At 39.5% G+C, this 144,179-nt stretch overlaps 1 pseudogene; it reads right to left on the reverse strand.

Annotated features, from left to right (window-relative positions):
- Positions 1-17,180: 17,180 nt before the first annotated feature.
- Positions 17,181-18,544, reverse strand: LOC110216102 (heterogeneous nuclear ribonucleoprotein H2-like; annotated as a pseudogene).
- Between the last annotated feature and the right edge of the window lie 125,635 nt (positions 18,545-144,179).

Genomic DNA, 144,179 nt, shown 5'->3' on the forward strand with positions numbered 1-144,179 from the left:
TATTTGTAAACTGAGGGTTTGGACTGGGTGATTCTAAAGTTTCTTTTAGCTCTAAATCTTGTGATCCTATGATTTTATTTATCTACAATATGAAACAACCTCAGAAATGACCCAATTTCTAAAAGGTTAGGTGTTCTTATTTAAAATGTGGGTGCAGGGAAGGACAGCCAATTTAAAAAGGAAGGAAGAAAACAAACATTTATTGAGCACCTACTATGAGCTAAGAGCTTTACTAATACCTTTTATGATCTTCATGACAACCCTGGGATTTAGGTTCTATCATTACTCTCCTTTTACAGATAAGGATACTGAAGCAAACAGGGTTAAGTGACTTGCCCAGAGTCATACAGCTAGTAAGTGTCTGAAGCCAGATTTGAACTACTCTAGGCCTAGCACTTTATCTACTGCACTATCTACTTCCCTCTATTAATAATAATTTCTTAAGCACCTATTATGTGTAAGGCACTATACTTAGCACCAGGGATGAAAGAACAAAAAAAAAAAACCCGAACAAAACAGTCTTTGCCTTCAAGGAGCTAACATTTTACTGGGAGAATATACCGTTAATACAGAAAAACACATCTGATAAAATCTGAGAAGAGAGGCTAATTCAATTCCAAATATTTGTTGGTTTCCAAAGGATCTATAAGACCCTTTCCTGTGAGTTGCTGACATCTAGATAATAATTAGAAAAAAAAATCAGCCACTCAGATGTTTTGGCTACATACAGATCTGGAAATATCTGGGCTGTGAACTGAGATTTTGGTTTCTCATCTGGATTCACAGCATTATGTGAGACACAGCCTGAGTCTGTAAGACTTATGCCTTCCCTATGCCTCATGGAGGAGACTGGAGTAGAATATTAATTCGCTTTTGACGAAATGAACTGTCTCTACACCCCCCCCCCACACCCCTCCCCACACACACACTCTTCCTCCTGAACACTGATAATGAATCATCCCCAAATGGCATATTAATTTTAAATGAACATCTCTGAAAATCTCTTCCCTTCCCCCCTTTCTGTGAGAAAGGGCTATATTGTAAAGCTTCCAAACCGATTACCAGTGCCCATCAGATTTTGTTCCCATAAATCCCACAAGGTGAGGTGAATAGAGCTGGCCTACACACTGGTATGGATTGTAGATATCTTACCGCTTGCAGCAGCCAGTAAACTATTGATCCTGGGCTTAGATGCTGATTAATGAGGGATGCCTCCTAGCAATCCCCTCGGGTCCCAGCCAGGCCCATTCCATTGTGTTACCTGCTTTATGGAAGAAAGCTTTAGAAATAGACTCTATGTTATTCATCCCAGGACCACAGGGAATGATTAAAGTGACATGGAGCTCCTTCCTTGTTCCAGGATTCTCATTCAGGATTCCTGTTGTTTTAGACAATGGCATTACCACAGAGAGGATTTATGAAGGCCCTGCCCTTCCCTTCTCATGGCAGAACATCCAACCCAGGGTCTGGTACCAGACCCAGAGATTAAGACAAAGATCTTGTTCCCTTTCTGCCCATCCCCCACCTCCACCCCAAAGCATTTGGGTGGCTGAGGTAACTGTCTCCAAGCCTAGACTTTTTACTTCCAAGCCTAGATGTTTACTTCGACACTGTTAGTGACATAATGGTAGACAGCAAATTGCCCATTTATCAAAAGGAAGAGCCTTGGTGCAAGTGCATAAACATGGCACTCATCTCAAAATTAAATTACCATATGTAGATAGTTTGGCTTGTCATTTATGTACTTGGATATTTATACACCCATCATCCTTAATCACCTCTGAGAGAACGAATGAGTGCATTTAAGAACAAATGTTTACAACATAAACTAATGGTTCGTTGAAAATATTCTTCTTGGAGAAGACTATATGGGGAGAACGTTACTTGTTTTTCAGTCATATCTGACTGTTCATGACACCATTTGGGTCATCCTTCTTGGCAAAGATACTGGAGTGGTTTGCCATTTCCTTCTCTAGCTCATTTCACAGATCAGAAAACTGAGGCAAACAGGGTGAAGCAACTTGCTAGGGTAAGAGCTAAGAAGTGTCTGAGGCCAGATTTAAACTCAGGAAAATGAGTCTTGCTGACTCCAGGCGCAGTACTCCATCCACTGCACCACTTACCTGTCCCAGGGAGGGCAAGTCACTGAGAGAACCAAGTTCCACTCTTAAGCAGGGCTCTGGTGACCTCTCCTCCCCAGGCTGTTACTGATTTTCTCCTCCCTTCCCTGAAATTGTCAATGCTCTTTCCCTTTTGAAATGACTTTGGGTAAACTTTGTTCTGCCTCTGACACAGTCCTGGCTTTGTGATTCTGGTCACTTCACCTCTCAGTGTCTAAAGTAATTCTCAAACACTATGTTTCAGAATAGTTGCTGATCTGAATTGATAGAGGGAATTTCCCTACTGGGAGTTTCCTGCACTGAGAGATGAATTTAAAAGTCCAGACCATAATTTTGTTCATGCTGGAGTTTCCCAACAGAGGGTAGACTCTCTGAGGGCAGGGGTTATTTCTTTTTTGTCTTTGTATACCCGGAGCCAGCCAAGTGTCTGGCACACAGAAGATACATAGATGTGGAATGAATATTTGTTAATGAATACGTGAGGAAATATTTATTAAGTATTTCCTTTGTGCTAAACACTGGAGATACAAATGGAAAAGCTGGTCAGCCCCAGATCTCAAGGAGGTCAGATTCTAGTGGAGGAAGGAGGGAAGGAGATAACACATGGAGGAGATTTTAGCCACAAATTTTGTGTGTGGGTTTCTTTTTTCTTTTTTTTTTTTTGGTGAGGGAGTTGGGGTTAAGTAACTTGCCCTGGGTCACCCAGCTAGGATCAAGTGTCTGAGGCCAGACTTGAACTTGGGTCCTCCTGACTCCAGGACCCATACTCTATCCACTATGCCATCTAGCTGCCCCAGCTGCAACTTTTATGGAAAGATCCCATGGTCCTTATGGAGCAGAAGCAAAGCAGATAGTAATACCTCTTCTTCAACGTAATTTCCATAAGTAAGACAATTTTGGTTTCTGATGTTGAACCGTTTAATAGAAAGGAAGGAAACAAACATTTGTGAAGTACCTACATGCTAGGCACTGAGCTAAATACTTTTTACAATTATAATTTTTACAACTATTACAATAAATATTTTATTAATTTTAATATCAACAAATTATCGATTTGTGTTTATGTTTTATTGATTAATAATTATTTTGCAATAATTATTACAACTATCTCATTTGATTTTTCACAACAACCCTGGGGAGATAGGTCCTATTATTATCCCTATTTTGCAGTTGAGGAAACTGAGGCAGGCAGACAGAAGTCAAGTGACTTGCCCAAGGTCACACAGCTAGGTGTTTTTGACCCCAGGCCCAGCAGCTCTATCTAGCTGCTTTAAGAACAATGTCAAGAGCACAGGTGGCAAGCATTCTGCTCTCTCTCGGTCCTCTTTTCACCTGCCTAACTGTTCCTTTTCAGTCTCCTTTACTGGATCTTCACCTAGGACACTTTGGCTAACTATAGGGGTTTCTCAAGTCACTGTCCTGTCCTCCTCTTTTTTTTCTATAGAGGTTTGTTTGATGCTGTTATCAGCTCCCATTCATTCAGTCATAATCTTTATGTAGATCCTTCTCAGATCTATTTACCCAGCCCTATCTTCTCTCCTGACCTCCAGTCTTTAATCACCAAGTGCGTATTGGATAGCTTGAACTGAAAGTACCATAGACACCTAAAACTCAACATGTCCAAAACTGAACTCTTTGTCTTTCCCCAAAAAACTCTCCTTTCTTTCCTTAGTTTTCTGTTCTCATGGAGGGCACCAACATCCTTCTAGGTACCCAAACTCCTTACTCTCCCTCATTCCCCACATCTAATCTATTCCCAAGTTCTGTTGATTGGACCTTTGCAATCTCTCTCTTATATACCCCTTCTCTCCTCTGACTCTGCCACCATCCTGTTGAATTCCCTCATTACGTCACAGCTAGACCACCGCAATAGCCCACTGGTTGGTTTCTCTACCTCAAGTCTCTCCACACTCCAGACCATCCTTCACTCAGCTGTCAAAGTGATTTTCCTACAAATCTGAACTTGTCACTGCACTATTCAATAAACTCCAGTGGCTCCCTATTGCCTCCGGGATCAAATACAAAATCTTCTGCTTTTCTTTTAAAGACCATCATAACCTAGGCCCTTCTTACATTTGCAGTCTTCTTACACCTTATTTCTCCCCACATGCTGTATAATTCAGTTTCTCTGGCCTCCTGGCTATTCCTCACATAGGACAATCTATTTTCTGAGTCTGTGCATTTTTTTTTTTTACTGGATGACTTCTGTGCCTACAAAGTACTTCCTCCTTATCTCTACCTTCTAGCTTCTTTCAAATCTCAGCCAAAATGCTGCCTTCTGTGAGGTCTTTTCTGGTCCTCTTTAAGCTAGTGCCCTCTTTTGGAGATCCTTTCCCCATTTAGCCTTTTTGTATCTTGCTTGTACATATTTGTTTGAGTGTCAACTCTCCCATTAGCCTTGGAAGTCCTTGAGGGAAGGGACATTTCCCCTTCTTTTTTTGTATCTCCAGTACTTAGCACAAATAAAACCTTAATAAGTGCTTGCTGTGGGGTAGCTAGGTGGCTCAGTGGATAGAGTACCAGCTTTGGAGTCTGGAGGACCTGAGCTCAAAGTCGACCTCAGATACATGATATATCGTAGCTGTGTGACCCTGGGCAAGTCACTTAACCCTGATTGCCTCGCAAAAACAAACAAACTAAACAAAATAAATCCTTGCTGGCTTGGCTTGATTTGAGAACTTTCTCTTCCAGGTTTTCAGTGGCTATAACTAGTGAGGAGGCAAGACCTTTGTACCTGCAAGGGATAGGATTGCTTTCCCCAATGATCTCTTTGAGGGCTAGGCTAGAATCTAAGAAGGTGGAGTGAGGTTGGAGGTGGGAAACACTGCTATTTTCAGCACTCTTGACTTACCTGGTCTGTACTGCTTCTGTCACTCCCTCAGGGCACCATGCTCTGTAAATGAGACTGACTTTCTTGCCCTGTAAGTGGTAATTAGTTGGCAGATGGTGGGGATGGCTAACCCTTTCTTACTTTCCTGAACCATGCTTATGGGGCTGGGCTGGGCTGGGCTGTACACGGTCAGTGGTCTAAGAGGCACTACTATTCCCAGGACTTTGGGGTTTACTTGCTTGAAAATGCCCATCAATTAGGGAATGGCTGAACAAGTTGTGGTATATGATTGTGATGGAATAAGAAATTATTAGCTCAACAATCTCAGAAAAACACAGTAAGATTTGCACGAAGTAATGAAGACCAAAATGAACAGAACCAAGGGAACATTGTATACAGTAACAATATTGTTTTAAGAATGACTTTGAGCAAATAAGTCATTCTGACTATTATAAATGCCCAAGTTAACTATAAAGGACATATGAAGAAAGACACAACCTTCATCTGGAGAAAGAACTGAAAAGTAGAAGTATGTAGAGAATAATTTTTCATCTATATACATATATACATACACATACACACACACACATATATATTTTGTCTAATGGTGGCCCTTTTTGGGGAGGTGGGAGGGAAAAAAAGGAAAAGAAAAAAATTTACATTGTAACTTTGTTGTATATTTAAAAGGAATAGCAAGTTGTACATAGTAGATTTACAGTTTCATGCGCAATCATTTTTATTATACTATGGTATGGAAATGCATGTTTTATTCCACAAATTAAAAATGAAATAAATTAAAAGAAAGAAAATGGTAGGTGGTCAACTGTTGCTAATGGCAAGTGGTGAAGACAGTAGACTTACTCTGCACAGGGGGTCACCTTTGATGCTGGCTGTGGGAGACTGTCTGGGGGTGAAGACTATTCCCAAGCTCCTAAGCCATTTTCATTGGGGTAGGAGGGAATGTGGCATTTGAGATGATGGTTTGACTTACCTGCTACAAGCTGTTTCCTCTCCTGCCCTGCCTTGACCCCCCGCCCCCAACCAGGGTGCTTTGATACTTCAGCAACTTCAATTGAGCTGACTTCTAATACTCTTTGCTGAAGGTCTGTAGGATATTCCTTAGTACAGTGACCCAGATTTTTTTATTCAATTAGCATTCACCATGAGCACATTATGGTATGACGAACAGTAATCTCTATCTCTTTGAATGTCTCAGAATGCTCTGTATGGACCTTTCCTTGCCCTTATCACATTTAGTCCACATATAGTGCACCATATTGTGGTCCACAACATCCCTGTATTATCTCCCCAACTATATTGCAAACTCCTTTACAAGAGGTGTATATTTAATTTCATCTTGGTATTCCCAGCTCTCAGGACCAGTTTTTGCACATTGTATAGATTTAAATATATACAGAATAGATACAAATATATAAAAGAATTTGGGCTGTGGAAAGAGGAGGAGCTAGCAGCTGATTTACAGAAGGACAAACTTTATATACAAGGCGATGCTTGAGTTTAGTCTTGAAGGAAACTGAAGACTTCAAGAACAAAGGTGAGGAGAGAATACATTCTAGGCATGAGGCACAGCCTATGTAGAGGCATGGCCGTGGGAGATGGACTATCATGGATGAGGGACAAAAAGAAGGTCAATGTGGCTGGACCAGACAGTGTTTGAAGGGCATTGGAGAAATTATGTGGTCCATCCCCCTGCCTTTTTATCTCTTAGGCAATTGGGGTTAAGTGACTTGCCCAGGGTCACACAGCCAGTAAGTGTCAAATAAGTAAGTAAGTGTTTGGTCTGAGGCCAGATTTGAACTCAGGTCCTCCTGACTTCAGGGCCAGTGCTCTATCCACTGTGCCACCTAGCTGCCCCTGGACTTTTATTTCTTAGCTGACATTCCTTTCCTCTTTGTATATGTTTCATTGTCTTGGTCTCTGTGTCTTATATAATCTCTTTCTCTCTAGATGTCTGTCTTCCCTTAATAGGTAACACAGCCTGGTTTTTGAAAGCATAGCATGGAAAACAAAGAATGAATACTTCAGCCTCTGAAAAGTCATAGGCAAGTTAGATTAAAGCCAAATTCTGGTTTAAGTCAAGTCAAGAGAGCAAATATTCATTAGCACCTACTATGTGACAGGCACCATGTGAAGCACTGGGGATACAAAAAGAAGGGGAAAAAAGTCTCCTCTCAAGTATCTCACAGTCAAATGGGGGAAAGAATGAGAAAATGACTCTGTACAAGCTGTGTATACTGAGATAATCCCAGAGGGAAGTCACTAGCATTAAGGGGAACTGGGACGGCCTGTTGGCAGAATATGTGAGTTTTTAGTTGGGTTATGACGGAATTCAGTGAAACCAGGAAGCAGAGATGAGCAGAGACAGTGTTCCAGGCAAGGAGGACAGCCAATTAAATGCATAGAGTTGGAAGATGGAGTGTCTTGTACAAAGAATGAGAAGGAGGCCAGAGTCACTAGGTTGTAGAGTATATGAAGAGGACTGGAAAGACAGAAAGGGATCATATTTTGAAGGGCTTTAAAAGCCAAGCAGAAGATTTAGAGGGGAAGAATACGTAGGATTGGATTTCAGGAATATTGACCCCCTAGTTAACTGATCTTGTCTTTTTGACTACACTTCCCCTAAAAGAGACATATAACCAAAGATTCATCTGCATCTATGCTTTTTTTGGTCACATTACTGCTTTATGCAAATGTCTCCCATTGACTTTTATTACCTGTTTCATTTAAATTCTTCTGCTTGGTTTTCGAAGCCTTCTGTGAGCAGAACTCGCTCTATTTAACCAGCCTTATTTCCTTTACCTCTTCAGCAGGAGCCTTGAGTTCTGGGAAAGCCAGCTGCTTTTCTAGCCCACAAATCTAGCCCACTTCTGGGACTCTATGCTATTCTCCTTGGTTGACACTGGTTTCCCTATTCTTCTCTACTGATTCAGATCTTCCCTATTCATCAAGGCCCAGGTCTTCCATGACTTCCCCAACCACGGCAGCCATTGTTATTCATCCTTTCCTTTGAACTCTCATAGCAATTGGATCTGGAGGTGAATGAGACATTAGAGATCACTTTGGCCAACTGCCTCCCTCCTCCTTGCAATTTCCTGATGAAACCAAGGCCTAGGGAGGGGGAAGTGACTCATACAGAGTCATAAATGGTAGGCACAAAATTCAATCCCTGCTATCCTGACTCCAAGTATAGGACTTTTTCCACTCTAGGAGAAGCCGCAGCTCTGTTACTAATTGCCTGAATGTGGATAATCTGAATCGATCTTATCACCTTTCTGGGTCTCCATTTCCTCATAAAACACTTGTCTGTTTGAAATACTTGGTTGTCTCTCAATTACTTACTGAATAAGTAGATTAGTCAGTGGCTTGTCCAAGGCCCAAATATCAGAGCCAGAATTTGAGCTCAGGTCCTTTAATTCTATTATTCTTTCCATAAAATCACCTGTCGAAACTTGAACAAATTACTGTAAGGTTTTCATCAGAAGTTATATTTGCCACATATTACAACCTATTTTTGCAACCTGATTCCATTTGTATTGCATATTTAATTACATGCTTTCTTGTTCTACACTCTGATTCTTTTGTGTGTGTCTCTGGAGTTTAATTAAATCCAACAGCACCTACTATGTGCCAGCTTCTGTGCTAGACAGTGTGGCTCTAAAGACAAAAATTCATTAATCCCAACTCTCAAGAAGCTTACTTTCTGCTGGTGAGAAAATGACACATAAACAGAGAAGTATAAAGGGAATATATTTGGTGAAAACACAAAATAATTTATTGGGGGATGGGTGAGAACTAACAAATGGTAAGATCAGGAAAGGCCTCCCACAGGAAGAAGAATAAGACTGTTTCTTGACTCATCATATATGTCTCTTGTATTATCCAAACACTCAGCACATGCTAGGCGTGTTGTATGTATTCAGTAAACAATTGGTGATTTTTTGTTGTTGTTGTTGTCGTTGAGTCGTTTCTTATTTTACTGCATCAAGGAATGGCAGTAAGTTCTGGAAGTCACACCATTTTCTCTAGATATCAACTTTTACTTAGGCTACTCTAGCACCCCAACTCCACAGCTATCATCTGCTGAAGTCCCACCCTCCAACAGTTGTCATTCTTGGTATGCCATGTTCTAAGATCTCTTTCAGTCCTAATATTCCACTTTTCAAACTTCAGCATTCTAAGTTCTCATAGCTTTTACATTCTATAATTCTGTGCTCTATTTTTCTATATTTGAAGTCTATGTGCTAATATTTTCTGTTTTTAGTTCCCTTCTAGCCCTGATGTTCTTTATTGATTAGATCTCTTCCAACTTTATCACAATATGATTCACAATAACTACATGTAGGCAATATTTTAAGGTTTAGAAAAGTATGAAGCCCTTTCTTCATCCATTTTTAAACCTGGTGGTAAAGTTCAGTGATCTTGCCCCAGGGTCAAGAAAAGATTATTATACTTCTGATGGGGGTAGGGGGATGGCGGGGGACATAAAAGGGAGTTTGCCTTAGATGCTGCATGACTGATTTGTGAGTAATAGGGCTTTCCATACAATCAACCCAGGGGAAGTTATCACGGTGCTGGGGGCCAGCTGTCAGAGATGCATGTCTGACTCTTTTTTTGGGTGGGGGGAGGCTGAGTGAAAACTAAACTTGCAGTTTGAAAACTTCTGTGAAGTAGATTCGCTTTAATAAAAAGAAGAAGAAAGAAAGAAACCAACCTGAACATTCTTTTCCTTTGCTTTCCTGCTCTGTGACTTCTCAAGAAGCCTGGGCTGGAGAGCAAGCTGTGTGCAATGAAATAGCTTCACTTACGTTTTCTAGAATTTTCCTTTGGATGTTTTAAGGAAAGACTGTCTTTGGGAATTGTTGGGAATTCAGTAGGGACTCAAAAAAGAAAGTAAACCAAGTCCCCTTTAGCAGAGCTTTGTCTTCTTTCTCATTGTCCATGGTTAGGGAGAGGGAAGAGGGGACAGAACAATGGTTGAGCCTTTCCATTTAAAGCCCTGAATGTGATTTTGGAGGGGAGTGATCTGGCCAAGCAGGATGTTTGTGGGATACATTGACATTTGGTTGGAGAAAAGGGAGAGTAATGAGGAAAGGGGACATTAGACTCAGTGGCTACCTTTGGTTTTTGCAGGGCTGTTGTGAATTTCATGTAACATGGGAACATATGATCTGGAATACCTATACATTGCAGTTTCTTGGAATTTTCTCTAGAATGCCAGGATTTTTTTTTTTTGTAATTCCTAGGTTCTGAAGAATGAGCAAAAGACAAACCAGTGAAATAGGGTAATCTCTTAGGAAGTGTTTAATAAATTGCAAAGAGGTTGAGGGTACCAGGTTTAGAGCAGAGGTTCTTAACCCCAGGTACTTATATTTAAAAAAAAAATTTCCTAACTATTTTAATAGAATTGACCTTCTTTGCAAGCCTATGTATTTCATTTTATGCATTTAAAATATTATTTTAAGAAGGAGATCCTTAGGCCTCACCAGACTGCCAAAGGGGTGCAAGACAGAAAGAAGGTTAAGAACCCATGTTTTAGGGGGAGGCTGAGAGTATAAACTTAGAGATGAATGAGTTGTAATAGTCTTTGCTGACTTCCATGAATTCCTTCAGGAGTCAGTAGTACCAATAACTTTGATGCTTATCTTAAGTCTCCTGGCACATCGCTATTTTCTTTGTTATTATTAAATTCTATTTTATTTTCATTACTACATTTTGTTTTTACATAGCATTCATTTTCAAACATATCCCTCCCTATGTCTTGTAAAAGAATCATATTCTGTATCAAGGGACTAAAAACTAGTAGGAAAAAAAAGGACTTCAGCAAAACTAGCCAATATGGTGACTGTGTCTGAGAGCATATGCAATATTTCATGCCCATAGTCCTGCACCTCTTCAAAGAAGAGAAATGAGTACATTTTCTCAGAGGCCAAGCTTAGTTATTATATTTATGCAGGGTGTAGTTTTCTTCTTCTTCTTGTTTATCATTTACAATGTTGTAGTAATTGTGTGTGTTTGTGTGTGTGTGTATATATATGTATATATATATATACATATATATTTTACTGGTTCTGATTATTTCTTTCTTCATCCTTTCATATGTCATCCCATGTTTGTCTGAATTCTTCATATTCATAGTTTCTTTCATATACCACTATTTCTTTAGCCATTCCCTGAGCAATGGACATCTACTTTGTTTTTGGTGTTCTGCTAGAAAAGGACAACTATGTCTATTTTTCTGAACATTTTTCTCTGCCTTTGACCTTGAAGTATATGCCTAGCAATGAGATCTCTGGGTAAAAAATATATGGATGTTCTAGTTACTAAGTTCTGTTTGTTAGTTTTTTAAAGGCTGCATCTCCCTATCTTTTCCAGGCTAGAAGTATATTGGCTACTCACATGCCTAGTACCACTACTGATTGTCTTGGAAACTTTGACCTTCTCTGGTTCTGACCCAGGCTGGCTTGCCCCACAATAGGCAATCTGGTGCTGCCCTAGCTCCTAACAGGTTCACCATATTGATTTCAGACTTAGTTTGGACACCTACATGATCTGCTTAGCTCACTGTAGCTCAGAAAATCCAAGCTCAGGACCTCTGCCAGGCTCAGCCTCCTTGGTAGTAGAGATTACAGTTATCTATTATCATATCCTACTATCTTAATTTCTTTTTTCTTTTAAAAAAAGTATAATTCCAAATTACTTTCTAGAATGGTTGGACCAATTCACAATGGAATATCAGCATACCTATCTTTTTCACAGTCCCTCCAGCATTGCTATTTTTAAAGTTATACATACATCATATCATATAATCATAGGAAGTAAGAGTTGTAGGGAAAATTAGGACACAGAATGTTAGAAATGAAAGAGACCATAAAACTCCTGTAGTTCAATTTCTTTATCCTACAGTGAAAGAAATTTAAGTGTTTTGCTTGAGGTCATAGAGAGAATTGATGCCATACTAAGGATTAGAAAATGCATCTCTGATTCTCATGCTCTTATTACTTAAGACACCAAAAATTAGTCTGCCTGCAAAAAATGGAAGAAGTATAACCCATTTCTGTTTTTCTTTCACAATTTAAAAAAATGAGGGAAAGAAAATTTCCTTTTTCGTTTTCACTTCTGAAAAAAAACACCACCACCACAATAGTGAGTCTTTTCTGGCTAGCTGCGCATGTGCCTTGGAACTGCTACAAAAGACTAGGAATTCTAAAGTTGTTAATTTACTGGTTAGCCTTTTTCTACGCTGGAAAGCTGGTCATTTCCTCAAATACCCAATTTGATGAAGTGTTAGTCACTGAAACATTTTGCCTCATGTTCCTCATATATGAATATATATGAATGATGTCCTTGCCTAATTTCTAGGTTTTCTTTGAGGATCAAATGAGAAAACACAATTACTGATATTTACAGAGTGCTTTAAGGTTTGCTTTCAAGTTTAAGGTGTGTGTGTGTTTTTTTTTAGGCAATTGAGGTTAAGTGACTTGCCTAGGGTCACACAGCTAGTAAGCATCAAGTGTTTGGTCTAAGGCCAGATTTGAACTCAGGTCCTCCTGACTTCAGGGCCAGTGCTCTAGCCACTGTGCCATCTAGCTGCCCCCTAAAGTTTAAGGTTTAGAGGGCTGCTAGGTGTCACAGTGAATAGATTGCTGGGCTCATAGTCAGGAAGACTCATCTTCCTGAGTTCAAACCTGACCTCAGACACTTACTAGCAGTGAGAAGGAAATGACAAACCACTCCAGTATCTTTGCCAAGAAAAATGCCAATGGGGTCACGAAGAGTCAGATACAGCTGAAAAACGACTGAACAACATAAATAAGGTTTGCAAAATGTGTGTACACATCGACTCGTTTGAGCCTAATGACAACCCTTTGAATCGAGTACTAGAGTTCTTATGCTGTATTTTATAAACGAGGGGCCTGAGGCTGGGAGAGGTTAGAATGGTTTGTCTAGGGTCCCACTGCTAGGAATGGATGAGGCATGAGTGAACCCAGGTCTAGCCTTCTATCCACTATGCCATCTAGCTGCTATGGCTACGAAAGGACTTTGAGATGGTTAAAACAAAACAAAACAAACAAACGAAACCATTTTATATCATGGATCTGGAAAAGACCTCAAAGGCTACTCCGTCAGCCTTCTCATTTAAAAAAAACTGAAGCCTGAGGAGAGTCAATGACTTGCTCCGGCAAGGTCATTCAGGTATGAAACCTCAGAGATAAGATTTGAACTCAATTTCTCTAGCTCTAGAGTCAGTGTTCTTTTGACTGTGCCATGTGGTTGCATAGAACATTAATACTCCATCACTGCCTTTATGCCTTCATGTTCACCATCTTCCACAGTTAAAGTGCTCTCCTTCCTCACCTGGTTTCCTTTAAAATTCAGCTCATTTCCTTCCAGAGACCTTTCCTATCCCTCCCTATCCCACCCCTCAGCTTCTAATCCCTTCACTTCCAAAGTTTGCACATATTCTATATTCATATTGTACATACTGATGCACACATATGTTGTCTCTTCCATTAGAATATAAGCTACTTGTTGGCAGGAACTGCTTTTTTCCCCTTTTTTTGTATCCGCTAGGGTTTATGTGTGGTCCCTAGTAAGTGTTAAGTAAACGCGTTTTGATTGGTTGATGAAAAAAAAAAGTATCAATGAACACTGTCTTGAAAGCCCAGACTGATTGTTAGAGACCCATAGTGACACTGGGTAGATCAGAGATAACATAACAGATAACAGCTCGTTAATGAGGCCTGAAAGTAGCAGTAGTGGAGTCATGAGTCATTACAATATCACAGGGTTAACCGCTTCGGATGTACTGTGTTTTGAGTTTAAGTAATTAGCCTCATTCTTTCCCATAGGGGTTATCCTACATGTGAACCAAGTTGCAGGTTCATAGAGTTTCCCATTCTCCTGGTTCACTTGCTCTGCTTGGCTAATTTTTCTCAACCATTTTCCTGACTTTTGATTTCCATAATTGTGCCTCAGTTTCTTGAAGCTCTGATACCACCATTAATTCCGCGCAGCATAGAAGGTATTTGTTAAAAGAAAAAAAAAAAGATGATATGGTGACACCCATGAAAGTGACAAAGTCGTTCTTCTAGCAGCTCTAAAATTCGTTATCATTCTCCTTTTCATTTTCACTCTAGGTAGGAAAAAATGTCTAGAGTCAGCCATGACCTCTTCTTGATGAAATAGCTAACAAACTCTGCCTTTCTCTTCTTTCTGTTCCCTAACCTTATTTCTAGACCCTAGGAATTCTGCCGTGGAAAGGAGCCTCACTTCAGCACAAAAGTACAGAATCCTGACTGTATATCATCTAGTGATGATGAATATCCTGGTGAGAGATTACTTTTAATAGGTGAAAAGAGATGTGAATCACATTTCCAGCCTTTACTGCCCCCTGTTTCTCTGCATGGAGCCCTCCACTCCAATCAGAGTGCCCTCCGCACACAACTTGAGCTTTCTCACCTCTGCTCCCTTTAGTAATAATTTCTATAGCACTGTAAGGTTTAAACGCTTTCCTCACAACAACTCCATGGGGTAGGTTGTGCTAGTGTTGTTAACCCCATTTTACAGATGACAAAATTGAGGCCCATCATCACATAATTGGAGCCAGAAGTCAGACCCAAGTCTTCACATTTGTTGCTTTCTCTGTTGTGTTATGCCAACTGGACATTTTCTTCTAGCACCCAGAATGCCTCAATCATTTTACTCTGAATTTTTTCCACCTCTCAAGAGCCAGATCAAATTTCATGTTTTTCATGAATTCTTCACTTACCCACTGAGCCCAGTGCTCTGAACTCCTGTACTTCTATTTAGCACAAATCATCTATAGCTTTATATTATCAGTCATCTTTTCATTGGCTCTTAGGATCCAGATAAATCCACCAAGTATTTGCTAGATGCCTATTATGGGTAAAACACTATGTTAGATGCCTGAGACACAAAGATAAAATGGAAAACAAACAAACCAGTCCCTGCCTTCAAAAAGTTTATATTCTGTCAGGTGAAGGCTCAGGGGTGGAGCCTCATTGGTTTAGAACTAGAAAGAACATAAGAGATCATATTGTCCCACCTTCATTTTACAGAGAGGGAAAAAAACCTAAGAAAGATGGCCTGTCTTGCCCAAGGTCACACACATAGCTAGGATTCTAGCACAGTTGAGTGACTTCACGTCCAGTGCTTTCTTCATTACCTTCATTACCTGTGTGAATATATTGCCTCCCCCAACTGGACTGCAAGCTTCTTGAAGGCAGGGAATCACATCTTAAACTTCATATTCCATATAGTACCTAGCATAGTGTGTTGGACACAGCACTCACTAAATAATGGGTAATTGATTTTTACAAACAGAATTAAACATTAATTTACCCAATTATTCTTGTTTGGTAGCTATTTACATTTAAATGAATGAATTTATTTTTTAAAATAAATTTTCATATTAACTAAATGTCCCTCTGTATCTTTCCTTGTCCCCCACTCTCAGAGAGTCATGCCATGTAACAAAAAACTATTTTAAAAAGGAAAAGAGGAAGGATGGGAAAAAAAAAAACAGCCAAACTGATCAATACATTGAAAAAAATATCTGAAATATATGCAGTATTTCATACCAGTGGACCACCCACCTCTGTCAAGGAGTAGGGAGAAGAGTCCTTTCATATCTCTCTTTTGAGATCATGCTTGTTCTTTGTAATTTTGCGATATCCTAGTGAGTGAATTTCAATGCATAAAATGACATAATGTTTTAGACAAGCCCTCAAAGTCTCCATCATTAGAGTTGTGTTTTGTCTTGCATGATTTTAATGTGTGTTCTCTTCTGTTTCTGCTTTTTTTTTTTCTGCTTTGGATTATTTTGTGAAGTTTCCCCCCCCTTCTATTTCTCATATCTGCCCATCTTAATTGAATTATAGAATTTCATTACATTAATGTACCACAATTTAGTTAACCACTTCCCTATTATTGTATGCTTAGGCTCTTGCCAGCCTTTTAGTTTTACAAATAACATTGCAATAAAAAAAATCTTCGAAAGGATAACATGTGTGTATGTTTATAATATTCTGAGGGTGTATTCTCAACAATGGAATTGTAGAGTTAAGGATATAATTATTTTGGTAATGTTTTCTGCAAATTTTCCGCTTGGTCTCTAAAAAGATTCCACAAGTTTATAATTATATCAGAAATAAGCAAATGAATGAATGTACCTGTTCCTCTGCAACCCCACCAGTGCTGAGTCTTATGGCTTTTTCTATTTTTATTCAACCAATATTATGGCTGTGAGGTGGTATTTCAAGGTCATTTTAATTTATATCTTCCGTTATTAATGAAGTTCAACATTATCTCCAAGTAATTATTAAGAATTTGTGTTTCTTTTGAAAATTGTTCCTTCATATCCTTTGACTATTTATCCAATGTAGACCAAGAGATAACTTCTGTGAATTATTAACAATTCATTGCATATTTTAGATCTAAAGTTTTTGCATTTCATATTTGCCATATTTTACTTTGATGATTCACATTTTGGTCCACAGAAATGTCTAATTTTAATGAAATCAAGTAGTCTACCTGGTACTTAATAATTCCTTCTATTTATTTATTCATTTATTTTGAAAGGAAAATTTATTTAACAAGTTTCGCTTCGCACAACATACCTAAAAGGAAATTGCAATACAATGAAAGATTTAAATCAAGACCTCAGAATTTAATATAAACACCAAGACCAAATCCTAAAGTATCCATATTGTGTCTCAAAATTGTCCCCATTAACTTAAAAGAAAAAGCTTAAATATATGTGCCTTACAGGATAGTAAATGAAATAAACTAGAACATGTCAAATGTCTCACTTTTGAATCGCAGACACAACTCCTATATTTGTTTTACAAAAAAGCATGTCTCCCAACATACATCTCAAACAGTGTTCCATGTAATGTGATATCAGCACATTTAACATAATTGGAACTGCTTTAACCTAAATATGCTTACTTCTTAAATACAACTTGAGAAAAGCTGAAATTGTTTAACAGTTATAGTCTTTACTAAACTTGGCTGTTACTTCCTAGATGAATGTTCTTCTGTGTTCAAAAATACTGAGCTGAAAAATATTAAAACAATCATGATTTCACTTACAGCATAAATCAGAAGCGTATATTACAAAACCATTAAACTTCATTTTTGTGATTTTTTTTCATTAAAAAAAGTTGACCAACAGTCAACGATCAGGATTATATTCCCCATCCACCACTCATACTGGACATGCCAGACATCCCTCCCATTCCATTTACTGCCATGGATGTATGGCTCTTGCCACTGTAGCAGCTGCTGTTCTTTGCTCCTTGGCTCTCTACACAATGCTTGATTGAAAATTACTGCAGTTTTCCTGTAAAACTTGGTCATATCTGCTCATACTGCTTTGACCACTGTAGCCTCCTCCATATCCCCCCTCAGCTGCTGGCCAGCTGGACTGGTTTGACAAGCCCATGCCTCCTATCATTTGGCTACCATAAGCATCACCACTTTTTCCTGCTATAGAATTCAAGAAGAGTTCTATACATCTGTACTACACATATTTGCTTTGTCTTTTGCCGTAGCTGCCACAGCATCTTCATGAGTGCTCAATTCAACATCTGCTTCTCCAGTCACTCTGCCAATCAGGCCCAATTTCAATGTGTACTCAAACAGAACCCTGTTTGGTGAGAAAAAAAATTGGAAAGATCATTTTCAGTAGTTATGTAAGATAATCCTCTCACGTGCACACAATGGTCTGTTGTAATCTGGAAAGTGGACCCACCATCTCTGTATCTACATTATCAGATTTTCCTGAAAAACAGTAATTGAGGTCTCTTCCCAATGTATCCAACATAAAGCCATATCCATCATTATGTCCATTGTAGTAATTAAAGACTCAAACCCGGGTCCTCTACCAATGCTGTTATAGCCTCTGCCAACCCTATGCCTGTCATAAAGACCTGGCCACTGCATAGCCATTAGCTTTTCAGGATGATTATAATGAATATGAACTTCTGCTCAGCTACTCTTGAAGATTTCAATGTACCTATGCTCTATTCTTTCCTTGTGTTTCTTTAGGGTCTTTTCAGCTATTTCTTGTGAAGCAAACTTCATGAAAGTCTCCCCTGTACTCCTCCCCTGGATGTCCACTGGCAATGTTGTACCGTTTGGCATGATTTCCAACACTGAAAAAAAATTGAACCATCTCTTTCTTGCTCCCACCAAATGGGAGTCCTCTAAGGTGCACAGAGCCATCATTGACAGTGTCAGGACTATTTGGACCAGTATGCTTCAACGCCCAATCCATTTTGATGTTGCTTGACTTGAATACTTCAGCATATCTGCGTCCCGTATTTTCTCTCTCTTTTTTCAGTGCCAGTTAGTTTTCATCTTCTCATTCAAATTCAATAAAGACTTCTCCACTTGGTCTACCTTCTCGTGTATAGGTGAAATGAATGCCTGTTACCTCAGTTTGAATTTTGCATTCTGAAGAGCATTGGACTTCATCAGCTGAGCAGGGTCAGGGCAAATCCTCAACCTTGACAACAAAGCTTTCTCCACTTTTGGTGCTCAGCATCATCCTATTCAGTCAGTGGCAGTGGCTCAATACTTGACTTTGGTGTGGCTATGAAGAAAAAATCCCCTACTTATTAAATAGAAAAAAGTCATCTCACCTGCATAACTGAGGTAAACATAGTATTTCATTTCCCCCATATTTTTATGATTCTTTTTTTTTTGTTGATTTCTATCACCCAGCTGAAATTGATTGAGGTATATGACATGAGAAATGGGTCTAAATAAATTTTCCTCTAAATTACTAACCAATTTTCCCAAACACTTTTGTAAAATAATAAATTTTCCTCAATTTTTATTTTCTATACCTTTAGCAAATATTAATTATTAATATGTATTTGGTGCATTGTCTAATGTTCTTTTTCTATTCCATTAATCTTTCTCTATCTTTTGCTTAGTATGAACTAGTTCTGAAAATAACCATTTTGTAATATATTTTAAGTACAAACCCCCCTTTGTTAGCTTTCTGCCCCCCTTTCCCCCACCTCAGCTTATTCCTGCATAGTCTTGCCTTATTATTTTTCCACATAAATTTAGTTATGATTTTATTCAGCTCTATGAAGAAACACTTTAAAATTTTGATTGGCATGGAAACAGATTTATAAATTATTTGGTATTATAATTTTTACTATATTATTCTGACCCATCCTTTAACACTGAATGTCCCTCCAATTATTTGGATTTTCCTTAATTCCAATTATTATAATTTTTTTAAAAACAATTAACATTTAAGGGCTGACTATTCACTTGGCTCTATGCTTGGTGTTAGAGTTCAAAAAGGCAAAAACCAAAGAAACAGTTTCTGTCTTCAACAAAACCTGTTTTTTATTTCTCTGTTAGTGAATTTTCAACCAGCCTCAGGGTAGGCAAGGAAACATATACATATATAATTAAACACAAAATACATGCAAAGTAAGTATGAGGTATTTGGGAGAGGAATAGAATGGAGCAAGGCACTAGCAATTGAAAGAAACAATCAGAAAAAGCCTTATGAAGGAGGTAGCATTTGGCATATGGAATCTAAGAAGCATAGGAGAGGAGGGAGTATTTTTTACACATAAGGCCAGCCTGTGAAGAAGCAAAGACATGGGAGATGGAATTTCAAGTGCAAGGAAAAAAAGCAAAAACAAAAAATTTAGCTGTATCATAGCATGAGTAAAAGACAATGATGTGCATTATGTCTAAGCCAGATTGGTGAGGTTTTAAATACTGAACAAAGGATTTGTTACTTCATTCTAAAGGCAATCAGAAGCAACTGCAGTTGATTGAGTAGGGAAGTGACATAGTTAAACCTGTGCTTTAGGAAATATCTCTTTGGCATAGGCTACCTGCATTTCTAGATAGGCTATTTTCCAAAGATTGCAAATGAGATTTCTTTTCAATCATCTTTTCTTCAATTTTACTCCTAATAAATTATTTTTGAGGGCTTACTTTTTTTTGAATTACTTTGATCTCACTGAACTTATTTATTGTTTTAACTTTTTTTCTTAGCTGAGTTTTTTTTAGAAACACAGTCCTATAATTAGAAAATAATGATATTTTGTTTTATTTCCATTGTTGATTCCTCTACTAAGTCTTTTGTTTTTGGTGCAACCTCTAGCATTTCTTACATTATTTCACAAATGGACAGTGAAAGTAAGCATCCTTGCTTTTTACCTCTATTTAGTGGGAATACTTTTAATGTTTCTCCAGTGCATATTATATTAGCTCTTGATACAAGATATACTTTTATTTTATTAAGGAAATTCCCTATATTCATATTCTTCTTAGGGTTCTTATCATGTATAAATGTTGAATTTCATCCCAGCCTTTTTAGGTATCTATTGATATAATATATGGGTTTCTTTGGTTATTGTTTATTTGTCATATTATGCTAAAGTTATTTTTTCTGCTATATAAACAAATCTACACATATGCTAGCTATAAACCCTGACTTGTAAATGATGAAAAAATTTTAAAAGTTAACTTATTCCATTAGACAATATTTTATTTCACATTTATTTCTGCATCTACCTTATTTAAAAATTGGTTTAAAATTTTCTTATTGTTTGTTTTCTAGGCTTTAAAGTCAACACCATATTTGCCTCATAATGGATGAGGTTAATGTTCCTTCTTTTTCTGTATTTATAAATATATTTATATTTGTAAGTAATCTATATAATATGGGTACTTTGAAGGTTTGCAAAAATTTACCTGTGAATCTAATTGGTCCAGGTGGCCCAAATAGATTTTTTTTTTCAGGGTAATTCTTTGATAGTGAGTCATATAAGAAACATAAAGATAAGAAAACTGGCCTTGGAGTCAGGAAGACCTAAGTCTACCTCTGACCTACTGGCTCTGTGATTCCTAGGATATCAACTAAACTCTCAGTGATCTGTGCAACTCTCTATTAATATAAATTGCAGAGAAGGTGCTCATCTGTATTGATAAAGGATATTCCTCTTTAGGAGTTCTTTGCACTAATGAAATTACAATTATACAATTATATATATATATATATATATATACACACACACACACACACACACACACACACACACACACACATACATACATACATACATACATGTCTACCTAAATTGTGAACTTCCTATATTTGTAGCTTGGTTTACTTATATTTGATAGGTATTAAAATTCATTAAATTACCTGACTTGTTAAACTATTGCTGTGTATAGCTTTTTTGAATAATATTCAAGTCATCAGCAAATATTTATTAATCACCTACAGTGCGTCAGACAGTGTATTAAGCTCCAGTGACACACACACAGACAAAACCAAAACAAGATTAAATGAGTTCTGGCTCTTAAGGAGCTCAGAATTTGATGAGGAAGACAAAATGTGAACAGCTATTTACAAATATGATAAACACAGGATACACTGATTGTTACCTTAGAGGGAAGTCATGAAAAGTAAGGCCAATTGGAGGCCTTTTAATGGAAAACTAGATTTTAGCTGAACTTTGCAAGAAGTAAGGCGATGGACATGAGGAGGGAGAGAATTCCGTGATGGGAGACAATCAGTGAAAATACGTGGAGTCAGGAAACAGTGTCAAGCAGGGACACTAGCCAGGAGACTGGTGTCATTGGAGCACAGAGAACATGGGGTGAATAAGAATTAAGAAAATTGGAAATGTCAAAAAGCATTAGGTTAAGAAGGGTTTTGACTTCAAAATACCCTGGAGGAAATAGGAAGCAGCTAGTACTTCTCTAATAATGGTCAGACCTGGGCTTTAGAAAAATCAGTTTGACAGCTGAGTGGAAGGAAGATGGACTAGAATGGGGAGTGATTTGAGGTAGGAAGACCAATCAAAAGGCTCGTGAGGGGCAGCGAGGTGGCACGGTGGATAGAGCATCAGCCCTGGAGTCAGGAGGACCTGAGTTCAAATCCGGCTTCAGACACATAACATGTAGCTATGTGACCCTGGGCAAGTCACTTAACCCCATTGCCTAGCCAAAAAAAAAAAAAGGTTCTTGAAATAGTCAAGATATGACAACTGCCTGGACTAGGGTGCTGGCAGTGTCAGAGGAGAGAAGAGGGTGTAAAATATCTTATAAAGGTAGATTTTACAGGATTTGGCAACTGATTAGATATGGGAGGGATGAGAGAGAGTAAGGAGCTGAATTTTATTTTTTCATTCAAGTAGTACATCATGGAGTGAGAGCTGGCAGAGAGGAGAGATCATTGAGTCCAACTCCTTCATTTTACAGATGAAGAAACCGAGGCTCAGAGCGGTTAAACGACTTGCCCAAGGTTAAACTGGGAATAAGTGACGGTAGCAGAAGATGATTGCAGGTCTTCCAATTCTGTTGACCTCCACTAGCTCTTCTTTCTATTGCACAACATTCACAAATTTATTGATTTGTGTTTTCTCTCCATTTTTTTTGATTGTATCTTTAAGATTTATCAATTTTATGTCTTCTAAAAATATCTTGTGACCCTGGGAAAGTCACTTAACCCCAACTGTCTCACCAAAAAGCAAAAAAAAAAAAAACCAAACCCAAAAACTTAAGTTCATCAATCAATTGTTCTTTTATTTTCTACTGATTTTTGTCCCTAACTAACTTTATAATCTTTCTTTTGAAAATTTCCTTTGGGGGCTATAAAACTGCTTACACTTTGATCCACAATACCATTAGTAAGTCTGTATCCCAAAGAGATCATAAAAAAGGGAAAAGGACCCACATGTACAAAAATATTCATAGCAGCTCTTTTTGTGGTGGCAAAGAATTGGAGAATGAGAGGATGCCCATCAATTGGGGAATGGCTGAGCAAGTTGTGGTATATGAATGTAATTGAATGCTGTTGTTCTATAAGAAATGATTAGCAGGCAGATTTCAGAAAAAAAAAACCCCTGGACTTACATGAACTGACATTGAGTGAAGTGAACAGAACCATGAGAACATTGTACACAGTAACAGCAACATCGTGAAATGACTGACTGCGATCGACTTAGCTTTTCTCAGCAATGAAATGATCCCAGGCAATTCCGAAAAACCCATGATGAAAAAACGCTATCCACATTCAGAGAAAGAGCTCTGGAGTCTGAACGCAGATCGAAGCATACTATTGTCACTTTTTTTTTTGTATTTTCCTTCTCACGATTTTTCCTTTTTGTTCTGGTTATTCTTTCACAACATGATGAATGTGGAAATACGTTTAATGTGCTTGTAGATGTATAACCTACATCTCATTGCTTGCTGTCTTGGGTATGGGGAAAGGAAGAAAGGGAGGGAGAAAAATTTGAAACTTAAAATCTTATAAAAATGAATGTTGAAAAGTATAATGAAAAAATAAAATACTAATAAGTAGGAAAAAATAGTCCAAAGAGCTATTGATTGACTATTTTTCTAGTGTCCTTTAATGTAGTTTTAATTAATTTATTTCTACTTTTATTTTTCATTAATGGAGGCACTCAATCTTAATTTGCCTTTAAGAGCAGTTTTGTCTGTAATCCATAGATTTTTGTTTGGAACTGGCCTCTAATTTCATTAGCATAGGGAACCTCCTAAGGAAATCACCTGTGCCTTTTCAGATGAACACTTGCTCTTAGAGAATTATTTGGAGGCATTAAAAGGTTAATCATTTTGCACAGGGTCACAAAGTCAATATATGTTGGAGGGGGGGCTTGAATTCAGGTCTTCCTGATTCTCAGATAGCAGGCTTCCCATCCATTACAACATGTTACCTCTGAAGTGATATTGCTGACTTTGTTCTTCCCTCAGTTAATTGATTTTATGCCTTTGTTTACATTCAAATAATTTCCCAATATATCTTTCCTCAGTGTCATTGAATCCTTCATTTGACAGAGAAAATTTTGAGCAATAAAAGGACTTACATCTGTTTGTATTTATGATACTCTGTACCTGTAGTTCTCTTACTCGCTGTGAAGAGAGAGAAATATTTCCTTTTCTTTTCTCAGACCAAATTTGGTCATTGCTATTAATTTGAATAAGGCAGCATTTAATATTGATTTGCTTACATTGTTATAGCTATGTTAGTGAACATTGGAAATAAAATGGGTTTCCTGTTGATTGGGTATAATACACTATAGTTTCTGAGTATAATGGAATACTATTGTTTCATAGGGAATGATTAATATGAAGATCCAAGAGAAACATTGGAAGACTTGTATGAATTGATATAAAACCAAATATATAATGCTATTATCTTTAAAATATTCTGTTTTCTATTTTTTCTTTTTGCCATTCCTAGTGCTGTTTAATAGGGTTCTCTTTGTTTCCATATAGTTTAGCTATTCATTTTTAATTTTATTCTACTGTGGTCGGAAACATATATAATTTCTGCCCTTTTAAATTTATGGAGGGTAAAAATGTAGTAATGTAATGAGCATAGGCTTTGGAGTTAGAAAACCTGGGTTCAAATCCTAAAAGCATTTAGTGATTGGTTGGTTGGACACCAGGAGATTGGGGTATTTACCCTGTTCAAAAGTAGCTCAAGGGAAATTGGAGAAAGTGAGCCCAGATCCATTCTAATGAATGCCCTGATTATGCCATGTCCAATACACTGAATTTGTTTCCATGTCTTGCCAGATGGCTTAATGTAAGGGTGTTTTGCCAACTTGGTTACGACCAGTTCTGATTAACAGACATTTTTACCCAGCCCTAGGGAAGCAAGAGCCAGTCTCTAAAAGGAAAAAGCTATGCTTGTGGTGTTTATGACTTTGAATGAATAATAAAATCAGGAGAATGGAAAGGAGAACATTAAAATGGGGACCAATTGTAAACTGGAGTCTGTGAATAATTCAATTCAACAAATATTTGTTACATATTTGCTATGTGCAGAGCACTGTGCTATCTTGTCTGCTTCTTTGCATGTTCCTCCACTGCTCCTACCAACTTTACCCTAATCCCTCTTACACATAACAGCCCTCTAAAATGGCCATAACATTGTGAAACCCAGATGAAAAATTCTTCAGCCAGATGGCAATTTATAAAATTTATAATATTGCTTCTGTGGAAAAAAACTGCTCCATACCATTTCCCTTAACACAGTGCTGGTAACCATAGTAGTAAATGTTTAACAACTGGCTTTCCAGAAAGAACAAGAATAAGAACACCACCACCACCACATACAGGACACACTTTAGAGTTTAGTCTGCATTATTAACATTTTCTCTGTCACTTTCTTAAATCAACAAAACAGTAAATCAAACCCTTAATTGTAGGTTTGTTGATTTTCAACTGTGGGTTCCAGTGTGAGGCTGAAAATTTAAAGATCGATGACTTCCCAGAAGGGCAACTAGGTGCCTCAGGTTGGCCCGGAGTCAGGAAGACTCATCTTCCTGAATTCAATTCCAGCCTCAGAAACTTACTGGATGGGTGACCTTGGGCAAGTCACTTAACCCTGTTTGCCTCAGTTCCTCATTGGAAAACGAACTGGAGAAGGAAATGGCAAACCATTCCAGTATCTTTGCCAAGAAAACCCTAAATGGGGTCACGAAGAGTCAGACACAACTGAAATGACTGAGTAAAAATAAAAGTCTTCCCAGCCTATTGGAGATGGTTCTATCATATCTCTGTGGCTAACACTATTTTTTATGGAGGCAATGAATACATTCAACTGTACAGAAATTTTTGGTGATCCCAGTAAAAGTAGAGCATTGCTTTGTTCTTCTAGTGGTGGCGATAGGTTGCATCTATGCTTTCTTTCCTGGTCTGCCTTCCTCCTACCCTCACCCCTCCGACCTCATTTGATAGGTCAGGGAGTAAAGAGAAAGTCCATGATAAAAAAATGAGATTGATGGGGCAGTGTAAAGAGCATGAGCTTTGGAGTTAGAAAACCTAGGTTCATATCTTAGCTCCATCACTTATAAGTTGTAACCTTGGCCAAGTTAACTTTACTGGGACTGAACTGTCTCCTCTATAAAATAAGGATACCAATTACATGATCCCTAAAGTTCCAGTCAGCTCTAACAGTCTATCAACTTCTATAAACTAAGATGTGTTGAAACAGAGTATGCAAAGGACCTAACTCCCTAAAAGGTTAGTAGTTGGGCCTATGGGCTCTAAATCAAAAGAGAGGTGGTAAGAGCCTATTCTTCTTCTTAGGAGGCAAAGGTAGTATGTCAGCTGAGTGCTCTAGCTGCAGGCAGAAGCTGGAAGCAGAGAGCAGCTCTACACTTCCTGCAGTTAAATCTGGAGGGCCTTACCATCTACAGGTAATTCCTCCTCCATTGGTATTCTACACTAGGTATCATCCATGAAAATAGAGTAGTCTTATCAATATAAGGGTTGTTATTCTGTTATGGAGAGGCCCATAATTTTGTTTTGCCAAACTTTGGCCTCATGTAGACTTCACGGATGTGTGTTTTAAGCCAAACCTCTTCTCTGAGTATTCATGTTTGTAACTCACTATCTTGACTTTTACTAGACATGGCTCAGAGAGCTTTTTTGTTTTGTTTTTGTCTTTGTATTTCCTGCGCTTAGAGGAGTCCCTGGCATATTGTAGGTCAGACTAAATAAATGCTTTTTGATTCATTAAGAAGATAATAATTAACTAACTTATATTTTTAATATACTATATGTATTACATATTTATATTTGTATATATTTATATAGTATTTTCAAATTTGCAGGGTGCTTCATATACATTATCTTATTTGATACTCAACAGGACCTTGACAAATAATTGTTGTGCTTAACACTGTTCCCACTTCGCAGGTGAAGAAACAGACTCAGAGAAGTCAAGGCCAGTGCCTGGGATCACTCAGTAAGTTTTTAACTTGGAACTTGAACACAAATCTTCCTGATTTCAAGTCCAGTCACATCCAATATATCAGCTTAACCTGAGCTCCTTCCAAAGTGCTTTAACCATTTAAGATAAAAGAATCTCTTAGGATGTGATGAAATCCCATGGACTGAAGATTTTGAGAGAGGGGCGTTAAAGAAATCTAAAATGTTTTAAGTGCCATTTAAGGTAACCAAGAAACACCAGAAGAGAATGACCTTCCCTCCCCACCCCCACTCCTGAGTTTCCATTATTCTTACCTTTTACTTCCCCTCTCCCCAGGATTAGGCCTTAGAAGGACATTTGACAACATCCCCATTGTACCAGGTAACCTCCCACTTCCTTAGTGTCTTTCAGCTCACACCAGCCTATGAATGAACACAGGCTGGTTTGTTTGGCAGAGGATAGGGGTCCCAGGCCCAGGCCAGGCTATGGAAGCTTGTGTTTTTCCTGAGCCTATGCATGGTTCTGAGAATCACAATGACTGTCCCCCCACCTTCCTCAACCAGATCATCTCACCATTTAATCTGGACATGAAGGGGCTTTTTCTTCTGGGCTCTCGTGCTCAGTTATAAACCTCCCTTTCAGAAAGGCTGCCCAATCAATATGAGCTTAAGAACCTCATTTAAGGTATGGAATGAGCCTGTCCTTTTGAAACCCTGGTTTGTGGAAGATGAAAGAGTTTAGCTAAATCTATTGGCTAGGCTATTGTTTATACTGCAAGGCCCTCAGTTTTGGAGTCATTCATTTTTTTGGTAACATCTCAATGGTCACCCTTCTTCAATTAATGTATTACCAAAGGGATAGTCACTAAACTGTAGCTAAGGACCTTCCCCCACCCTTGGCATCCATCTAATACAGTTTAGTCACGTAGAGCAGGGGGGCATGTGTGCCTTCTAGACTTAAAAAAATACAAAGAAAAAACCCCTCATAATTTATTACCTGGTTATCTCACCTGAGAATCTAAGGGCCTGCAGCCCTTCTAGTGCCTCTCTGTCAAATGATATATAGCCCAGAGAAAGGTTAGTCAAATATTTACACTAAAGAATGTGGCATTTCCTACCCAGCACAACTGATTGCCATCAGGATCCTTATCTTTCCCCATAAAGGGAAGTGTGGAAACATATTAAGTTGTCAACAAAAGAAAAATACAAGGGATGGAGAGGGGCCAGGGTGACTTCCTAAAGCTTTCTTCTAAAGGTAGGAAAGGACCCAAGCTGGTGGGTAGAAGAGATGTTAACATACTGAATTTGATGGTAGCATCCTAGCTTTTCCACAGCTCGATGGACGTTTACTCTACTGAAAGTTCCAGCATCCCCTGCCTTCCTACAGTGCACCTTTTCCTATTGTTTTCTATTTGGCCTACCCGAGGACAAGGAGATAGGATCGCTGCTCTATCAGTGTGTATCAGAACAGACTATCGTCCTTACCATAGCTCTGGGCAAATAGACTACAGTGGAAGCCTGTCAGTGACCCTTACGCCATCTATCTGTACACAACAGTTACAATAGCAATACAATACAATACAATAGCAATAATAGATGAAAACAGAAACCTTCCCAACAAGGCCTTCGATGATGCAGATGTTGCTGGCTCATAGTTTAGTTGTTGTTGTTTTTGCAGTAACAGAGATAGGCTTGTGATGATTGCCTGGTCCTCTTGGGACTAAAGTCATGAATGTGTGTGGCAGGGGCTAGGTATAGATCAGAGCTATGGCATAGCTAAGCTACATGGAGAGAAAAAAAAACCCTCTATTTTCATAAAAGATATTTACTCTAGAATGCCAATAGAAGGACAATTCCCTATAGATTGGGCTGATTGCATCAAATCCTAGAAAATTTCAGAGCCTCCTAAGTGAGATAAAGAATTACTCAAAAGAGTTTGAGTTTAACTCTAAGAGTTTAACTATGCACACAGGAAAAAGCAAGTGGATGAAACATTCCTATTGCCCAGACTATGATATGCAGTTGGAGGTACAACTAACCTGCAGAGCTGGTCTATTAGCATATGTATCTTGGACATGCATTGTATTTGGACAATGAGCAGGTCTCAGAAGCGGACAGGAAGAAGAAAATGTCCTTTATTTGGTGCTTTTAACTATGTCAAACTTCTCTTTGAGACAATGGCCCATTTAAAAAAGAACCAATGATCTTTGCTGACATATGAATATGAACTGCAGAATATCACAGTCTCTGAAGAATTAAAGTGGCTGGTCACCCCAAATATTGGAAAGATACTTATTGGGCATAAGTAGGTTAAAATATGTTAAAAGTTAGGATTAGGAATAACATGGTAGAAGAGGAGAGGTGTAAAAGAGACCATCAAAGAGAGGGATATGACTGGAACAAAAGTTGAACCTTTCATGTTTTGAGAGCAATGGTTAATAGAAAGACATTTTCTATTGGTATCTACATTAATCAAGAGAGTGGAAGAATGTGCCAACTATGAGGTGTAGACTCCTTGTGGTGGATTTACAGGCAGACATGGATAAGAGCCACACAGGATGGGTTGTGTAATCACCTTTGGAAGGAATATCCACATGAATGAGATTCTAGAAGGTGAGCAGAAGGTCAAAGTGGGTAGAGCTTTGGACTTGGAACACTGGTCCTGGAGGATGTGAGTTAGAATCCTTCCTTGGATGCTAGCCTTAGTTTCCTAATCTATAAAATGGGGATGATAATAGTCCCTACTTCAGGGGATTACTGAGAGGTTCAAGTAAGATAACATATATCAAGTACATCACAAACCTTAAAACTCTTTATAAATGTTAGCTATTATAAAACTGGGATGATCGTAGCAACTACATTACAGGGTTATTTTAAGGACCGAATGAGACAGCAAGCTTTAGATTCCAGATCCATTGAAGAAGTAGCTACCTGGTCCTTACAGGGATTGAACCCTCTGTCTTAGTTTCCTTAGTATCATGCTAGATCCAACTGGGCTAGCCAGTTTGGACACAGACTCATAGACTTAGAATCATAGAATCTTACATTAGAATAATTAATTCATTCAACAAACCTATTTTAAGCACATTTTGTATGCAAGGTACTGTGTACCAGGCTAGGGGAGGTAGCAGTTTCAGTTATTATCCAGATCGTGCAGGCCTCGTAAAGAGAAAGAATGCAAACACAGAAAACTATAGTTTCAAATATTACATAGTGAAATGCATTAGGAGGTACAGAAGAAAGGACTGTGGTAAGTCTGACCTGGAGGGTCACAGAAGGCTTTATGAGGTGGCATTCAAGTTGGGATAAATTGGATTTTAGGAGGTAATGATAAGAGAGGAGGGTGTTCATTCCAAAAGAAATAGCATAAGCAAAGGCATGGAGGCAGGAGAATGTAGGGAATATTTTGGGGGACAGAGTAGTCTAATTTGGTGGAAACATAGATTATTTGCAAGGTAATTGTGTCTGATAAGGCTTAAGGGGTAGATAGGGTCAGATCATGTGTGCTGGGAGTCAATAGGGACCCCTGAAATTTTTGAGCAGAAGAATAACATGATCAGATTTAACAAAACATATATTTAAGATTGATTTTCTTTCTTATCAGATGAGATAACATTTATAAAATGTTCAGCACAGTGCATGGCACATAGTAGATGCCTAAAAAATGTTTATTCCCTTCCTTTCCCTCTTACAAAAAAAATAATCATGAAAATAAACACAAGAAATATTGATACCCCCAGGTACACTTCTGGGAAAAGCATGAACCTCTGAGATCTTGAAATTAATGTTAGTACATTTTATTTCCTCTGTGACTTAAATCCAAACTGTGTAATGGCATCTTATTACTTCATAACTGGTAGAGAGAGGCAGCAACTACACATTACTTAAACTAGTACCTTAGCAATGAGTCAGTAATAAGTAACTGACTCCCACTCCCACGTCCCCTAGGCAGGCTTTGGTGTCCTTTTTCTACATAGTGCCTGGAACTCGGTGCTTAATAAATGCTTGTTGACTTGTTAACTGACTAAATCTATGATCTTAATACTGTAGGCCGACATGGTGGTATCTTATCTCTCTTTACCATTTTACACCATGAATATTAAATTTCAATTCAATTCCACTTCAATATTTATTAGGTTTCTCTGTGTTCCCCCCTTCCCCACTCTATTATACGCTCCTTGAGGGCAAGTGTACTGTATATTAATTAGCTGTGGATCTTCTCAATGCCTAGCATATATTGGACATTGCATGTAAGAGGCATCGTGGTTAGATTTAGAGTTTTAATATCTAGGTGTACTTTCACGCTCAGTAAAATTTGTAATGATTTTCTATAATTTCAATCTCTCTGGGGCTCAGTTTCCTCATCTGTGTAATAGAGGTAAATAATTCTCCAAGACTCAAATTCATGAAGTCTGAGAAGAATGATATATTAAAGTGGTCCCCAAACTATGTCCTACCAAGCCCTCATGTTGTGTTGTGCCCTGGGTTTTGTGATTCAAAGCCCACTCCTCTGCTGCTCCCCCCTACTCTTTTATCCCCATCCAGCTTAGACCTACCATTCCATAGTCCCTGTTCTCCTTTGCTTTTCCCTTCCCTCTGGAACTACCTTTATTCGTTCTGGAACTCCATTTATGTATCAACAAGATTCATGCTAAACCTCTTCCTTTCAAATCTTTTGGATTTTTTTTTTCACTCACAGAAACCTATCTTTCTTCAGGAAGATGTTGCATCCTTGGGCACCTTCTCTAGTATTTGGTGCTCCTTCTGGTTAATGCCTTTTTTATCCTGACTTACTGAGCCAGGAGGACCAGTAAGAATGATCTTTGTTCTAATTGTTTTCCTTAGTGACCAGGCTTCCAATGTTCCAAGCCTGGGACATTTTTCATGCTGCTGCATTTTGAGATGGAAATATGACTCCTGCTGGGTGGAGAGACACTAAGGAGACCTGCATAAGGGGTGGAATTTGTTCCAGTGCTTCTTAGGGAGATACTGATGGTCCAAGAGGTTCTTCCAGAGAGATGCACATACAGAGAGAAAGACTTTGGCAGCTTTGGAGGTGAAGGGAAAGATGACTCCTCAACATATCTCTGATTTCCAACTTAGTTCCATAGAGACTTCAGAGAGAGAATTTCTTTTGGATATTGGGTGGGGCTTCTCTATTGTTTGAGGTAAGATTTTATCTCTTTCCCAGTAGAACTCATATACTTTTGCGTATTTTCTGGTTTGTTTTAAATTGAAGAACTTCTCCAATTTCTATTTGATATTTTGCTCGGATAAGTGGGTTTACTTGCTCTTCTCTATTTGTGATGGTGTTTTGTGTAATCAGTGTCTACTGGGAAAGAGGCTGCATTGGTTGGTGTAAACTAAATGCTACCCTCCCCCATAAAAGCAATCATAGCAATGAATTTTGTTCTGAACTTCTAAACCTTGTATCCTTAGACCAATAGGATTTGAGGTGAGGGACAGATATATATTTTGCATAAATCTAGCCAGATACCCCTCTAGAAATAGGCAAGAGAAGGAGTGAGCACCCAGTCCCAGCCCTTCCTCTGTTCCCCCTGAGGACAGATATTGCTGTCTCCCTTCAAGACGGAGAAAGCTGTTCATGCCACCCGTGAGCTGTGCTTCTATACATTTAGACAGCCCATGTGAACGTACGTATCTTACACAGGCACACATATTCTACAAGAATTAGTCATTGAATAATGTGTATCAGTTGGCTGATTGATCTTTCCCCCTTTCCTTTCCAGACCCTTCCTCTGATAACTCAGAAGCCCTTCCCCTTTTGATGTTCTCTCTCTCTGTCTAAATTGCCCAGTTCGGAAACTCTTGGCAGTCAGTTTTATCCTTTAGGGTCATTCTCTCTCCTTTTTTAGGGCAGTCATTATCTGGTTAATAGCCCTTTTAACCTCAGCCTCACAATCAGTGTCCCTTAGAATATTCTGGTCTCTCAGCTCATCAAATTCCTCAACTTTCTTGACCTGTATCTTAGGGGATTATGATAGAGTCTTTGATCAAGAGATAGAAGAGACTTAAGAGTTCATATAGGCCAACAATCCCTACCCTGTTTAACAGATGAAGAGTCTGAGTCCTAGGGAATATATATGACTTGACTAAGTTTGTGTAAGACAGAGCTGGAATTTTGAACTCAGGTCTTATGACTCCAAGTTCGATAATCCTTCCACTGTGCTACGCTGCCCTTGGCCTAACTAAAGGGTTATTACTTCTGACATCTCACCATCACCTATAATTTTGCCACCTTTATGATGTCAAGCTCTGAAATTTCATCTTCTTTTTGTTTCTCTTTTACTCCTAAACCTACTGTTCATTTTTACTCTGATCTCTGATTCCTTTGTGAGATGTAATGCTGAAAAGGACCACAAAGGTCATCTAGTGGCTAAGCCCTTATTTTTCTTTTGTTTTGGTGAGGCAATCAGGGTTAAGTGACTTGCTAGTAAGTGTCAAGTGTCTGAGGCCAGATTTGAACTCAGGTCCTCCTGACTCCAAGGCTGCAGCTTTATCCACTGTACCATCTAGCTGCCCCTAAGCCCTTATTTTTCAAATGAGGAAACTGAGGACTAGAGAGGTTAACTAACTTGTTCAAGGTCACATGGGTTACAAATAGCAAAACCAAGATTTGAAGCAAGGCTCTCTAACACCAAAATGAGAATGCTTTCCATTATATTATACTGCATCATTCTCTTTTGGCCTTGTTTTTTTTCCTCCTCATGGTCTTATATAGTTGCCCAGTTCAATTATATACTGTTTGCTGCCCTGTGATCTCTCGATTCCTTGTACTATCACACTGCTCACTAATTGCAAAATCTTGATCCTGAGTCACTGGTACCATTCACCTTTTTCTGCTCTGATAGGCTATCCTATCAGCTGGCTCTATTCTACATTCATGCTATCTAATCTCACCTGGCCTTCTCTGCTTAGTGACAAACCTTTAATTCTTCCTTGATTGACGACCACATTCCTTGTAGCAGCTGTTGTAAAATTCTCCTTTCTCCTCAAGGTCCTATGCTACCACGGGTCATCACTCTTAGCAGAGAACCTAGCCTCTTAATTTATTGAGAAAAAGAAGGCCTAGGGTGCCCCTTTGCCCCCTATTCCGCATTTCAACATTCTTCTATATTATGACACCAGTTTGTCCTCATCTACTTGAGACTCTAATGAAGGGGTGGTTATTCTCTTTGCCAAAGCAAGCTCCTCTGTATCTTTGATCCCAAGCCCTTCTTTTTTCTCTAGGAGGTTGCACCTTGAAAACTCATTTTATCTTGCTCATCCTTAACGATTTCTTACCCAGGAGTCCCTTCCCTGCTGCTTACAAACGTGCCCATATCTCCTTCATTAAAAAAATCACCTAAATTTAACATATACCCAATTTATCATTATATGTTATACTTCCCTTTCACAAACTTCTATAAAGAATTATTTATACTAACTGGCTCCAATTTGCTTCCCACTCACTTTTCAAGTCTTTTATAATTGGCTTATGACCTTGTTATTCTACTAAAACTACTCTCTACAAGGTTACCAACACTCTCTTAGCTATTAGATCCAAAAGCCTTTATTCTCATTCTTTATCCTTAACCTCTCTGCAAATGTTGACATTGGCCACCACCAACTCATGGATACTCTCTCATTCCTGGGCTTTCATGACACTACATTTGGTAAAGAATCTCATAATATTCGTGTGAAAAAAGATGGAGAGATGTGAGCTAGACAATAGAACAGTTGTGCAGATTCAGAACTGGTTGAAAGGTTTTATCTAAGATGTACTTTACAAGATCACAAAATAATTGATCTTAGAGGTCATGTAATCAAAGCCCTTCATTTCACAGATGAGGAATTTGAGGCTGAGATAAGTTAAATGACTTTGATAGGATGTAGGATCATAAATCTAGTGCTAGAAGAGACTTCAGAGGCATCTAGTCCAACTTGTTCATTTTACAGATGAAGAAACTGTCCCAAAGAGGTTAAGTGATTTACCAAAGGTCACAGAAATAGTGACAAAGATAAGATTATTAATAGTCCTCTGTCAATTAAGAAGAATGACTCCAGTGGAGTGCCCTATGGGCCCTATGCTATTTAATATTTTTTATCAATAACTGAGATAAAGACAAGAATGGATTGCTTAATATATTTCAAATAAAAAAGTATAAAGTGTACCTAATATAAAAGACAGCAGTTAGGATGCCAAGAGATTGTAATAGGCTAGAATATTTTAAATAATAAGTCTATATTCATGTCCTCAAAGTAGCATTATTTTTACCATGTATTTAACCTCATATTTAATATTTTAGAAGAGAGACTTCTATAAGTTTGCTGTGCAATACATCTAAAATACATTATCTGAATGGTACTTGATGGGAAGAGGATGAGAAGAGAAGAAATGTAAGAGAGTGTGGGCATTTTTACAGCAATCTATTTTCATCCACAACCTCCTATACCATTAATCTCTATGTGTTGTTATATCTAGATATAACATTTCATTTCAAGTGAAACAACAAGTAGTTCACCAAATCTGAAATCTTGGTTTTCTCTGGAACGCCTTGTATTGGTCCCTATCAGAATTCAGGCAGCAAAGTAGATATAATCTGAAGGTCTGTTTTAGGTAGTGATTTCTGGTCCTCATCAAAAATTTGCTTTCTGAGTGTCTATCATGGTCAGACTTCCTTGATGGAATTAAGAACTCATAATTCTGAGTTTGCTATTATTAATTACCTGGATAAGGAGCCTACACTGATTTCTTTCCTTTATCTGACAGAATGCATTAAACTATGAGCTAGTCATTTGGGCCATTCAATCAATTTCAGCAACTTTATTGGAATGACAAGCTATATTAGCCTTATCAGGCTCAGACTGGTTTTATGTAGTATTTCCTCATTGCCCATAACTGCTTTACTTGGTTTTCCACATAGACAGCATATTGCAATGGAAGGAACACTGGACTGTAGCTCTAAAACAATAGCCAGACCTAGTGTAGTATGACCTTCCTTAATACTCCCTTATATTGATGGATTTCAGATGGAATAAGGTCATGAATCATATCAGTATCTGAATCAGGATCATTCTGAACCACTGCTATCTTGTACATCCAAGGCAGCAGGAGCAGCTACAACTAGCAATCAGCCTTTGAGAAGGGCCTTTAAGTTCTCTCACCCTTAAGAATGGGAAAAGAGGCCGCTTATTAAGGGCAGCAGTGCAGACAGCTGTAAGAATTGGAAGCTAAGAATTCAGTGGAGAAACAATGGAATGAGAGTCATCATGGCAAAAGGGGATGGCGTGCTGAACCTGGAGTCAAGAAATCTGGGTTCAAATCCTGCCTCAGTGGCTGCGCGAATACGAACAAATCATGTAACTTCTTAAAACTTCACCTTTCCAATTTGGAAAATGAAGGTAAAATAATACTTGTGCTGTATACTCAGCAAGGCTGTGTGAGGAGAGTGCTTCACAAACCTTAAAGTATCAAACAAACATGAGAGTCATTGGAGAGCCAACCTCTCTTCTCAGCCAGTAGGAAACACAAGCCTCCAGTATCCTTAGCCATTTGTGTATAGCCCCTCTGGTATGAGGACTTGCTTAGCCCTTTCCAGGGTTGTTCTTCTATCTTTCATGCCCACCTTTCACCCAGCTCCCACCTATGGCTCCAAGCTGTAGCATGCACAGTGGAATGGCCAGATGAGAACAATTTATTCCAATAGCCATGGAGGTGGGTGCTGTGAAGTGCTTAGAGTTTGGCCAGATGTCAGAGACATCAAGGTCATCCAGTGCATCCTGGGCCATTGATGTTCATCTTGACTTTTGTTCTGCTTCTGGCCTTCAATGTCTATGGAAGAGAGAAGAAGGCTGATGACTTTGGGCAACTCTGTCTCACTTAAATCCAATTCATGAGCAAGTCAAACTATCACTCCACAATGTCATTGGACAGAAACTCTGAGGGGCTTTCCCTCCCAGACTGAGTTTTCAAAAAAATTTATATATGTATATATATATATATATATATATATATATACACACACACATATACACATATATATATATGATTTCCTCTTAATTACATGTTAAACAATTTTTAACATTTTTTTAAAGTTTTGAGTTCCAAGTTCTATCCCTCTCTCTCTTACTGTCCCTGAGACAGTAAGCAATTAGATATAGGTTGTACATGTGCAATCATGTAAAACATTTCCATATTTGTCATTTTGTACAAAAAGACTCAAATAAAAATAAAAGAATGAGAGAAAGAAAGCAAAAAATAGCATACTTCAGTCTATATTCATACAATATCAGTTCTTTCTCTGGCAGCCAATAGTATACTTCATCATTAGTCCTTTAGGATTCTCTTGGATTGTTGAGTTGCTGAGAAGGGCTAAGTCAGGGGTGGGGATCCTATGGCCTCAAGGCCACATGTAGCCTCTAGATCCTCAAGTGTGGCTCTTTGACTGATTCCAAACTTCATAAAATAAATCCCAAGAAGATTAGACGCACCCTGGGCTAAGTCATTCATAGTTCTTCATGGAACAATAGTGTTGTTACTGTGTACAATATTTTCCTCGTTCACTTTGCATCACTTCATGTAAGTCTTTCCAAGTTTTTCTGAAATCATCCTGCTTGTAATTTCTTATAACAAAATAATATTCCATTACCATCAGATTAAATTTTTTATGTGAAGGCAAACTAGGCCATCTTTTACCTCTATTCTTACCTAGTTTTTAAATACTGAATGAGTGTTGCCTCAGACAAACTGAGGCCTAGGAAAGACCTACTTTAAAATAGCCAAGGTCTCCTACTGTACCTGGGGCCATCGCCAGTCATCCTGACGTATGTCTTAATACTGGACTCCAGTGACTCTGGAGCAGAGAGTGAGCCTGATGACTTTGCATAGCTCTGCCTCACTTAAATCCAACTTACTTGCAAGTCAAGATATTACCCTCCTGATGTCATTGGTCTTTTTCGAGAATGAAGGATGAATGACAACAACAACAAACTGAGGGTCTCTTAAGCCTTTGGGTAGGGAGAGTGGCTTTGAGTGCTTCCCACTCAGGCTGATGGATGGCCCTTAATACATGACTCCTCTGTCCTTTGCCTCTTTGTTACTTTCTACTTCTAGGTGAAGGAATATCAGAAATGGCTACAACCTTGTGAGCTTTGAAAGGTCAGAAGAGCCCAATCATAGGAATCTATGCCAGAATTTACTACCAACCGCACTGAGCAAAGTGTCAGCATGGTACCAAGGAGGGAGATCCAACCCAGCAAGGCAAACTACTGGTCCAGCTTTTGCAAGTGAACTTGGTGGTCCAAGTGCTTTGTAGCAACCAAATTAAGTTTGAGGCTCTCAGGGAGATGGTATAGGGGAAAGAATACCCCTGATATAGGGGGATACTTGGCACTTCTGTTCTTGTAATGTCCTCTTGGTACATATCCCTCTGTAAAAGCAAGCAATCAATTAAATAATTTTTAAAAAGAAAAAGCAAAAAAAAAAAAGCCCATTACTAGTACATATCAATCAAAAGTATCATATAATTTTTACAACCTTCTGAGGTGAGTAGAGAGGGTTATTATTGTCCTTTTCCTGAGAAGAAAATGGAGGCTCAGACAAGTTGAGTAACTTACTTAAGATCTCCAAGCTACTGTAAGACTGGAGTTAAAATAATATTTTAAAACTGTCTTGCCCTTCTACTTGATAGGACATCTCTTGGTCCCAAGGCTCAGTCTAATTCTATTTGAAGTAACTTGGTTAGTTGAACTTTTCTGAAATTTCTATTCACATACCATTAGAAGTCAAGTGAGGGAGTGATCTAAGATCCCCTTGAATACAATACAAGAGGCTGCTCCCCATACTGGTTTAGAAGTCTTCTCAACATTCTTCCTTGAAAAGTGTCTAGCTCCCCACTTTGAGATTTATAGTCACTAATATTCAGTAAAGATGTCATCTGATTACTCTTGTGTCATTTCTGACTTAGAACTCAAATGTCATTATCTTCATTGGTGATGTGAAAATCTAGAGCTTGTCTGAGGAGTGCTATGGAGTGAGGGGCTGTCATCTTCCTAATTGTTCTCTCCTTGATAATTCAGGCTTCAGTTATTGCCAAGAATACAGCACTAGGGGGTTAGGTGCTCAGGAGAGAGCAAGAGTAAGGAGGCAGCCACTACATCGAGTCCCAATATTACATCACACATTTGAACAGCCTTGCAGATAGGCCTGAAGATTCCATCAGCCACACCCATACTTGCCAAGGACAAAACAAGGTTATGTCTGATAGTGAGGGAGCTTGAAGGAGTGCAGTAGTTGTTCTGTGGGTTACAGTTTTCTATTTTTCATCAAGATTTTATATGTGTTCCTCCTGTTTTCTTGTACAGCCACTTTATTTTAAGTCCTAGACCTAGACTAATCAGCATGGCTCTAATAATATAGGTGCTATTATTATTATTCCCATCTTAGAGAACAGGAAATTGAATTAAGTGACATGCCCAGGATAATAGAGCTCTGAAACATCTAAGGCAAGATTCAAACTTGGCTTTTCCCTATTGGAAGTGTAGTATTCTATCCACTTCATCCACCTCTACCTGAATTGAAATCCAACCTCTGACTTTTTACTAGCTGTGTGACCCTGGGCAAGTCACTTAACCTCTGATTGCCTCAGTTTTTTAAATGGTTTACCTCCCAAGGTTGTTGTGGGGATCAAGTGAGATAATCTTTGTAAATCACTTATCATACTGCCTAGCACATGATAAGTGCTTAATAAACACTAGTTTTCTTTTCACTTAGTGAGTTGCTAGTCATGAAGACAGATCACTTCGTACTGTCCTGAGTTTTCTCCACTGCCTGCAAGATTTCTCCAATATTTTTCTTCACTACCGAGGACTTTCTATTTGTAGCCAAGACTGTTTCCAGGAGTTGCTATATCTACCTGCAAGTCTGAAGCCCAAAGATCAGTTCCATTCAAAGGCTGTACATGAGGAAAGGGGATCATAAAGTTCATGAGAGAGATCACCTCGACAAGCAGAGGCCATTTCTGTTTCATAGGCTTTAGAGTGAAAGAGACCTTGGATATCATGTATTCTAATCCTCTCATTTTACAGAAGAGGAAAGTGAGGTCTAGAAAGGTGAAGTGACTTGCCTTGCCCCAGGTAATGCTAATATCAGGTAACAGAGAGAGGAATTGAACCCAGATAGTTTGACTACTTTTAACCAAAACCGACATTGCAAGTCCATAAGACATGCATTGCAACTGGATTCATTACAAGAGAAAGAAATATGCATGTGGGAACTCCCTATACCAAGAAGCTCAGTGGTGCAGGGACAGATCTAGAACTCATGCTATTATACCAAGAAATATGAGTATTTGAAACACTCAGAGATTAAATGGAAAAGAAAGCTTTACTTAAAAAAGTACCTTGAAAATAAATAGTTTGAGATACACGCACACACACACACACACACACACACACACATTGCACAGATCCTAAAGGTTTGCAGATGGAAAGAGTGATGTGCTTTCCACATCCATGAGTGTCTTTTTAAAATGTTACTGGATGATATTTACACATGTAAAGTAAAATATGAATTAGCTTTTAGGTTTCCTGAACAGAAACAATCTCATCAGAAATAAGTTCTATTAAGTGCTGATTTGCTTCTGTATTGAAATTAATCTTAGACTCATGTTCAGTATTTTCACCAGTGTGTTAGTGATTGGAAAAAGTTAGAACATGCCATCTTAGCTAACAGTTGTGATTACCTTTATTAACGTAGGATTTATAGTTGCCATCCAAGTGCTGAGAGTTCAGCTGAATTATAACTCTTTCTCCCCATTTCTCTAGTTACTGTATTCATGATTCATTCATCCATTCATTAAATCTAATAAAATGAAATTTAATAGGGATCAATATAAAGCCTTATAGTTACAAGGCACATTGGTAAAAATGTTAGATTTAGAGTTAACATTTCAGGATCATAGAATTTGAGAACTGGAAGGGACCTTAGTAGTCACATAGTCTAACCCACAAGTGACAGGGGTCCCCACTATAATATATCTGACAAGTCATCATCCAGCATCTGCCTGAAGACCTCCAAGGAGGGGAGATGTACCACCTCTAGAGCCAGGCTGTTCCCCTTTAGGAAGAGCTTTAATTGTTAAGAAGTTTTCTTTTCAGACATCAAGCCTCAATTTGCCCCTTTTGAAACTTCTACCTATTGCTTCTGCTTCTGCCCTCTGGGAGCAAACTAAACATGTCTAGTCTCTTTCCCATACAATAACCTTTCAAATGCTTGAAGTCAGCACCTATTCCCCCTGAATCTTTTGTTCTCCAGATTAAACATGCCTCGTTCTTTGAACTGATGCTCATATGCCAGGGACTCAAGCAAATTTGTATCAGTGTAGGTCTTACCCACACCAGAGACACCAAGACATTTAAAGAATTACAATAAGAAGTAGGCAGGGCTTGCACACATGGATCTTTCTACCCTTCCCCCCCAAAAAAAGAAAGAAAGAGTCAAATTGGGACATTATGTGAGGCTTGGCCTCATCTAGATCCCACTCGAATAAGAGTCTGCATGAATCCAGGAGACACTATTATTTTTTTTTTCATTGATGTATTTTATTTTAACATCATCTTCATTTCTGAATATATCCCTCCACACTCTCCTACCCAGTGACTCATGACTTGAAACAAGGGATAAAAAAGAAAAAGAATAAAAAACAGTTCAGTCAGTATGTGTCAGTATGTGCCACATCCATAGTTCCACACCTTTGCAAAGAAGGGAAGGACTTGCAATTTCTTATCTCATCTCATCCAGGGTTAATCATTGACTGACCAATTAAATTTGTTATTATAAATATACAGCATTTGGTTTCCTTCCTTCCTTCCTTCCTTCCTTCCTTCCTTCCTTCCTTCCTTCCTTCCTTCCTTCCTTCCTTCCTTCTTTTCTACCCTTCTGTTTCTTCCATTTAGTGTTCTACATTAGACTGTGTTAAAAGATATGAGACATGCTCTTAAGTTCTATCTATTTTTTGGTCAACATCACAGACTTTATATTAAAAAAAGAAAAAATGGAAAAGAAGAAGAAATCCAAGAGGGTCCTCTCTTGGGCTGTAAGTGACCTAAGACATTTGAGAGAGACAGTAGCAGTGGCTAAGCTATAAATAGCACTTTTCATTCAATGACCTCAAAACAATTTCAGACATTACTCAATTAAACTCTGTGGGGCCTGAGGGAGGACAGTGGCTTTTGTTATTCCATGTGGGGTTGGTTAAATCCTTAAAGTTGGCCTAGGCCAGTGGCCAGACTTCTAGGGGGTAGAGAGCTGACATGACTCACTCTACCATATGCAGTTTCAACTTTGCTTTGGAACAAGTCATTCACCTGCAGGCACTGGTGCAGCGCTGATGGGCCTCCTATTGGCCTTGGTGGGCAATATCCCTTTTCTACTCCACCCTTCAATCGTATTTTCTTCATAATTTTCTATTTCATATCACCTCAGCTTGTTCCTTTCCACTACGGTGACCAGTAATAAGAGCACTGGTTTGGGTTTAGTGAACTTGGGTTCAAATCCTGCCTATACTAATTACTACCTGTGTGACGTTGGGCAAGCCATGTGGCCATTCCGAGCCTGTTTCCTCATCTGTAAAATGATGGAGGTGGACCAGGTGACCTCTGAGGTCTTTTCCAGCTCTAGGCCTATCATCTTATCCTACTACTATGACTCTAGGCAAGTCTGTGTGGGTCTTGTTTTCCTCATTTGTAAAATGAGAAGGTTGGACCAGATAACTTCTGAGACCCTTTCTAGCCCCAGATGTATAAGCTGAGTCATTTATTGTTACACCCTATGGAAGAGATGAAAGTGAGAGGGGGAAGGCAGGCATACACTGAAGAGATGGGGCAGAGAACACTTCTTTCTTAGTTGCACTAGGAAACTTGAAGGAAGATGGGGGTAGGGGTGGTAATGCTGCAGGCAAGGGCTCCGTGGTGGAAGGAAGGAAGAAAACAAACGTTTATGAAGCTCCTGCGATGTGCCAGGTACAGTACTAAGCTCCCGTAATATGGCAGGTACTGTACCATACACTTTAAAAATAACTTATTTGATCCTCACCACAACCTTGGGAGGTAGGTGCTGTTATTTTCTTATTTCATAGTTGAGAAAACCAGAGGTTAAGTGACTTGCTCAGGGTCACACAGCTAGTAAGTGTCTGATGGCGGATTTGAACTCGGTCCTCCCTGACTCCAGGTCCAGAGCTCTATCCATTGCATTACCTAGTTTCCTTGGGAGAGGACAGACTCTTGAGGTAGTAAGACCTTTGGAAAAGAATGGGCCTTTTATGGTACAGTTAACCATCTGGATGAAGTAGTAATAATAATGATAATGATAATAACAGGTGATGTACTGGATAAAGGTTAACCAGAATATTAGTTTGGTTAATGGGTGCCTGATTGTACTTCAACATGGTAGAAAATGTTAGATTTCTTTTGCTAGTCATTTTGGTTTTCAGTCAATCAAATCATCAACAGAATTTGTTTAATGTTTACTATATGCTAGTAGAGGGTAGCTAGTTGGCACAGTAGATAGAATGTCAGGGCTAGAATCAGGGAGACTCATCTTCCTGAGTTCAAATCTGGCCTGAGACACTTACTAGCTGTATGACCCTGGGCAAGTCACCTAACCCTGTCTGCCTCAGTTTCTCATCCGTAAAATGAGCAGGAAAAGGAAATGGCAAATCAATCCAGTATCTTTGCCAAGAAAACCCAAAATGTGGTCATGAAGAGTCAGAAACAACTGAAATAACTGAATAGAAATGTGCTAATAGCATTGTGCTAGGCTGGAGACATTTTTTGGGAAGGAGAGCTGATTTAATCAATGTGAGAACTCACAGTTGAGGAAACCCCCTCCATTAATGTGCATAAGTATCTGATCTGCTCACAAAGTTGTCTAGGAGGACTTATAGGATTCTAATTCTGCCTTAGACATTGACTAGTTGTATGACAATAGTTTAGATAGTCTCTGAACCTCACTTTCCTCGTCTGGGAAAGGAGAATATTAATATCTGTAGCACCAACCACAGGGTTGCTGTGAGACTCAAATAAGATCATGTATGTAAAGTGTTTTACAAGCTACATGCCAGCTATTGTTATTATCATCATCATCATCATCGTCATCATCATTGTCATCATTGAAGTCAGCTCCTTTGGAGTAGGAATTGTTTCATTCTTTATATGTCGATCCCCAGTGCCTAACAGAGCCTGGCAAACAGTAAGCACTTGGTTAGCGCTTGTTAATTGATTGATTAGAACAGAATCACAGAATGCTAGAACTGGAAAGAAACTCAGAGGCCAGCTGGTATAACCCCTCCTTACTTAAAGCATGAATCCTATCTACAATTTCCTTGACAGCTTGCCACTCTACATTTGACTGAGTACTGTGATACTCCAAGGAAGCTCTGTGTGAAGATTGGGCTATTGCTAGACCCTAACTGATAGAAGTTACTCCATATTTGATCACTAATTCACCCATCCATGAATTGGGAAGTTCCTATGCACCCAATAGCTAACCAGCTATTAGTCAGCTCCATTTAGGCAAAGAATGCAAGGTTCTCCTGATTGTACTCAACTTAACAAACTACAACTGATCCATGATTGAAAGGTTGGCAAATCTTCCTAATCACATGATCAATAAGGGAGTGGGAGTGGGGTCCACAGTCCAGGCCACTCACTGATTGATTGCCTCTGAAGTCCCCCTCCCTCTCAGTTCCTATGAATCTGCTCAGCAGCAATCAGATATGAGGGAAAAAACCCGGAGCTCTGGGCTCTCCATCTGGGTATGCATCCCACCTTGCACCTGGACTGCTGCCACCTGTATTTGTGCATGGAACTGAAGAACTGGGGAATGGTACACTTCCATATTTGTGAATAATGAACTGTCTGACCTGTGATCTTTTGAGTGCTTGTGTTCTTTCTCATTGCCACACCCATTATCTCCTCACATTCTGATAGTTGATATCTGCATCTCTTTTACTTCCATCAGTAAGTCCCAGTCCTGCCCTCTGAAATGACAAAGATCATGGCAGATCTACCTTCTAATCTGTGAGTGGATAATGTAAATTATACTTTTTCTGACACTTAGGAAACATTTGTTGCCTGCTTTGTTGCTCCTAAGCCTAGTGTGGCAGAATTCTTAAGAAGGATCGTGAGTATATATGGTTCAGTTGGAATGGGGTACTCAATGGGACCTCTTGAGGTTGTATTGACATAAGGGTCTTGAGTATATATTAGACTGATGCCCACCAGAAGCCTGAGTACTTTACTTGTCAGCAGGGAATGACCACTGACCAGAAGAGACTAGTGTCTTTTGTGTCATGCTGGGGAAAGACATCAAGACAAGAGCAGTGACGCTGCCACCTAGAACAGGCTGATGACTGCTTCACAACGCTGGATTCCTCAGCCTTTTGCTGCTTAGCCATCAGCGCTAGGTGGACCAGACAATGTGCCATTCTCAAATTATCCTCACACACATCCTATGAGATAATAATAACCATCACAGAATCTCAAAATCACAGGATTTCAGTATCGAAAGAGACCTTAGAGTAGACCAAAGACCATTCAATCCAATCTGTATTTGAACAAGCATCCTCTCCACAATAAATGCTCAGCTTTAGCTTGAAGAGCTCCAGGGAGTGGTAACCCAGTACTCCCCAAGGACAGGTAGTTTTTTGTCACATCAAGCCTAAATCTTCCTCTCAGTAACTTTCACTTAGTACCCTTTGGTCTGACTTCTGAGATCAGGCTGAAGAAGCCTCATCAACATGCCACAGGACGATCCTTAAAAAACTTGAAGACAGTTACTGTGTCGCTCCTAAATCTTCTTCAGGCTAATCATTCTCAGTTCCTTGGACCAACTTCCATATGGCCTGTTCTTCAGAGCCTTCATCATCCTGGCAACTGTCTTTGGAGACTTTCCAGTGTAACGGTGATGTTGATGCAATCCTCCATGTGCTAGAGACTGGGGAGCTTACTTCTGGAAAGCCATAATAACATGTAATTGAATTGCCTTGGAGAGATTTGGAGCATGCACAGACATTCTATAATTGGTTCCAGTCTGCTAACCATATGGCAAAGAAGAGCCTCATTGATTGGCTGTGGAACCAGAACTGGAGTGCATTCAAAAAGGCGCTAGTTAGCCAGTGCCATTTCTACTGGGGTGGGCTTTTTTTTTTTTTTCCAGATTGTAAGCATCAGAGACACATGAGTTGCTGAAAGCTTCCTGGTAGGTAAGGGGCTTCAACTCTTTCTCACCCAGAGCTGGTATGAAGCCAACAGTGCATGACCTTGCTGTTGCTTCTGTTTCTGTTTTCTCCATTCTTTCCTGTTTCTAGGTTAAGGAGATTAGGACTTGCAAATTTTAAAAGGTTAGGAGAAGTCATCTGAGATCCAGAAGCAGAACTCATGCTGGATTTAGTGACTGGCCAATATAGCATTAGTGCCCTGAAGAGTGCTACCTTTGAGGCTCATCCCAACAGTTACTGAGACTTGGTTTCATCCTGCAGTGATGCCACATTTCAATGAGAACTGAGTGGGACTAATATGAAGAGTAAACTGTGTGATCCTACTCTCTCCAGAGATTGATATGACATAAAGGAGAATATGTCCCCCAGGTATTAAGGGGAAACGTTTATACTTCTGTTTTTGCTATATCTGTGAAGAAAATGTGCTTTTGTAAAAGCCAAATGAAGTTAATTGGTTAAATGGAACTGGGTTTACAAGTTACTGGTTGCTGACAGTAAGAGGAACAAATTGAAATTGGGGTTCAAGTTTATGACTTTATACAGCTTGTTTCAGATGTATTTGTTTGCATGTTGACTCCCCCATTCGATTTTAAGCTACTTGAGGGCAGCTACTGTATTTTGCCTTTTTGCATCTCCAACACAGCACAGTTTCTGACATGTAGTAGGTGCTTAATAAAATTTTATTGTTTTATATTGATTGCTTAATATCAAATCCCTCAGGAATAGCCTTAGAGCCATGACATGAGGAAATAATACCTAGGTAGCCTTCCTTTGGGAAAATGAGGCCAGAGTACCAGCTTCTCAATTATTTTTTTAAAAATGTGGTTCCCAGAAGGGAACACAGTGGTCCAGTTGTGTTCTGCCAGAGCATAGAAGGTATATCACTTTCCTAGTCCTATAAACTATGCCTCCCTCAATGAAGCCCAAGATTTCATTACTGTTCTTAGTTTCCATGTTAGACTATTGACTCATACTGGACTTTAATATGCCACTAAAACCCTTCCACTTCCCTCATTTGGTATTCATGAAGTTGATTTTTTGAGCCCTTCTATATTATTTTATATTTATTTGTATTGGATTTGGCTCAATCTTTCTCTATTAAAGTCCTTCTCTGATTCCTCATCACGGTGTAGGAGTACCTAGGGTTACCAAGGCTATCTCAACTGAATATAAACTCTGGAAGGTCCTAAAAGGCTAGTAAGGCTTTGAACACAATCTCTGGCTATACTACGCCTGCTCTTCATGGCCCAGCCTGCTTAGGTTGGGAAAGGTTCATCTCCAGATTGACTGCAATGTGTGTTAGCTTCTTTTGGCCACAGAAACCTTCAAAGACCATTTAAGTTATAGGAAGGTTATGTTGTAAGTCAAAGAGTAAGTATCAGGTGAAATAATGGACCCTTAATTATTGAGATATTGACTTAAAACAGTAATAATAATGATAATAATAATAATACTCTATATTTGTCTATGGTTGGTAGATGGCCCAGTATATGGGCGTTTTGTGGATAATGGGGAAAGAGCCAGCAGACAGGGGGATACTGAAGATTAAAGAGAGACTGGGGATAATAGTAGGATCAATCTGGTGGAGAGGATGGGAGGTAATCAAATCAAGGGTAAATGTGGAGGGAGTGGCCTGCACAAAGAGAAGAGCCATTTTTTTCATGTAAAACAGCGAAAAAATTTGATGTTATGAATAATGTTATGCACTTACAGTACCCTCCTTCTGCAAAGAAACGGGGAGAGGTGTCTTTTCATATGTCTGCTTTGGGGATAGACTCAGTCAATATATTTTGCAACCTTCAATTTCAATTATTTTGTTTTTCTTTTTATTTACACCGATTTTCATAGTCATCGTGGATTGTGTTTTCTTGGTTCTGCTTACTTTATTTTGCATCAATTCCTGTCTCTCCTGATTAATATATTCATCATACTTCTTATAGCACAGTAATATTCAATTACATTAATGTGCAACAGTTTGTATAGCTTTTCCCCATTTGATGGGGTGGGGGTCTCCTTTATTTTTGGTTCTCAGGTGTATATAGGTCCCTTTTTGGGGGGCATATGCTTAGCAGTAGTATCTTAGGGTCACAGGCTATGGATATTTTAGCCACTCTTCACATAATTTCAAATTAACTTCCAGAATCATTGGGCCAATTCATAATAGTGTGATAATTTGGTGGCCATAATCTGTTTGTGATGCCTGCATTTATTGATCAACATCTCTTTTTCTAAGTATTCACAAACTCTGTCTTTAATTATCTGTTATACATTTTACCAGAAATTAACATTTGTCTCATTCTTTCTCTTTCTGGAGATTAGGACTTTACTCATTTCTAGGCCTATGCAACTTCTTCTATTTACCGTGACTTTTCAAAAATCACCAACAATAGGGCAGCATTGATATGAATCAGTTCTTTGAGTTTTCTGGGTGATCTGAATCCATTGAGAGACAGTAGGCGCTCTTTTACCATTTCTTCACTTGCTTTGGGTTTAATTTCCAAGTCTAGGCATTTTTGGTCTATAGATCATTCTCTTTGGTAGAAAAAAAATGCAGTTAAGTAAGAGATAGATAGCAATGTCTTCTCTCTATCATTCATTATCATTAATTCATTCTATCCTTTCTTTGATCTTCCTATTGTCCTAACCAACATAGCTAGAAAAAATATCTTTTGTTGTCCTTAGCATTGATGGAAAACCTCAGTCATTCTTAGCTTTATTCTCCTAACATTATTCTAAAAGGGCCATGGCATGCTTTTGTATTCATTTTCAGTTGCCTGCCCTTGTTTTCACCTTCTAAACAAGCTTTTTTTTGTGCTATGCTAATCAATGAGTTCCCTTTGTAGTCACATTACTTATTTGGAAATCTCTACCACCCTGTCTTCTTAAACAGAATTATTTGGATTTGTGTCTTCATAATTGAATCATGAGGTTTGTCTTTTATTCCTTCAACTTGCCCTCAAGTCTTCCAGTACCATCAGTCTTTCACTACTTGTCTGCTTCCCCATCAAGCCCACTAAAACCCTGTATTTAGGACAACATGTCATTCATTCATTCATTCCTATGTCAACACTTCAGTACCACAAGGATCTATGATTTTATCAGCTTGGGTACTTTTCCACAAACAAGATTGCAACTCTTCTATAAAATGATATTTGTGAGCTGGATAGTCCAAAAAGTTCATCACCCCCCCACAGCCAACTTAGTGATGAATGACTCTCAACTTACCTAAGCTAGTCCTTAGACAGCATACATGCAGTCCTTTGCTGAAACTATGCTCGTGTGTCGGTGGTGTAAATAAGAATAGTTTCATTCTATTAAAGCACTGGCTTGCAGGTGCCAGTGGATCCTTAAAGCTGCACCAGTGAGGTATAAGCACTTTGGTGATTCTCTGCCCCGCCTCCTTATTTCTTTTTCACTTTCCTAATTTCTCTTCTCTTTCCCCATTTCTTTTTATTCACTTTGCTCATTTCTCTTCCTCCTTTAGTTTGTATTTACTTTGTTGATATCTCTTCCTTTCCCACCTTACATTTTTATTTTCTTTGCTGATCTCCCCCCCCATTTACTTTTACATCTATGTTGCTGATCTCTCCCTCCCCCTTACTTTTTATTTACTTTGCCACTTACTACCACTTACTTTTCTGGACTTGGATTCAGGAAGATCCGAGTTTGAATCCTCCCTCAGACATTAGCTGTGTTAACCAGAGCAGGTCACTTAACCTCTTCTGACCTCATTTTCACCCATAAAATATAGAAAATCATAACACCTACTATATAGGGTTATTATGAGCATCAAATAAAATAATTACAAACATTAAAGCACTGTATCTATCTATCTATCTAGTTGTTGTTGTTGTTACGTGACTATGGGCAAATTCACCTCTCTGGGGCTGTTTTATTATCTGAAAGATGGCAGAATTAGATTCAATCTAATTTTCCTTCTACCTTTAAAGTTATGATTCTTTTTGTATGTATTTTGTATTTATTTATCTGTGTTGATTTAATTCCTGCCCCCCCCAGTAGAATGAAAGCTCTTTGAGGGCAGGTACTATTCCATTGTTGTCTTTTTACTCCTAGTGCCTAGAACAGTTAGCGATTAATAAATGTCTGTTGAAATGAATTCAGAAGGCTTGGGACAGGGCTTGGTGGTGGTCCATGCATCTTTGGTCTTAGGACCAGCTGAGCTGAGTCCAAAGAAACTCACATCATGTTGGTCAAAGAAACTCATGAAGACCATTTGTGGACACATGGAGAGATGAAAATCTCCGTTGATGGAGGAAGTACTCACATTGAAAAAATCATAGCGATTACGATGTAGAGATAAGGAAGAGTAGCAACAAATACAATGGTTTGGCTTTACTTAAAGGAACTCTATGAGATAGGGTGCATTAGTTTTATTATCCTTCCTTGGCTGTTGAGAAAAGTGAGGCTCAGAAAAGTAAAATGCTTCACCTATAAATATACTGGTAACTAAGAATTGAAGCAGGCTCTTGAGCCAAGTATTTAATCCCAAAATCCAGTCCTCTTTCCACACCACTTATAAATTGAGGATTAACCCCTCCAGAGTAACTTGCATTTTAACAAGGTCCAATCACTCTCTAACAGTGAATTTCAGGAATCAAAATCAAGAAGAAGAGGTCTTTTTTGGATATGAGTATGGAACCAAGAAGCCTGTTACATGTTGAATAGCTCAATTGTGAAGGATCATTGGGAGCACATGGGCAAGAATATCAGAGAATGAGAAGGCATGGGTGGCTGCTATCTGCTCTGGGTAAGGCAACATTCTAATCAATACAATTATGGGAACACTGAGTATTAATGCAAAAGGATGCCTTTCCAAACCACTCATCAGGGATGCTGTAGGAGGAATTCATATTTCAGGTAAGAATTAGACCAGAAGGCCTCCGATGCCCCTTCCAATTCTAACATTCTTTGATATGTACCATCTTTGATCATATTATTTAATGAATTGCTTTGTTGGAATGTTAAATCAATCATAATTGTAAGATTGCCAGGGACCCTTTTTGGCTTTTTGTTCCCTGAGCTTCCAGTTTGTACTCAGATGTGAAGCCCACTCTATTGCTCTTTTCTGAATTACCTCCAGTCCTCTGCCTCTGACTTCAATGTATTTACTACAGTTATAACAATCTAATTTAAATGGCTGAATGAATGAAAAAGCATGTAAGTGCATATGCCAAACACTGTACTAAGAGCTGGAAACCTTGGAGCAAGGTAAGATACAAACACAAAAGCAAAAATGATCCCTGCCCTTAAGGAACTTACATTCTTTTAAAAATTACATATTTTTTAAGCTAACAAGCATTTATTTTCTGCTTCCCACTTCCCTTCTCCTAACCCCCAGAAAAAAAAGGAAAAAAAAACTTGTAACGAATCTGCATAGTCAAGAAAAATTCATACACTGACCATATTCCAAAATATTTGTCTGATTCTGCATATTTAGTCCATCACCTCTCTGTCAGGAGTTGTGTAGAATACTTCATCAGCAGTCTTCTGGAATCATAGTTGATCAATGCAATGATCAGAATTCTGGAAAGCAATTTGGCACTATGTGCCCCTCGTTACTAAATTGTGCACATCCTTTCACACAGCAATACCAATACAAGGCCTAAACACAAAGAGATAAAAAAAAAGGTGAAAAGGACTTACATTTACAAAAAGATTTGTAATAGTTCTTTTTCCCAAGACATGGAAACTAAGTAGGTGCTCATCAGTTTGGGAATGGTTAAACATAGCATACTATATGAATGTAATGGAATATCATTTTGCTCTAAGAAATGATAAAATATTCAGTTTCAGAGAAAACTTGGAAGACTTGTATGGACTGATGCAGAGTGAAGTGAGCAGAGTCAGGAGAACAATTTATTTCCCATAGGGATCTGTCCTGGGACCTTTTCTCTTTTTCCTCTTCACTTGGTGATTTCATCAGCTTTCATGAACTTAATTACCACCTCTATGGTGCTGATGATTTTCAGCTCTACCTGTTTGGCCTGATCTTTCTGATAACTCCCAGCCTTACATTTCCATCTGCCTTTCAGATATCTCAAACTGGATTTCCAATAGACATCTTAAATTCAACATATCCAAAACTGAACTCATTCATTATTTTTTTTCTCCAACCTCCTCTCCTCCCCTTCCCTCCACCTTCCCTATGTTGAAGACAACACCATCCTTCCAGTCTCTCAGGCTCACAACCCAGGAGTCATCCTTGGTTCCTCATTTTCTCTATCCCTGTCTCTGCATCTCACATTTCTTTTCAGCTACTGCAATTCTGCTTTGCTCATAGAGTACAGCACCTTCTTTGATGTTGGCATGCCATGCTGAGAGCAGTCCTGTGCCAATATATCCCATCTCTCACAATCAGTTCCAACGTTTTTCAGAGAGACCTAGAGAGTTTCCTTGTACTCCTTCTTCTGATCTCTGTGTGAGTGTTTGCTTTGTGTTCTTTGTAAAATAGTCATTTAGGCAAACATGCATTTGACATTCAAACAACATGGCCAGCCCATCAGAGTTGTGCTCTCTACAATAGAGTTTGAATGCTTGGCAATTCAGCTTAAGAAGGGACCTCAGTGTCTTGTATCTTATACTGCCCTGTGATTTTCAGAATCTTCCCAAGACAATTAAAATTGAAGTAATTCAGTTTCTTGGCATGGTGCTGGTAGACTTTCCAGGTTTCTCAGACATACAGCAATGGTATCAGCACAATAGCTCTGTAGACCTTCAGTTTGGTATGCAGCCTAATACCACTTCTCTCCCACAGTTGCCTTTGACACCTCCCAAACACTGAACTATTTCTGGAAATGTTTACACCAACCTCATCATCTATGTGAACATCCTTGGAAACTATATTGACAAGGTAAATGAACTTAACCACAACATTAAAAATTTCTCCATTTACTATAACCAATGGTTCCACACATGGATGGTGAAGTGCTGGTACTGCAAAATGAACACAGACAGCAGAGAATCGATCCATACTCTGTTGCTTCTCAGCCTCAGAAGCTACATTAAGTGCACAATCATCTGTGAACAAAGAGTTGCACACCAACTCTCCCTCACTTTAGTCTTGGCTTGCAGCATTTTCAAGTTAAATAATTTACCATCAGTGTGGTAGCTAACCTTGAAGCAATTTCCATCTTTGTTGAAGGCATGGGACCAAGTACACTACTCTGCTTCACTCCATTCACATCCCCATTGGTGATGGGGAAAGTGCAAGAGCATCCTCCATTATCCAGAACCCATACAAACATGCCATCATAGAAATGGTGTATGAAACTGATGAACTCCTTCAGGACACCAAAATTTGCCACGATCTTGCACAAGCCCTCATGACTGACAGTATCAAAAGCCTTGGTCAGATTGATGAACATTATATACAGACCTCTGTTATGCTCCTGGCATTTCTCCTGGAGTTGTCAGGCAGCAAACACCGCATCAACCATTCCTCAGCCCTTTCTGAAGCCACACTGGCTCTTGGTTATATGACCATCTTCCAAGTGAAGGATTAGCCTATTAAAGTATACCAAATAGGACTTCGTGACAATGACTAAGAGAGTGAACACCCTGTGATTGTCACAGGATCACCTATTTCATTTTCCTTTATAGTGATGGACAATGGAAGAATCCTTGAATTCCTGGGGCATAACCTATTCTTTTCTATCAGCTTTTGTATGAGCATTGGATTCCCTGCCTTGTAAATCTCAGCTGGGATAAAATCAGCACCAGGGCCTTTACCATATGAGAAGAGCCTAATGGTATTTAAAGTCTCTTCTTTGGTTGGAAGTTTGGCTAGAGAAGGATTGACTTCAACCTGAGGTATACGATCAATGGCTTCAGCATTGGCTGATGATGATCTGTTGAAAGCACTATGGAGGTGCTCTGTCCAGGAACATGTCCTTATCACTAACCAATGTGACTCCATTAGTACTGAGTAGTTGAGTCTCACCGTAAGTCTTTGGCCCATAAATAGCCTTCAGGACATCATAAAAGCACTTTGTGTTGTTACTGTTAGTGTAAAATTGAATTTCATCTGCCTTCTTACTGAGCCAAGAATCCTGAATCTCTCCAAGCTTCATTTATACTTTACTTTTTAAAGAATTAAACACTGTTTGCTTAGAGACAGATGAATTATCCTGCTAATAAACCCTGTGGAGTTCTTGTTTTTTCATTTAGCAGCTTCTGAATTTCCCCATCATTTTCATCAAACCAAACTTGATGTTTGTGAGTGTTCTGGCATACAGGAGTAAATGCAGGGAGATATACCAGACCTCTGAAGGGTGCCCACTCCTTTACTCCTCCACTATTGACAGCTGTGTGTTGGCCCAGCTTTTCTTCCAAATTAGCAACAAACTGTTCGCCCATGAAGAAGTGCTCTAATTTGTTGACATTAAGTCTTCTGGTAGTCATCTTGCCTTGGGGCTGCTGCTTTTGTTGAGGGCTAATGTTTAGCTCAGAGAGAGCAAATCTATTATTATTCCAGCACTCTGCACCACACAGCCTTCATCACCCTCACAGCCTGTTTCTTCTCCTTACAGTGACGTAGTCCACTAAATGCCAATGTTTCCTGCAAGGATGCATCTGCAAAGTTTTATTGTGTTTAGGTAAATGGAAGACAGTGTTGGTGATGAGGAGTTCCCAAGACACACGTTTTCAGTAGGAAGTGACTGTTATTATTGCTGTTTCTGAGTCTGTTCCTTCCAAGGACTCCCTGCCATGTCTGACAGTCTGTGCATACTCTGGCATTAAAGTCACCTAGAATTCCAAACTTCTTCTCTTTTGTCACATTGATGATGAGGGTCTCTAGGTCATCATAAATTTTGTCTCTGACCTCATTAAGGTTCATGATGGTGAGAGCATGTGTACACTGATGATGGTGGCATGGAACTTTCCTGAAAGTAGCAATCTCATTGTCATGAGCCTGTCATTCACTCTTTTTGGGAGGCATACCAGATTGCTGACTAGATTAGATCTGATTGTGAAACCTACATGGCCTTCACAGTGTGCCTCATCATGACGACCTTTCCAGAAATATGTGTATCCAGCTCTGACTTTGGTAAGCTGGCCTTCATTTGCCAACCTTGTTTAATTAATTTAGGGCTGCTATTTGGACATGATACCTGTTGAGTTCTCTCTCAACAAGAGCTGTTCATCTTTTCAGGTCTACTGTATTTTATGCTGTCCATAAATGTGTGCACATTCCATGTACCAATGGGGAGTGGAATCATCTTCATAAAAATCTTTGTACTTTTTTTGTCTTTTGACTACAGAGTACAACACCTGCCTGCTGCAGTAAGCAGGCCAGGTTAAATCTGGTGAAATAGACGATTTTTAGGGCATCTGTCTAGCCCTTTCCTCATGCCAGGAGGTGAGCAGTGTGGTCCTTCAAAAATGCTGCTTAGACATCAGTGAGCTGCCAAATCCTACTGCTGGTCCAGTCCAGTGAAAAGATGACCCTATACCCTGGGCAACCTGTGTGCAGGGTTGTGAGTACAACTCCCAGGATATCTTCAACTGCTGCTTTCAGGACTTTGAGGTAAGTAAAATGGCATGGATGATGACTTAAGCATAAGTTGAATTTAAGAAAGGCAGAGTCTCAGAAGACATCTGCCTCACTCTCCCAGAGTCATCAAAGTCCAGCAGCAAGACAAAAATCAAGATGACAGGTGATGGCTCAGGATGCAGTGGATGACCTTGGCATCTCTGATGTCTAGCTAAGCTCTAAGTGCTTCACAGAGCCTTCTTCCTTCACCTTTATTTCCTGTTGGAACAAATTGTTCACATCCATCTATTCAGCTAGGAAAGTCTTCATATACTTGGAATAGACCCCCCCCCCACTCACTAATGGGTTTGAGGCCTGTCAGTTACCCTCAACCTGGTTTAGTTCATCTGCCAAAATGATTTACCAGGGTGCGGCCTCTGTGAGTGCTATAGCTTCTTAGAGCCGCAGGTGAGAGTTAGGTGGTAAGGGGGACACCAAAGGTGGAAAGCAGCCCCCCCCCCAAATGCTTGGCAGCCCTCACACCAGAAATACTAGTCTTCCCTGAATATGTGTACATCCCAAGAGAATGCTTTGGAGAAATACAATAGCCATCTCCAAGAATAACAACAATACCAGCAACACCTAGCATTTATGCAGCACTTTAAGGTTTGCAAAGTGTTTTACGAACATGTCATTTTATCTTCGCAGGTGCTATTATTGTCCTTAGTTTACAGATGAAAAAACTGAGACAGAGAGGTTAAGTCACTTTCCAAAGATTGCACAAGTAAGAATCTGAGGAGCTCAGGTCTTCCTGCCCCCAAATCCAGCACTCTATTGACTTTACCACCTAGTTACCTCATATTGGAGGAACTGACGTGGAACTAGAAGTACCTTTATATTATTTTACCTGAGAAAGGAAAACCAGGAACAGTGGGTGGAATTTCAGAGAAGCAGAACAATTTCCTATTAATGGGAGCTATCCACAAGTGGAATGGGTCATTTGAGCTACGAGTGAATTTCTCTTTACTGGACAATCTCAATGGAAGGCTGGATGACAATTTCTGGGGATGCTCTGGAAGGAAGTCTTAAACTATGGCTTCTCAATGTTGAGTTCCTATTGTCTATGATTAGTTCAGACTGCCATTAACTAGAGATGTAGCATTATGTGAATCACTTCATCTTTATGGGCCTCCATTTCCACATTGATAAAATAATTGGGTTGGACTTGATTTCTACTTTCTTTTTCAGCTCTGTGTTTATATTAGTTAGATTCTGTATCTTAAGGGCAGGGCTTATTTTTCCCCCTTATTGTTTCTGCTGTGCCTGGCATAGAACCTTGCACATTATAAGAACTTAATAAATGCCTGTTGGATATTATTCTCCCTAGTATATCCTTTTACAGAATCTGAATATTAATGCTATTTATGTCAATAGGTTCCTTCACTATAGCTTTGATCGTTACGTGGAAAGTACCCAGGATTGGAATCAGATAGATATCAGTTCCCATCTCAATAGTTTTATTGCTGGAGTGACCTTGGATAAGTCACATCACCATTCTGTGCCTCTGTTTCTTCCTCTGTCAAATGAGAGGGTTGTTCTCTACGTATGTTCTCTACGGTCCCTTCTCATTCTAAATGCTAAAATTCTGTGAACCCAATGTCCACAACAGGAAGCATCAGAGGAGGATGACATCTGTGGAGAATTATTATTACCTATGCCTCAGTGTGAATAAGTCTATTGGGACATTTCATGAAATCTTGTCTGGATGGAGGTTGGAAAAAAAGCAAGGAGGTAGGCAGAACATAAGGATACTGGAAGAACTGAGAGTGGAAATGAAGGTATAAAAAGAGAGAGAGGAATTTAGCACCAAAGAGAGGAGCTCACCATTTTGCCTAAGTCTGTTCCTGACCTGATATCGCCAACTCACAGACTCATTGAACATTAAAGCTGGAAGGGACCCCAGACACTACGGAATCCAAGCCACTTCTTTTACAGATGAGGCCTAAAAAAGATGAAGGGACTCACTCAGTGTCACATAGCTGTTAGTGGCAGAGTCAGGTTTTGAACCTAGAGCTTTTGGCTACCATACCATGACTATTTCCGGTATATATTTCACACCTCAATCAGCATGTGAAGAAGAAAGAAGGGACCCTGACTTCTAATTTTATCTTTCCTTGAACTTTACCAAAAGCCCCAAAGTGGCAGGAAGTTGGGAGACATAATTTTGCTTTGAAGGCAGGTTTGCTGCAGACCTCTTGTGACCTGAAAGGCGATGCAATCATGCAGGGGTATTGCAGTTGTGTGGGAAGTGTGCTGCTGCAGGCCTGGGGTCTCATGAAGGCTGCTTGGGCCTGGACTGGCCTATATAGACCTAGCCCTGGCTGCCAGCATCAGCTCTTCTGCCTGTTGGCCTCCTGCCTGAGTGCTAGAGACAATGCATCCCAGTGTGACTTCCTCTGTCCCCTCACACCCTCTTCCCAGCTTCCTCCCCCCAACCCCATCTCCACCCCCTAGCCCAGTACTAATAATGAGCTCAGGTTCTCTGGGCCCTTATGCAATTGGCATTTCTCCTACTGCTTCCAATTTGCATAATGGGACACCCATATGGTGATTGTTTTATTTACTTCTTCCTTACTTCAAGGGAAGCTGACATCTGGTGCTGGGAGATTGTAGCCTTCAGAAGGAGCCAGTCAGGAGACTCAGACCTTAGGGTCTTTTTTTTTTTCCTTTTTTTCTAAATCACCAGCTGGGAATTAGGACCTTGTTTGAGTGATACCATCCATTCCTTCTAGGGACCCACCAAGCTGTGTGTGTGGTGTGTGTGTGTGTGTGTGTGTGTGTGTTTGTTTTTTTGGAGTGTCAAGAGTTTATCTTACCAGACTTTAGAGCAACTGTGAGCTTAAACACGACCTGTTATGATTGATTCCCCTCACAATAAAAAGTGATTGGAGAGTTAAGGCAACGGGCAAAGGTTGGCTTTCCTTGAGATCAAAGAGCTCAAGTTGAATTGTGACCCTCCTCCCTGGATTTTCCTAGTGAGGCTTTCCAAAGGTTCTTCGTTTTGAGGCAGCCAGTCTGGCTACCTCCACCCCTCACTCCCTGGGCTGCAGAAAAGCAAGCTTTGCCTCTTTCAGGAAAGGGCTGTGAGATACCTAACACCCCAACTCTTTAATGCTCTTAGAGCTATTCTTGGTAATCACAAACGTGGTCTTCAACACTGTGAGCTACAGGAAAAAGGAGCCAACCCCTTTCCAGGAAGCCAAACCCTCTTATTAACACCTTAGACACAAATGAATGAGAAGTTATTTGGTTTTAAATAAAAAGAAAATAAATTAATGAGGATCCATCTCTATTTAAAATACACTATAACTATTCTTTCATTCCTCACTCCTGAGACTAGGACAAGATCTAATTATTCCTACTATTAAATATTCTTATTAAGTGTAACAATAAGAGTTCACTGTCATAGTGGTGTGCATTTATTTACATAGTGTTCTGCTTTAGCTGCATCCTTTTCTTTGGTCCCCTCTGAGGCCCCTTTTAGTCCCAGATCTATGATCCTATAATCCCGTCATGTAGCCACTCTGGGACTCAGTTCCTAATCTGTACAATGGGGGGATTGGACAAGGTGGTCTCTGAGGTTCCTTCTAACTTTAGGTCTACGGTCCTATACTATATAAGGCAAGAAGAACAGGTATTATTATCCCATTTTCCTGATTAGGAAACTGAAGTTCAGGGATTTAACCAATCCAAGATCACATGACTAGTTAGTGGGAGAAATGGGATTAGAACTCCTATTCCCTGACTAAGTCTGGAGACAATAGAAGATGATCCCGAATCTTAACATATGTTTGTTTCCAATCAAATAAAGATTGTTTTCCTACATGTGGTGTGTTGAGGTAAAATATTTACTTATAGGGCAGGTAGGTGGTGCAGTAGATAGAGAACTGGATTTGGATTCAGGAAAACTCATCTTCCTGAGTTTAAATCTTGTCTCAGATACTTACTAGCTGTGTGACCCTGGGCAAGTCACTTAACCTTGTTTGCCTCAGCTTCCTCATCTGTAAAATGAGATGCAGAAGGAAAAGGCAAATCACTCCAGTATCTTTGCCAAGAAATTCCCCGAATGGGGTCGTGAAGAGTCCAATATGACTGGGCAACAACAAATTTACTTACAACTAGACTGGTCATCTAGGGAAGAAGAGGAGTATACGGAAGGAAATAAACATTTATTAAGCACTTTATGTGTCAGGCATTGTGCTAAGTGCTTTTAAAAACATTACCTCATTCAATCCTCATAACAATCCTGTGGGTTAGTGCTATCATTATCTCCATTTTACAGGTGAGGATTAAGGTAAACTGAGGTTAAGGGATTTGCTCGGTATTACTTACCTAGTAAATGTCTACAGTGAGGTTTTAACTTAGGTCTTCCTGACTCCACAGCCCATCCTCTAACCACTGTACTACCTAGCAGCCTTTCTTTAAAAGAAAGACAGGACAATTCTCAGGTTCACAGGATGATGTAGAGTTGGAAGGGGCCTTAGAGGTCATCTAGTCTAACATCCTCATTTCACAAATGTGTAAAATGAGGCCTAGACATGTTAATGACTTGTGGATAGAGCACTGAATTTGGGGTAAGCAAGACTCATCTTGAGTTCAAATATGGCCTCAGTCGTTTACCTAGCTATGTGACCCTGGGCAAGTCACTTAACCCTGTTTGCCTCAGTTTCATCATCTGTAAAATGAGCTAGGAGGCAAACCCCTCCAGCATCTTTACCAAGAAAATCCCAAATGGGGTCACAAAGAATCATACAACAACAATTCATTGTTTCTACTTCTGTCCTCTGGGGCTGAACAGAACATTTCTTCCTCTCCATACGGTGGCCCTTGAAAGATCACATATCTCCTCCAGTTCTCATCTCCAGGGTCACCTTCTGTAAACTTTGGTAAAGCAATTTAGCTGAAGAAAGAAGACACAGGTCAAACAAAATAATTGGCAGTGTGGAAGTGGGTCTTCTCCATTCTTTTACCATTCCCAGATCTGATGGAAGTGACAGTGCTTTGCTGGGCTGGCCACAATAAGGGACATTGCCTCATTTGCAGGCATGCCCACGTCAGAAAGTTCTTTAGTGTGTTGGCCCTTAATACTTTATTCCTTGACTACTTTGTGGAAGAAGATTATTTGAGACCGTCATAATTTTAATAACAGTAGTAAGCATTTCTCTATCTTCAAAAGGATTTATAAAGCTTGAGAGATTAAAATATATAAAAACACCTCATGTTTGATAAGCAAGTTGGAGGATCATTAATTTTTTTTTCCAGAAAGGGAAACTGAGAGTTTTTGTTAATGACTATAGGCAACATTTGCACCCAATTCATTCATTCATTCAACATTTATTAAGCTCCCCGTTATTTATAATGTACCTAGACACAGGCAAAGGTCCAAAATTTAGATAGGACATGGCCCCAGTCCTTATAGTGACTATAATCTAGCAAGGAAATAAGATACAAATAGAGATGACCATCACAGACAAAATTACATAGTAAAGGCATTAGATGGGGTACAAAATAAAATGTTCTAAAAATCCTTTTTACTTATGGCCTCCAAACAATTGTAGAAGTGCCTTGGAGTTCATGGACTCTGGATTATCAATAATGAGGGCCTACTCACCTTTTCACAGAGAGATACAGAATGAGATTTTCATTTTTAGACATGACCAATGTGAAACTTTATGTTTTTTGACCATGAGTGTTTGCTAAAGAAGGTTTTCTAAAAAACATTTTTGGGGGTGGGGGAAGGAAAAAGAGAAAGTATTAGTGGTTTCACTCCCCTCCCCACTACCAGAAAAAAGAGAAAATGATGGGAAGGTTGGAAAGAATCACAGACAAGCAAGACAGTTTTGAAAGTTACATGTTTAATTTTTATATACTTTAAAAGAAAATTAAGTTCTATAAATAGACATTCAGAGTTTTACATAAAATCTTCTGTTCTGTTCTACAATGTATATGAAAATGTTCGTTTGATTTGGTGTTTGTTAAATTCAAAATGAAGAAATGAAAAACAAAACAAAATAAACAGGATGGAAGGGTGGAGTTTTGTTCAAAAGGAAGATGGTAAAAATATAGATAACAACATAGGTCGGGTAGTTATACCCTCATCTTTATTCCACTGACATTCACCAGTCATCAGATATTTATTGGATATGGACCTATTGGTCGCAACAATTAGAGGTATCCAGAAATGGTTGCCTTGGGAGGCAGTAGATCTCCCCTCATTAGATGTCTGACAAGAAGACTGAATCACCATTATATGGGATGTTGCTGGGAATATTCTTGTACTGGTCCTTGCTGCTCTACATGGCCTCTGATATTCCCTCTGTCCCTTATGTCCTGCAAAGCACTCTCTCTACAGCAACCTTATGCTATAACATAGATAGGGAAAAGAGTCCTCACTTTACCACTGAGAAAATCAGGCCTCAAAAGAGTGAAGACACTTGCCCCCAAACCAAGATCTGAACCCAGATCTTCTGAGTCCAAGGCCAGCCTACTTCCCACTATGAAAGATCACTTCAAGAAACAGATTTGGGGGTAGCTAGGTGTTGCAGTGGATAGAGCACCAGCCCTGGAGTCAGGAGGACCTGAGTTCAAATCTAGCCTCAGACCAACCACTTGACACCTACTAACTGTGTGACCCTGGGCAAGTCACTTAACCCCAATTGCCTTGTTAAAAAATAGTTAAAAAAAAAAAAAAAAAAAAAAAAAGAAAGAAATTGTATTCAAATGGATGAACTCGTCCATGTATTGAAACATTCAAAGTAAATGAAGTATGCATAAAATTCTCTGAGATCAAATGGAGAAGAGGTCACTTGCAGAAAACCAGTTCAAAATCACCTTTGGGTTTCTTGGTGTCACATCTGGTCCTTATGGTATCTTTCTATCCTAACCTCCCTAGGTAGAATATCTCCCTAGGCATTTGGGGGCACATTGAACTGGCAATGCCACTGTGGTTTGCAAACTCATTGATGTTGTGAGGGACCAGGAGTACAACTCTAGAGGGATGTCACCGGGAGTATGACAAACACGCACAGAGCTTGCAAAATCTAATTGTTGTCCAATTATTTTGGGTGTGTCTGATTCTTTGTGACCCCATTTGGAGTTTTCTTGGCAAAGATACTGGAGTGGTTTGCCATTTCCTTCTCCAGCTCATTTTACAGATGAGGAACTGAGGCAAACAAGGTTAAGTAACTCACCTAAGGTCAAACAGCTTGTAATTGTCTGAGGCCACATTTGAAGTCAGGTCTTCATGACTCCAGGCCCAGCACTCTATCCACAGTACCACCTAGCTGCCCTGCAAAGTCTAGGGGGATTGATTATTTAACCTTACAGCAAATCTAACTGCCTACATCTGGGTTCCTTCAGAATATATATTACTATTGCTAAGTATAATAACTGATAATTATGTAGCACTTCAAGGTTTACAAAATGCTTCATATTTATTAGCTCCTTTGATCCTCAGGGAAATCTTGCGAGGTAAGTACTATAGGCTTCATCATAGCCATTGTAGAGGAAGCTGGAGCTCAAGGAGGTAAAAGCCATTTGCCCAAGGTCAACCCTATCTGTGCCAGAGGCAAGATTTTAACCCAGGTCTGTTCTGACTCCAAGCAGCAAAATTTCCAGTTCATCTTGCTGCTTGTAGAAAGATCTTGCAGGAGTGGTGTTGCGAAGTAATGCCACCCAAACCATGTCCTGATCCCTGGTCCATGTTCTATTCAGTTTCTGATATATAACAACAACATTATCAGCAGCAGCAATAGCAGCTAAAATTTATATAGCACTTACTACCTGCCAGAGATAGAAAAAAGTATGAAGAGGAGGGTAGCAAGAGACAGGTCTGTTCAAGAATGTTGTTCACACACATCTGTGGTCATTGTCACAATGAGTTTGTATTTTACATCTCCATGATGCCTGTGGAATTCAGAAAGCCTGTTTTGAAGTCATTTTGCAGCCCAAAGGTTTACCTTGCATAAGAAAACTGTGCCTCACAAGCTTAATGTGAAGCCAAGACACTTATCATCTAGCTACTTTTACTCTTCCCCTTTCCTATCTAGAACCATTTTTCTAGGAATCTAGAGTAGTTCACTTGTTTATTTTTCTTCCTAGGAATCCAAGGAGAAAGTTTCCACATGGATCTTTGCATATATTAAGCCTATAATCATATTTCATTTCATCCTAGAATCTCAGAGATGGAAGTCTCTTCAGAGGACAGCGAATTCAACATGTCCTAGAATTAGAAGTGGCCATCCACATTTTTTTTTCTTGAAGTCTCCCATTCCTGGGGGACCCAGCCCTTATTTAGCCCATTTTACTTTTTGAAGACTCTAATTGATGGAAGGTTTTTCTTTACGTAGTCCTGAAATCATATAGTCAAGGATTTCTTAAACAGGGGACCATGCACTTGATTAGACAGATAGATAGATAGATAATTCTATTTCAATGAAAAGGGGTTACTTACAATTCTATGTATTTTGTTTTCTGCATTTCAAAAGGTAATTCTGAAGGGACCATAGGCTTATCTAACTGCCCAAAGGGTCCGTGACACAAAAAAGGTTAAGAACCCTTAGTATTTTCACTAGTTGACACCCATGCCTGGAACTCTCCCCTTTCTCTTTTCTTCCTCTTGGCTTCCCTTGACTTCCTTCAAATCTCAGATAAAGTTCCCAACACTTTTCCAAGGCCTCCTTAATCTTGGTGCCTTCCCTCTACAACTTTCCTCAATTTATCCCATAGATCTCTTGCTTGCACATAGCTGCAATGTTGTCTCCCATTGGACTTTGAGTTCCTTAAATGCAAGGACAATTTTTTTGCCTTTCTTTATTTCTCCAATGCTTAGCACAGGGCTTTGTACACAGTAGGTGCTTAATGGGTGCTTGTTTACTTACTATCTGACTTGCCCACATAAAAGAGCCAGGATTTCAATTCAGGTCCTCCGATTTCGGACATGTTCTAAAGGGGATGTTTAGGTAGAGACTAGATTAAATGGCCCTGCCTTCTCATTTTAATGGGAGAAACGTCGTGCCCAAAACTGTACATATGCAATATACATGCAGTGCAAATTGAGGATAATATCAGAGGGAAGCTTTCTTACATCACTTTCCTCTCTACAGTCTGTGTTCCAGACATATTGGCTTACTTGTCGTTGCTCAAAAATGATGTTCTATTTCCTTTCTCTATGTCTTTGTACTGATTGTCCCCTATGTTTGAAATGTTCTCTCTCCATAATTCTTGCCTTTTAGAACCCCTTGTTTCCCTCAAGATTTTGCTCAAATTCTACCTTCTACCAGGAAGCTCTCCTCATCCCTCCAGCTGCTAGTGCCTTCTTTTCTATAGCTATTCTCCATCCATCCTGTTTGTATCTGGTATAGACTTATTTGTGCATATGTTGTCTTTCCCACTAGAATCCAAGCTCCTTAAAGGTAGGGATTCTTAATTAATTAATTAATTAATTAACTTATTTATTCATTTATGTTGGTATCCTCAACAATTAGCACAGGAACTGACACATAGGAAGATCTTGGAAATGCTTGTCAATTGATTATCTCAATTGCTTTCTGTGTTATTAAATTTTGCCTATCATTGTAGCCCATCAACATATTTTTGCATCTTGACTCTTTCATCTACTATATTATCTCTTTCTCCCAGATTCATTCCATTTGCAAATTTGGTAAGCATGTCATCTATGCCTTCAATCCTGAAATGACTAAAAAATATTGAATGGAACTTGGCCACAGAGAAAACTTGGCTAAACTCTGCCGAGATCTTCCCCTAAGTTGACATTGATTCATTAATCCTCACTCATTGAATCTGGTCAGCTAAGCAGTTTCTAAATGTAAATAATTGTAACTGTTATCCAGTCCTAGAAAGAGTCCATGAACTCTTAAAGATACACTAACACAACTCAAAGAGATCATACAAATGGGAGAAGGACCCACATGAACAAAAATATTTATAGCAGCTCCTTTTGTGGTGGCAAAGAATTGGAAATTGAGGGGATGCCCATCAATTGGTGAATGGCTGAACACGTTGTGGTATGTGAATGTAATGGAATACTATCGTGCTATAAGAAATGATGAACAGGCAAAATTCAGAAAAACCTGGAAAGACTTGCATGGTCTGATACTGAGTGAAATGAGCAGAACCAGGAGAACGTTGTACACAGTAGCAGCCATGTTGTGCGATGACTAATATTGATAGACTTGACCCTTCTCAGCGATACAAGGATCTAAGACATCTCCAAAGGCCTCATGATGGAAAATGCAGTCCACATCCAAAGAAAGAATTATGGAGTTTGAAAGCAGATTGAAACATACTATTTGCCATTTTTTTTCTTCTGTTGTGTTTTGTTTCCTCTTTCTGGTGGTTCCTCCTATGGTTTCTAATTCTTACTTACAACATCACTAATGTGAAAATATGATTAATAGGAATGTATGTATATATATATATAGATATCTATCTATATCTATCTATATCTATATCTATATATATCTATATATCCTACATCAGATTGCTTGCTATTTTGGGGAGGGAGGTGGAGAGGGAGGGGGAGAAAAATTTAAAACTCAAAAGCTTATGGAAGTGATTGTTGATAAATTAAAATAAATTAAAAATACTAAAAAATAAAATGCAGAGCACAAAAAATGAAAAAAGAGTATGTATTAAATCTATTGCAATATTAAAAAAAGATATACTCACAGTAACTATAGTCTCTTTGGGAGAGGTTTTTGAAGCTGATGTTACATCATCAAGTTTTGGAGATTTTCAGGTAGAGGTTTTCCTTCTAACTTGCTTTTTCAACTTGACACAAAGAGATTTTGAAAAAAAAATTGTCAAATATTTACTTTTGAAATGAAGATATTTTATACCCACAGCATTTTCCTATTTTACTAGTCTAACAATAAGAAAATAGAGTTCGCCTAGTGTGAACTGTGTTTGGTAAACCCATACTGTTTTGTTATGGTCAACTTTCCATTTTCTAAATTCTCAGAAACCATTTTGAATGGGGAGAATTTTTCTGGGAGTAGAATTCAAGCACTGCTCTACATTTTGAAACATTCATTTCCTCTGTTTTGGAATCTTCACTGCTGTGGTACCTCTATCATTCATGAGCCCTCAAAGATCACCTCATACACTTCTCTGGTAAAAGGAGCTTAGAGAGGGGAAAACTTCCCAGAGCCACAATACCTGTATTTAAAAACATAAAATGTTGTCATATGAGAGAGGGATTAAGACTTGTTTTGTGTGGGTCCAGAGGGGAGAATCACTAGAAGCAATGGGTGGAAGTTGCCGAGAAAGAGATTTCAATTCAATATAAGTAAGTTCTTTGTAACAATGGGAACAAAGGAATGGTTGTGTCCTTAGTGGATAGGGAGTTCCTTTTCACTAGAGATCTTTTAAGCACAGGTTGGAGGATCTCATACAATGTCTCAGAGATACTGTAGAGGGGACTGATGAGTCAACTAGGAGTTGCATCAGAGGGCCTCTGAGTTCTGCTCTAGGCTAAGACATTCCTTGGAACTGCCAGTCTAGCTGAAAGGGATATTCTGGTCTACAAACTTGTTGCATTGATGAAGTTCAAACTAACTTGGTGATGTAACATCAGCCTCAATGGCCTCTCCCAAAGAGATTGTGGATACTGTTAGTATACTTTTAAGACTCAATGAAAACTCAGGGAATGCCACTCTTTAGAGAATTTTAGCTGTACCTGGAGAGAGAGAGAGAGAGAGAGAGAGAGAGAGAGAGAGAGAGAGAGAGAGAGAGAGAGAGAGGAGAGACTATGAGACGACAGAGGAATGACTAAGATAACTTCTTTCCTGAGAAAACTGTTCAAATTCTTATTTTGCAAAAATAAGATGATGAGATTTCTTGAGGAGAGACTTTAAGTAGTATTCTAAGAGAGCTAACTGAGCGTTTGTCTTTCCAGAAAGGAGGAGAAGTCAACAGCAGCAGCAGTAGTGGGTTAAAGGTTACTTGGCTGTGATTCTTCTCACAGCTGATGAATTATAAATACTTATTTATGTCTTTGTTCTATTATTTGCTATAATGTTAAATTATATTGTCTGTAATCTTAAAGTTTATTTAAGGCTAGGAGATTAGGATATATCCTATCCTATTGCAAATCTACATCTTCATTTTAATCTTTATCTCCTGTCTTTGTCTATGTCTATGTCCATGTCTACATCTACATCTATAACTATTTCTTTTTTTTCTTTTTTTCTTTTTTGGTGAGGCGATTGGGGTTAAGTGACTTGCCCAGGGTCACACAGCTAGTACATGTCAAGTGTTTGGTATGAGGCCGGATTTGAACTCAGGTCCTCCTGACTTCAGGGCCGGTGCTCTATCCACTGCACCACCTAGCTGCCCCTATTCCAGTTAATTTTAAAATATCATTTAATAAACTGGAATGGAGACAGAACAAATTGATTAATAAATGATATTGCAATTTTAGTACTTAATGAGGAAATATCAGAACATAGTCTTTAATTGGAGCTCAGCACAATGCCTGAGACATAGTAGGTGCTCAATAAATGTTTATTCATCGACTGATTGCCCTAGAAGTTAGTATAAGAAAAATGGGATAGTTTAAGAGAGGGGTTATTACCTACTTAGGCTACAATGGAGGTAACCAACCTTAAAACACTGTTAAAATGACTTGAAACCATTTTTTACAGAAACATAACCTGTTGTGTCTGACTGATCTGGAGTGATACGGGTTTCTGAAGTATGTAGAGGAGAACAGGTAAATTAAGTCTATGAAATGTTCCCTTGATCTAGGCTAAGGATGGAGCCTGCTGCAGGCTGGTGTTAGGGTCGCTCGTGTTGTCATCTGAAGCTTCACAAACTGGGGAGCAGAGGACTACAGCTAGTTGATGCCATATGAGGAAGATACAGAACCACTAAGTTGGTCATGAAGAGTCAGGGTTTTATTTCCAGAGATATGGTACCCCAATCATAAGGGTCATAGGTTAGAACTGAGGGTCATATCCTAGAATCCCAGAATCTCAGGTGGAAGGGACCACATTGGTCAACTAGTCAAGCCCATATATGAACAAAAATCCCCGCTACAATGCATCTGACAGGTAAAGTCTACTTGAGAGACAGCCCACTGCATTTTAAGATCATTAATTTAACCTATACCTGAAAAAGAATAATTATAACATTAGAGCATCTAGATACAAAATCTGATTTAATTACTACCTATGAGTATTGGATATGTCATTTAACCAGAGGTTCCTCAGTAAAATGAGTGAATTGACTTAGATGATTTCTCACCTTCTACCACTTAATTGAAACTTTGGAATTGATTATATAATGTGGGATGTGCTGGACACACTGTACCTTGACCCCAACATAATGATGTCATTTTGATCCTTTTTGAGCACCAAGGACAACATCCATATGATTCCATGATTTAGCCTAGTCAGTGTGAACTGTGTGTAAAATTAAAACACTAATTTGCAGTTTATTGGAGAGATTTGGAAGGTTGTAGTCCAAGGTTCAATTTCCACCTTTTCTACTAATGTTCTGGGTTATCTTGGGGAAGTCAGCTCATCTTTCAGAGGAGCCTCACTTTCTCCATATGAAAAACTGAGGGCTTTGTACTAGAGCAGCTTTGGTGGAGGTGGGAGAAAAAGTTGTCTTTAGTGTTGTTTTTTGTTCCTGACTCTCCAGGCTTCTTTCCCCACCATTCTCCAGCAACTTTCTCTCACTGAAAGACCCTACTGCCCCTGTGGCCCTTTGTTTTGATTGATCACTTCCTTCCAGAATCTCCTTTTCAAGTAAGCACTCAGGCCAGCCATTTTTTACTCCTTCATTCCTCTTCAGGCTCTGCTCCTGACTCTAGGGACTTTTTTTCCATCCAAGCCTCTTCCACTTTCTTCCTCTTCCTCTTCCTTTCTCTTTCCTTTTATATGTTGTCTTTGTCCATTAGAATGAACACTCCTCAAGGGCTCTCTTTTTGCTTATTTTTCTATTTCCAGCACTTAGCACAGTGCCTAGCACGTAATAAGCACTTCATGAATGCTTGGTGACTTGTTGAATTAACTTGACTTGCTCTTAGAAAATATTTTTTTTGAAGATTCTCACTGTTGAAACCAGGGGAATCTTAACCTGGGGACTGTGATTTTTTTTGTTGTTTTGTTTTAATTTTTTGATAGCTGTACTTTAATACAATGTATTTCTTTTGTAATCCCATGTGTTTTATTTTATGCATTTAAAATAGTCTTCTGAGAAGGGGTTGATGGGTTTCAACAAATTGTCAAGGGGGTCCAGGTCACAAAAAGGTTAGGAACTCTTGCTCTTAACATTGGGTACACACCACACACATACTCTCTCACATATATTCATTTTAAGTCAGAGAGCTTTTATGTCACTCTCATCTATGTTAGTTTACACATGTATCATTTTATTTAATATATACAGGTTTATAGGATCATAGATTTATAGCTGTAATGGACCTTATAGATCAGCTGGTCCAACTCTCTAATTTTTCAAATGAAGAAAATAACTAGAGAGGTGAAATGATTTTCCACCAAGGTTATAAATGGTATAGCTGAGATTTGAACTCAGATCCTCCAGACTTCAAGTCCCGTGTTCTTTTCATTGTATCTTATTGCTTCCAATATAATGCAATAGACATTTGGTTTTATATAATATTTATTGTTTCTAGAAAGTGTCTCTTAATGCACACATGAAGCCTGGGAAACAGAAGGAGGACCCTAAATGCTGTCATAGCCTTCCCCCTTAGGCATATTAGTACTATGGTTAGGTAATTGTTACCTGGGAAAGCAAGGGAGAGTCTGTCCCTGAGGGGATGAGATGTGGGAATGGAAGGGATAGAAGGAAGAAGACGAGGAGAAGGGGTGCAGTTTGCTGGACAGAGAGGGGATATTGATGTACTGTTGCTAAATAGAGACACTGCTCAGGAGAGGCGCCCCAATGGGGGCTCTGTGCTGTAAGGGTTGGGGGTAGGGGGGAAACCAGGAAAACTAATGACTCATTGTCTGTAGTTCAATCGCAACCCATTAATAAGATGAGTCAACTCACAGGTCCTGGCCCATTCGTTTATTTTAGCTAAAAAGAGCCCCAGGCCTGTACTTAGAGGAGTCCTGTCAACAGAGCCAGTTACCAGTGCTTCAACTAGTTAGTTGTTCTCTCTGACTCTTTCCAGCTCTGAAACTTTAGATACAAGTCTCTGAGCCTAGGGCTGAATTTAACTGGAACTTTCAGTTCAGGTCATTAAAAAGCAACAAAACCAAACAACCAGGAGCTTCCCATAGCCCTATTAAGTCTGCCTGAATGTTCCAGCTCTTAGGAGCTGAGTCCTTTAGAGTTAGAATAAACCTTAGAGATCAACTTGTCCAACCTTTCATTACCCAGAGGAGAAAACCAAGAGAGATGAGATCAATGTCACATCCAACAGCACTACTGAAATTTGAGTCCAGATTCTCCGACTCTAAATCCAGCATTCTTTCCAATTCCATAGGAACTCTGGCCTCTGGCAGAGACTGGCTCTCTTTTACTTCTCTGTGGCTCAGGCATCTTTCCCAAGGCTGGAGGAGGTTGATGTGGGTTTTAATTTGCCTATGTTTGTAAACTCCTTTGAAGATGGACAAGGTTATTTAAGTGCTTGGTATTATTATTTATTGTGTTTTGAAACAATGCTTCTCTCCACCCATTATTAGGCTACAAAGGAAGGAGCGCTCCAGTTAAAAGAGCTTCTGATGTATGCAAGTGGCTATAAATTAGGCAACCATGACCTTAACTGTGGGGATGGTGTCTTCAAACCTAACATTAGCTGGGCAAATTCTCCAGTTGGGCAGGCAAATGGAGAAAGCAGTTGCCCAACCCACATTTAAACATGCCCTGACATACGCCTGGCACACAAGGGGAAGATGAAACCACATTGCTTGGGCAGATCAAGATGGACAAGCTGCTGACGTCATGCAACGTTCTCTTTGAGATGTGAAAGAAGTCCTGTTTCATCGTCTCTTCATGTATTTCTCTGGCTTCCCCATAATGCTTGGTGGCAACTCCTCCTCCTCTTTTCTCTTTTGAGGGTGCCCTTGAAGCTCCTCACAGGGTAACTTATACCAGGATTTTAAAGGCTGACGAAAGGAGGGATCTGCCCTTGGTGTGTAATGTTCTTGGATGATGCTAGACCCTTTATTCCCATAAGCACAATCCAGATCTGAATTTTGTTGTTGTTGTGCAGCCATTTCAGTTATGTCCAACTCTTTATGACTCCATTTGGGCTGTTCTAGGCAAAGATACTGGAGTAGTTTGCCATTTCCTTCTCCAGCTCATTTTACAGATGAGGAAACTGAGGCAAACAGGATTAAGTGACTTTACTATGCCGTAATCTCCTTTAGGTAGGGTATCTTAGCATAATTATCTATGCTGCTAGCACTTTCAGAGTAGCACACTATTTTTTGCACTTTATACTCTGCCCTCTGCCATGTTTCTTCAGGGATCTTTTAAAAGCATCATGACATAGTGGGTATTGGGTTGAGCTGTGAAGTCAATAGACCTAGATTCAAATCCTGCTTCTGATACTAATTCAGAGACCCTGGCAAATGATGCAGCAGCTCTTTAGGACTCGTCTACTAAGTCATTGATGGGATATATCTTCATTGGTACAGAACATTCCCATATCAGGTGAAGTGACACGCCCAATGGCAAAGAGATTGCTGTGGTAAAGTTAGATTTCAACCCATGTCCTAAGTTCAAATCCATGCTGCCTATAATATGATGAAATTCATGATTCTTTTCCTACTCATCTACTTTAAAGATCCATGTTTAAATCAGTGTGAGTACTCTTTCCATCAGAACAGATAGCCATCCTCTATGCCTTTAATAGAATATTTTCATGTGTAGTTTGGCCAAAACAGGGAAAATCTGTCATCACTGGATGGTCCATATGCTGATTGTGATATTTTTGGAAATTGTTTTGTTTTTTTACCTTAGTTCATTCAGTACTCCTAACACAAAGACACATTCTGTCATCTGAAATGTACTTGAAGCTTAACCAGATTGGACTTTCTAGAGTTTGTACTCTATTGGTACAGTTTTTGTGAATTCTGGCTCACTTCCAGGTCACAAAGAGTTATACTAAGACTTTAGGACAGGTCTACACATTGTAACTAAGAACTATTTGCTGAAGTGAATTGAACAGGATGAGACTGGAACAGTAAGAGAGAATCATAGAGATGTAAAGTACTATAGGGATCATGGTTAGGTGGTTCCAAATATGTTTTCCCTCAAACTCTTTTCAGCAACAATAATACAAATGTATTGTGAACCCTCAGGGTAATTTAATGCACCATTTGCAATACTCTTTAGATTTATTGGAGAAGTACTTACTGTAACTACAATGATAACTTTTACCTGCAAAAGCTCCAAAATAAAATTTGCATTATAGGATTATAATTATAAAGTATAAATTTTATGCTTTCTGTAATTAAGGAGGAAAATAATTATAAAATTAAAAACTAAATAAGGGAATAATTACAAATATTTATGCAGCATTTTCTGTAAGAATTAAAAAAGTAATTCATATGCTTACTATTACCTACAAGGCACAGTGGATAGAACATTGGACCCTGAATTTCAATCTGGCCTCAGAAACTTACTAGTTGTGTGACCCTAGTCACTTAATCTCTGTCAGCCTCAGTTTCCTCTTCTATAAAATAGGAACAATAATAGCACCTACCTCCTAGGGTTGTTGTGTGGATAAATTGAGTTAATATTTGTAAAACACTTTGCAAACCTTAAAGTACTATACAAATGCTAGCTGCTATCACTGCAATTTTAAATTGATTTTATCAACTTTATTGGATATAAGCGACATTATCTAAAGAAATATGTTACAACTTGGAAGATCATATATTAAACTTAATTTTGATGTTGGACTTTTTATTTGAATAAAGACTTGCAACATTTGTCCCAACACTAGACACAGTAGTAAATTAAAATAAGGATAGAATAAAAATGCTTATTTATATAAATATGTAGTTAAAAAAATGGTGAGGGAATTTTATAAGCTCTCTTGCTGAGAGACAGAAATTCATTTAAAATTTTTTTAGTCAAAAATGTATAAAGCTGCCATTTTTGAATTAATGTCCATAGCCCAAAATCTATTGACACATTAAGTTTTCTTTTTCATCCATTGTCAATTCATCAGCCAAAGACATAAAAGACATGGCAAATGGGTTGTGAATCCAATTTAATTTACTGGAAATTTCAGGAAAATATTCATTGAAGTTCACTTCTAAAAACTTCAGATGATCATTGATGTCATTCCTGACAAACCTGGTGAAAAGATAGTTCATTTTCTAATAAGAAATTTTGTCATTGAACAAAGCACTTAGTACTATTTTCAATTATATGGCTCCAAATTTTTTTTAATCATACGTTTACCTTTGTCTTCAGCATTAAAGCTATTTGTATTTGCATCCTATAAGGATGTGCTGAGTTTGTTAATTTTGAAAAGGTGTCTGTCAAATATTCTGTAGCCATGTCATATCATTTGGTAAAAGGGATGACAAGTAAAGAATACAACTAACTTTCCTCTCTATTCAGATAAAGGAATAATAACTCTGCCATGGGAAAGCCAACTTGTTTCTATTTGTGTTAGAAGTGTAACATACTTGCTGCCTATTTCTCTGCATGAAATGGTAATAATTAAGTGTTAATGGGTCTTAATTTCATAAAATTAATTATTTTGAATTAATCATTTAACATACTCTTAAGTTGTGGTATTTAATTTTATGCCAAACTTGTTTGAGTATGCCACAAGGTGTACATACTATATACTCATTAATTTTTTAATATGTGAAACAAGGCCCTCAAATTTTTTCAGTTACTGAGTTATTGTGCAAATTCCACAATAAAGGCTGATTTCTTTGTTGTCTTTATTAAATTAAAAATATCTTCCCCAGTTTTACATTCTGTTTACTGATGACAAAAATAGCATATTTTCTTCCATTTTGCCATCATGCAGACAAGTATAATTAAAATTGTTGGGTGACAAACATCAGTTGTCTCATAGAATTGCAAACTGTAAATGTCACTTCTGGAATGCTTTCTATGCTAATTGATTTAATGTCATAGGACATATGTATCCAATGATACAGTGTATTCTTAGAAGTATGTATCATCTTTAACTTCTTAATGGAATTATCTCCAAATATATACTTGATAATTGTTTTGGCACATGGCAAAATTAATTTTATAATTTTTTTATCCCCCTCTTTTTATAATTTGATAAATTATTAAATATAAAGCTTCAATCACTTTTCTACTTTCTTGTTTATTCAAAGAAATAAATCAACATTGTGTTTTCAAATTTTGTTCTTCAACTTAAAAAAATCAGCAGGCTTAAAATGCATAGAAGAGAGCAGACAGAATTTAGAGAAGGAAGCCAACACAAATAGGACAGCTTTGAAAGTAATGTGTAGCTTTTATTATATTCTTTAAAAAGTATTATGAAATGGAGATTTTTGGTTTCATATGCAATCCTCTTTTTGTACTCTGCTGAGTATATGGAAATCTTTCCTGGTATTCAAGTTCAGAGTAACATTTAAGAAATTGTTGGGGAAGCACATTGGAGATAGCAGGTGAAGGTCAAATGTTCCACCTTCAGTGAACTGGCAGCTTGGGAGTGCATCACTGACACTAGCAGGCAGGGTCCAGTTACCAGTTATTTCAAGATAAGATTTCAGTTAATGTGATTAAATACAGAAGTGAAGTAAAAAAAAAAACACAACAACATGATTCTCCCAGAATGGAAAAGGAAGCATTGATTGGTGAATAGTACATCACAGTAAATTATGAAAGAGAAATCAAATTGACACTTTACTCACAAAAGTTGGTGAAGGTCCTTGTGGTTTAATATACCACAGAAATGACTATATACTTATTTTCAAAAAGTGGATTGACTAAGAAAGTTCTTTGGTAACTTCTGTGTTTGGTGATGAGGTGAAGGGGGGGGAGAGAGAGTGAAAGAGAAGAAGAAAAGAAGAAGAAGAAGAAGAAGAAGAAGAAGAAGAAGAAGAAGAAGAAGAAGAAGAAGAAGAAGAAGAAGAAGAAGAAGAAGAAGAAGAGAAAGGGAGGAGAGGAGAGAGGAAGAGAGTGAGGAGGAGGAGGAGGAGAAGAAAGAAGAGAAGAAGGGCAGGGAGAGGAAGAAGGGAAGAAGGAGGTGGAAGAAGAAAACAGAGGAGGAAGAGAAGGAGAAATGCCCTTCAACTTATTGTCACTACTATCATCACACCAAAATTCATAGTAAGATCATTAGAAGCATGCCACTAGTTACTGAATAATGTGAGCAAATGCCCATAGCATCTCCTTTTGGGAATTTGCAGTATACAATCCTCAGTCACTGATACCAAAGAGCTTCCCAAAGAGTTATTCAGTCTGAAATTGGCTGTGAAAATGCGATGCAGAAAGCCAATACCTCATAAAGTTGAAATGGCCTGATCATGGCAAGGAGGTGAACATGCTCTCAAGAGCCAAGGCAGTAGAACATAAGTCATAACTAGTCTTACTGCTCTGGAATGGTCCCCATAATGTACTGGATATGTGAATTCTAAGGTCTTGCCTAGCTATGAGTGAAGAGGCTTCGTTTCCTCAGAAGGCTGGCCATCAGGGAATGGATTTGCCAGCCTCAGCAGCTCACATGAACATAAAGGCATGATGATCTGTGTCTGTGGAAAGTGTACCACACTGATGGAAGAAATCAAAGCTCCTTTGATACAGGTGAATCAGTAACAGAGTACTTAAAGGCTTGTAAAGTGTCTTATTGATGTGTTCTCTTTTGAACATCACAATAACCCTGTGAATTAGGTAAGATGGATATTTTTAGCCCCATTTTACAAATAAGGAAGCTGGGTTCAGAGAGGTTAAGTCCCTTGCTGAAGGTTACATAGCAATGAATATGAGGTAGGATTTGAACTAACGGCTAGGTGGCGGTGGAGAGAGTGCCAAGCCTGGAATCTGGAAGACTCACCTTCCTGAGTTCAGATATGACCTCTGACATTTACTAGCTGTGTGACCCTGGGCAAGTCACTTAACCCTGTTGCCTCAGGTTCCTCATCTACAAAATGAGCTGGAGAAGGAAATGGCAAACCATTCCAGTATCTTTGTGAAGAAAACCCCAAAGGGGATCACAAAGAGTTAGATACAACTGAAATTACTAAATGGCAGCAACAACAACAAAAAAGATTTAACCAATGTCTGCTGACTCTGGTCCAACTCTCTTTCCACTACATGATGCTGCCTCTGGGGACGATCCAAGACAAATGAAAAAATAACTTACATTTAAGTAATATTTTGTAGTTAACGAAAACACTTTGATCACATCAGTCTTGTGAGGAAGGTAATGCAAATATTATTGCTCCCATTTTAAAGATGGGGAAAATGGGGCTCAGGGCTTGGGGTGAAGTGACTTGGCATTAGGTAAACACAACGATTCTGAGATGTGGCTAGATAGTGAAAGGTTCTAGGAACTAGAACCTACATCTTCTGCTGTCTCTTTCTACCATACCACATTGCTTAAGTAATGAAATGATGGAGCCTCAGTAGGACATGTGGACTAAAGACAGAATTTTTAATAATTCGGTTCAACTGGGATTTAAGAGCCTATTGAATGTGAGAAGTTGTACTCATTGATGGGGCTATAAAGATGAAAATTAACAGTTCCTGTCTTTGGGGAGATCACACATAGTAGACAATACTGCCACATCTTAGACAAGGGGGATATGGTAAACACTCCTATAAACAAAGAAACTGAGGCTGGGAAAGGAGAATAGACCTAGTCATGGTTAAATAGCCAGTTAAGGACAGAACCAGGACTAGAATTAAGATCTCTTGACTCTTACTCCAGTGTTCTTTCCACTGAATTCCTCTTTAAGCTCTGTCTCTGAGGAGACAGACCTCTTTCATTCTCTAAATCTGTATTCCACAACAGCCCAGAAGTAGGATTCACTCCGAGTCCAAAGATGTGGATTCAAATTCTAATTTTGACACTTAGTAGTTATGTGATAGATGCATGGATAAGCCACTTTCTCTTTTGCAACCTCAGTTTCCTCATCTGCAAAATGAGGGAAATAGTGCTTACATGCTCTATGCCTTAGGAAAGTACTTTGCAAATCTTAAGGCACTTAATGAATGAGTCATTATTGTTACTATTTGGGTCACTATTTTCCTGCCAGCACATTTCCAACTCTGAATATTTGTACAACATAATTCGTTGCAAATCTAGTGGAAATTATTCTTTTCTGAAATGAGTTGTAAGTCCCCTGTGGTCTGGGGTGCCCTCTCCTTTGCGTGCAGAAAAAAAAAATTGTAGGCAAGCATACTTTCTTACAGAACACAGTTACTGCAGGGGGTTTTAAATTATTTTAAATCCTCTTTAGGTAACCTACAAAGAACATCCCTTTTGCAAAAAATAAGGGCTGCTCAGAGGTTTGCAAAGAATTTTTCATGCATTTTCTCATTTGATCTTCACAAGGACCACCTGAGATAGGTGCTGTCATTACCCTCATTTTATGGAATGAGGAACTGAAAGCTCAGAGAAGTTGTGAGTTGTCCAAGGTCACACGGCTAGGAAGTATCTTTAGCAGGATTTGAACCCAGGTCTTCCTGACTCCAAGCACTATCCACTGTATAATATTACCTCTCAAACTGTGAACTGTTAGATCTAAAGGAGTTAAAGAACAATGGCTGCTCACCTAGAGTTTATCGTCTAAGATGTGGCAGTATTGTCTACTGTGTGACAAAGTGGGCATACAGAGACCTAAATGACACAGGCCTTGCTCTAAAGGAAGGAAGGAAATAAGTATTTATTAGGTGCCTACTAAATACCAGTTACTGTGCTAAGCACTTTACAAATACAATCTCAGTTTTGTCTTCACAACAATCCTGTAAGGTAGATACTATTATTATCCCCTTCATTTTATAGATGAAGAAATTGATGCAGACAGAAGTTAAGTAACTTGCCTAGCGTTGGCTCCAGAGGAGAAAGTGAGGCTGGTGGCTTTGTACTTATAAGTAAGAACCTGTGAGTCAGGATTCCAGTCAGGGAAAGCTTGCCCCTCTAGATATCTTTCCTGAAAATGCCATTGAATTAGGCAGTACCTTTTGCTTTTAAGAATATATTTGATTAGTTTTGATGAGTCAAACCAGAAACAACCTGGCATTGTTTGCAGATGATGTCTGTTTGCAGATTGGTAGGATAATGAGAAAAATGGCAATTAGGCATGGAAGGATGTCGATTTTGACTTAAGTGCCCACCAGCAGCGATGGTACATTCAATAGAAAGATAAATGTAGAGCAATGGTAATAAAATGATGGGCATTGAGTCAGAGGAGTAGGAAGCAGGTTAGATGAGAGAGGTCTAGGGTACAATGACTAGAAACATTGGGAGAGATAGGGAAGCATTGTTCATTTTATTATGATGCTCCTTATCTCTTTACAGAACCTATAGGAAAGAAGGGGCAGCTAAGTGGTGCAGTGGAAAGGCCACCTAGCCTGGAGTCAGGAAGACTCATCTTCCCAAGTTCAGATCCAGACTCAGACACTTACTTAGCTGTGTGACCCTGGACAAGTCATTTAAATCTGTTTGTCTCAGTTCCCTCATCTGTAAAATGAGCTGGAGAAGGAAATGGATCCCTAATGGGGTCACAAAGAATTGGATACAACTGAAAAAAAAATGACTCAACAGCAACAGCAAAAATAGGAAGAGAAAAGGTTTCTTTTTATCTGAGGAGTTTGTATTATATCTGAACCTTAATATGATCTAGAGCTGGAAGGAAGGAGCTTAGAGCTTGTCTAGCAGCACCTTCTCATTCCATGCGGAGGCTACCTTCCAGTACTCAGCGCAGAGTGATTCCTGGCATGGAGTAGCTGCAAAATAAATGCTTGTTGAATTTACTCGACTTCAGGGCTATTTCCCTTACTCCAATTTGCACCGGTGAATAGGAACCCGAGAAAACAGATGACCACTTTTCCCCTCAGAGTTTTAGGAGTAAATCTAAAGAGCTGGGGTTTCTAATTGTCATTCATGAGTGCCCCCAACCCCATGTACTACGTTCTCCATTGATTACCAGCCAGCCAGGCTTAATTAACAATTTGAAAAGATATTTACTAATGTGGTGTTATAGTAAGAACAATTGTCACAAAATATCTCCTCAAACTAGGAGCGCACTCTCCCCTTGTCCCTGTAAGGTTTCTGGGGAGAGTAGGCTTTCATGTAGAGAGGATATATGGTCAAAGGGTTAATTCATAATTACTGGAAACTAGAAGTCCTTTTCTCTCTTAGAGTCCCCATGAAGCTCCCTTTAAATATGGCTCTCTGCTGGATTTAAAAAGTCAGTGGTAGTCTTGTAGAGTACTGAACCTGCCTTTTTTAATGTTGTCTTTGGAGTTTCTCTCAATTCCCCATGCAGAGGATGCCATCAGCTACTGGTGCTCTGGAGATCCTGCTACCATCTCCTGTGGGTGCCGTTACCCACATTGACAGGAACTCCAGATTTTCAGAGCTTTTGAAATTCACAGGTGTTGTCACCTGGTCAACACTCCCTCTGGGTTCACTCACACATTCTTCCCTCCCCCCTTGCTGCCCTCTGGTGCAGAACTTGTTTACAAAGGTCTTTTCTCTTCAAGGTCATCTTGAGCCTAAAAGCTTCCCAGACTTGACCACCTTGCTGATGGAATGCTTAAACTCCAGGATTGGCTTACTCTTTTATCCTATAACCCTAAAGGTGTGTCTGACTCTCTTGCATAATCAAATATTTCTTGTGCGGCATCACCTGCTTTCATTAAATGAACGAATCACTTGACTCCTCCCAAAGTTATTAAGACTTGTTTATATTTTTGGTTCATTGATTGATTGAATAGAGAAATCCTTGACTCATATGTTTAATGAGGTTCGGGTGGACTCTCACTCTCACCAACTGATGAGGGAACTGAGACCCAGGAAGGGGAAGTGATTTGCCACAATATGAGTCTGGAGCTCTTTTGACTTCACTTTGTTTCCTTCTTCCACATGTAGGAGACAGCTGGTGGCTCAGTGGATAGAGCACTAGGTCTGGAGTCAGGAAGACTTGAGTTCAAATGTGACCCCAGACCTACTAGCTGTGTGACCCTGGGCAAGTTATTTAACCTGTTTGCCTCAGTCTCCTCAAATGTAAAAGTAGGGATAATAGTAAGTAGCATCTACCTTGCTGGGTTGTTCAAATGAGAGAATACTTGTAAAATACGCTTAGTAAAGTGCTTATACATAGTAGGCACTATATAAATGCTTATTTCCCTCCTCTTGGATTGGTCAGTTGTTATATGAGTACTTAATCATATATTTGGGCCTGTAACTCCAATTCTATGCACACAGTCTGGGTGAGATAATGAGTGGGAAGATCATTGGACTTGCCAAGCTCACATGCCCTAGCAAAGTGGCTGAAACTATTATCATTTGTGACAATGCTTTGCACATAGTAGATCCTTAATAGACATTTATTACAGTAGAATGTAAGCTCCTTGAGGGCAGAGATTATTTCATTTTTGTCCTTATAGCTCTGGTGCCTGGTATGATGCTGGGCATAAAGCAGAACACTTGTCAAATTGAATTAAATTTGCTGATTTGAAAAAGATTGAATTCCAACCTTAAGCCCTGGCAAGGGTCCTTCTACTACCCTGTGCTATCATTGTAGGGCTTGTTTTATCAGCGTTTGAAATCTTACCATATGTATGACTGGGCAAGTGCCCAGGTGGAATTCTTATAAAGACCTGGCAACAGGCTTTTTTGGAGTCTTAGATAAAAAAAATCTACTATTTCTGTCTACTTAGAGGTATTAGACACATGCATACAATTTAGAAGAGTATATGATGGTAGATGGAGGACCTTTGCATGGGGTAGTGGATGGCTAAAGATCTCAGATTGCCTGAGTCTGAATCTTAGCTCTGTTATTTATAAACTCTATGACCATGTGTTAGTCATTTCACTTAGTTTCATCCTCTTTACAGTGGGGGTAATACAATTTCACTGAGAGGCAGGGTAGTGTAGTGGATGGAGGACTGGTCTTGAAGTTAGGATTAGATTCAGGTTCTGCCTGTGACCCTGGGAAAGTTACTGGACCTCTCAGTATCCCTGTGTGTAGTTTCTAAGTCTCTAAGTCACAGTCAAGTAGCTGATCTTCACAGATGAAAGGGATTTCCTCTCAGGGATTTGCCTAAACCGATCAAGTTACAGGTCCCTACCAAAATAAAATAAATAAATAAAACACATGCTCACAAAGATGATGACAATGACAACCACAACAAACCTGAAAGAGTACAAATCTACTTTCCAGTGTTGTTGCTGGGATATCACTATAATGAACTGTGGAAATGAGAATTATGGAAATTCACTTATCTTCATAGAAACAAATAAACAGACTGGGATAGTGATTCAATCCAATTTAACAAGTACCTATTTTTTTTTTAAAGCACATACTATACGCAAAGTACTGTGCTAGGCACTGGAGAAGCAAAGACAAAGTGAAGCAAATCTTGCCCTCAAAGAGCTTACATTCTACTAGAGAATACAATTTAATTTAATGAATTCAACATTCATTTATCTGACAGATGCTCTTCTAAGCCCTGGGATAGAAAGAAAAAAAATGGACCCTGCCCTCAAGTAGATTATATTATCCATTAAATTTGATTAAACAAACATTCATTGAGCAGCTGGTCTTTGAAAGGCACTGTGCTAGATGCTATGGATACAAACTCAGTGACATAGGCCTTGCCCTCAAGGAATATACATTCTATTGGTTGTAGCTCTCTGTTGTGCCACTACTTGGCATTTCCCTGAAGCAGGATGTTTTTCTCTATCTTTATTTGGAAAAACATTTGAAAAATTTCCAGAAATGTATATTTCTTCCACTTAGCTGCAGCTCCTTTGCATAGGGGACCCATTTTGTCAGTGACACATTTATTCAGATCTCTTTCACTCTTGGTTCTATTCAATTGTGTACTTTTCCTCTCACTCATAAATACCTTTTCTTTATTTGGGGAGAGCTTCATTATAAATAGTGTTTCCAGTGACTTGTTAAGATAGTGGATTTGGGGTCTAGATATACTTTCTTTTTTTTTTTTAAAGTCTTTGCTTAAAATCCAAATTTGGGCCTAACTTGTTGTTGGGCCAGGTTCTTTCCCTGTTGCCTAATATGTAGATGCTTTATTGAGTACATTTGGCACCAAGCACAGGACAACCTGGTGCAGTGGAAAGAGAGCTAGCTTTGGATCAGAATATCTAACTTCAAATCCTGATTCTACTACTACTTGGACAAGTTATTTCCCTTTTCTGGGTCTCAGTTTCTTCATTTGTAAAATGAGGGGGTTGGGCTGGACCATCTTTAAGGTCCTTCACTACTCTAAGTCTATAGCGTTATGCCTGTGTCTCATTTGGGTCTAAAATGTGTTGAGTTGAAATGGGAGTGGGTGGGGTTCTGATCCCTTCAGTTTCAAAGCTGCTACTATCAGGTTATTTCTATAGAATTGTCAAATTCTCTATTCAACCAATCAAAGAAACAAAAATATATACAAGTCTGTCTAAATCCTCTGATCTAAGCACCTGGTATGAGATGCTTAGATCAGAGGATTTAGAGCAGAAAGTAACTTTAAAGGTCGATTGTTGTGACTTTTCATTTTTCAGGCCTATAATATGATAAAAGTTAGGAGCCCTTTAGCTAGATGTTCTTAGGTACCTTCCATCTCTAGATCCCAGGGTCCTATGACTCTATTTCTTTTGGGGTCCCTTTCAACCTTGAGATATCATGAACTTACCTGTCCAACTAGACCAGGCTATGCCAAGTACACCCATATCACTCCTCATTCCAAGATTTTATTCATTCTTTTCTTCCCCAACTTCAATTGTCTCTGATTTCCCCTTTTCCTATACAAACCCCTAAAACAGGATAAAAATGCAGCTCAAGGCCCAGTTTCTTCATTAGGATTTCTTTCTCATTGTCTCATGCACAGTCACCTTTCCTTTCTCTGGATATATGTAATACTTCTTAATTGTCTGTATAATCCACTTGACATTTACATGGCTGCCACTTTGTTCTATTTCTGAAACTGTTTCAAATATATGTCTTATCTCCCTAACTAGATTATAAGCTCCTTGAGGACAAGGATTGTAAAGAAAGAACAGTGAACTTAGAGTTAGAAAAGACCTGGGTTCAAATCCCAGTGCTATTTGTCCATGGATAAATCTTGTGTTTTGGGCTGTATAGAAAGCTGCTGGGGACTGGGGACTCCAAAAAGTAAAATTAGCTGTACCTATGTAAGATGAAGGAGGTGTACCCAAACAACAGTTCGCATGGAAAAGATCTTGGCGTCTTAGTGTGGTCCAAAGTCAAATTGAGTCAACAGTGTTACAGGGGAATCCAAAAAGCTCATGTGATTTTAGGCTGCATTTCAAGGAGCATAGAGTCCAGAAGGAAAGAGGTGAGATCTGTTCCTTTGATCCAGTAGTTCCAAAGCTTTTGTGGCTCCTGGCACAGTATTATTATTTGCTGTGAGGAATCACACGGTTAAGTTGGTAACACCAATGTTTGTGACGGTAAGTGTAAGTTCCTTACAATTTATGGCTCCCCTAGAAAAATGTGCAGCATAGCAGTGTGCTTCTGAATACATTTTGAGAGCCATTGCCTAGGTCAGGCCATACTTGGAGCGTTATGTCCAACACTCCTTATGAAGTACGATGACAAGTTGGAAAGTGTCTTAAGGAGAGTGATCAGGATTCTGAAGGGACTGGAGCCCATTCTATATGAAGATCATTTGAATCAGTTGAAACAAGGGGTTATGGGACTTGGAGAAGAGAAATCTTAGAGAGAGAGCATAGTAGTCATCAAATATTTGAAGGCTGTGATGTAGAAAAGTCTAGCTAGGTGGTGCAGTGGATAGAGTGCTGGGCCTGGAGTCAGGAAAACTCCTCTTCCTGAGTTCAAATCTGGCCTCAGATACTTACTAGCTGTGTGACCTGGTAAGTCACTTAACCCTGTTTGCCTCAATATCCTCATCTGTAAAATAAGTTGGCAAAGGAAATAGCAAACCACTCCAATATCTTCGCCAAGAAAACCCTAAATGGGGTCACAAAGAGTCAGATATGATAGAAAAACAAGTAAATAGAAATTAATTATCTGCCCAAGGCAGAGTCCTATGAGACTATTACCTCTCTAGTTCTGGACACTTGTTATATTTCTCTAGTTGTAGCTCTGATAGCCTTCGTTCACTTTCCTGACTGCCGTCACACCGATTATTGAACCTGCATTCCATTTAATGCCCCCTTTCATGCATATATGTATGTATAAGTACAACATATATGCATATGCACACACAAACCTTGTACTTATAAAGCTTATTTTCAGGTTCCAAATAGGTGTTCTTATTAAGCACTTGCTTTCAATAGCCCTAAGCTAGAGATGAATAGAAGGATATAACGGGATCTTTTAAAAAAAGGATGTGAAAAAGATGAATAAATCATAGACATTACAACTGATTTGAAGAAACAAGCCTATCACACGGGAATGAGAATATTACATAAAAGTGGTAGTTGACATATGTAGTCATATCAGCCCTTTGAGAAGGAACATGCAAATGGTAGTATCCACATTTTCTAGATGAGAAAACTGGGTTGAAGTGACCTGACCAAGGTCACACAGATAATAAGTAGCAGAGCTAAGGCTACAACTCAAGTCTTCCCAATCTAAGCCTAATGAACGTAAGCTTTCATCTGTCAACTGTTAGCATAGCACATTGCCCAGAGGAGGCACTCAGTGAATATTTGTTGATTTATTCATTGCTTACATAGATAGATTTAAGATAAAAAGGCATATAGACTGACAGATAAATTGATTTGTTGTTGACGTTGTTTTTGAACTCAGCTCTTCCTGACTCCAGGCCTACTGCTCTATCTACTGTACCACCTAGCTGCCCAGAAAAATAGATAGAGATAAATGGATGGATGAATAGATAAACCATTTATTAATTGCTTACTATATGGTAAGGAAGGGCAACTAGGTAGTGCAGTGGATAGGGTACCACGCCTGGAGTCAGAAAGACTCATCTTTGTGAGTTCTAATCTCGCTTCATATGCTTATTAATTGTATGATCTGGCCAAGTTACTTAACCTGTTTGCCTCAGTTTTCTCATCTGCAAAATGAGAAGGCAATAGCAAACTACTCCAATATCTTTGCCAGGAAAGCACCAAATGAGGTCATGAAGATTCAGACCTGACTAAAAACAACTGAGGTAGAAAAGAAATTCAATTTGTGGTGCTTGAACCCAGAAGGAAGAGTTAGGAGCAATTAGGAGCAAAAGTTGCTGAGGCAGACCAGTTCAACAACGTGAAGAAGACAATTTCTTGACAATCAGAGCTGTACCAGGGTCGAATGGACTGCCTCAGGAGGTGGTCGATACCTCCTCACTGGAAAGCCCCAAGTAGAAGCCTCAAGATTGCTGTTAATGTGAGTAAAAGGAGATTTCCCTTCAGCTACAGGTTGGACTCTAGATGGCCATTGAGGTTGTCTAACACTTGACATTCTGTGATCTATGACTATATCAAAGAACTGACTAGTAATGAATGTGCAACAGTGTTAATCAACCCACAAGCATTAATTAAGTATTTACTGTGCACAGGCTCCATGCTAGGGGACATGGAGACAACAATCATAGATAGTCATTACCCAAAGGAAGCTTACTTTCTATCTGGGAAGATGGCTGCATATCTGATAACATTTTCTGAATCCTCCTCCTGTTCTCTCAGGTATGCCTATGTCAGAAGCTGTGGGACTGTAGCAACCTATAGTTTCTGGACTCTGTCCAGTGAAGTGAGCAAATATTTATTAAGCACTTACTGCATACTAAGCACTAGGAATACAAATATAAACGGAAAGAAAGATAGTCACTGCCCTCAGGGAGCTTACATTTTAATGAGGGAAGAGATACATAAAAGGAAGCTGAAAAATGACAGTGGGAAACTGAGTCAGGAAGAGGGGTGAAAGGGAAAAGGAGAGAGGGGAGAGGAAAGATAATTGATCTAGGCCATGGTAGAGAAAGTCTGGAGACTCAGGGCTACATCCTAGAGAAGAATGAAGACATGACTGTCCTGGGCATTCTTAAAATAGCTCTTTCTGGGAGGAACCAATCAGAGAAAGAAGCAATAGGAGTAGGAGGTATTTCTAATGTGAGAAGTCCAAGAATAGAGTAAATTTTCAGGGAGATTTCTGTGACATGATAAAGTCCAGAGAGTCAGAGTGCACCCTAGAGGGGAATGAAGATCCCTCAAATTGGTTGGTTGCTATACCACTTCTGGTTCTTACCATCCTCAACTACAGATGCTAAGTCAGTAAGCTTGCTTAGAGCTGACAGCAGAACTCTGAACAGCTCTTTTCCTTCTCAGCTATTTCAAATGGAAGTTTCTCTCTCTCTCTCTCTCTCTCTCTCTCTCTCTCTCTCTCTCTCTCTCTCTCTCTCTCTGTACCACAGTGCACTGTGTACCAACTTACCTTGAAAAATCAATCGGTCACCAACCCGACTGTGAATCTATTTCAGTATAGACACATTCATAGCTATTAATATTGTCTTGCTAGTCACTGGTTGACTCAGAAATTTTTGAAATAGAAAATGGAAAACCATGAATTAGCGCTCCTCCCCTCCTCTCCCCACCTCCCAAAAAACTAATTAAGAAGCCAGAAGAGAAAGCCAGTCAGGCATGGAGATGCATACGCCACGGTGAAGAATTGAAGAAGGTAATGGAAGCCTGACTTTTGAGACACACAAACAAAGCCAAAACAAAATGCTATGCCATTTGTTGGTCCTTCTGGTTTCTACTTAGAGTCCAAGATACAATACAACAGATATCCTTCAATAGGAGTGGGTCACTGTTATTGTGAGTCACAGTGCTTCTGGGCTAATGACAAGGTTGAAGTCAGGTAAATGTTCTCTGGCCACTGAAAATGAAGGCAGCTATAGGGCCCAGGTTTCCAGCTGTAGAGGTCCTATGGGTTCCTGCTCCCCAGAACTCAGCTCCCAGCAGTGTGTCTATTATGTACACCTCTAGCCCTTGACTTCCAGACTTTAGTCTCCCACTTAAACTTCCATTTTATCTTTGATCACTAGAATTGTGTGCCCCCATTAATGTTTCCCCAAGCAACTCTAGGGGTAACCAACCATTCTGATCCCTTAATATTCCAGTGTTTTACCACTGGAGACTTGTGTTACAGAGTATTTGAGCATACATTTGTGCACATATGCTTATGGGGCAGTTAGATGGCTCAATGATTATTAGAGAGCTGAGGCCTAAAGTCAAGAAGACCTGGGTTCAAATCTGGTATCATACTCTTAACAGCTGTGTGACCCTGGACAAGTACCCTAATCTTTGTTTAGCTCAGTTTCTGAATCTGTTAAAATGGGATCATAATAGCACCTACCTTGCAGATTACTGTGAGGATCAAATGAGATACTAATTGTAAAGCGCAATGCTACATGAATGTGAGCTACTAAGTGCTACGTAAATGTTAGCTATTATTAGCTATTATATACAGTAGAATTTCTGAACACATTGTTCTGGTTGTAGTCAACTGGATTGATTTACAGTTATTTTTTTATGCACAGTTATTATATTTACAGATCTGACTTGGCAGTATATTGCAATGGGAAGAACACACAACTGGGAATCAGGAGAACTGTGTTTTACCACTTCACCAACTATGTGACTTTAGGCAAATCACTTCATCATTTTCTGGAACTGAAACTTGATAATTCTGTGATGTGGCAGCCCTATTATCTAGTCTGTGTCAAATCTCTGAGTCATTTTGGACTTTCCCCACACTCCCAATTCCCATGTCCTACAAGTCCTGCATTTTTATAGGCAATGTCCTATTCTAAACCATCCGCATCCTTGGCCTCACATTTGTTCTTGGCACTGTTGATCATCCTGCTGGATGCTTCCTTTTTCCTGACCATCTGAGAAAGACAGTGCTCTTTTCTGGTTAACTTTCTACCTAGTTCGCTAATCTGTGTCCTTCACTGAATCCTCATCTGTCTCCTATTCCCTAAGCTTGGCTATGTGGCACTGTTCTTGTCTTCCTGTGATTCTCTACTCCATTGAGGACCTCAGCCACTCCCAATGGTTCAATTATCAGTGTGACACCGATAACACCCAAATTTATGTAGTCAGCACTAATCTCTGTATTGAAGCTCAGTCCTCTCTCTCCAGATGTCTGCTGGACATCCCTTTTGGGTGTTCTGCCAGCACCTCAAAGTCATCACATCTAAGATTGAACTCATTTTCCCCTACAGACCTATCCATCTGCCAAACATTTTTGTTTATGTCAAGTGTACCACCATCCTCCAAGGAAAGCACATTCATCACCTTGGAGTCATCTTAAACTCTTCGCTCCCCCTTTATCCCCTTAGTCAGTTCTCAAATGCTACTGACTATATCTCCATAATATCTCTTACATTCATTCTCTTCTCTTGCTCTACTCTACTCCTACTGCTATGACTCTATGTTAGCCTTCATTCTAACTTACCTGGCCATGGCAATACCTTTCTTATTGATCTCCCTGCTGCCAGTCTCTTCACTCTCCAATTTGTCCTTACAGCAATGAAACGTAATATCCCTAAGCATATGTCACCATCCTGTCTGAAAACCTCAATGGCTCCCTACTGCCTGCATGATAAAATAAACCTCCTGATATCAGTTCCTCTACAATATGGATCCAATCTCCTTCACGAAGTTTTTGTTCCAGGCAAACTGGTTCATTGTTCCTCAAATTCAACATTCCTTTGCCTTTCCCTCTATATTCAGACTGGCTGTCCTCCAGGCCTAGAATGTTCTTCCTCTTAAACTATGCCTTTCAGATTTCTTATCTTCCTTTAAGGCTCAGATCTTATGCCTCCTCTTTTATGAGACCTTCCTTGGTCCACAGAGCAATTTCTGTTTTTGGAAGCTTGGCTCTGCCTTGTTCATCCTTAACTTACATTGCAATTGTCTGGGAACATGTCAGATCTCCATTTCCACCTCAGACTATGATAGCTCCACAAAGGCAAGGACTCTTTCATTATCTATCTTTCCATTCCCAGGGCCCGCAAGTTGCTATATAACTTACAATCTCAGAAAGTTGTTTGGAGCAATGAGAGCTTCAGTGTCTTTTCCAGATGTTTCAGACATGAGACTTGAATCCTGGTCTTCCTAACTCCAAGTCCAGCCATCTATTTGTCATGAGATGTGCTTCAGCTAGGTGATAAAATGGATAGAACTTGGGGCCTGGAGTCAAGAAAACTCCTCTTCCCAAGTTCAAATCCAGCCTCAGATACTTAATTAGCTGTGACACTGGGCAAGTCACTTAACCCTTTTTGCCTCAGTTCCTCATTTGTAAAATTAGCTAGAAATGGAAATGGCAAGCCACTTCATTATCTTTGCCAAGAAAACCCCTAAAGGGGCCATGAAGATTTGGACAAGACACATTTGGGAGAGAGCATGAATATTCCCAGAGCTTTGCCCTCAAGCCCAGAGAGAATATTTTTCAGCATTCACTATTTTGGTGAGATTTAGGAACAAAAGAATAACACATTTTTTGTTAAAAAGTCCAAACCAAAAACAAAACTGGTTTTCTCCAGTTCTGAGATGTCATTTACACCTAAGTACAACTGACACAGACAAAAGCCAACAGGCACAAAGCATTGAAAACTGAAGTGTGTGCACCTGTCTGTCGTGTGTTGTTTTTCAAGGACAAGAGGGTCTCTGAGGTTAAGAAACAGAGCCTTGCATATTATTGAACATAATTCTCTCTTCCCAGGCTTCTCCTCACTTGAGAGGAGGTAATACACTCAGTATAGTAGGAAAAGCACTGAACCTGCAGCCAGATTAGGCAGCTGCCCGATAATACGGTTTTTAAATAGACTATTATGGATAAAAGGGAGTCTTTTCCCCCTTTTTACAAAAGGTAGTCCTAGCTTTGCTACTTTCTAGCTGTGTAACCAAACACTCTGTATGTAACTCCCCCAACTCAGTTTTCTGCTCTACAAAATGGGGGTAATAATAGCACTTGTTAGTCCTCAGGGCTGTTTTGTGAAAATTGCCTTGAAAACTTTAAAACGTTTTAGAAATGTGAGTTATCACTATCATTCCTGTTCCCTAGCTTTCATACTTTCTGGAACTCTGGACCTGTTTTTTTCCCACTTATCCGTACTTCCTTCTCTATAACCTGCTTCGGGCCATCTCTTTCTTTATGATAAGAGTTTTCTTTTCTTTTCTTTTTCTATAGGAGGGGTGGAACAGAGAGAAAAAATTTTAAATTTTTTTAAAGATACCCTCATGTTAGTAGCAGTCCATTTAAAAACCATGTCTTCCAGTAGCTGGCTAATCTACTTCATCTATTTTGGTTTATATTGGCTTAAGTTTCAGAGGTCAACATAACCCAATGACATCCCCCAAATCCTAGAATATTAGAGAATGTCCAACTCCTCACTTTACAGATGATAAAATAGAGGTCCAGAGAAAAGAAGCGATGTGTCCAAGGTCATACTGCAAATAAATGGCAGAATCAAAGGAGTTAATATATACATATATACATACGTACATACATACATTCACATATACATATACACTTACACATATGTATGTATATATGTGTACACACATATTTACACACAATTGTTGAAAAGTTGGATTTGAGTCCCAGCTCTGCCCTTTACCAGTTATGAGACTTTGGGCAAGTAACAACCTCTCCCAGATTCAGTTTCCTCATCTGTTTTTTCTATCTATCACTCATGGACTAACCTTGTTAAAAATGGAGAAATATCATCTCCCAAATATCACCAAAGAATTCTTTTCAGCCATTAAAACTCAGGAAACAATTTGCTATGGTATGGAGGATTTGCTACTCCATTCGTGGTAGATCTCTTTGTGATCCTCATTATGGCAAAGAGGCTCATACTAGTAATATGGACAAGACGGTGAGATATGGGCTAAGCAGTAGTAGAGATAGGTGGTTTTAGAATTGGTTGAATGATTGGACTCAAAGAGTAGTCATAGATGGTTCAAATTTCAATGTGAATGGATATTTCTAAATGAGTGTCCCAGGGACTTGTCCTTAGTCCTATGATATTTAATATTTTTATTGGTGATTTAGATAAAGGATGATGCTCAATGGACCCATGACTAGGAAGGATAGCTAACAAGTTAGCATACAGAGACAAATTCCCCAAAGATCTCAACAGGCTAATAGAATCTTGGGCCAAATGTAATAAGATGAAATTTGATGGAGATAAACGTAAAGTCTTACACTAAATGTTATGGAGATAAATGTTGTCTTACATTAAGCTAAAAAAATCAAATTTATACATACAAAATGAGGAAAGTATGGTTAGGTAGCAGTTCATCTGGAAAAAAAACCTGGGATTTTTAGTGGATTGCAATCTTGATGAGTCCTTATGATATGGCTTCCTGGGTGAAAAAAAAAAAGAGTGTTCTTAGGCTGCAGGAAGAATCCTAATGTCTGGCTGTTGAAAAGTAATAGTTCTGCTATCCTACCCCTTGGTCAAACCACATCTATAGTATTGTGTTCAATTCTAGATACTTCATTTTAGGAAAAGATGTTTACAATCTCGATAGCATCCAAAGGGGGAGGGTAACTGGAATGGTTGGTGAAGGGCTTGAGATCATGCCATATGGAATCTACTGAAGGAATTGAGGTGAGCAAGGTATAGAGGAGAGGGTTTGGGAGGTCTATGACAGGGGTAATAGTGTAGTTGAAGGTCTGTGATAGGGAATAGGAACAAAGCTTTTTCAGCTGGGCCTTTGAAGGCAGAATTAAGAGTAACCACTGGATAGAGAGTGCTACTTAGCTTTTATGAAAGGAAAAACTTTCTAAAAATGAGTGATACAAAAGTGGAATAAACTATCTTTGGATACTGTGGGATTCCCCTTTCTTCGAGTAAAGGCAAGTAACATAGGGCGTAGATCTGTAATTGAAAGAAACTACCAAGACCTATTCCTTTATTTTTTAGGTGTGTAAACTGAAGCTGAGGAAATTTAAGTGTCTTGACCAAGGATATATAGATGTCTTTGAAAGTATCAGCAGTGGGAGTTGAACCCAGTTCCTCTGACTATAGAACGCATGCTTTTTTTTTTTTTGGCTAGGCAGTGGGGTCGAGTGACTTGCCCAGGGTCATGCGGCTGGTGAGTGTTACGTGTCTGGATTTGAACTCAGGTCCTCCTGACTCTAGGGCCAATGCTCTATTCACTGTGCCACCTAGCTGCCCCCTTTTTTCTTTTTTTTTTTTTAACATAACTACATTGACTCCCTATGGTGAAAAAAATTGCCTTTCACTTTTGGGTTGAGTAAACAGCCAACCAGTTTTATGCTTTATATAAGATTTCTCATTTGACCCTCACGGCAACTTTGTGAGGTAGATGCTTTTATTAGCCCTATTTTATAGATGAGGAAACTTAGGCTGAAAAAGCTAGTCTAAGGCAGGATTTGAACTCAGTTCTACCTGACTCCAATTCTAGTGTTCCATCTCTTCGATTGTGAGCTCTTCAAGGACAGGATTTTCTTTTACCTTTCCTTGTATCCCCAGAGCTTGATATAAGGCCTGCCATATAGTTGGTGCTTAATAAATGACTATTTACTGACTATCCATTATACAGGTGTCAGATTCTCATCTGCAAAATTCTGGGCTGGCCTGAGATAGGTTAAAACGTAATTGGGAAATGTTTAACAAAATAATAAAAATGCAATATGACATAACGTTAGTTTATGGCTTTTTCCATCAATATGTGACCTGCAGGGATTTATTTTTCTATTTCAGTTTGATACCATTACCTTATAACACTTAGCATCTTCAGATGTCTACCTTATTCATCCATTTGAATGTGTACAAAATAACTATTAGTCATGTTACTAAGCCCCTCGCCACATTTATTATCCTCCTCCCCTTGCTCCATTTCAACAGTACTATTAGAGTAGCTGCCATTTTGAGAATAAAAGGTAAACTGTTTCTGACCATTCACAAATCCCTGATTTGGCTATGCAGCATTCCCAAACAGAATGATGTATTGATGAATCAATGATCCATTGGGTACAATGATATAAATACAGATATCGACATAGATATAGATATAGAATTATATAAGAATTAATCCTTATTAGAATTGCTCCCTATAATGAAGAGGGGCTAGAGTGTTGGGCCTGGAGTTAGGAAGACCTGACTTCAAATACAGCCTGACACTCATTAGCAGTGTGATCCTGAACAAGTCACTTAACTTAGACTCAGTTTCTTATCTATAAAATGGGGGTAATAACAGCCCCTAATTTCTGGAGTTGTGAGAATGAAATGGGATTATATTTGTAGAGTGCTTATCATATTCCCATCCTCTACCTAAATGACCCTGGACAAGTCACTTAACCTCTACATGTCAGATAACTCTCTAAAACTATGAATTGCAGATCTGCATGACTAGAAGTACCTTTCCTAGGAACTCCTTATGCGATGATATTATAGGTTTGGTAAAAAAATAAAATAAAAAGAGAATGAAACTTTTTAATGGCAGGTAGTATATTAAGGTTTCTTGTAGGATGGGGTAGGGAGCAAAAATGACTTTGATTTTCCATTGTCTCACATTGTGGCTGCCTGTGTTCAATGAATCTGAGCTGATGTGTGGGTGTTTACCTTATAGCATCTGGGACCATTTCTCTTAAGAGGTTGGGTCTTCCTGTTTGTTGGGTTACTAAAACCACTTACTCCTTAACTGAGGACCAATCACAAATGTCACCCAGCAAACATTACTGTGCTAAACTTCGCACCCAAACCAGTTTTTCTCTTTTCATGTGACTAACCCTCTCCCCACCACTTGACAACAATGAGTAACTTTTTCAGTTCACTTGGGTGACACTTGATAAACTCCAGAGAAGGTGGTTTGGTAGTTATTGTTACTACTAGGCTTTTCAACCACAATAGAATGACCTGGATGAGCCTGTGTGCAAGACATATTTTGCCAAAAGGGGAGTGTGTTTGGCAGTGTTAATTACGAAACTCTATTTGTCATGGAATATAGAGCTAATTCAATTTTCAGAAGACTTATTGAGTGCCTGCTACAATAATAGCTCACATTTATTTAACATTTTACAATCTGAATCAGCAAAGCATTGTCTTCACAGAAGTTTTGTGAAATAGGTAGCTCAATTGTTATTATCCCAATTTTTTCTATCGAGGACATTGAGGCCTAGGGAGATGATGTGGAAAGAAATCTGGATTTGGAGATAAAAGGCATGGGTTGGCATCTTGCCTCTGCTATGTACTATTATTGAACCTTTGGACAAGTCACCTCCTTTTTCTGGGCCTCAATCTCTCCATCTGCCCACTGTATAATCTGTAGAAGGTTGAGAGTTCTCTATTAAGCATCTATTCCACTCCATTGCAGCTTGGTGGCACAGTGGATAGAACACTGGGTTTGAAACCAGGAAGACTCATCTTCTTGAGTTCAAATCCAACCTTAGACGCTTATTATCTGTGCAATCCTGAGCAAGTTACTTAACCTTATTTGCCTCAGTTCCTCATCTGTAAGATGAGCTGGGGAAGGAAATGGCAAACCAGTATCTTTGCCAAGAAAACTCTAAATGGGGTCACAAAGAGTCAGACATTACTGAAACAACATCTAGGTTTTCCTATTTCAAAGTCAAATCTCTGTCTACTCTGTGATGTTACTTGGGATGATCTCATAGAATTTCAGATGAGTGACATGATCTTGAGTATGCATAAGTCTTTGTAATGGCAATTTGTTGTAGACACAGAGCACCTGGGATGATGTCTCTTCACATGGAGAACCTAGGAAACTTACTTCCAAGAAAATCAAGTTAAAGGGAGGAAACTCAGACAAACTGTAGCACATGCAAACATATTCTGTAACTCATGCCAGTCAGTTAATCATATTTTGAAGAGATTGTTGGGAGAGGTCTTCAGAAAGGCCTTTTAGTTCTGGCTAGCTTGCTTTTGTCTCATTCTCTTTTGGCTTCATTTGGTGACTGCTTAGCTCACATTGTCTGGTGAGACACCATGCTGGCCTTGGGAGTTTTGAAAGGTCAAGGTATTGAATCACAGAAATCTAAGAGTCAGGCTAAGTATCATAGTCAGCTCATCACTGATGTCTTTAGAAGCAAGAATACCCTTTGAGAGTGGTCTTCAGGACCCCAGCCCAGTAATAGTTGAGATATGGTCTCATTTAAGAGTTGTGGTGCATCTCAACATGAATGTGGTGGGAATAAGGCTATGTAGGAACGGAGCTAAGCTTCATGCTCACTCCCCCAGAGACTAAGTAGTATATGGAGAGTGTCCTCTGAGGTGTATGTCTGTATGTGGGAATGATTTTATGATTGCTTTGCTATTTCTTTGAAGTAAATACCTCCATTTAAAAGCTAATTAATATTAAGAGGTTTAAATGGAATTTAGAGGCAGTTAGTCATAGGGTCCTAACAATGAAGAGAACAGAACCCATGGGGGCTCAAGCTGATGGTACTAGAGAAAAAGCCACCCATAAGACCTTCAGAGTATCCTAAAACTCTAAAGGGAAATGTACTTTCCCTGGCTCTGAGAGAGAGACAGATCATACTTTTATGTTGTTTTAGATACAGAAGTTGGTTATAAAGCAAATCTAATTTCTTACTAAATTCCATTAAAAAGTAGATGTATTTTCCTTCATACTTAATTAAATCAAATCACTCCTTTCCCCACACCTCTCTGCCCCACTTTGAGGTACTTGTCCATGTTTTCCCATCCATTCTCCATAGGCACTGTTTTTAATAGCGAGGAACGTTTTCTCTTGTTCTACTCACTCTGGCTCACCAATGTTCCACACAGATTGTCCATCTATCGTCTTCACTGTATAACAGGCCCAGCTCCTTTTCAGGTCATACACATTGCTGATAATGAAGTAGGTTCTATTCAACAAACAAAATTATTAAGCACCTACAATGATGTGCAAAAGCACTGGGTTAAGTGGTTATTTTCTCCCATGCCACTTCTTGAGCTCAAGTCTTTGTTTATAACATGCTGCTGCCTGCTTACGCCCACCATGATATTCCATTGCCCTTGGGATTATTATTTGTCATTTTAATTCTTCTTAGATCATGGTGTTCCAGGATACATTGCCTTTTAACATTGTAGAGAGAGAACATTTTAAAAGAACATCTTATGATAAAAATTCATATTTCTACAGTGTATTAAGGTTTTTTTTTTTTTTGGCTCTCCTTTCCTTCCAACAATCCTGTAAGATACAGGTATCATTTTCCTCATTTTAAAGGTGAGATACAGGTTCAGAGAGGTTCAATGACTTGCTTGTCATATTTGGTAAGTGTCAGATCCAGTAACTGAATGAACCCAGTTTCTAAGGCTGCAAGGCTCTTTCCACTATTAATAGTACCTTAACTATTACTACTTTCAATGTATGACCAGTGTCCAAAGATTAGTGGTAAGATCCATCTGTCAGCCAACAAGCATTTATTAAACATTTACTATATGCCAGACACTGTGATAAACCCTGGAGATACAAGCAAAAGCAAAAACATGATCCTTGCTACAATGGCACCCATATTCTAATTGGAAGAGCTTATATGCTACTAGAAAAGCTGTTCTAACACAATAAATTGCAATGGACACTGTCAGCCAAAAGTGATTTTGGATAATAGATCTAGAGTGGGAGGGGACCGCAGAGGGTTCCTAGTCTAGTACAACTGTCTTATTTTACTGATGAGGAAACTGAGGCCCTAGAAGGCTAAATTACTTACAGTTAGGAAAGAATTCACACCTGGGTCTGCTGATTCTAAAGACAGTGCTATTTTCACAGATAGGAGCCAGATATGGTTATAGACGTGACTATCGTTAAAATGTTTGGATTTTGTTGAGTTACTTCCCCTCAGTTTCCTCCTGTATAAAGTGGGAAGGGAGGCCGGAAGAGGTATTCTTTTAAGTCCTGTCTTGCTCAAAGAGAATATAACTATTATAAAAAAGAAGGACTAAGGCAATGTTCATTAAGTTACAGGATCCAACGCATGAGCAAGCGCGTGGAGAGGATGGGAATTGCTAACATCTCTCAGGAATAGAACGAGCTCAAAACCTTTGGATCTGAACCAGGGGTTAGCCAACTACAACCTCTGGGCCAAATTTGGTTTGCTTCCTGCTTTTGAGAGGTCCATGAGCCAAAAATGATTTTTATATTTTTTAAACAAAGTTTTTGTTTATTAAAAAATGTAAAAACCATTATTAGGTCAAGGGCCATACAAAAACAGGCCTTGGACTAGTCCATAAATACCAAGCATCAGGAGAACAAGAAGGAGCAAACATGTTCATCTTAAGGAATTGTGCGTGTGTTTGTGTGTGTGTGTGAATGCTTCTACTTGTAGAAAGCCCTCTGCAAAACCAGTTCTACATGCATCCTAGTGTGCTTTGGGTATGTTTTGATTTTTATGAGTTTGTTCAAACTTTCAACATCTGATCCTTGGTCCCTCAAAAGAAATCCCTTTACAGATGATGGAGCTGCATGTTATGTTTCTGTGAATTATTCAGAGACCAACCATAAATGCCATGTCCTTGATTTCAAAGTCTTAAAAAACCCAAGACTACAAAAATTGGCCATTGCTGAAGAGCAGCGAAAAGACTTTGAACAGTCTTAGGAGGTTGTGTGCACAAGCAAGAGGAATGTAGCAAAAACAAGCATTGGACTGTATTTGGCCTTTGGACCATAGCTTGTTGACCTCCAGTCTAGACTTTCATCCTTATTCTTTATTCAAAGCAATGCAGCCTTCATACTGAGGATTGAAACAATTTCCTTGTTGGTCCCCAGTCTCTCCTGTTTCCAAGCCATTTTCAACACAGTTTGATTTTTTTTTTTTAAGCATTTGGGGTTAAGTGACTTGCTCAGGGACACACAGCTACTTGATATTTCTTAAGCACAGGACTCTGAGTTTCCTGGGAGCAGGGATTTCCCCTCCCCCCTTTCTTTGTATCCCTAGTGCTTAGCACAGTGCCTGGCTTGTAGTAGGTGCCTAATAAATGCTTGTTGACTCTCACGCCACTTTCTAGTTGGAGAACCTTCAATTACCCTGTCAAATCTATCTTGTCCTAACCTCTCTGCTGACCTCCAATTTTGCATCTTCAATTGTCTTTCAGACATCTTGAATTGAATGTCCAGAAGACATCTTAAACTCAACATGTCCAAAACTGAACTCATTGTCTTTTTCCCAAATTCTTTCCATCTTCTACCTTCTCTATTACTGCAGAGGGCTACATGATTCTCCCAGTTCCACCGGTTCACAACCTAGGAGTTGTCCTTGACTCCTACCTATCTTCACCCTCTACTCCCCTCCCCCATACTCAATCAGTTGCCAAGGCCTGTTGATTTTACATTTGTAACATCTCTTGAATATGCCCCCTTCTCTCCTCTTCCATCTCCCTAGTGCATGCCTTCATCACCTTAAGCCTTGATTACTGCAATACCATGCTGGTGGGTCTGCCTGCCTCATCTCTCTCCACTCCAATTCACCCTCCACTCAGCCACCAAAATGCTTTTCCTAAAGTGCAAGTCTGATCACGTCATCTTCTTCCCTCCCCCTTCTTACTCAATAAACCCCTATAGCCTCTAGAATCAAATACAAAACCCTCCATTTGGCATTCAGAATCTTTTGTAACCTAGCCCTCTCCAACTTTTCCAGTCTTCTTACACTTTTCTCTTTGACACATACTCTTTGATCCAGTAACACTGGCCTCACAGCTGTTCCAAAACCAAGGAATTCCATCTCTCCACTCCGGGTACTTTTTTCTGTCTGCCCCATCCCTGGAATTCTCTCCTTCTTCATCTCTGCCTATTGGATTCCCTGGGTTCTTTTAATTCACAACTAAAACCCCATCTTCTACAGGAAGTTTTTCCTAACCCTTCTTAAATCTAGCGAATCCCTTCTTTTAATGATTTCCTATTTATCCTTTTTTTTTAAGTTTGTATATATTTATTTGTGGTTTCCTCCATTAAATTATGAGCACTTTGAAGGCAGAGATTGTCCTTTACCTCTTTTTAGCATAGTGCATGGCACATAGTAAGCACTTAATAAATGTTCATTGATTGATTGATCTCCTGCCTCCATGCTTTTGCATAGATTTTCCCTATAAATGGAATGATCTCCCTTCTCCAGTCCTATGCCTTGGAATCTCATGTTTCTTGCAAGGCGAAATACAGGTGCCGTTTCTTCCATGAGTTCTTTCCTGAGTCTTCTAATGCATAGTGCCTTCAATTGAAATGACTCACATTTATCAACTAATCAATAAGCATTTGTCAGACTCCTTAAATGTGCCAGACATGGTGAGACACACTAGGAAGACAAATAAAAAAACAAACAAAAAAAGGCTCAGCCTTCTAGAAGGATTCATTCTATTGGTAGAGACAACATGCATATATAAAAATGCATGTGAAACATATACACGTAAGCACATTAAACTAAATGCAAGGTTATTTGGGACAGAAGACAGTAGCAGCTAGAAGGATAAAGAAAGGCCTCATGTAGCTGGTACTATTTGAACTGAGGTGTGAAGGTAACTAGAGATTGTGCAAGATGGTGGTTTCCAGGAATTGAAGCTATGGGCCTGGAGAAGGAAATTGAAGGTTGTATGTGAGGAAGTATAAAAAGGCTAGTTTGGCTTCACCAAAGAACATGTGAAGGAGGTCTTTGTATGATAAGCCTGGAAAGATAGGTTGGAATAAAATTGCAATGTTTTTAATGCCAAATAGAAGAATTTATATTTGATCTCTGTAGTAATAGGGAGTAAGTAGAATCTTTGTAGATAGTAGGGAGGCACTGGACTTTATTGAGCAGGGAAATAATATGATCTTGTCTGGGCTTTGGAACTTTGGAAGGTGTGGAGAACATATTGAAGAAGATAGAGACTAAAAGTAGAGAGAGCCATTAGGAGACAGCCACAATAAGTCCAGGCAAGAAGTGATGAAGGCCTGAATAGGGTGGGGGCCATCTGAGGACAAAAAAGGGCAGGTGAAAGAGATGTGGTGGAGGCAGAATTGACAAGTTTTGGCAGCTAATCAGATATGTGGAATGAGAGAGAGTGAGAAGATGAAGATGCCTTCAAGGTTCTGATCCTCAGTGACTGGAAAAACAGAAGTGCCGTAACTAGAAAGGGGGCAGTTGGGAAGAAGGGAGAGTTTTGGGAGGGGGGTGGGCAGATAATGAGCTCTGTTTTAGACACATTGAATCTGAAGTGCCTACATGACATTCACTTTGAAATGTCTAGTAGGCAGTTTGGGATACCTGTATAGTTCATCTTGGACCACAAGGGAGAGACTAGGGATCTGTGTCTTTTATCTGTGTACGTATCACATTCTCCCCCCTCCCCCACCCATGTTCCCCCATTAGAACACAAACTCCTTAAGGTCAGGGATTTGGGCAGTTTTGTTCTTGTAGCACAGCTTTTGACACATAATAGGTTGCGGCTTTGTTTTAATAATTTTTTTTTAACATCACTATAGTTTCCCTTAGTATTTCTCCCCCTAATCCTCCCAGAAAGTCATCCAATATAACAAATAGTGTTTTTTTATAAAGATAAAAATAAGAAAGAAAAAAATCATCATAACTGACCAATATACTGAAAGAGACTGAAAATATGCACCAGGTGTAACGTTTATGTTCTTCTTCCCTCTAATACAAGGGTGGGAGGAATGTCTCTTCATATCTCTTTTTTAAAGCCATTTTTGTTCTTTATAATTTAGCAGCATTCATTTTTGATTTTTTGGTATGTGGTTGTTGTTTTCATTTACGTTGTTGTAGTTAGGGTGTATATTGTTTTCTTGACTCTGTTTACTTCACTCTTCATTGGCTCATGTAGATCTTTCCATGTTCCTCTGTATTCACCACACACACTGTTCCTTAGAGCACAGTAACATTTCAGAATCTCTGTGTCAAAGGGTGTGAACATTTTAGTCACTTTATTTATTTCCAAACAGCTTTCCAAAATGGTTGTGCTGGTTCACAGCTCTACCAACAATGAACCAGTGTGCCTATCTTTCCACAACCCCTCCAGTGTTGACTTTTGCCATCTTTTCGTCATCTTTGCCAATCTGCAAGGTAGGAAGTAAAACCTTGGGGCTGTTTGATTTGTTTCTCTCTTATCGTGATTTGGAGCATTTTTCCATCTGATTGTTAATAGCTTGAAATTCTTTTGAGAAATGTTTGTTCATATCCTTTGACCATTGAACTAGTGGAGAATGGCTTTTAGTTTCATATATATGTATATACACATGTACATATGTATACACACATATAGCGTGTATATATACACACATGTAAATACACATATATACATATGCTCTACATATCTATCGCTTCCTTGTTAATATATTTTGGATGTTGTTCAATTATTTTTGGTCCAAATCTCTACGACCTCATTTAGGGTTTTCTTAGCAAAGATATCAGAGTAGTTTGCATTTTCTTTCTCTAGCTTATTTTCCAGATGAGAAAATTGAGACAAACAGGGAGGGTTAAATGACTTGCCCAGGGTCACACAGCTTGTAAGTGTCTGAGGCCAGATTTGAACTTAGGAAGATGAGTCTTCTTGATTCCAGGCCCAGCATGCTATTTACTGTGCCACCTTGCCCCCTAGTGTGTATATGTGTGTGTGTGTATACATATATGTGTGTGTATGTATGTATGTATGTATGTGTATGTGTACATATACATATAGACATACACATATATACATTATATGTATACACACATATACATATATAATATATGTATTTTGTATACCAAACTTTTATCAGAGAAATTTGATTTATAGATTTTTTTTCCCATTTGACTTCTTTCTTATCTTATGTGGATTAATTTTACCTGCGCAAAAGTTTTTAAATTTCACGTAATCAAAGTTATCTGTTTTATATTATGTGGTTGGTTCCATCTCTTGTTTGGTTAAGAATGCATCTCCTACCTACAGCTATTAGAAGCATATGATCTGTTTACCTTCTAATTTTTTACAGTATAATCTCTAATATTTAGGTCATATATCCTTTTAGAATGCACTATAGAATACGGTATAAAGTATTGATTTAAAACTAATTTCTGCCAGATAGCTTTCTAATTTTACCAACAGTTTTTATCAAAAGGGGAATTCTTTCCTAAGTAATTTACCACTCCATGTTTCCCCCTGATTCAACTTTGTCTGGTCTGTCTCACTGAACTACCACTATGTATGTTTATTTTTTAACTGATACAAAATAGTTTTGATAACTGATGCTTTATAATACAGTTTGAGGTCTAGAAGTGCTATTACCCCTTCATCTCTGCTTCTTTTCATCATTTTCCTTGATACTGTACATTTTAAAAATAGATTTTTATTATTTTATCAAGTTCCATAGTGTATTATTTTGATAATTTGTTTGGCATAGTGTTAAAAGTACAAAGTAACTTTGGTAGTTTTGTTATTATTATTATTTTTTTAATATTGGCATGACTCAGTCATAAGCCTGAACTATTTAAGGTTTGTTTTTTATATTTCTTTAGAGAGCATTTTGCAACTGAATTTATATTAGTCTTCTGGGTGTTTTGGTAGATTAATTCCCTAGGATTTTGTGCATGTTGTAGTTATTTGGAATAGGATTTCTCTTTCTGTTTTTGCTTTTTGGATTTCGTTATTACTAAGTAAGAATGTAGTTGATTTTTGAGGATTTATTCTGCAGTTTGCTATCCTGATCAGCTATTATCCTTATTAGTATATTTGCTGATTCTCCAGGATTTTCCAAAATAAATCCTAATGTCACCAACAAATAAGAATAGTTTTATCTTTACTTATCTTTATTACCTTAGCTCCTTTTTCTTGTCTTTATTGCTATTGCTAGCATTTCCAGAACTATATCATATAATAGTTCATCATCCTTGCTGAACTCCTGTATTTGTTGGAGTTATATGTGTATCCCCATTGCATGCTTGCTTTTGATTTTAGATACTTTTTATGATATTAAAAATAATCCCTCTATGACTATACTTTGTAGAATTTTTACCATAAATGAATGTTGCACTTTGTCAAAGGCTTTTCCCTCATCTATAGAGAATATCATGTTTGTGATTATTCTTAATATGTTGGCTGTTTTCCTAATATTGAACCATCCTTGCATTCCTGGTATAAATCCAACTTGGTTATAATGAATAATTTCTAAGATAAATTGCTGTAGCCTGTTTGACAGGTTATATTTAAAATTTTGGAATCAATATTCATTAATACAATAATATTGTATTTCTATAGTTCTCCTCTGTTTTATCCTTTTCTGATTTAGGTATTAGTCATATATTCAGTTCTGGTAGAGTGCTTTCTTTCTCAAATTTTGAAAAAAATTGCACAATATGGGTACTAATTGCTCTTTAAAAAGTTTGACAGAATTTTCCCACGAATCCATCAGGACCGGGAGATTTTTTATTTTTATTTTTGTAGTTTCTTTACAGTGAGTTTTATTTCCTTTTTCAAGATTGGGTTATTTAAAATCTCTTTTTGATCTTCTATTAGTTTAGGTATTTTGTATTTTTCAAGGCATTCCTATATGTCTTTTGTGGTTTCAGGTTTTTTTTTTTAGCACGTAACTATTATAATAGATTTTGATTACTCTTTTTATTCTAGTTTTGACATAATGGATTGTTAATGAGTGCTTGTTGAAGGGAACAAAATTGCATTTACAGAGATATCACTAAAGAGCAATACTAGCATTAACCCCAGCTAGTGGTCAGTGAGGAAAAAAATGTAGATGTTTTAATTTAATATTGAATAAAGGCTAGCTTTCTGTACCCATCCCCAAGCACACATACAAATTTGGTTTCAAAAAGACTGAAAACAGAAGCAGGCCAGGCTTGGGAAAAAGCCCACTGAGGTTCCTAGACCATCTGCCAGGAGGTTTCATTTACCTGTAACTTTGGAAATGAATCATCAAAACCTAGTGGGCAGCAGAAGATTTAACTCATTAGTTAAAGAGGGACCCTCACGACCAATCCTGAAGGTCAAGTACAAAGGAGTGTCCAAGAACCTCAGGAATCTGGACATTCCAGATTTTCCCCAAGAGTTTTGAAATTTGTTTCTTTATTGGGTTGTTCAATTAAACCAGCATTTATTAAGAGCTTACTATGTTCCAGACATCATGCTATGCCTTAGAGATGTAAGGATAAAAATGAAACAGTTCTTGCCCTCAAGGAGCTTACATTCTATTGGGCTCCAGTACAATGTAAACTGCAAATGAAGAGAGCATCACAGAGTAGGTGAATCAGGGAAGGCTAAGTGGAGAAGTTCTGAGGGATAGAGATGAAGGAGTAGGTTCTAGGCATTGGGAATGGCTTATTTGACTGTAAGAGGGTGGGACCTACAAGGTCAAGTTTGGGATAGCTAATAGTTCTCTTTATATAAGGTAGAATCCATGAAAGATTAGCGATGTACAACTAGAAATATCTTTTCAAGCTTGCTTTGAAGCAAGAGTAGCAATTTGTATGTCTCTTGACCTTTCTGGTTTACAATAAATTTTCTTCACAATAACCCTGTGAAGGAAGTAGGGTAACTACGCATTATCCTCATTGTATAGGTGACAGAACAGAATCTAGCTAGGGCTAAGTGGGATGCCCATGGATCACAGGATCAGAGATGTATAAGTAGGAGAAACCTTGAAGTTATCTAGTTGAAAACTTTAATTTTCTAGATGAGGAAAATGAGGACCATAAATGACTAAGGGACCACCCAGAGTTTCCTAGGTCACATCAAAATGCAAATCCTTTCCATGTTGAGCTCAGTACTTCCTTGGAAGTGGTTAGGCCATAGACTTAGCACACCCTCTGTGTGTGTGTGTGTGTGTGTGTGTGTGTGTGTGTGTGTGTGTGTGTATGTGTGTGTGTGATGGCTGGAGCAGACTAGGTAAATAAGCCTGCTATTTATCTTTCTATAACAATAGCATCATAGATTTCAACCTGGAAGGGACTCCAGAAGCATTCTAATCCATGTTTCTCATTTTCCAGATGAAGACATTGACTAACCTGAGGACTTGCCCAAGGTCACACAAATAGTAAGTTCCAGAGGTGGGATTTGAACCCAGGTTTTCTGACTCCAGAGCCAGTATAGGTCACTCACCTACATAATAAATGTTAATACTCCATTGTCAAGGCCTCTCTTTCTGTCTCCCTGGCCAGATCTACTGTCTTGGGCTTTTTTGCACAGAAAAACCACCATGAAAATGTGACTGACTGTACCATACTCTTTGAGACAATATTCTTTCTCTAGGACTCAGTTTACACACCTACAAAATAAGGGATTTTATTCTTTGACCTCTAAGGTCCATTCAGTCTAAATTGATGATATGACTAATATGACCACAATGCTAGAATGTGAGATGTTGAGCCAAGGGAGGGAGTGAGAACTTGAGAAAAATGAAAAAAGCATTACTAGTCAATGATGAGTTGCCTATTGTTATACAGCAAGCTGAACCCAATGAGGAACTTCTTTCATATTTTTTTTAAATGGCAGTATAATATCAATAATGACTTTTATGGAAAAAAGGTATGAGACTTCATGAAGAACATGTGTGAGGGGCAGCTAGGTGGTGCACTGGATAGAGCACCAGCCCCAAAGTCAGGAGTGCCTGAGTTCAAATCCAGCCTCAGACCAAACACTTGACACTTACTAGCTGTGTGACCCTGGGCAAGTCACTTAACCCCAATTGCCAAAAAAAAAAAAAACCCAAACATGTGTGACTGGAAGAGTAAAGGATAACAGATGAACACTCCAAGTTTTATGCTGCTCTTTATTTCATTGCTCTCAGGGTCCTTGTTTTTGTTAGTGTTAGTTCTATTGACATGGCAAGCCCTTTGCAGATTAGGAGGAAGTTTTTGACCATCACTTTGTGGCTGATCTAGTGATGAGCTAGAGTTTAGGTGGGCTAGTCCTCAAACAAAGATCAATTATCCAATTAGAAGACTGTATGCTGTAATGGTTATATAGGCTTGTTCTGACCATTTTTCAGGCTACAGCTTAGCCCAGTTGGTCCTAGGATGGTACTATGATTATAATCCAGGACCAGTATTATATTCAAAACCTTTAAAGCTTGATAGGACCTATAAGCTTGAAGGCACAGTCTTCAAGAACTCAGGGTCATCACCATGCCACAGGGAAGTGTCACTGTAGGACTTAACCAGGGAAGATTGTACTGTTATCTACTAAATATTAAAAAAAGAGGAAGTTCTCTGTCATGTAGTTTGGATTCTCTATGGAGAACAAATGAAGGGGTATGAATACTAACTACACAGAATAACTCAGCATTATCCTTGACTTCTCACTCTTATTCACCCAATGTATCCAACCAATGGCTAAATGTTGCCATTTCTAAGTCCATGACATCTTTTACTTCTAATCCCTTCTTTTTCTCTACTCCCACTGCCTACATCCTTGAGTCAAGTGTGGTCGACTATGGACACCATGACAGCATGAGTTCAGAATCCTAGGAGCTTCACTGTCATACTTTCTTTTTATCCTGGAAGTGTTTTAGAAGAGTGCTTCCAGAAATCCCTGACAAGAGCCCACCAAATATGCTGTGGGGCTTCACTTAGTCCTGATGTTCCATGGGCACCAAAGAAACACATAAGCTATCCATCTGTTAGCTTATGCTCATGCTACACAGCCAACCTACCTCCTCTTCTAGTCTCATGATGTAGGCAAATATTTTAGAATGTATTATGGAAGGAATGGTTAGTGAATATTTGGAAAAGGAGGCAGTGGTCACTAGTAGACAATGTGACTTCATCAAGAAAAAGTCAAGCCAGATTACCCTCTTTTTTTGACAGTTACTAGTCTGGAAGATCCATGAAATACTAAAGGTAGAGTTGACCTAGATTTTGAGCAAAGCTTTAACAAAGTGTCTTGTACTTATTTGAATATAAGAGATATGGCATTCAATGATTCTGGTTATCATACTACCCCTTGCGCTGCCTCAGACCTGAAATAACTTTCTACTACATTAATATAGATTTAGAGTCGAACAGGATCTTAGCAATCATCAAGTCCAACCCCTTCATGATATAGATGAACACATTGAGGCCCAGAGATGTTAAATACCTTACCCAAGGTCAAGCAGATAATAAGTACCCCATTCCCAACTCCAAATAGAGTACTGATCCCACTGCATTATCCAAATAGCTAGCTAACATTTTTGTAGTACCTCCTATGTGCCAGGCCCTATGCCAAGCACTTTACAATGATTATTTGATTCTCACAAGAACCCTGCAAGGTAGGTGACTTACCCTGGGTCACACAGCTAGAAATATCTGAGACTGGATTTGAACTCAGGTCTTCCTGGCTCCAGACCCAACACTTTATCTACTTATCTACCTGGCTGTCTCCAGGAAGCTCTAAATTCATTTCATTTTACTGTGGTAAGATTTTTTTTTTCATGTCTCTACGTTCCTTTCTTGGTAAGTCACTGTTTCGTACCGGGATGAATCAATGATATCAGTTGCTTCATCCTCAAAATTAGGCCAGATAAGTCACATACCAGTACTCTTCCCTTTTCCCACCTTTGGGGACTAGATATTTTTCTGTCTTGTAACTAGTCCATCCATCTATCTATCTATCTATCTATCTATCTATCTATCTATCTATCTATCTATCTATCTATCTATCTATCTATCTATCTATCTATCTATCTATCTATCTATCTATCTATCTATCTATGTCTGTCTGTCTGTCTGTCTGTCTGTCTGTCTAATAGACTAGACCTATTTCCACATAGCAGAGTCTAAAGTCATAGGATCATAAATTTTGAGCTGGAGGACACCTGGTTCAATGCCCCCAACCACTTTGCTGATAGGAAAATGATTCTAGGTTTGGGGTGTCTCTTCTCAAGAATACTTGGCATTTCAAAAGGTTTTTCCTTTTCCTTTTTAGGTCAGTGCCATGCACAAGGAAGCCCTCCAGGTATCTGATTTTTGATGTGTTTTAAAAAGATGATTCAAGTACTTTCTTCTTTCTACCCTTATGTCCAAGTGTCTCTTCTGCCTGGAATACCCTTCCCCAATCTTAGTCACATTCAGTGATTAAGGATAGGTGCTGCTGTTGTTTGTCCTTCATTCTTTTTTTCCCCCTCTTTTTGGTGAGGCATTTGGGGTTAAGTGACTTGCCTAGGGTCACACAGTTAATGTGTCAAGTGTCTGAGACTGGATTTAAACTCAGGTCCTCCTGACTGCAAGACTGGAGCTCTATTCACTGTGCCACCTAGCTGCCTCTATTGTTCTTCATTCTTGAAGAGGACCATGACATCAGGAAAGTGATGCCATGACTTGTAAATGAATTGGATTTAGGTGAGAGAGGGCTGTGCAAAGTCACCAGCCTCACTCTCTCCTCTGGAGCCATCTAGGTCAAGTGGCAAGATACAGATCAAGATGATTGGAGATGGCCCTGGATGCAGTGGGAGGCCTTGTCCTTTTTAAGATAAAGTCTTTTCCAGGTCTCTGTTTGGTTGAGGCAACACCCATATACCTGTTAGGATACCTGTTAGGCAACGGGCAAATGGAAAAGTCCAATGCTGGATGGGCTCAAGATTTCCATCAAGTACACCCAACCAGATAAACCGGTATTTTAACAGCAGCAAATAACAGAGTGTGGTTACCTAAGCAGATAAACTCTGTGAGCCTTCTCTTTCTTTTTAAACTAGATTCTCTTGACCATTTTTATTCCAGGATCCCAGTGCCCCTCAGGTTCCCCAAAGTTCAGTTTAACTGCTAAAGTCTTGGCCACTAACAGAGGCTTCCTCATGAGTCAATGGTGCACTAGCCAGCTGGGACTGTCCAAGGCCTGGGTAATAGCACCTGTGTAATCAAGGGCCTTCCCCAGGAAGGGAGGAGGAAGTGAAGAAGGCAGAACGAGAGATGGGAGGTGAGCTGACCTTTCTAGAGGGGTAAAGGGGAGGCAAGAGAAAGAGTTCTCTAAAAAAAAAAGCCTATTCAATTTTGAACTACTGGACTAGAATTTTGTTTTAAAGGACTACTTCCTTTTTTTGTGTGCTCACCTTATTTCCTTTTTTGGGTGTGGGCAGTGGACTCAATTTCCTCCGACTACAGATTTTGGTTTTGTTTTCTCCTTCTCTGTCTTAGCTGCTGAAACCATAATTGTTTTATTCTGGGTCATTTTTGTCATGAATGAAATTGTTGCCACACATCATTCCTCACCTGCTGGGAGGACTATTTACCTACAGATGTTTTTTTTTTTTCACATTACCCCCAAATAGTTACTGTGCAGGGATCACCCACCAGTTACCAGGAACTCACAGCTGTACCAAAAACTGCAACATTTATAGTGCTCTTTGCCCAGGGCTTCACCTCCACCTCTCCACATCCTGTCATACTGAAATAAGTAGTGAAGCCACTAATGACAGGCCATGACCTCTCCCAAATTCCCCAAGAGGTGGAAAGGGACCATGTATGTCTTTAGTAGGGAAAGAATTCAGAACTTCACTTTCCTCCAATCTTTTTGTAGGACTCAGTTGATATAATTGAAACAGATAAGGGCAATGTTAAGGTTAACATACTGACCAGGAGACCTCCAGTGCTAACACCACAAAGGAATTCATTCAAGAGCCGAAAGGGACCTAAGAGTCAACTAACCTGATTCCTTTGCTTTACAGGTGAGACAATTGAGGCTTATTGAGGGTAAGTGACAGCTATACAAAGTCAAACAGCTAGTTTGGAGTGGGGTGAGGTAAAAATCACATTGCATTGTCCCCTAAATCTCTCAGCCCTTTCAGATTTGGGGTCACTGAGGCAGAAGGCTCAATGGTCAATTTTTCCAGGAACAAAAACACACACCGGGATTGTCCCTATAGTATCTGTCCCTAGCAAGCAAACACTCGAGGCCACCCTCAATGCATTCAGCTTATTTGGATGTTTTAATGGAACCAGGCTTCCAAGGTACTGTTCCTTCTTATGTGATTCTACTCCTTGGTTAGCCATAAGCCCTCCTGTGAGGATAAAAGGAGATAAAATTTGTGAAGTGATTTGAAACCCTTAAAGGGCTATGTAAATGCTAGCTATAGTAGATATTCTCTTACCCAATGCCTTTTGGTTTTTCTCTGGTTCTTTTAATTCCTCAGGGGCATCAATGTACCCCTCGAGCTATCTGCCATCTATTTCAAAGCATGACAGATTTAAAGTCAAACATGTCCTAGACCAAGGGTCTTTAACTTTGTTTTTGTTATGGACCCCTTTGGCAGTCTGGTGAAGCCCATGGAGCCCTTCTCAGGATAATGTCTTTAAATACATAAAATAAAACACACAGAATCACACAAGGAACCAATTATTTTGAAATCCACTTGTTACGGTATATTTTTAAAAAATCACAGGTGCCAAATAAAGAAACTCTGTCCTAGGCTATGTTTTTTGTGCTACTTGTCAGGTGCCAATCATGATTGAAACACGTTGTGCCTACTTCACCCCTGCAATGCCCCTCCCGCAAACACACACCCTGTATCTCTCCACTGCCCTTTGATTCTTCTAAAATCCACATCCCTATGGCAACCCCACAAGAATACTGGTGTTAAAAAGAAAGGAACACTGGTAGAAAAATCCTTTCTGGTCAACAAGTTAAAAGTTGTGTTGTATGGGGTGTGGATGAGGAGGACTGGGATGGGACTTGTGAAATGAGTTATGCTAAATTAATAAACCAGGGTTTGCATTTCTGTTAAGGGCAGGATTCTTTATGAAGGCCTACATTTCTATTCACATAGAAGTTTCAGAACATTGGCACATAAATTATCTCTGAGCCTCCCCACTTGAGCTGGAAAGAAGCTGCCCTTTGGTGTTCTCATTTAGCTAGCTGGAAGTCATTCTACTCCACTGGGTTGCTGTATAATAGAATAGGTCTATGGGCAGTTGTAAAGCCTTAGGGCAAGTTTTGTGGGAGGGCAGGCCTAGCTTAGCACCGCAATAAAATCCAGCCAATGCTCAGGCTAGGCGTCACTGAAGTCCCTTTGTGAATGAAACCCCTGAGGAGAACTCAGTAATCAAAAGAACTGCAATTCATGCTTCCCTCACCTCACTTTTCAGGGCTTCCCTCCAACTCCTCAGAATCCCATCTCAGGCTGCTCCCCTCCCCCACCTCAATTTTTCTCTACCTCCTCATTTTACAGAAAAGGAAAATGAGATCCAAAGGAGGAAAATGACTTATCCAAGGTTATGTAGGCAAATCTGTGGTAGAACCCAGACTGCCTCCTCCAGAAAAGCCCAGTCATTGAAAAGGTCATAATGCTAGCGTCTTCAATTACACACACACACACACACACACACACACACACACACACACACACGCACGCACACACACATACACACACACACATTAATATATATATACATATATATATATGTATATATACATCCCCGTGAGATAGGTGCTATTATTATTTCTATTTTATGGATGAGGAAATTGAGGCAGATGTGGTTAAGTGGCTTGCTTAGTATCCTACAACTAGTAAGCATCTAGCACTTAACACACTGTCAGGAACACAGCAAATGCATAATAGATATTTATTGACTGATTCATTAAAAGCATTTGAGGTGATATTTGAACTCAGTGCTTCCTGATTCCAGGCCTAGTGCTCTATTCCAGTCCGGTGAGGGGCAAAATGATTATGGAGCCTCCATTAGGCTCTCAGTATCATGCTGGGTCTATGGGCAATATAAGAGCTCACTTTTTGTTATACTTAATTTAAAACAATTCTATGAGTCTTGCTGTACAGTTATTATTATCCTTGTTTTACAGAAGAAGAAACTGAGGTTTAGAAAGGAGAAATGATTTGCCCATAGTTAGTCACATGAATCAGAATTTAAACCCAAGACTCCTGACTTCAAGTCCAATACAACTCCATAATGTCAAACTGCCTTGTGATCTCTGCCATATTGTATGAGAAACAAAGCACTTACCCAATTAGCTATAGTACGTTATAGAAAGAAACAAGTGAGGGGACTAGGTGGTGCAGTGGATAGAACACTGACTCTGTTGTCACAAGGCTCTGAGTTTAAATCTAACCTCAGACACTTCTACTAGCTGTGTCACCATGGGCAAGTCTTTTAACCCTGCTTGTTTGCCTCAGTTTCCTCAGCTGTAGAACGAGCTAGAGAAGGAAATAGTAAACTATACCAATATCTTTGCCAAGAAAACCCCAAAAGGAGTCATGAAGAGTTGGACATGACTGGCAATTAAGCAACAGCAACATTTTTATATCACTCACTCAGGGTTACCCAGCTACAGAATATGAAAGGCAGGATCTGAATTTAGGTTTTGTTGACTTTAAGTCCAGCACCCTATCCACTGGGCTACCAGGTCACCTCATAATTCTAAAGGGCCTTAAAAGCTAAACAGCAATTTTCTATTGCACACTAGAAGCTATAGGAAGTCACTGGAGTTGACTGGATAGGGGAGCGACCTTCCCTTAAGGAAAATCACTTACCTATCAGAACTCCTCACAGTTAGAACTGGCCAAAATTGAAATGGGTTGCTTCACTCAAGATTGTGAAGGGAAGGCTGGATGACTACTGGTATAGCACGTTGTGGGGGGTTAGCTTGTTCAGAAATGATTTGGATTAGATCGTCGCATAGGCCCTTACCAATTCTGAGATTCTGTGAAGATTCTGATAGAAAATCTCACTATACTTCAGTAACTGGTAATTGGTAGTACTATTTTGCCATACTTTCTATACAAAGTGTCTCCTGATGCCCCCATGTGCTACTGCCTTTTCCCTCTCTAGAGTGCCTTGTATTTATTTTGTATATGGGACAACTAAGTAGTATAGTGGATAAACCACAGGACTTGGATTCATATAAGACCTGAATTCAAATCCTGACTCAAATACTTCCTAGCTGTGTGAACACAGGCAAATCACTTAACTTTTCTTAGCCTTAGTTTATTCATCTGTAAAATGGGGATAATAATAGCACCTGCCTCCTAAGATTGTTTTGAGAGTCAAATGAAACAGTGATTACAAAGTACTTTGTAAACTTTAAAGTGCTATGTAATTGTAGCTGTTATTTATTATTTGCACTCCTCTCCCTCCATAGAATACAAATTCTTGAAGGCAACGATTATTATTTCATGTTTGTTTTTGTATCTTGCAGCACAGTGCCTGGCACATAATAAGCCCTTAATTTGTGCATGTTGATTGTTGAATGAACTATAGCTAGTATGTGAGCTCCCCCACTCTGTGTCTTCAAGCATTAGACTAATGTACAATCACTTGCAGGGGATGTCATAGAGCAGATTTCTGTTCAGTAGGTATCAGACTACGTGTCCTCTAAGACACCTTTTAATTGTAAGATTCTGTGATTCTGTGAATATGTCATAATTTGCTTTGCTGTCAGCCCTGACCTGTGGGCATTTCTAAAGTCACCTGAGATTATATACCAGTCTACATGTGGGAAATCTGACCCATAGTGAATGATTGTGATCAGGGAAACAAGGCTGAAAGTCACCTCTGAACTCTGCAACTGCAGTGCCAAACTCTTCACAAAGGTGTGACAATAGGACAACCAGTAAGGCCACCTCATCGTTGAACAGAGAGATATCGTGGAATGGAAAAATATATACTGATTGAAATCATAGCGTGTCATTCTCACCTTGGTGCCTTTATTTATGCTAGTCTCTTTCCTAGAACATCTTCTGCACTCCTTTCTAATTTTCCTTTCTTCAAGGCCCTTTTAGAGTCCCATACCACCCAAGAAACCTTTTCTAATTACATGAGCTCAAGGCTAAACTCTAAGGGTGTCTATCTTCCTAGGCAATACATATACATACACACACACACACATACACACACACACACACATATACATATACATGTATATACACATACACACATATACATACACACACATATATGCGCATATACACATATATACATACACACATATATACACATACATATGTACGCATACGTACATATATGTGCTTGGAAACTTCAGTTTAACAAATGTTTATCATGGTGGAGGGGAAGCATCAAGAAAGGCTCTATATAGAAAATCACTGTGCACTGAGATATAAAGGTGAAACAAGGCAAGGTCCCTGCCCTCAAAGAGCTTATAGTCTTGTAGTATGGTAAGATAATTATAGTTATCCCTTCTACAACACAACTTTCCCCATTGTGGTTTTGATGGTTTTGCTATATCGTGGGTCAGCATAAGAAAGCAAATGGGAATTTTTTTTGAAGTTCTGCAGAGGCTGCAGGCCATAAGTGAAGGCCAGAAGAACACATAGAGCCTATGACCAAATACTTAATCCAAATTTTATAATGAGGTGCTGTAAACACTCTATAAAAGGAAAAGAAAAAGAAGTCAGACTTCTTCTCTGGTATGAAGGGAGGGCCAAAAAAATTTAAGCAGATTTTCCAGACTTATGTGCGTGTGTGTGTTTGTGTGTGTGTGTGTGTGCGTGCGTGCACTCATGCATGTGGGAGGGACTGGGAGGGGTGCTGTACCCCTTAACCCTTGATGGAAGGGATAACTATGCATAAATAACTACAATGCAAGTTATGCTATGAAAAACATAAAGGAGATACCCAAAGTTATTGCAGATTCAAGAAGAGCGAGATCAGCACAGGATGCATGGAGAAGAAGCTGATATCTGTTCTAGCCTTTCAGAGAGGGCAAGGATACTGGCAAGTAGAATCACAGAATCATCAGGTTGGAAGGGAACTCAGAGGATATCTAGTCCAACTTCCAGATGGAGAAACCAAGGCCCAGGGATTTGCCCCAAAGTCACAAGACCTAAGATTTGAATCTCATTCTTTTTGGTAATCTTTGCACACAACTCAGTCTTGTATCCCAAACTGGATTATCAGCTCCCTGAAGACAAGCATTAAATCTTAAATTTTCACCTTCATCCCTGTATGATATCTAGTTCAATTCTGGGTCCAGGGTAGGTGTTCACATCTTTGAAAAGAACCAAAGCAGAGCCAATTTTCAGAGTACTGTGCCAGGAAACTGCTTTGAAAATGAAAGACATTATGTAAGTGTTGTTATTGTAATCTTCCATTGCAGAAGAAAAACCTTTAAAAAACCCTCAAAGCCAACAATCTAAAAATTTAGATTTGTATTCAAGAAAAAAAATCCCTAGGCAATTTTCTGGTTATTATGAAATTTTCTTCTGAACTATGAGATACTCTCAGTGTAGCAAGTCAGGAAAAATGGTATTTTAAAAATGATACTTTAAGAATCGGCTTGACCAGTTCTGTTATCACAAATACTACCAACAAGCTGCTTGAATTGATATAAGTCCCAGTTACCTCTCTGGGTCTCAGTTTCCTCACACGTAAAATGAAGAGGTTGGATTTGATGACTTTTAAGTTGCTCTCTGGTTCTAATGTTCTATGATTCTAGGTTGCTTACTGAAGGAAAAAGAATATAAGATTTGGAGTCATGGGACCTGAGTTCAACTCTCCAGCTCTGCCATTTACTCTGTGTGACTTTCAGGCCTAGTTCTCTGGGCCTCAGTTTCCTTACCTGTAAAATGAGAGGGTTGCACTAGGTGATTTCTAAAGTTGCTTCTAGTCTATGATCCTGTGACCTCTAAGTTCTTTCTGGGTCTAAATCTATCATCATAGGAACTAGAGTTTTCAGTGATTGATGTAATGGGCTGCCTTGTAATCCCCTCAGTCAGTGGAGGTGAGAGGATCATTGGATTTAGAACAGGAAAGGATTCTATGAATCACCTGCAAACAATGGCTAGGGGACTACTTGTCTGGGATCCTCTAGAAAGGATTCCTGTTTCAGATAGGGGGTTGGACTAGATGATCTCTGAGGACCCCTATAGGTCTGAAATAATAAAATTCTGTACATTGTGATAGTCAGTATGAACATGCTGTGGTTCATAGCAACCAATCCAATCAGTCAGTCAATAAATCAACAAACATTTATTAAGCATTTAGCACATGTAAGGCACTGTGCAAGGTTCTAGCAGTACAAAGACAAAGACTGAAATGGTCCTTGACCCTAAGGGACTTACATTCTAATGGTGGAGACTACATGAACACATATAAAGAACAGATACAAATAAACTTGGAATGAAAGGCACTAGAGGGTGTTGGGGCTGGGGAGCGGTGGGATTGGAAATGTCCTGTGCAAAGGCTAGTGCTTGAATTTAGCCTTGAACGATAACAGGGATTCTCAGAGGTAGAGGTTAGGAAATAATGTGTTCCAGACATGAAAGATGTCCACTTCAAAGGTGTGGAAAAAAAGATGTCTTATCATGCGAGAGGAGAGGTGTGAACAATTTGGATGGACTACAGAGTAGGTAGAAGGGAATATAGTATAATAAGGCTGAAAGGGAGAATGGGGCCAGATGATGAAGAGCTTTCGATGCTAGAGGAGTTCATTTACATTTGGTCTTAAAGGTAGTAGGAAACTAATGAAATCAGGGGATGACTTAGTCAGACCCGCACTTTAGGAAAATAACTTTGGCAGCTATGTGGAGGATAGATTGGAACGGGGTCAGGAAGACCTGAGTTCAAATCTAGTCTCAGACACTTACTTGTTTTGTGACCCTGGGCAAATCACTTAACCTTGTTTACCTCAATTTCCTCATCTGTAAAATGAGTTAGAGGAGGAAATGGCAAACCACTCCAGCATCTTTGCCAAGAAAACCCCCAGATGGAATTACTAAGAATCATACACAACTGAACAATAGGAAAGAAATTAGACAGAATCAGAACAGAAATTTTTTTTCAAGGAGTCTGAGAAAGGGAGGAGCGATATGGGACAATAGTTAGCAGGGGTGGTTGGATCTGGTAAAGTGTTTTTGAAAGTGATGGTAGAGATTTGCTTATGATTGTAAGGAGCAGGGAAGGGACCAGTAGTCAGGAAGAGATTAAAAATTATAGAGAGGGTGGGTATGATCGGGGTAAGGAGGGGAGGGGATGAACCTGCTGAAGAAGATGAGAGAGAAAGGGATCAAGGGGAAGCTGGGAAGCAGCATCACCAGGCAAATCAAATCACCAACATCTTAAACACCATCTATCTTAGACACTTATAGAGACAGGCTAGGACCCTGAACCCAAAAGCTTTGGGAATAACAGCATTCCCCAGGGCACCAGACCTACTTTTAGCCATATTTTGGAGAAGGGGCCTACCTTTCTCATAACTATTGGCAACAATTGCTAATAAATGGCCAACAAAAGGATGGGGAGACACAAGAGCCTTGGGAGTAGTAACACCCCCCTCCAACCTGGATTACTGCTTTTCCTACTTCCATCTCAGCCCTCACAGCTGTCATCCAGTGTGGTGGCTGCTGTGGAGAAGAGGCCAGACATCCTCACCAGCTGCCAACTAATTGCCACTACAGGACAGGCAAACCAGCCTAGGAGAAGCAATAAGGTGGAGACAGAAAGCAACAGATGCTGGGCAAATCGAACCATCACCACCACTGTGACCATCATCTCCCCTCAGATCCTGATAGAGACAGCCCAGGATCCCAAACCCTAGAGATTCAGGAATAGCAATGCTTCCAGCTCAGTGCCCTTAGCCATCGTCCTAGGAAGCAATCTCTATGGAGATGTAGCCTGGCAACTGCTCCTTCAGCTGCTACCAAAGACCCAGAAAAGAAAATTCTTGTTACCAAGGTCCTTGTCAACAAAGTCTTCGGCACTGTAAATGGCTCAATGATGATTTTATCAGTAGGAATGATATTAAAGAAAAGGCACTAACATCTGCTTTGCTGTAATACACTAAGCACCATAGGACCTCTCCATCTGAATTCCTCTACGTGTGCTGTCTTTTCCATTAAAATATGAGCTCCTTGAGAACGAGGGCTGACTTACTTTTCTATTTGTCCCTCTGGTGCTTACTACAGTGTCTCATATTTAATAAACACTTCATTGATTCACTGATTCATTCCTTCTTTCATTCATTCACGTAGGCATTGGCAAGAAGAAGGGCCACATCTTCATCACAGGCTAGAGTACAGGAGGAGATAGTGGAGAATTATGTCAAGGAGTTGAACAATGAAGAAGAAGAAAGAAGAAAAACTTAGAGTGAATGGCCTTGATTTTTTCAGTAAAGTAGTAGGTAGTGTTCTCAGCTGATGAGGTGGGTTGGGAAGAATGCTATGGGAGTTTTGAAGCAAGAAGAGAAAGCTTAGAATAGCTTTTGGGGCAAATGGAGTAGAAGTAGTAAAATACTTTCTGTGTTGCAGTGAAGACTCATTAGATAAACCAGGAAAATGAATGCAATTTAATGCTTCATTAAGAAAGGAATGGTGTGCAGGACTAGGAAAATGATAGTCCTGTGGGGACCTTCCTTAGACCAACTTTGGAGTAGCTTGTGTATTTCTGGGTGCCATATTTTAGGAAGAACATTTCTAAGCTAGAGTGTAGAGAAAAAGAGAACTGGTACTGTGAATGTTCTTGAATTCATGTCATTTGAGGATTGATTTAAAGACTTGGGAATATTGAGCCTAGAAGAGAAGACTTCAATGAAGGACTACCATGGAGAAGAGGGGTCAGATTTCTTTTACTTGACCCCAAAGGGAATATCTAGAAGCAGAAGATGAAAACAGACATGGACATGCTATAAATAAACCTTCTTGATGCTTAAAATTATCCCAAAGTGGAATGAGTAGGCTTGGGAAATAATGAGTTCACCCTCGCTTAAGGTCTTCATGCAAACACTGAATGACCATTTCTTGGAAATTAGGAGATTCTTGGTCATGTGGGACTAAAGGATCTCTGAAGCGCCTTTCACCTCTGAGATTCTTTGATTATGTGTAGAGGGGGTAGACCTATGTTAATTGACTCCAAAGTGTGTTAGGATTTTGAGTGTCCAATGACAGCCTCTGATACAGAATTGCCCAACAATTAGAATACTCCCTTGAACAAAGTAAGCACTTAATAGATATTTGTAGAATTTGTTGAATACCTTATTGAAGACAGCATTTCCACTTTTTAATTGCCTATGTGGGTCATGTATTGATATATAAGGAAAATAGAGTAACAAAAATGTTGAACTTATTATCTAGAGCTGGAAAATGGCCCATATGTATTCTAGGACAGTTTTAAAAATGCTCCATTTCTTGTTTATTGCCCCTTGAAGGGCTAACGTCTCCCGTCTCTCTTTTAGGTTCTATAGCCCTGAGAATTGAGCTTGGGGTTGTAGTCTCTTTCATTTGTCCTTTTCAGTTGAAGGTATAGACAGTACAATCCCCTGACTTGGGAACTTGACCCATGTGGACATTAGAAGCAAAATTCTAGGCTGGATTCTAGCCCAGTAGGGAAGCCCTACAGAGCCAAAGTGCTGGGACTTGAGCCCAAGGAGCCTTTGGACTTAGAATCTGGAGGGGTTAAGGCTGTGTAGGAACTAAGTAAAACTATGAACCTAATCTTTCTCCCCTTTCAAGAGAATGAGATGATGCATAGAGAGATTATTCCATCCTCAACCTTGGAGGGCATAATTGTATGTTTCTTCTTACTATACCTTTAGAGTAACTCTTCCTTTGTAAAGCTTATCTATTATGTAGTTAAATGGAACTGGTATTCAAGGGACCCCTGAAATTTGGAGAATATCATAGGTGAGGGCTTGTGCAAGCAGCAGCGAGAGTAGGTGCTCCCAAACCCTCTTAAGAGTACTGGAGAATGGGGGGATGTGAATGTGACGTGCCCGACCTTTAACCAGTGGGGTCCAAGGTAATCACTGTTATAATTCATATATGCAAACATGCCTATATGTTTATATACAAATAAACATACATACTTCCATATGTACACATCCCATGAACAATTTCAAGTATTGCAGTTTAAGATGGTTGCTTAACTTGCCAGCCCTAGTCTGGATGCCAAGCCTAACGTCATGTAATGGAAAGAAAACTGGTTTGGGAGTCAGGACACTTAGATTCTAGACCTGGATCATCCACTAATTTTTTGTATAACCTCAATTAAACACAGGAATTGTATTAAATGATCGTTAAGTCTCCTTCCGGCTCTGACTTCCTATGTTCTATGTTCTGATATTCTATGTTTTAAGCACCTATCCATGTCACACGTTCCGGCTTCCTAATATCCTGTGTTTTTAAGGTGATTTCCAGCCTTGGCATTTTCTAATTGTTTGAATCCCTGGATCCCTTAGACCAAGCCAGGCTGTGGAGCCAAGAGGAAAAAAGAGAATGCCGGGAAACCAGGGGATGATTGGGGAGAGGATCACTGCAATTATCTTTCTGAGTCTGTTTAGAATATAATGTTCTTCTTCACCCTCCCCTTCTCTTTCCTGTTGTAATTTTCTCTACAGAAGGAACACAATGAAGAACATATTCCAGACAGCAGTGCCGGCCTCTTATTCAAACATAGCAGACTAGGCCGAACAGATAAGAAAAACATAGGAGCATTTTTTTTTTACAGAGATTTGAGAGTTTGCAGCTTAGAAAATCCTGTTAAATTCCTGAATGTTATATTACCTGCCTGTTTAATAGTTTGGAAAGGATCTGTACTTGGTACTCAGAGTTTCAGTGCATATTTTCTAAGCCTGTCAGAAAAAGAAACATACATGCTTGAACTCCTTTTGCCGTAGAATTGTCTGCCCTGCCCCACCCCTCAGCCCAACCCTTTTCAGGGTGAGGATGTTAGCCTCTATGAACTGGCCAGATCTCAAACTAGGCAATTATGATCCTGATTACCTCTATTTCTCCCTCAAGTGTTTAATTGCACTAATTACTGACAAGGCTGTATTTCTGGTGGTGTGTGGGCTGGATCTTGAGTGTCATGGCTTGGCCCCATCAGTGGCAACAGCCTAGCAGGAGGTGAAGGGCAGAATTGCATTCAGGGAAATGGGGAAGATTTTGCATGGGTGAAGAGGGTCAATCCTTCTCATCTACCTAGGCCAGTGTGTCCCCACAAGTCTTTCCATAGGATACATACTACATATAGTACAGTTACATACAGTAATAACAACTCATAGTTTTTTTAGGCCTTAAGGTCTGCTCCCCTTTGAAGTTGGCAGTAACAGCATTATTATCCCCATTTCACAGATGAGAAAACAAAGGTGCAAAGGTGTGTAGTGACTTGCCCAGTTTCACAGATTAATAACTGTCAAAGCTGGGACTTGAACTACAAGGAGCCATTAATTTTTTCAGCAGAGAGTCACCCATTTGGAGGAAAGCTAACTTTGTCACAATGGGGGCAGATGAGTGGTGGAAATTATGATGGCACACTTCAAAAATGTTCACTGATAGAATAAATCCAATTTATCTATTCATTTGATCAATATCTAACCTAGAATCAAAGCATCATTGGCTAGCTGGAGTTCCTTTAAAAGAGGATGAAAAAGATGGTGAGGGACTAAACAGTATAAGGAAAGAAAAAGAGATGTTTAGCCAGGAGAAGACAACATTTATAGTGGAATCAATCAATGATCATTTATTAAATGCTTACCATGTGTCATCTACTCTGGTAGGGATATTACAATACTGGGAATATTAATACAAAAGGGAGATGGCTCTTGTTCTCGAGGGGATTCCATTTTAACAGAAGATAATACATTGGCAAGTGGTGGCCAGGGGAATGGTATTTTGGTCTGGAATCCACAGAAATGATGAGCAGAATCATAGGGCAATCAGTAGACCTGGCCTTTCCAATAATGCCAGCTTTGATTTTTTTTTAAACTGTTCCCAGAGAAAGAGATAAGTGCAGAGGGATACCAACAGTGGAAGAGCAGTGGGTCTGGGATCAGCTAGATGGAGTAAGCTCTTACTAATCAGGAGAGCAGGGTCCCTGGGATAGTGTCCAGAGGACCAGCTCAGAGGTGGATGTTGGGTGATAGGAATATGGCCAAAGTGAAGGAGATAAGATTTTTTTTTTTAAATCACCTGAAGGGCTGTCACAGGAAAGGGGTTTTTAGACTTGCTCTGCTTGGGCCCAGAGAACAGACCTAAGAGAAATGGAAGAAAGTTACAGAAATTGAAGCATATTGGGTCCATATAAGAAAATAATTTCCTAATAACCAGGGTTGTATAAAAATGGATCGAATTTACCTTGGCTGGAAGTAAATTCCTTTAAATTGAAAGTCTTTAAATGGAGGTTTGTTGACCACTTGTTTGAAATGTTGTAGACAAGATTCATGTTTCAGGTAGGGGTTGGACTAGTTGAATTCTGAGCTTCTGAAGTGCTATAATTGTATTATTCTATAATTCTATCTAGGGGTGTGCTGGTAAATATTTAGTAACCAACTTTCTGGGGAAAAAATGTGTACAAGTTTAATTGCATTATCAACATTTTCTCCAACATTTTCTTAAGACTAAACAATTAGCAGAATAATATCTCAAGCCTTAATTTGTAGCATTTGTTGATTCCTTAGTTGGAAGTACTCATACTGAAAATTTACCTACCAGCTTTCAGAAATTAATTTGAATGATCTCCAGCACACCCTTGATTCTAACTCACTCTTACCTCCATACTATATACAGTGTAGACATTTCCTTTGGGTAGATGGTTTTATTTTGCTGGGGAAAGGGTTACTGGGGATAGTGACAAGCCCAAAGAATGTTAGAAAATGGCAACTTGACCTTTAGCATTGGCTCTGGTTTTGCATGTGATTATAGAAAGCAATGGACTTGGAACCAGAAGACCTGGGTTTGCATCCAAACCCTTCCAGCGCTTTGTGAAAACAAAGCTTCAGATTCTGGCGAATTTAATCTATTTGAACAAATATTGAAAAAACACCTACCAAGTAAATAGCAGTAGGCATCATTGGTGGGATATGCACATCATAATTATAATTCAGATTAGAAATGGATTAAATAATCAGGAGAAGCTAAACAAAGTAGCATAGGGAATCTGGGGGGCATAGTGGATAGAGTGCTCAACTTGAGTTTATGCATACTTGAGTTAGACCTTGGGCCAATCACTTATTCTCTCTTAACCTTGGTTTCTTTATCTATAAAATGGGGATAATACCATTTATCTACCACAATGGATTGATCAAATGAGATAGTGCAGGTGCTATTATTATGGATGTATATTTACACACACACACACACACTTATATATATATATATATATATATATATATATATATATACGTATAAAAATGTTTATACAATATACTGCTTAAAGTATTACATAAATGTTAGTCAACAGCATTTATTAAGTGCTTACTATATACCAGGCACTGTGCTGAGGACTGAAGAGGGCAAAAATAGTCCTGCCTTCAAGGCACTCATGAAGGAGACAAGATACAAACAATTATGTACATAAGAGATGTATAGAGAGTTCATGGAAAGTTATCTAGACTGGTATAGGCTTCTTGTAGAAGGTAGGATTTGAACTAAGTCTTGTAGGAAACCAGGGAAACCATGGACAGAGATGAAGAAGAAGAGCATTCCAGACAGGCATGGAGGACAGCCAGTGAAATGGAGGATAGAGCCAGGAAATGATGTCTTGCATGAAGAACTGTGAGGAGGCCATTATTGCTGGATAGTGGGCATGGAGGAGAATCAGATGGAAGAAAACTGGAAAGATAGCAAGGGGGCTAGACTGTCAAGGACTTTAAGTGCCTAAAGGAGAATTTCACATTTGACTCTGGAGGGAACAGGGAACTTATTGAGGGTGACATGGTCAGACTTGGGCTTTAGGAAAATCACTTCAGTAGCTGAGTAGAGGGTGGAATGGAGCAGAGAGAAGCTTGAGGCAGGGAGATCAACCAGAAGGCTATTGTAATAGTATAGGCATGAGGTGATGAGAGCTTGTACCAAGCTGTTAGATGTGTGAGCACAGAGGAAAGCACTTATGAAAGATGTGGTAAAGGTTGAAATGACAAGACAGCGATTGATTAGATATATCTGGTGAGTTCAAGACTGGGGTCGAGGATAACAACAAGGTTGTTCAAGTTCTTTTTAGCAATAGGAACATTTGGAAGAAGGTAGGGTTTTGGGGAAAAGTTTATGAGTTCTGTTTGGGATATGTTGATCTTGAGATGCCTATAGGAAATTCAAAAGGCATTTGGTAATGCTATCTATGTATCTATTTATTATTATAGTAGTAATAAATTAATAACAACCTGCTTTATTGACATCAATTTGAGCTGTACAACCACCATATGAGATTAGGAAGTGTAAATATAATTATTATCATTGTACTCATTTCATGCTAAGGCAATGGATACCTCAGAGAGGTTAAATAACTTAGTCAAAGTCACCTAGCTTGGGAGAGTTTAACTGTAGGTTCTCTGACTCAGTCTGGTGTTGTCACAATACCACATGGAGTAGCTAGACAACAATTCCAAGTACACATGTGAGAAAGTTTATTATTAAGGGGCTCTGATTGTTGTTTTTCAGTCCTGTCTGACTCTTCCTGACCCCATTTGGGATTTCTTGGCAAAGATACTGGACTGGTTTGCCATTTCATTCTCCAGCTTGTTTTACAGATGATGACACTGAGGCAAACAGGGTTAAGTGACTTGCCCAGGATTATACAACTAATAAGTATCTGAAGGCCAGATTTGAACTCAGGCCTGGCGTTCTACCCACTGGGAAACAAACAAACAAAAAACAACCCACATTCACTTTCCAGTGGTTTGAGGATGACAAAAATATAGCCAGATGAATCAAAGACTATTAGAAACAAAATCAGGACTAAAACTGGCAGAAGGCATGACCCCACAAAGACCTAGAGGGAATTTCAAACCCTGCCAGTAGAGGTGGCAGGCAGAGGGAACTCAGTCTATCCAGTCACAAGAAAAGGTAGTTAGCTACCTTTCTCTAGGAAGAAGAAAAAGCAGTGAAGCTGCTGAGTCACCTCTGTGCAGTGATCCTCAGGAGGTCCTGAAATGAAGATCAATTGCATGTGATAATGGACCCTGAACTCCATTAGCAAGCAAACTGGGCTCACCAAACACATCAAGCCTGTCACTTGGGTCATGGGGATGAAGTTATTGCTGGGTCTAGGAAATGAAGAAGCAGCCTGGTGTTAGTTCCTCAGCAAATGGCCACCTGAACCCCTGATAAAAGATGACTCCATCTTCTATGTCTTTTGCTTCTTTATTTATTTATCTTCCATAACCAACTTGAGGCTGTAAGTCGCTTTCATCCTGCGAGACCATTGTTCACACTGGAGAATCGGTGGAGGAGTGGGCAAACAGCAGAACCCTCCTGTTGTTTAGAAGGGTCAGGCTGTATCAGCCTTGAAAAAGCCTTAACATTTTACCTCAGGCCTATGTTTTTTCTTTTCCCTAGACCTCATCCATTAGCAACTTTCTCCAAAACTAACCTCGAAAAGGGTCTGTGCAAACAGCAGACAAGGCATTATTTGAAGCTGTTCACCCCTTATGCTCTCTCTTCTCAGGAAGAATATAAAGGCTACATAGGGGTCAGAGAGGCTAGTACACCATTTTGTAGCTTTAAAACCATCTCAATAGACTCTGAAGAATGGAAAAAAATCTTTGGTTGTATAGGAATTCTTTGCTTTAAAAAATAAATTTTATTGATATCTTAAGTTTTGTCATCACCTACATTTCTTAATACATTCTTCTTCTGAACCCCTTCTAGAGAGCTATCTCTTAAAATGTAAAAAATAACGAGAGGAAAAAAAGTTCAGCAGAACTAATACATTGAAAAATTCTGATATTATCTGAAACGTTTTATAGGCATGGTCCCCTACCTCTTCAAAGAATGTTGGGAAATGACATTTCATATCTCTTCTTATGGGTCAGCTAGGTGGTGCAGTGGATAGAAAACTGGCCCTGAAGTCAGGAGGACCTGAGTTCAAATCCGGCCTCAGACCAAACACTTCATGCTTGCTAACTGTGTGACCCTGGGCAAGTCACTTAACCCCAATTGCCAAAAAAAAACCCCAAACATATCTCTTCTTATGAGTCAAGCTTGGCCATTTTATTGGATTTCAATTTTGTTAGAGATTTAGATACTTTCTATTTTGATTAGCTACTTCAAAACTTTAGTTAGTTATTGTAGGGATTCCCCTACCAATGCCAATGGCAAACCCTCCTTAATAAATTATATGTATGAGTGACTGTGACTAAACAAATTGATCACTTAGTGGCCATTTGGCAACCCTTTGGTGATGAACATTTCCAGACTTAGTTAAGCTGGTCCTATGTGGCGCGGTGGAGAGAGTGCTGGACTGACTTGGAGTCACGAGGACCTGAGTTTGAATCTGGCCTCAGGCGCTAGCTGTGTGACCCTGGGCAAGTTATTTAACGTCTAACTGCCTCAGTTTCCTCATCTATAAAATGGGGATAATAATAGCACCTACATCCTAGTGTTATTGTGAGGATAAAATGAGATGTTTGTTACGTGCTTTGCAAACTTTAAAATGTCATATAAATACTAATATGATTATCCTCAGGGTTTCATTTGAAACTTTTCAATATAGCAAGACCTTATGGGAGGGGGGGCAGGAAGGAAAAGAGGAAGGGAAGGAAAGACAGAGAGAGAGACAGAGAAAGACAGTGAGACAGAGATAGAGAGACAAAGACAAAGAGACAGACAGACACACACACACACACACACACACACACACACACACACACACAGAGAGAGAGAGAGAGAGTGTTCCAAAAGAAGATCCAGGCCCTTCCTTTCCATAGCATCACAATCTTCTAGAAGCAGAAAACATCTAGGAAAACATCCAAAAGAGCACGTAGCAGTTAGAACACTGTACAAACTCCTCAAAGTATAGTATTCCCATTGGCCAGCCTACTTCTTCCTCTGTAAGACATATATTATGCATACATTTATATAGGTACACATTATCTTCTTACTCTTTCATTTCTGTCTTTTTATTCATAGCTCAGTGCCTGATACCCAGCAGGTGCTTAATATATGCTTGCTGATTGATCAATTGATGTATACACATACACAGCTGTATTACTAAATGGAATATGAAAGTACATGAAAGCACAGGGGTGAGGGCTTGCTATTCATAAAGACTGTGTGGAAGAGGGATTAGATTTGTTTGTGACTGGCCTTTGGAGGACAGAAGTAAGAGCAGTGAGTGAAAATGGGAGAGAGGCAAATGTAGGTTTAATGTGTGACCCATAATCTGGTCTCCCAATCTTTGTTTTTACATAGATTAGGTTCAGTCTTGAGACTCTCGAAAACTGGTACGTTTTGCCTCCATCAAGAATTTCCTCTGCCAGTCTCAGACTATAGCTCATGCTTAGTTCTCCACAGATATAGGTAAAAGCACCTCTAGCACTCACCAATAAATCAATTAACAAGTATTTATTAAATACTTACTGTGTTCTGGGCACTGTGAGGAAACAATGCATATCATGTCAAAGAAAGCCTTTATTTTACTTCAGAAAAAATGCAAAACTCCAACAAACTAGCCCATCAACTGCCAATACAATTGTCTCATTTTAGGTGAGTCTCATGTTCCATCCCTGGGATCCACAGAAGCCTCTTGACTTGTACCATTCTAAGGGGTTAGATTCTCCTCAGAATGGAAATGAATCTGGCAATTTTAGAAAGGAAACTCCTCACATTCTGAGGAGTTCTTCCTCATTTATAGCCCTCAGCCTTTCAATACTCTACCCTGAAGTTTAACAGTCTCCTCAGAAGAAAAGTAAATTTCACATTGCTCTAGACCAGGGGTCCTTAATCTTCTGTGTCATGGACCCCTATGGCAGTCTGGTGAGGCTTATGGTCTCCTTCTCAGAATGTTATTTTTTAAAAAACTCATAACAGAAGGGAATGCTATAGGCCAGTGAAAATATATAAATTTTCCCCTATCCAGGTTTACAGATGCACTGAAATCTACCCAATACGGACTCCAGGTTAAGAATCCTTGCTGTAGAGAAAATTCCCTTTCCCACAGGACCTGTACCCACTAAATAACTCATGTAGTTGCAGTTGGTAAAGTTGGATCATAGGATTATTAGGATAATAGATGTAGAGTTGGAAGAAACTTCAGAGGTCAAGTAGTCCAAATGCATCATCTTACAGATGAGAACACGAGGCCCAGAGAGGTTAGGTGCTTTTCCCAGAGTCATACCACATATGTACTAATTATCAGAGGTGGAATTGGAAAGCAGGTCCTCTGCCTTCAGAACCAGTGTTTTCACCATAGTGTCACACTGTTATATCACAACTCAGTCTCTTGCTGCTTGCCTCTTCATATAACCTGGGTTTCATCCAGCTCTGGGGCTGTCCAAGTGCTTGATTCTCTTTTCTCAGAGAGGTTGGCACTCTCCAGGAATCCCCCCTTTTCTCTATAGAAAACTGGGTCCTGGAACTCAGCATTGTCCCAGAAATCCCCCCTCCCTCTGCCCTCCTCTCTAGGAGGCTGGGTGACACAGCTCCTTCCTCTCTGGGGACCATGTGGTAGGGAGGCTTTGATACTCACAGCCTACATGTCTGAGAGCTCATTCAACTGAAACACGCCTTTGGCCCTGCCTTGACAAGGCTGCTATTAGCAGTTCTCCTTAGGGGGCTGTGCAGATGAGCAGGCTTCCTCTCCGCTCCTCCATCTTCAGCTCCCCTGGGATCCAGGTCCATTCTATCTCACCAGCTTTCTGATTTTCCACTTAAAGACTCCTTGTTTCCTTTAATAGGCCTGGTTGTTGTTGTTGTTAAGTCATTTCAGTTGTGTTTGATTCTTCGTGACCCCATTTGGGGTTTTGTTGGCAGAGACACTGGAATGGTTTGCTATCTCCTTCTCCTCATCATTTTACACAGGAGGAAACTGAGGCAAACAGGGTTAAGTGTCATACAGTTAGTCTGAGGCTGGACTTGCACTCAAGTCTGCCTGATTCCAGGCCTGTCACTCCATCTACTGCACCACGTAGTTGCCCAGCCAACAGTAGTTTCAGCCAATCCAATCATCATCCCTGAATCCTGAGACTTAAACAATTTATCCTTAATGAAGTATGAAAGTGTGGATAAGTATGCAGGCCCAGGAGATGTCCTCAACCCTTTCAGTGAGAGATTAATGAGTATTAATATATCCTAGTCATTGCTATATTGTGGCCATCATTCCCACTTCCTCCTCATAGAAACTCCTTGTCTAGAACCACCCTGGGCTCTTTGTCTTTGTCTGATTTTGACTAGAACCTAGTCTTCATGATCCTTCTTGGCCATCTCCATCGTTAGTGACATGCCTCACCCTGCCCTGCCTCCCTGTCCCTCCTCCTAACCCTTGCTATTTCCCTCTGTATTTTGTCAGCCCTTTTAGAATGTAAGCTCTATGATGAGAGGAACTATTTTGTTTTCTCAAATTTGTATCCCCAGCACCTAACATAATGCCTGGAATACTCTCTCTCTCTCTCTCTCTCTCTCTCTCTCTCTCTCTCTCTCTCTCTCTCTCTCTCTCTCTCTCTCTCTTTCTCTCTTTTCCTTCCCTTCCCTTCTCACCTCTTTCCCTTTCCCTCTCCTTCTCCCCCTTCCCTTGCTCCCATTCCATAGAAAACACAATTGAAGTTTCAAAGAAAGGGCCATAGATTTAGAACTGAAAAGGTTTTTAAAGATCATCAACTCCAGCCCCAGCATTTTAGAGATGATAAAAATGAGGCTCAAAGTTAAATGATTTGCTTCCTGGTCTTGTTAATTTTCAGATCTTTGTCTCCAAATCCAGCACTCTCACCACAATGTCATACTTACATCCCTATAACTTCATCAGGTTCATTGGGTTATACACAAACAAAAACATCTTAATCATCAATGCTCTCCTAAAATGGAATGGGCCACCTTTGGAAGCAGACTCCCACTTACTGAAGTGGGCGTTGGACAAAGACTGGGTGACCTTCTTGGGGCTATTGTAAGGAAGATTCTTGTTCAGAGGTGGGTAGGACAAGGTGACTGCCAAAGGCCTTTCTAGGAAATTCAGTGAAATTTGGCATAGTCATGAAGTTCATCCTTGGAATAAAGTTAGTTATTTGCCCTTCCAGATCACTGAAAATTTTAACAAATTCCTTTCCAAAGAGCTAAGTGGCTTTCCAGTAGCCCTAAGAAATTACCAGTGGATCATAGTTAATTTATTTCTAAGAACCAATTTATACACCAAAAGAGGGTGTTCTTTTCTGATTGTTTTATGGGTCCAGTCTAATACTCTTGATGGTGCCTGGCTGGTCCCACCATCTGTAAGTATGCCTCTAATCTGGGGAATAGCTACACCTGCCAATTTCTGTTTTCAACTGTTGCCCCACTAGGTTTGTTTGTTTGAAGATGAGATGAAAAATGTCCCCACAGGGAGATGGGTTTTTTATATCTCTGTATCCAGACACATACCTCTGACCCACAGGGAAATGGAAGAGTGTTTATTTGATACTATTAAGTTTATTTCTAAATTTAGAACTCTCAGTACCACAGAGTGACATACTTTTCACGAGATCATAGATTTTGAGCTGGAAGGGAACTTTGAGGTCATTTTCCAAATCTCTCTCTCTCCCTCTCCTTCTCTCCTTCCCTCTTTTCCCCTCTCTCTTCCTCCCTTCTTCCCTCCCCCTCTCTTTGCTTTCCTTCATTCTTCCCTCCCTCTCTTCTTCTCCTTCTTCTCCTCCTCCTCTTCTTTCTTTCTCTTCTTCTAATTCTAATTATTCTTCCTCTTCTCTCTCTGTCTTTCTCTCTGCCTCTCCATCTCTGTCTTTTTGTCTTTATCTGTGTCTCTCTTTGTCTCTGTGTGTCGGTCTCCCTTCCTTCATTTGCCTGACGGTAGGATTTGTCAGAGGCAAAATCTGAACCTATGTCCTCTGATCCCAATTCCTTTGCTTTTTCTGCTGGGGTCTCACACAGATAGGAGCTGTGATACATGAACAGAATACAGGTTTTATAGTCATAGGGCTAGAGTTCAAATCTCTGTTCAACATTCAGAAGCTGTATTGATCTGGGGCAAATCATCCAACATCCTTAAAATTCAAGTTCCTTATCCATGAAATAGGCAGGAGAACTCCTACCTCAGAGGGATTCTGTGAGAATCAAGTGGGATTATGCATATAATACCTGCCAGTTCTACAGTGCTTTAAGGTTTGTGAAAAGCTTTATAGGCTGTAACTGATTTGAGCCTCACAACTATTCTGCTCAGTAAGTATTACAGATATTATTAGTAACCCTTTTACAGATGAGAAAACTGAGGCTCCAAGAAATTAAGAAGCAACTGATATTATCATTAGAAGGAGCTTGTTATGTGGAAATGAACTTTGAACTTGACTTGAAGTCAGGAAAGAACTAGCCTTGAAAATTGTGCTCAAAGGGCAATAAAACTGTGCATACCCTTTGACCCAGCAATATCACTACTAGATCTGTATCCCAAAGAGATCATAAAAAGGGCAAAGGACCCACATGTACAAAAATATTCACAGCAGCTCTTTTTGTGGTGGCAAAGAATTAGAAATCGAGGGGATGCCCATCCATTGGGGAATGGCTGAGCAAGTTGTGGTGTATGAATGTAATGGAATATTATTGTTCCATAAGAAATGATGAACAGGCAGATTTCAGAAAAACCTGGAAAGACTTGCATGAAGTGATGCTGAGTGAAGTGAGTAGAACCAGGAGAACACTGTACACAGTAACAGCAACATTGTGCGATGACTGACTTCAATAGACTTAGTTCTTCCCAGTAATGCAGTGATCCAAGATAATTCCAAAAGACTCATGATGGAAAATGCTATCCACTTCCAGAGAAAGAACTATGGAGTTTGAATTCAGATCAAAGCATACTATTTTCTCTTTTTTGTTTTCTTTCTCATGATTTTTCCCTTTTGTTCTGGTTCTTCTTTCATAGCATGATTAACATGGAAATACATTTAATATGATTGTACATGTATAGCCTATATCAGATTGCACACTGTCATGAGGAGGGGAGGAGGGGGGATTTAAAACTCAAAATCTTCTAAAAGTGAATGTTGAAAACTAAAAATAAATAAATAAAATTAAAGAAAAAGGAACTAGGCTTGAATCCTAGTTAGGATGGGTCAGTTGCTTTACCTATTTCAGCTTCATTTCCTTATCTGTACAATGAGTACATAATATAGGCTCTCCTCTAGGGCTATTCCCCTAGCCACCCCACTCCTGCCTCCTCCCCCCCCCACTTGCTCACAGGTTGCTAGTTAGGTCACCAGGTGGATAAAGATGCCCATTCAGTATTTAAATAGTGCTCTGTGGGTTCTCACACTCTCAAAATTAGAGCCCACAGGCCTGCATGACCAGTAAGCTTGCTATCATAGGCAACCAAAAGATGCAATAAAATCATAGCAAAGACATTTACTAAGATGGCATGGTAAGAAATGTGGGTTCAAAACAATCCTCCCCAGTGAACCTAGGGCACACTCTCTAAGGATTACACCCAGTACGCACAGGAAGTGCAAATTTAAGTTCATTTGCCGTGGGGCACACACGTAGAAAATCGGGCTTCATTGTCCTTGCTGTCATCATGCAGTCCTCATGTTGCCTCTGCCGAGTAGGTTACTCAGCTGGACTCCCAGGGTCTGCTCTTCTCTGGAGATCAGGTCTCAGTTATCAGGACTAGTTGTCTCTTGAGTCCATAGTCAGTTGTCTTCTGCCTTGAGAGGCTGCCTGTTCATGTCCCTGTTTTCTCTGGAGCATTTGTGACCCTCCCCACTGGTTACAGTGTCAACCACTGGTTAAGTAGCTCTGCTTCAAAGAAGGGGGGCATCCATGATGCCCACATCTATTTCTCATCCAACTAGACTCCTTCACACTTCTTCATCCTCCACTCATTCCCATTAAATACCTCCCCCTAATGTTTTTCCAGTGTTTTTTTTCTTTTTTTATGGATTGTCTTCTTACATTGCATTGTAAGCTCCCTGAGGACAGGGACTGTCTTTTTGTTTGTATTTATATTCCCTGCACTCAGCACAGTGCCTGCCACATATTAAGTACTTAATAAATGCATGTTGACCAGGTGCCATAGCCAATTGTGGAGAAGAGGGGAGGAAAGAGAAACCAACACTCACCCAAGGAGTAAGCTCTATATAAATATGAGCTTTTATAGTTGTGAAAACTAGATGAGATAACGTGAAGTGCTTTGCAAACCACAGAATGCTGTATATATGCCAGCTCTAACAATAATAATTCTTATCATTACAGTTATTATTGAGACTTAGCCAGGCAGGACTTGGCTTTTCCTGTGTTTGGGTCCTTTACTATATCCCCCACCCCAAGCTAACATGCTTCATGAGCCCTGTGAGTGTCAGCTCTTACTCTTTTCCCACGTAGCTCTGTGGCCCCCCTGAGAAGCATGCAGCTCATGGAAGAAACAATGTGAGCTCGTCTGCAGGTATTTGCCAGAACTTCTTTGGTCTGAATACAATCAGGAACATGCGTCTTTAGAAGAGTCATCTGTACTTTCCTGCTTGCTGCCAGACATAACTCTTTTTCAGATTGTGGTCATTTTTATTTCTAGGATCATAGAACTGAAGCTGGATGGGGCTTCACAGACTTTCTGATTCAACCCCCTCCTTTTATAGATGAGGAAACTGAGGCCAGGGGGACTATATGACTTGCCTGGGGACACACAAGTAGTAAGGAGATGGAGCCCAGATTTAAATCCAGGTCCTCTGATTGTAGAGCCCATGTTTCTTTGTACTGCTTCCCAATGAGTAAGCCAGCAATTATTCAGCACCTACTGTGTGTTCCACCTCTGTGAAAAACAATGTGGAGTTGGAGATGCTGTCTCTGCCCCTGAAGACCTTACATTTTGTTGAGGCAGAGAGACTTGCTGACCTGAGAGTATTTGGGAACAAGACATACTAGCACATAAGCGTAGACAATTAATACTTTGTGAAGGGTTGTCATGGGACTGGGCTGCAAATTTCTGGGAGCACATCATGGAAGAGGAAAGATTTGAACTAGACCTTGAAAAAGAGAGAGATGGGGAGAATCGGAAGGAAATTTGAGGGAAGGAAAAACAGTTTCACTTAAGATTGGAGGAGGGAGTGAGCATGGATGCGCTTGTGATGGGGGTGGAAGTGTGGGGAAAACAAAATTGAACTTGTTCAAAGGTTCTTTACCTGGGTCCATGTATCCCTATAGCCTTCCTCCAAGAGGTCTGTGAATTGATTCCAGGGGGTCTGCAAGCTTGAATGGGAAAGAAAATTACATCTCTATTTTCACAAACCTTTATTTTCCTTTATAATCCTGTTTTTTATTTTATATACTTAATAACATGATGCTGAGAAAGAGGCTACAGTATAAGCTTCACTACACTGCTCCATGGGTTCATGTATCAAAGAAAGGTTAAGAAACTAGATGATCTTTATTTAAAGGGCCCTTCTAGCCCTAAATATTATAGTTGTATAAAATTGGCCCTGCTGTTTCTGAGTGTCTTGGACAGTATAGGGAGGCACCACAGGAAAAATGAGGTGAGAGCTCTAGTGAAACTAATCCCACAAAACTTATTGTTTTGGGAAGAGATGTATGTTTGTGGAAGGGGACATTACTTGTTCTTGTATGGAACAAGTGGTTTTAGGGAGGCAGGATTGGGCTCCCTAAGAACAATGTGGATTGAGGTTCAAAGAGGCTAATTTAGAGTTCATATAAGAGAAAACTTCCTAACAATTAGGGATATCCCACAGTGGATGGGAGCTAGTGGATTCCTCTTACTAAAGGTCTTTGATCAAAGGCTAGATGATCACATGGCGGTTAAATTGTAGAGGGAATAGGCTTTTTTCCTGTTTCTTTTCTCTTCCCTTCTCTTCCCTACAACATAAATCATCAGCAAAACCAACCAACACATTTAGAATGTCTTAGAGTATACTAAGATTTCATTCATGCCGATGTTCCATCACCTCTTTCCCCTTTCCCCTTTTGGGACTGCACACCCTACAAGTTCATTTTTCAACTCAGATCTCTCCTTGAGCACCTCTGCAGATGAAAGATTACAGTTCTAAGGTGGAGTTGTATGTGTTTGGAAGGAGCAGAGAAGGAGGGGAGAACAGGAAAGGAGGAGTGGGGAGGTGGGTTAAAGATGACTGGCAAATGGTGATCAATAGAGAAGGCAAAGAAATTACTTTCCATCATTTTTTAGGAAGATGTTGTTGTTCTTCAGTCATTTTCAGTCACACCTGACTCTTTTTGACTCCATTTAGGGTTTTCTTTCTTTTTTTGTTGTTTGTTTTTAGGCAATTGGGGTTAAGTGACTTGCCCAGGGTCACACAGCTAAGTAAGTGTCAAGTGCTTGGTCTGAGGCCGGATTTGAACTCAGGTTCACCTGACTTCAGGGCCGGTGCTCTATCTACTGAGCCACCTAGCTTCCCCTAATATACATCTTTTTTTTTTTTTTTGGTGAGGCGATTGGGGTTAAGTGACTTGCCCAAGGTCACACAGCTAGTAAGTGTTAAGTGTCTGAGGCTGGATTTGAACTCAGGTCCTCCTGACTCTAAGGCCAGAGCTCTATTCACTAAAATACTGCAGTGGTTTTCCACTTTCTCCTTCAGCTCATTTTATATGACGAAACTGAGGTAAAAAGGGTTAAGTGACTTGCCTAGGGTCACACAGTAAGAGTGTGAGGCCAGATTTCAACTCAGGAAGATGAGTCTTCCTGACTCCAGGCCTAGCACTCTATCCATTGTGCCACCTAGTTGCCCAACTAGGAAGATGGATCTATAGAATTCCCTGGACTCCAGGCTCTTATTGCTCACAAACATCTATATATCTAATAATCTCCTTTAATTAATTGCCTTTTCATTATAATCTTATATAGAACCATGGCTATCAATTTTGGTGCCCAGGGCAGGTACCACAAAAGGCATCCTCAAATCAATGTTTACATTTTGTGATTTGAAAATAATATATAAATTCATTGAAAATTCAACGAAGTGTGTGTATTTGGGGAAATCTAGAGAAATCATCCTATGGCAGGGATGGGGGAGACATTGCAAAACTGACACTACAAGGTAGAGAGAGATCCCAGGACATCACACTGCGTGGGATCTGATGGTGAGGAGAAAGACGCCTTAGGAAACCACAAAGCTTCCAAGGGGGAGGGCACTGTCTGGGGTGGGGAAGCAGGGAAGGACTTAGGAAAGATCTCAGTTGAAGTGAGGGATTGTGCTTGTTCCTATTTCAACTAATTATTTTTGCTAATCAGGTGCTAAGCTCATTTGTGTCTAAGCAGCTAAAGGCCTGTAAGTGCTGTGAAAATGTAAATGTAACCACTTTAGGATTTCCTGATCATTATTTTAAATTTCTGTGTCCTCTGAATTTTGAGGCTCTGGAGACAAAGATCTGGTTGCCTTACCCTAGTTATAGCTCTGGTTCTTTGGCATATTTGCTAGAGTTAATGGAATATTTCAGCCCTGCTTCCGTTCAAAGTGTCTTCCTCTAGACAGAGTTTTACTACCGTTGTTATAATTGCTGAAGCCACTGTGAGATTCGATGATGTTTGCCATATTGTGAAAGCTTGGGCAGGAGAGAAAAGAGAGAGAAGAAATAGACGGGTAAGGAAGATGAGGGAGAAAAAGGTACATCATTTTGAAGCTGTTATAGTCAATGGGTACAAACAAACAGTCATTGTTACTAAAATAAGTCCCCCAAATGTCACAGCCTTACTTCAAAACAGTCAGATATCTAAAAATAAGACAGATGAGATAAAACAAGATCAGTGTCTACTATTCAGAGAAGAACACAGTATGAGAACTGCCTCTTAGTGGAAGCATGTGAGACCACAATCATAGGATCTCAGAACATTAGAGCTGGGAGGGACTTTTGTGATACTCAAATACAACTCTTGTTTTTTATGGATGAGAAAATAGGCCTAGAGAGGGAAATGACTCGCCCAAGGTCACATTTCATTTAGTCATTTCAGTTGTATCCAAGTCTTCATGACTCCGTTTTGGGGTTTTCTTCACAAAGATACTGAAATGGTTTGCTATTTCTCTCTATAGCTCATTTTATAGATGAGGAAACTGAGGCAGACAGGGTTAAGTGACTTGTCCAGAGTCACACAGCTAGTAAATTTCTGAGGCTTCCTTTGAACTCATGAACATGAGTCTTCCTGATTCCAATCCCAGTGCTGTACCCACTATGCTACCCAACTGCCCCAAGGTCACATAGCTGGTTAATAAGTACTCTTGAGAACAGAGATGGGAGACTTATGGGGACTTTGTATTGTCCTAACAGTAGTACAAACAGACTCCTGGTAATGAAGTGTCCCAGATATCTGTTCTGGGCTCTGTGCTGTTGAACGTTTTTATCAATGATTTGGATAAAGACATAGATGAGATGCTCAGCAAATTTGGAGATGATATAAAGCTAGGAGGGACATCTGATAACAGTGAATGACAGTCAGGATCAAAAAGGATCTTGACAGGTTCCAGCGTTGGGCTGAATAACATAAGATGAAATTCAACAGGGATAAGTCTTATACTTGGGGATAAAAAAATTAACCTCCCAAGTATCAGATGGGAGTGACATGGACAGAAAGATAGCTATCATGTCTCCCGAATCTTCTCTTCTCCAGGCCAAATACATACATACGTATTATACATACATATATATATATATACATATATATACATATATATGTATATATATATATATATATATATATATATATACACATATACACACATCCATCTCTCTCTCTCTCTCTCTCTCTCTCTCTCTCTCTCTCTCTTCTCTCTCTCTCTCTCCAATAGTATGATGAGGTAGACAGAAAAGCAAATGAAATCCTGGGCTGCATTAATTGAAGCAGAGGTTCCAGAACTGAGGTCATAGTGTCATTGTACTCTGACATTGTCAGATCTCACTTGGAATACTGTAGTCAGTTCTGGGGACATCAGCTTAAGAAATACTATCCAGAGGAGGGAAACTAGGCTAGTGGAAGACCTTGAGTCTATGTCATATGAGGATCAGCTGGAGGAACTGTGAGTATGTTTAACTGAAGTCTTAGGAGAGGCATGATGACTGTCTTGCTGTCTGCTTGGTCCATTCTAAGTTTTGTTGTTGCGCAGCTGTTTCAGTGGTATCTGACTCTTTGTCACCCCATTTGGGGTTTGCCTGGCAGAGATACTGCAGTGGTTTGCCATTTCCTTCTCCAGCTCATTTTACAGATGAGGAAACTGAAGCAAACAGAGGCAAGTGACTTGCCCAGGGTCATAGAGCTGAGGCAGGATTTGAACTCAGGAAGATGAGTCTTCCTGGTTCCAAGCCCAGTGCTCTATCCGCTGTGCCACCTAGCTGCCATTCTAATTTTAGGGAGTTTAATTCCTTGGTAAGACTTACCACTCTTCTAATCTATCCATTTTCTTTGTTATTCTTTCTTCTCTAGCTCCTTTGTTTCTTTTGTTTCATTTCTTCTGACTGGGACATTCTTTTCTCTGAGGTTCCATTTGGACTTGTTTATAGAATTATTCCCTTTTAGGTTCATGTTTTTGGTTTCTCTTAGTCTAAGATACTTTTTTTCACTGTGTTTGGTGTTTTTAAATTTTTATTCATTTCTCCAATTTCCCTCTTTGTGTTTGTCTCAGATTCTGTTCCCTTCTGTCGTCCTGGAGAATGTGCATAGGCCCTGCTTGATTCTGAATGGGTGGCTAAGACTAGATCCCACCTTCTGTAGGAAGAATTGGATTTTGACTCCGTTTCCTCGGGCTTTAACTCAGGTTTTAGCCTTTTCTTTTTCCTTCTTTTTCTCCTTGCACAATTTTGAATCTGGACTTGGCTCTGTCTTTTGATGTGAGCCCAACAGGCCCCAGTCAGATGTTGGTTCTGGTAGCAGGAATCCTAGGAAATCCTAAAGATTTCGCCTCCCAGGTATAGTCCTGGCCCTTTCTTCTGTTGTGGCTGGAGTGTCAGGTGCCTGAGTATTGCTTTCCAGGGTATTGCACAGCCTAAGCCTGGACACTAAAAACACCTGTGTATTGATTTAACCATTTTTCTAGCTGTTACATGGAAGAGCTCTTTAGGGCGCAGGACTGTCTGAGTACTGAGCTGTCTGTGTGCTGAACTGTTCCAGTGCTGTGTGTGCTATGCTGTCTGTCCTGGGTATGACCTTGTTTTCTACTACAACTGGGGCTCAAATGGCACCCTTTGCCAGGTGCTATTCTGGCCCTGTTTCATCCTGTGGGCCTAGGTAGCTGCTCTCATGCTTTGCCTTTCACCTCTCCTGGTTTGCCTCTGCTCAGAGCTTGTGAAGTCTGGGACTCAACGGGGTCGTAGCTGTTTCTTTTTTATTTTCTTTATCATTATTCCTTGTGGTGCATTTTGTGAGCTTCACTTTGTGGAGGATCTGGGCTCTTCTCACATCTCCCATGTCACTATTTCCTATAGTTCCCAATGGCTATATCCAGGATATAGGGTACTCAAGTACCTGAACGGCTGTCATTGGAAGAAAGGGTTAGATTGCTTGTGTTAGGCCGGAGTGCAGAGCCAAGAGCAGTATGTGGGAGCTGAAGAGGCAAGATTTGGAGAGGAACTATAACCCTCAGCCCAGATCTAGCCATCCGGGGATCAAAGCCTGTTTGCAGTGCTTAATAAATGTTTGTAGAATAATTTAATGATTCAGCATTCGCATGTTGTCAATAGCCTAGAAAATTCTTGCCTCCAAATTTGAAATGTGTTGATTAGTATGAGCAAAACACATTTTTAAAGCTATCAAGTTTGTTTGCCTGTCTGTTCTGATTGTGCCTGATCCTCACAACAAGGCATGTAAGGCATGTAGGATAGGCATTATTTCCGTTTTATATACAAGGAGCTGATGCTTTGACAAGTGAAGTCTCATGTTCCTGAGGTTACACAATGCTCTCCCTCTCCCTAACTCTGCTCCTGCCCCTGTGTGTGTGTGTGTGTGTGTGTGTGCGCGCGCGCGTGTGTGTGTGTGTGTGTGTATACACGTGCACACAAGCACGTGAGTGAGTGTGTGAAGGGATCTTTTCGTTACGCCGTCCTCCCCACAAAATGTCTTGGTGAGGCGCACAGGATCACTTCTCACAAGACACCTTGGCTTTCTGACCTGACCTAGCACTCTAGTTCCCAGTACGTTCACTTAATTATGCAGGGAGTGTGCCAACATCTGGGTGTGTCGGAGATAGGGAGAGTCAACCTCCAGGAAGCGGAGTGATCGGATCCAGGTGAAGACAGCGGCTGTTCCCCGCACATAAAAAGGTGTTGAACAAATGAATCTGCCTCTCTCTCTGCCCGCACCCGCAGAGCACTATTCAGGTGCTTTGACAGGTCTTCTCATTTGGAACGAGAAACACGCTGGATTTGGAGGAGATCTAGTTAGTCTTGATCATTAGGCCACTCGGGGTGCAAGCTGCTATGTTACTGTGGGAAAAAACAATGAGAAGAGGGCGGCGGCATGATCAGTGAATCCCAAACTAAGGTCGTCCTCTTCCTCCGAAAAACCTGCCTCTTTCTCTAACTTCTCTAGGCATCCAGGTTCAAAGCCCCGGAAACATCTTTGATGTTTCCCTTGCTCTCAAATCATCTCCTCTCCTCTCTCCCCGCACTAGTTGACAGTCCCATCAATTCAATTCTTTTGTTGTTGTTGGGGCAGTTGGGGTTGAATGACTTGGCCAGAGTCACACAGCTGGTGAGTGTTATGTATCTGAGGCTGAATTTGAACTCAGGTCCTCCTGACTCCAAGGCCAGTTCTCTATCTACTGAGCAACCTAGCTGCCCCAATTTTATTGTCCTAACATCTCTTGAATCTCTCATCTCTCAGTCCTTTTCCACTCCCAGCGTTACATCTCTTCTAGTACAGAGGAATAGGTCATTAGGACTAGAAGGAACCTAAGAGATCATCTAGCCCAGAGGTTGTTAACCTGGGCTCTGTGGATTTTGTTTTGGCTTTGTTTTTTGTTTTTAATATTTTCATAACCATATTTGGATATAATTGGTTTCCTTTGTAATCCTGTATATTTCATCAAATTATTCTGAGAAGGACTCCATAGGTTTCACCAGACCCTTAAAAGGGTTCAAAGGGGTCCATAACACAATAAAAGGTTAAGAACCCTTAATCTAGTCTACCTCTATCACTTTGCTGGTGAGATAACTAAAGCCTAGGAGAAATAACTTTATTTGAGAAAAGTCACAGACTTAGTAAATGTCAGAATCAGCATTAATGACTAAGTCTCTTCAAAGGAGCTAGGAGAAGCTAGGTGGCACAGTGCATAGAGTGCCAGGAGTAAGGAAGAATCATCTTCTTGAGTTCAAATCTGGCCTCAGACATCTATTAGCTGTGTCACCCTGGGCAAGTCATTTAACCTCTGTTTGCCTTAATCTACCAGAGAAGGAAATGACAAACTGCTCCAGTATCTCTGCCAAGAAAACCCCAAATAGGGTCACAGAGTCAGACATGACTGAAAATGACTGAACAACAACTCTTTAAACCACAAGTCCAGTAGTCTTTCCATTATACAACATTGCCTTTTTTTGTTTGTTTGTTTAAGCCATTACAATAGTCCATATTAAGTCTCCGTCATATTCCCCTCACACCATTCAAGCCTTCATGCTGATGTCTAATCATTTTAATTCACTATTCTTGTCATATTACTCCACTCTTCAAAAGTTATGTCTTGTGGGGCAGCTAGGTGGCATAGTGGCTAGAGCTCTGGCCTTGGAGCCAGGAGTATCTGAGTTCAAATCTAACTTTAAACACTTGACACTTACTAGCTGTGTGACCCTGAACAAGTCATTTAACCTTGATTGCCTCCCTAAAAAGCAAAAAAAAAAAAATATCTCTTGCTCTCAATTATCTGCTGAAAAAAAAATACAGACTTCTGATCCTGGCTTTTGATGACCTTTACATCTTTATGTCATACTGTTTGACTTCATATACTCCACATTCTGGATGAATTGAACTCGTCTTCATCCTGTCCTCTCATGACTTTGTGCCTTTGTTTACATTGCCTATTATGCTTGAATTGGAACCCATCAATATCTCTATCTGCTGAAATCCTTTCAGAACCTAGGTGAGGCACCACCTCCACCATTGAGACTAAGCCTTCTCTGCCATTATGCCCTTTTTCCCTGTTCCCCCTCCTCTGGCTCAAAATGATCTTTCTCACCTTAAGTTTCTCTTTTCCCTGGACCTCTCCTTTAGATTACTCCTTCAAAACCTAATTACTTACATATATAAGACTAAAGATTTACAGCTCAGGGGCCATCTATCCCAGGCCTCTCATTTCACAGATGAGGAAGCTGAGCACCTGGGATTTTGCGACTTAATACAGAATTAGGGAGTTTAAACCCTGGTTCCCTGAGATCACATACAATTGTTTTTCTGCTCCATCACATTGTTTTCCCTCCATTAGACCAGGAAATACCTTGAGGGCAAGGTCTATGTCAATTCATATTTTATCACTAGCAATTAGCACAGTGCTACATGAGACATCATATATATGTAACATTGCACATACATGTACTTACAACACACACATGTATACATGCTGTGTCTGTATATGTACATGTAAGATGTGGGTGTGCACTACGTTGTGTTCTTTTGCCCATGTAAAGTTGTATGTGTCCACATGGGTCTGTTTAGGTGTGGCTCACCGGGAGGTACTTAAAGATATATCTAGAGTCTCCTCCCCCTGCTCTTCTCCAAGTGAGACTCCTATTCCTGCCAGGAAGGAAAGCAGGAGGCTTGGGTAAGAGGTCTGGCCATTTGCTCTCTTCAGAGAGAGGATATGAGGCTAGAATTATATCTTTCTGATTCCTTAAATATGTTATTCTAGGAGAAATAATTTTTAGATTCAAGCTGTGCTTCTGAATACTCTCCTTTAATCCTCAAGGCTTGACTCTCTTTATACCAAATGCCATTTCTACAGTGAACTCACATATTTAATGGAAAAATAACAATAACAACAACCCCAAACCCACCATTTGTTTAAACAGCAATCAGAAATCAAAGTATACATATGGGAATATATACCAGACATTATGTAAAGTGAATGAGTTCTCCCAATGGGAGCAAGATAATTCAGCTCAACTGAGAGAATCTTAGAGGATTCTCTCCCAAGGGGAAATTTCCCCAAATCTCTAGTGTAGCAAGCTGGGGATAGGGACAGGATAGAGGTCTCTTCCTCCTCTACGTGTCAGCTTTATGTCAGAGTCTTAATCTTCCCTCAGGGACCTGAAGACATTCTGGAATTGCCTGCCTCCTCTCTTGAAGTTGGAAGCCAATCAACCAACATCTCTCTTCTTTCCAAGTCTCACCAACTCAGTCCTTCACACAGGTGCAGAGCATTGAGCAATTAAGCTCCACCAATGAGGATAATTTTATGTAAATGGCCTTTGAGCCACTGGTTACATTTATATACATATACACACACTTAATCAATTTTTATTGAATTGAGCCAGAGCACATGGACATAATCCGCCTCATCTATAAAATGAGAGATTTGGACTAGTTAACTTCTGAAATCCCTTGCAACAGCCTATAATTCCTGAGCCTAGGATGCTTTCTCCTTATTTCCAATTATCTCAGAAAATAACTCACTGTAGATGTTGAGTTTTTATTAATTCATTCATTCACAAAAATGTATCAAACATTATGTGTAAGGTTCTCAAGGATCTTTGAAGAGGGATGGCAGTTTCCATATCCACCTTCGTTACCTTTGTGGTCAGGACTTTCTCTCTCTCTCTC

Source organism: Phascolarctos cinereus, unplaced genomic scaffold, assembly GCF_003287225.1.
Source record: "Phascolarctos cinereus isolate Bilbo 61053 unplaced genomic scaffold, phaCin_HiC Scaffold_4;HRSCAF=312, whole genome shotgun sequence".
Lineage (NCBI taxonomy): Eukaryota > Metazoa > Chordata > Mammalia > Diprotodontia > Phascolarctidae > Phascolarctos > Phascolarctos cinereus.